Source organism: Thamnophis sirtalis, unplaced genomic scaffold (assembly GCF_051295495.1).
Source record: "Thamnophis sirtalis isolate CommonGarterSnake01/CBP01778 unplaced genomic scaffold, rThaSir2_p1.2 scaffold_1, whole genome shotgun sequence".
Classification (NCBI taxonomy): domain Eukaryota; kingdom Metazoa; phylum Chordata; class Lepidosauria; order Squamata; family Natricidae; genus Thamnophis; species Thamnophis sirtalis.
In genome coordinates this window covers 144,645,039-144,747,772 of record NW_028261381.1, presented here as the reverse complement: position 1 = coordinate 144,747,772, position 102,734 = coordinate 144,645,039, and the positions used below count along the sequence as shown (strand labels likewise).

The 102,734-nt window shown below is 37.8% G+C and overlaps 1 protein-coding gene across 5 annotated transcripts; it reads right to left on the bottom strand.

Moving 5' to 3' along the window:
• Positions 1–10,312: 10,312 nt before the first annotated feature.
• Positions 10,313–77,906, bottom strand: MARK3 (microtubule affinity regulating kinase 3). Of its 5 annotated transcripts, XM_014059595.2 has the most exons (19): positions 76,926–77,906; positions 66,422–66,460; positions 60,903–61,094; positions 55,701–55,754; positions 52,982–53,030; positions 46,747–46,812; positions 40,599–40,669; positions 38,197–38,253; positions 36,995–37,231; positions 36,758–36,877; positions 34,528–34,627; positions 33,663–33,775; positions 31,478–31,631; positions 28,594–28,811; positions 23,766–23,872; positions 20,490–20,747; positions 17,147–17,173; positions 12,530–12,574; positions 10,313–10,884 (listed from the first exon to the last, which is right to left on the bottom strand). In XM_014059595.2, exons 1-19 carry the CDS (start codon positions 76,980–76,982, stop codon positions 10,539–10,541), a joined length of 2,310 nt encoding a protein of 769 aa, XP_013915070.1. In that variant the 5' UTR covers positions 76,983–77,906; the 3' UTR covers positions 10,313–10,538. The 5 variants fall into 5 exon arrangements, with proteins under 5 accessions (XP_013915070.1, XP_013915073.1, XP_013915071.1 ...); XM_014059598.2 differs by lacking the exon at positions 12,530–12,574; XM_014059596.2 differs by lacking the exon at positions 17,147–17,173.
• Positions 77,907–102,734: the final 24,828 nt, after the last annotated feature.

The window sequence follows — 102,734 nt, the reverse complement described above, 5'->3', positions numbered from 1 at the left end:
AGACTTCTTTTCTTTTAAATTTATCTAATTAGGGTTAAAACAGTTATGTTGTTCAGTAAACTTTTATTGGATTTTTACTGATTAGAGTTAAAAGATAATGTTTGGGAGACTTCTTTAATGATAGAAAAGGAAACATGTATAATCACAGAAAAGGAGATACAAATGTAAAAGGAAAAAAGTCAAAGACCTTTAATGGATCTTTGCTGATTAGGATGTCAGGCCTGCAATTATATTGCTTTTAGAATTTTGGCCTGCCATACTTTCTCTTATTTCAGAATGCTGTTTCATTAGTATAGTTGATGGGAGAGGGGAATAGAAGGAATAGGATTGTGGAATGTATTGTTTTCATTCCTTTCTAGAAGCTCAAGCTCATCTTTTGTCTCTGCACCTTTGCACCTGACCGGAAGCAGCTGGGCGTGGGTGCTAGCGTGGAAGAAGAAGATTGGACTGTGTGATGGATTATGGGTGTGGGGACAAGATCATGAACTTTTAACTGGGTGGGATTCTGATGTAATTTCCAGTATTGGGATTTCATAGCATAATACCAAGATGTCTGATCTATTAAATTGGAATTTTAAGGTTCGTTTTGCCTTGGACTCTGATTTAATTCTACTTGATACTTGGAACGCTGACATAGGATTGATGAGGTTTTAAAGATTTATAAACAATGTGGTGAGATATGGAATGAAAAAAACTTTGTTGTATTTTAAGATATGGTGATCAGTTTAAAGTTGTTTATACTTCCTCTTCTCTCCTCTCTTTGGACTTTTCCTTTTTTGTTTGTTCGTTATACCTTGTATTAATTTTCTCTGAACAATTGTTTAATAAAATTATTATTATTAAAAAAACTGAACTTCAGAAGGCAGTAAGAATTATGAACAAATAATTATGGAACAGAATGTAGGGATCATTAAAATGAAAAAAATGGGCTCTAGGAATGGAAAATACATAGTCAAGAAACAAATATTAAGCAACAAATCTTAATTTCTGAAGATCATCATTTCCCCCCCACAAGAAACATAACATAACCTGGAAATCAGTTTAATCTGGAATGAAAATATAATCTTTGCCTAGTTTATAGTGTTTCAGAACATACACAAATCTTAATTTCACTTATATCTGAGATATGGGATATTCAACATACACTACTCAAAAAGTCTCCTTGCTATGCTCCAAAAATACCCCCACCCCACACCCATTATTTTTGCCCTTTTTACTAGATTGAATTAAATAATGCTTCAGTTCACTTGTAAAATTAATCACAAGTAAATTAAAATTAACAGGAACTCAAAAAACTATACAGGCTGCCCTAGGTGGAAGTAATTTATATGCCAAAATGATTTGTAGAACTGAGAGCTGTTCACACCATTTACAGAAAGAGACCAAATTAATCTCCAAAACACAAGGCCTCACAATGGGAACGGATCATTCATCAAGGTCATTAGCATGAACTGCATTGTATTAAAGCTGAATTGGGTGTCTATTTTCTTGTCAACAAGTAGAGATGCTCATTTATTTAGGTCTGTTTCCCCATATTACCAGATTGCTAGTAAATGAGGCAGGAGCAGTGAAGGCCAAAGCAGAGCTCTGCAATGGTTTTGGTTAAGTCTCTGCTGAAGCACATCTTCTGGATTCCCAGTAAAATTCCATGAAAAAGTCAGGAAGATGCTCAGGAAAAGCCTTGACAGAAAAGCCTTTTTATGCCTCCCTAGGTTTTAGATGGAGCAAAAATGTGTAAGGGTTGTAAACATGAACAGCTTTCAGGTAAGGAGAACACACACACCCCTTCCTCACAAGGAACAATTGGCTGGGGTGTTTTAGCCAGACGCTGTGGGAAGGTGCATTTGTTGGGAAGAGCCATTTGCTTCGGCAAACACTTCTATGGCTTTTGTAAACCCTGCTTTGTGGGCTTTGGGTTGTGTCTTGTGGACTTTGGACCTTGCTTTGTGAACTCTGAAGTTTGTTTGTGGACTTCACACTTTCTTCTTGCCTTGCAAATCGGGGCTGGTGATTGTTGGATCTAATTTGTGGGACCGGATTGCCCTGATTATGGATGACTCCCTTGAGGGAAAATTAGGGGTAGACCTTTACTGACACCATTGGGGGGGGGGGGGCTATCTGTCACAGTAGTTGTGTAACAAACAGACTTTCTTGGGGGATCCAGATCAGAACATCTTTTGTGGATGCCTTTTTCTCCAAAAAGTTTTCATTCATTATATTTTCTTTTCTAGCCTCATTTCAGCAAATCAGCCTCTGCTTTCTGAACCAGAAGTTACAGCCTTCCTGTGGTCATGGTTTCTTTTCTAGCCAACCAGTCCTAACTTGTCCTTGCTTCCCATCTGTAACTTTCAGTTCTGCTGTCTGATCGGACATGGCCTTAGCTGGTAGCTGACTAGCTTCATAATAGAAAACAGACATTTTGAAGCACACACCCAATTGTGTGGCTGCATCTTTTCAACTGCATAGCAGGAATAGTATGGAGCAGATGCAGTGGGAAGGCCAACTAATTCTCATTTGACTGACTCATAGCTCTCAGGAATAAGAGCTAGATTTTTTACTTTGTAATCATCTGCAAGAAACAGAAAAGCCAGAGGGTGCAGCTTCTGTTTCTATGGGAACTAGACAAATAAGACCCATTCCAGACAATTGTTTTGTTTGCAAAGGGACAATGCTTACATCCCCTAGTGCTTAGCTGGCCCAGAGTTAGCTCCCCTGCAGTCTTATCTTTTATTACTTTGCAGTCGGAGTTGGGAATAGGGGAGCTGAAATTAAATAAATAAAATTATAAAATGCCATTTCTCCTATTGACAGCTTTACTCTTCCGGCTCTTTGCACATTGATTTAGTTGTGAACTGTTTAGAGCAGGGGTGTCAAACTTGATTCCATTGAGGGTTGTGTTTGACCTTGGGGGGCTGGGGTGGGTGTGGCCAGGGTGGGCATGGCCAGCTCGTGTCAGGGGTGCATGTGGTGGCTTGATCGCTCTGCCAGCAAAAACTCCCAGGCTCCATTTTCGGCTGTGATGGCCTCCTGCAACCCTTTGCCAGTGAAAATGGAGCTGGGGGGGGGCACATAGCCCTCCTGAATTCTTTTTTCACTGGCAGAGACACTGCAGGCTGGTCCTTCACTGTTTCCAGGGCAACCTCACGTGTCAGATCCAAGTACCCCACGGGTCAGATCCAGTCCCTGGGCCTTGAGTTTGACACTCCTGGTTTAGAGGGTCATCAAAAAACTGAACAGATTGGTCCCTAAGAATCTTTTGTGCTCCTTTGTGGTCCTAGTTCCCCAGGTGGACATCACAAAAGCAACATTGGTACTTCTGTCTCCTATTTTCCCGCCAATGACAACCCTGTGAGGTGAGTTGGGCTAAGAAAGACTGACTGAACCAGGTCATCCAGTCATCGTTCATGCTAAGGCAGGACCAGAACATGTGTCTCTTGGCTTTTAGGCAAGTATCTTAACCACTACTCCAAACTAGGTTAGTTTAAAATGAAGCAGCTAGGCTCTTAAGGGCTAAAAGATACATTTTGCTTGTTGGCAATTTGCTGTCTTAAGGTACTGGTTTTAATGGTTAAAGATCAAAAGATTCTCCCTACGTCAGTGTGCACTTACCTGATTTTGCCAAGATGAAGAAAAAAATTATTCTGTCCAAACTGACCAGTTTTTTCACTCCTCCCCCTACTCTAGAGGGAGATTTCAACACATAATAAAACATGTTAAAAATAACTCTGATAATGGAAATTTGGAGACAAATAGTGGTTATTTGGTGATACACTAAATATCCAGCCCAGTCCAATCTTCAATGGTTTATAATATGTCTGGAGGAATTAGACCTTCCCTCCCTCCATTGCAATTTGTGGGGTGGGACTGCAATGGCAGGAATAAAACAATCTTGCAATCCTAATGATTGCTTTCATTGCAACAGTGCAAGACAGGTAGAGAGAATAGAAGGCAGGCTAGTGGTGCATTGTATTCAGTGGCAGATTGGATGACTACGCTATAAACGAGTTAATTAGAGACTTGTAATAGAATCCATTGTTAAACTTATTAGGCATCAGCAATGCGGAGATCAGTTTTAATTCCCAATAAAAGTCAGTTGTCCCTTGCTGCCCTCATGGTAGCAAAGCAAATGCTCCTTAAATGTCCTCTTAGCCAAAATGAGCTGTAATTACTTGCATAGAGACAAACTGCATTTGTAAATCCTCAATTTCTCTCTCTCATCACTGCCTCTCCCTAGGCACATCTACCCTTATTTATTTATTATTTATTAATTAGACTTATATACCGCTTCATAGGGCTTTCGGCCCTCTCTAAGCGGTTTACAAATTTTTTAGCAAATTGAGGCAGCAACTTGCCCCCACAGTCTGGGTCCTCATTTCACCCACCTCAGAAGGATGGAAGGCTGAGTCGACCTTGAGCCGGTGAGATTTGAACCGCTGAACTGCAGATCACAGTCAGCTGAAGTGGCCTGCAGTACTGCACCCTAACCACTGCGCCACCTCGGCTCTATCTTCCTATCAGATCAGAAAGAATGGGAACAGCTCCTGGTCCGTTCTCTTAAAACATTGCCATCTCATGAGATCTATAAAGCAGGCCTTTTCTGCGGCAGCCCCTGCCTGTGGAACACCCTTCCCCTTGATGAAGTCTAGCAGGTCTCCATCTTTTTAGCCTTTTGAAAAGCACTTTTAAGACCTGGATTTTTCCTCCAATCACTAGAACAGGGCTGTCAAACTCCTGGCCTGTCACGTGCTGGCTGTGCCTGCTTTAGCAAAGGGGGGGGGGGGAGTCCTGATACATCACATGATGCTGCCGTGACGTGAGTTTGACACCCTGCACTAGAATATGGTGAAGTGGATTAGAGATTTCATAAGAATGTTGGAAGTTTCATTTCAGTGTCAAATTATGTTTATGGCTTTAATAAATTTAGGTTACATTGTTTTTACTGATGTTGTTTTAAATGATTAGGAGCTACTCAGAATTTGACCTTAGATGGGGATCTTATATAAATGTTTTAAACAAACAAATTCACACACACAGCAAAATTTTGAAGCTGCTTTTGTGTGTGTGTGTTACACTCCTTTCACAATCACACCTTCACATAATTACGGAGATACATTGCAACTTTGGGTTTGTAAGGCTCCACTTCCTGCCTTCCATTTTAAGAAAGTGACTAAAGGCAGACTTTGTGGTTTTAGTATCAAGCCAGTCTTTCCTGTAACCCTCACTTGACGCTTTTTGTGTCAGTGGGTAGTTATCTTGACTTCCTGTGCAATTACATTTCCTACGTCCTAATAGTAGAGACTTTCGCAAAGGGCAACACCAGACTGGAATTTAAAAGAAGCATATTTATTTTTGCTGAGTTCTTGAAACATTGTAGAAATGGCTTTCCACAGGCTGGAATCTTCCAGATATATTGGACTACAGTTTCCATAAATGCAACTGCAGTGTCAGCCCTATAATTTTTAGATTCTACTGAGCTACAGGGGTCATGTCAAATTTATAAAGCCTTCAAGATTTTAGCCTCCAAGTAATTAAAAGGGGAGTGATCTTACTATTAACCAATATGTGAGTTAACATCTATTCGGAAGGTTCTGCTGCTTGTAGATATGACCTTCAGGTTTCCTTGGTAATGTAATGGTTTCCTTCTAAGTTGTATTGAAATACAGCAGGGTCACTTATTAACACTTGAGGTTTTTATATTTAATTTTAAAATATATACAAAAAGTTTATATATTTAAAATATCTAGGCTTTTCTTTTGAGTTTTATTTTTCTGTTTTTATTTGCATGCTGCCCTAGAACTCTTCTGAAAAAAAAAAGCCCACAAGTCTTAAAAATAAACTAACAGATCAGCCAACAAACAAAATTAACCATGCATCTGTTATTATTTATTATAATTTCATCTTTCAGCAGATCTGTCTATTGATAGTCACCAGAATGTATATGTATTTTTTTTTCTACTTCTGCACCTGAGAGACATCGTGTGGCCACCAAGGTCATTGCAATTTTGTGGACCTATCTTTGCTGCTCAGTTAGGTATAAATTCCAGAGTAACTATATTATTTTATTTATGTCTGTTACAAGAACTCTTAAAAAATGATCCCCCTGTCATCTTTCCAAATGCACAGACTTCTTAAAAAGCTCACATGAACAGACTGATTATACCATTCATTTTCAAAAGTCTTCAATATCTTTTTTGGGAGCATCCTCTCCCTTCTTCCAGGTTAATAGCTGGGATTTTCTTGCCCTTTCAATCAATTTACCCTATTTATCCTGAATTTAATAACATTTATTTTTAAATCAAGGTGCATAGGGTTTACTGTTATTCATAGACACAAGAGATCTGCATATCTTATAAAAAGATACATCTTTTGAAAAATATCTCATCCTTAAAGTATTCCAGCCTGTTCTACGTAAGTTGCTGGAAAAACACAATATATGAGTGGAATCCTTGATGCTTGCTGAACTTGGTTGTCTGCTTGAGATGTTTCATTATCAGACTAGCTATTATCAGTGATAGTAATAGTCAATGAAATGACTACTAGCAAACAACCATGCTCACAGAGTGCCAATGACTCCATAGTTTAACCCTGAGCTATTTATATTCTCTTTTAGTGGTGCAATACACAAGACCTGCTGAAAAGGAAGTGGAATAGCTTCTGCAAAAAAAGCATTGTCTAAGGAACATGTAGACTGAGTAATGAAGTAGATGCTACAACATAAATGTAAAATTTCCCAATTCATATGTTGAGACTTGGATCACTGACTATGCTACCATAGTTCTACATGTAAATGGACCCATCCAGCTTCCACATGAATTTGGAAATGAGTAGTGATGTAAGCAAATCTTTGAAGGACACCTATTTGAAAAGGTAAAATCCAAAATGGACATTGAACAAGAAACCTAGAACTGTAAGGTGCAGATTTATAAGAAAAATCCATTTTCACTTAAGCATTATGATACCTAGAGACAACTTGTAGTATTCAGGTGTTTTGGACTTTTTGCATAAACCTTCATTAGCCTTAACACTAGGAAATAGGTATTTAAATTCTGGAAGAGACTGGGGTTTTGCATTCATTTCTGCATTCTAGTGCTATGATTGCATTAAGAAGCCAAGTATATTGTTACGTTCAATATACTGTTTAGAATATTCTAATAGTCATAGTGTCTGGTAAAAACTAAATTGAGAGAGGCAGCACTTCAGAATGTCAGCACAATAGATAATGATCAACATTTGTTGTTTTTATATCTGCCACTGACTTTTATACCATTGATTGACCACTGTGTGGGAAACTAAACTAGGTAAGTTTCTTGACTGAATACCTCAGAGCTTTTCATACTTTTACAGGAAACAATACTTTTATATAGCTACAGTATAAAGTTAAAGCAGAAACAGTGTTAAGAAATGTTTGGCTTAGTGTCATTATTTGTTTCAAGCAACATTATCTCATTCTTCCTAAAATTATATATCCCAAGCAGTATCGGGTACTGGATCAACTAAACATAGGCACTGAACACATATTCAAAGAGCAAATTGGAAATGACATTATTAACATTTGAACTACACTTAGGATTCAATTGGAAACAGGAAGCCCAGAAAAAGAAAGTAGTGGTGGTCTAAGCAAGATTTTGAGTTTCTCTAACAATAATAGCATTTCCAAAAAAGTTGCCTCTTAAGAATGAGTAGCAAGAATGCTTTTATAATAGGCAGAAGCTATTTTCCTTTCCAATGTCTACGTATATAAGATGACTCCATCATACTGCTAAGACAAGCATCCCAATGTATCACCTGGTAGAATAAATAGTATCTAGTACATTGGGTGAATTATGAAGTAGACAATGGAATCTTTAGTTAATTAGGTGCTTTAAAATTCTAAACCTTTGAATGAATTCAAAATTAAGATGAGTACAATATATGTTACTGACAAATAGAAACAAGTTATGGCAGGTGACAAATTTATTAGAAAACCTATAGCATCACCGGAAGGTTTGTATTGCAGAATACCTTTCAGCACAGAAATTATGAACATGGTAAAATCTCATTCAGCAAGTCTGCAAAGAATATATATTATCATCTTGAAACATCCTTTTTGCTTCTCACTTTTGGCCTGGCTCTCTTCAGAACAATATAAAAACGGGCAATTTTTATGCATTAAAAAGTTCAATTAGCTTAAAAAGATTTAAACAGGAAAGATAACAGGACAGATGGATACTCACCTGAAGTTTTAAATAATTGCCCTGAAATGTTATTTATTGCTTTGACAAAATGGAGAATCAGTACTTGCTACAGCCACTGTTGAACAATTGTTATAATTAAATCTCTATACAGAATACTGTTCTTTTCATTAAGAAAAATCAAAAACAAACCAGAAGTCAGTCACTTTGTGCTATACTACCGCAATGCAGGATTAATATAACATCTTTACAAAGTTTCAAGGGAGAATTACACATAAATGAAAAATGTCTAGAACATTCAGTATTCTGTATTACCACTCTGGATTGAATTTTAGTTGGGTGCCTCCAAATGAAATATTATAATTCAATTCACTACATTTTAAATGAAGGTTTTTTTCTGCCAGACCATATATCTAATACATGATACTTTAAGCTCCTAACAAGTTTGAATCAAAAGGCATTGATTAAGGCAGCAGAAAAGATTATATCATCCTATGACTTGATTTAGACAAATCATACCCAATTTAGTAAGGACCAGCAGAGGAGATAGCAGTTTGAAAAAGGCAGATAGTTACAGCCAATTCATGTAGAGTACACCCTAAAATTGCTTCGTATCACCTGCAATGCAGGATCAGCAAGCCTTCTTAAAAAGTGTTTTAGTCATCATAATTATGCTGAATGTCTGAAGCTTTGTCACAAGCTTAGAAAATAGAAGTTTAGATAAAGGTCCAGGGATTTGATTTGTTTACCCAGCATAAAAACAAAGATTTAAGTCATTTACAACCCCCTTCTAAACTCCAGTGCATTGTGACTAAAATATTTTTAAACATGAAGCTGTGCAAGAAAGCATATAAACCTGTTCAGATTTACAGAAGCATTTCCAAATGGAAATTATGAGCTATCATGTCACTGGCAGGCAATCCTCTCCACCTACCTACCCACCCTGTTTTCAATAGCTTTTTGTCTCTAAGGGCAGAATTTGCTAGAGAGATGCAATTGATGATGAAGGAAGACTTGGCCAGCAACAAGGCTTTAAAGAAGTTTAAGCCTCTGACAAAATTGAAACACATGACATAGACTTAGAATAGCTTTTCTCAATCCTCTAATCTCTCTTAATATATTTATTTTTACCATTCCCATAATTCCCAGCCTGCATAACCCATTTTAAAATCTGGGCAGCAAACAATTGGGAAAGACCAAATAAAACACAAATCCTGGCTGGACAGGTCATACTTTCTCACTTTTATAAACTTTGCTGATAGTGTTTTGATTATGATTAACATTATCAGTCATTGTACAGTACGTACAAGAATATTAAATTACTAGAATTCAAAAGTTCTCTCTCCTGATCATTTTTTGCTGATCTGGCACAATTATTTTGCCATAGGAATTTCTTTCACACTAGAAATGTCTGAATATGGTTTTTTTTTTACTTCAAAATACATTATTATAAGGTAGCCTAAATGTAAAATTTATATCAATTGTTCAGGCTGTTTCTACAGTATTTCATTAGTAACAAGTTTTCTCTGCACCAGCTCCACTGAAATGAATGGGAGTTGAGAACAAACTTTTCAAGTAAAATTTTTAAAATTATAATATGTACTAGCAAAAAAAGGTGAGGATAAAATGCTCAATCAGCTTAGCAAAGGAAAAAAACATGTAACCTTGAAGCATTTCCCCCACAATTTTCATTATCATAATTAAGTAATTTAAATTGATTTCAGACTTAAATAATAATAAATAGACAAAAGAAAAGAAAGAATTATTTGGGGGGGATTTAAATCATGTTATGAAAATTAATTTTAAAAAATACAGGAATAATGTTCACACCCATAAACCCAAACCTTCATAATCTTAAACACAACAGTGAACTGTGAAGCTTGTGTTTACCGATTATTTAGTATTCTTAAGGGCTTTCACCTTGGCCATTTCCATTTTAGCACCAAAATTAACCCGGAAGAGGTACTGGTACAGTTCTGATGCTATAAATGAATTGTTTACATATAATACTTTTATATTATAATTATACACACATACTGTACATTCACACATCCACACAACAGGAGGAATATCCAAATGTATACATGGTGTGTTTTAGATTGTTTGTCAAGACTCAAAGCAATGGAAATAAAGCAGAAGGGAATATTTTACATAGGCAACTTTAATGCTGTAGTGCACTTATAAAAAAAAGTCCAACTTCCCTCCCAGCTCAGCAGCTTGTCTGAACTGTTTTGTTTTAATATCACGATCCAGAAGATGCAGAAGTTATTGCCCTAAGTATTCTATACATGACCATTGGTGTCCTCAAAAACAAAACAAAAACACTTGAATTTGCTACTTAATTTACAAACTCGATTGCTCTTCTCATTACAGCTTTAATTCATTGGCAATTTTGGAAGCAATGTTTTTAAAAGCTATGGATGTTCCCGATATCCGTTTAAAGCGAACTCCGTTCAGAGACAGTCTGGGAAGCTTACACACTTCCATCTCCCATTGCACGAGGTTTTCTGCATGGCCATCCCCATGGACACAGAAAAGCAAGAAACGTTCCCTCTGTTCATAGTCACAATTATTGGCATCCAGGACCTTGCGAATTTCCCTCATCATATCATTAGGATCCATTGAACTGGTAGTTTTCATGCTCCAAGTAAATCGTAGTGAACGGGGTTTGGCTTCCTTGCTGTCATCCTTCTGATCAACGGCTACGTTACGACTGAAATGAAATCAAGTTTCAGTATTCACGGATGAACGTGGAAATTGCTGTTAGTAAAAGCTAGTCTTTTGCGGCATGCATTAGTAAAAACATTCTTCTATCAGTATTAAAAAGCTTAGGGTAGTATTTAGCAACACATGAATTAGACAGAGCCCTATAAAGCTAAAGCTAGAAAAGGCCACAGTTAGTTCCTCCCAAAAGCAGATGTTATGGGGGTGGGGAGCTGCAAATGGAAGTGTGAATAAGCATGACTACTATATTGCTTTGCTGCAACTTCTCTGCTCCAAATCTTTTTCCCTTATTGGTCATATTTCCTGTCGTCACAGAATTCCAAACAAATAGGCTTGCCTATGCTGAATTTTATAGAGTATACTGAAGGAAACATACAACATTGGGAATTGAGGTTTTTAAGGAACAACTACACTACTCTTTAGGTAGAGCACAATAAATTGGTACTGCACTTTGAATCTATTACAAAAGACTCCTTAAAAGTTTATAATTACTAGAAGATTACTTCAGACTTAAAAAATTTCTATTTTAAAAAATAAACAGATTATAATATTTCATGTTTTACATTAGTAATACAGGTCCATCATATTATTTTATAAATTATCACTCATAATTTGTATGGGTCAAAATTGCCATTTATGCTCCAGAAAAACAGCAAAATTAACATACACATTCCAAAACTGTTATACTGTATAGGTTGATTAGAATTAAAATTATAAACTACGATCTGGTTCAATTTATACCAGCACCTGTTAAGATTTTTGTTTATTGGACTACAGTCTTCTGGATAAAAATACATTTGGTTCTATATGACATTCCTTTTCCAACCCAATTCCCTTACTCTTTGGAGATAAGCTAAGAGAAAATGAGGTCACAGGAATTTTTAGAATTTCATACTCTTCTACTTCTTGATCCTGTGAAAAATTGTCATGCCCTTCTGAAAAGCATTAATCACCTAAATTCTAAAAAACAAAGTTATCTAGTACTGTTAAGTTTTGTGCATGGAATCAGAATTGACTGTGGCATTCAAGAAAACAACTACATTTCATTTAATTTCATTCCCAGCATGTGGTATTTTCTAACAGGATCCTAGAGGTGGTGGTGGTTGGGTTTTTTTTAAGGCCAATAAAATCTATGAATTTGTGTAAAAAATATTAGCTCAGCATTTAAAGCTCTTGTTTCAGATATTTCTGTGATTAAGTCGTAGTCACATGAAACTGCTTCTATGGCAGGATGTTTTCCCATCCTTGGATCTGAACTGGCAGTTTCAGCATGCAGCTCCTTCTTTATCTGGCAAAGAAAGTAGCTTCTTTTTGGGACAATCTGAAGCTAAACAGAGAGCACTCTTTAGCAGCAAACTACCTGCTGGATCTCTCTGAGCTGATTTATTACATTGCAGCTAAGATCATGGATTCTTTTTAAGGATGAGGAAGTAGGTCTAGACCTGCATGAGAAATCAGAATCATGTACTTTGAATCACTTAATCACAGTTTCGAAGATAGGAGGCATTTTGGGTTTCAGATACTTAAGTCACCGCCACCAACACCACCAACACCCTTACATATTTTGAAGGAGGGGAGAACGAGACATACTAATCTAAGTTAAAAAATTAAGCAAAAAACATGTTTTCCCTCACCTTGAGCCCTCATATCTCCCATTCCTCTCATATTCAGTCGGGAGCCTCAATGAAAACAATGCCGAAGCACAAAGAAAGCAGGAAAGAGAAGACAAATCTTACACTAGCACAAATAATGTTGGCAGAACACTGCACACTGAAATCTCATTCAATTTAATTGCAATTCACTGCTTGGGTTTAAACACTGAAATAACCAGGACATTCAGGATATAAAGCATGCATTTGTATTGGGAAGCCTCAGGTATTTGCTGTTTGAGATATTCTAGAGATATTAGAAACAAGTTGGTTGTGAAAGATTCAATTACTTGTAGATGATGCTAGATAGGAAGGAAAAAAATTAAAGCAATAAAAATTCATTTCAGTTTAAGATAAGCTAATAGAAACACCTTATATTTGTGCTTTATGCTTCCCAGGATTTTAGCAACATTTCTTTGATAAAGAAAAGTTTACAGCCAATTTGATAATTGCTATACACAGTATCCATATTTTCAGCTAAATTTTTTATTATTCTGTAATTTTGTCAGAGTGCGCACAGCGTGACTACTATTTTGAAACAATCCAGGAGCAAAATTCAGTACACAGAGGTTTTGGCTTTCAAACAGTGGTTTGGAATGTACTTAGCATACTTTCTCCTTATCTGTTAACAATAAATCTTTAAAGAAAATAGAAATAATACAAGGTAAATACATCTTAATTCTTTCAGAAAGATATGAAAATAAAATTTGCATAAACTGGATGTGAAACAAGTATCTCAATTAACCTTCTATATTTTCTAATTAATATATGGTTTTAAAAAGACATATTTAAACTAATCTTTAAAATGAATTTCTACAACAAAATTACTGTCAATGGATAGATAAATAGCTAACAGAGTAATAAGGAAGAAATCCTTTCTTGCCACTGTAAGTTCAGAGCGATCTCTCAGGGTTCTATATCATTTTTATCCATCAATGTCATTTTTAGAAGTCTGAGATACTGGACTGAAAATACAGGTGAAACTCGAAAAATTAGAATATCAGGAAATATCAGCAGGTGTTATTGCTTAATTAGCTAATTAGAGAGGGACATTTTGAGCCTAGAATATTGCACCTTTTCACAATATTCTAATTTTCTGAGATTGTGGATTTGAGGTTTTCATGAGCTGTAAGCCATAATCATCACAATTATGACAAATCGCAGCTTGAACTATCTTGCTTTGCGTGTAATGAGTCTATCTCATATATTAGTTTCACCTTTTAAGTTGCATTACTGAAATAAATGAACTTTTCCACGATATTCTAATTTTTCGAGTTTCACCTGTATGCTGGCAAAGTCTTTATACCAATCTTATCTAAATCCCTAATTGTGGAATTGTCACTGCTTTGTATGGAATTTTAGTCACACTGTTATGGAAAGTTTCACCTCAAAAGTCAGTATAAAATATAGTAACAATAAAATATATATTTGATTGGCTCAACATATTCAGGTGAAATTCTATATTACATTCTGGACGGGAAACAAGGCTGCAAGGCAGCATCTAAATATATTCTAAAGAGGCTGGTGACTGCTGTATGAAAATAAAACTGATTGATATGAAAGTCTGAATTATTTCACAAATCTGTGAAAACTAAACATTTCTTTTTGCAGTTCAGTGCACTGTGTATTAAACCTAAAATATTAATAACTATGTAATCTAGAGCTCCATACAAATGTGAAGTCCAATTCTGCAGAGCTACACAATTTGAAAGTAGCATTCTATAGAACAATTAAAAGGCGACTTAATATTTTAATATTAGAAGTACTGGTCTATAACATAACAATAGTAATATAACTTCTTCCATTAATTTGCATTGTGTCTTAGAAAAGTAAAATATACTGGAAGATAGCAAAAGAGAAATAAGAAATATGATCTTTGGCTTTAATTTATTGTTTTGTCACTGTATTATGCATTAGCACTTGTACTGGTAAATTCTGTTAAGTTTGTTAAATAGTGATGCAAGATATATGCTAAACATTATTTAAGCAGTTAACTCATATGGTGAGAACAACCTATTATGAATTTATAATTGGAAAAAACTGGCATATGGCGGCCACAAAACCAGATGGCTTTTATGCTGTCAATTAAGCTGTAATTGACAACAATACAAGCAAATTACTAAAAGTAAAGTTATAAATAATCAATACAGAATCAAAAGTGCTTTTTGGACTGTCTTCTCTTGGTGATTTCAGTGCCTAAATGATTTCTACTGCTGTTCTGTTACTTCTTTTAAAAATATGTTTTAATAGATTTTTATATTTTTATTACTTCATGAGGGAGGGGGAATATTGGAAAAGAATGCTAGAAAGTTATAAATAAACAAAGCTAAAATATTCACTGGTTTTATACTCTATTAACCAAGTAAAATTGTATTAGTTTTAAGTTAAAACAAATATGCTTTTATTTGCTACTACCAGAACAGCTGTATAATAGTCAGCCAAGGCTGTTATGATCACTGGGGAAATATATGGAAGACTAAATAAATTTTAATTGCATTTGAAATGGTTCTGCCCCGGGGTGGGTGGGTGGGGGCAGGTCATAAGTTATTTTACAGGAAGAAGTAGCAGTTTTATGTGCAGGAATGTAAAATTACATTTGTATATTTTTCTCTCAAAAACTGAAATGAAATGACTCAAAAAAGATTATATACTTTCATTCAAGATTATTCCAAAAATCCAGCAGCCTAATTAACCAAGATGCTCTCACAGAAAAATAAAAGCAGGCAATGACTACAGAAAACATGCTTTCACTTAAATTTGACTTTGAATGTAACTGAAAATAGTGGGGAATACTATTCTAAGAACTTGTGCATTTCATTTGTTGTGTGAAATATGCAACACACCTATGCCCCGAGATGCCCCCTGACAACTTTAATTATGTAACCTCTACAAGGTTATTTGGGCCTGTAAGAACAATGGCTGAATTCAATCTGTAGCTGACAACTATATATGCAAAATACTGTATTTTTCGGAGTATAAGATGCATCCCCCCCTTAAAAGGTGAAAATTTAGGTGGGTATTATACACTGAATGTAGCCCCACCCACACCCACCCTTTGGCCTTTGCCTCCCAGCAATTTGCCTCCTTGCAAACAGCCTGTTTCAGCACAACCATCAGCTGTTTCAGGCTGCAGGAATTTCCATTGCAAATTTCTGCCTCCATGTGCCCCATTTTCGGCCTCCACATCCCATTTTTGGCCTCTGTGTGCCCTGTTTTCGGCTACTGCGTGCCCCATTTTCCATCCATTCCGACCCCACCAGCTGGAATGGGCGGAAAATAGGGCACGTGGAGGCGGCAATAGGCTAGGGCAATCCCTGCAGCATGAAACAGCTGATAGTTGGGAGGCCAGACAATCAGCTGCTTGTGCTAATCAGGCTGTACTGAAACTGAAATGGGCTGTTTGCTGCAAGGAGGCAAATTGCTGGGAGGCAGATTTTTTTTTTCTTCCCCAAAAGCTGGGTGCGTCATATACTTTGGAGCTTCTTATACTCCGAAAAATATGGTAGCTCTAACAGTCTTAATTGTTGTATGTATCAAACACTGAATGAGTATTTGCCAACACAATGAATTCTTCCTTCTTCCTACTCAGAAGAACTATCTAGTAGTCAGGAGAGGGGAAATAAAGCAAAGGCAACTCCTATTGCGTAAGAAAAGTCTGCTTATAATGCATATGGAGTGGGTGCAGTCCATATGAAAGTGGAGAAGCTTTCAGTGAGAAGAACATAAAGCAAAGCGTATGAAGAGAGGCAGTAACAAAAAATACAAGTACGCACTAACTGTCACTAATCACTAATTAGTGATGACTAATTTTGAAAATGGCAGAGACAGTGAACCAACCAGCTGTAATTACACATATATGTAAGCTACATTCCACTTTTTCTGAAACCAAAGAGTATGAAAAATCCTTCTCAAACTTGCAGAATATTCAGGCAAGATCCAACAAGCTCTTCCTGGCTGCAAGCTGACAAGGGAGAAAAGTAGGAAGCAACAGCTTCTTTATTTCTCCTTTTCTGATTAACATATTCATCAATACCAAGCAAGCAGCAGGAATATCTCCAACACACACACACACACACACACACACACACACACACACACACACACACACACACAAATCTTGAAGATGTTTAACACTGTAATTATCAATATTAGCAGTTTATTTACAAATCATAAATAAGTTCTGAATGTATTATTAGTGGAAATTGACACGGTAATGAAACTAAAATGTGAATAATAAAGCAAGTTCTGAGTTACTTACCTGTTCCTTGTACATAACTTGTTTAAATCAGTATCACCAAACATCAATCTCCAATCACAAGCATGCTAAGTGTATTAGTATAAAGAATAAAATTATTTTTGGAACTATTGAAGTAAGTAAAGCGCACGAGGCATGCTTTGCATCTCATTATTCAGGAGTCCACAGGGATTATCATTAGTTAATATGAAGTTTTTTATTTTATTTTCTTGCGTTCATGAAAAGTATTTAGTTCTCAGCAGAAGGTTTAGTGTTGTTTCATTTAAAAAAAAGAAAAATCAAGGCTAGAAAGCCAAATTCGGTGTTAATCGCAAGAGCTGGTTCTTAAAATATAAATAAAATCCTACCTTTTGATAAACCTGAATGACATGTTTCTAAAAGAAATTAAAGCCAAAATAATAATTAACAAATGGGTTATTATGAAATAAACTGAAAATCTATTCATTGTGTGAGACACAGAATAAGTCTAGCTGTATGAAATATGGAAACACTTGAAATTAATTAATTAAATTAAAAATAGTTATTGAAATGGATGGCCTTTCAATATGAGGAATTCAACATTTTTCTTTTCTGTGTGCTTCAAGTACTTATCAATAGTTGATCTAGAACAGGGTGTCAAACTCACTTTGTCACGTCGGCAACACCTGATGTATCGGAACTTTCCCCCCCTTCACAAACTGGGCGTGGGTGTGGCCAACGCGTGACGCATCTGGCCCATGGACAGGGAGTTTGACAGCCCTGATCTAGAACCTCTTCTGAGTAGCAGAGAATCCTTTCATGTCACTTCTGCTTTCTACATGTTATCATTAACCAAAAACAGTTAAATTAGGGCAGTGTATTACTGTATATTATTGTAATATATTACTGTAGACAGTATGCACATGTTCTAGAAGACAATATAAAAACAAAGGATATCAGCCCTCAGAAGAGGCAAGTGGAAGATGACTTGCTTCACCAACCCACAAATGCTGATTCTCTCTACAATATTATAGGCCTTCAAGAAGACAAAGGTCATCAAAAACTGGATAGAAAAAACTGACAGATAAGTTTTGCCAGTTTTTTTCTGAATTTCCTCTACATTCCCTGAACTTGAGAGAAATAATCAGGTGATTTAAATAGGAGCAATTTAATCATTTCTGCCTGCTTCTCTCTATATCTACATCTAAAGCAGTATATTTTAAAGCACTGGGGACTTGGAAAAAAAAAGAAGAATGTATTTTTCCAATTTATTTCCTCATTATATGACCTAAATCTATTACTTTTTTATTTTTCCAAGGACAGAATCACAAATATTTCGAATAAGATAAAACACCCATATTTTGTTTAATGCTTTAAATGCCTAAAAAACATTGTTGTAGGGTAAAAATAGACAAAGGATGATGGTTTGGGAAATATGTACAGATCATTCCAAGCATAAAAACACTACATTTTGGAGTAAGAGTTAAATATTTGGTCAGTTGTATACATAACTCTGATCACTTGCAGAAATAGTGCACATATTACATCTTCAGTAACTATGTATAAAAATACTACTTTTTGAATATACATATTTTAGAAATCCGTTCTGAACATGGCAACATATATGTACATTATAAACAAGGTTCTACAAATATGGTTAATTAGTCAAAAGGACTTTGCTTTAATAAAAAGTATGCCAATAAATTCTAGAACTATTTATATATGATTCAAGTGTAGATGTGGATTGAAATACTGAGCAGATAGATAATAGGAGCAGATAGCAGATAGGTACCCTGCACATTTCAGGATGTTTACAAGCATTCTTCAAAAAAATCAGATACAATGGGAACTCATGTTGTAAGTATTTGAATATTTTGAGCTAGGGACAATATTTGCCTACTCAGGACCAAAACATTTAATTCCCAAATTGTTGAATTTTGGATTAAAATTCCAGTTTTGGATTAAAATGATGTTTAAAAAGTAAAATCTCTGGTATTCAGTGAAAGAAATTAACTACATGGCCCAAAAAATCCTCCGCAGAGCTCTTAACTTTTGTTAACAGAACTCCAAACATTCTCCTTTAGCCATATTCCATGTCCAAGTTCCCTCTACCAAATGAATAGGATTCTTCCCTTTTTCAACAGTCATAAGATTTCTATTGGATATCCAATGCATCAATTCAGGCAAAGATTAGTATTGGACGTGTGGTTTCAATCCTAACAGGCATCATTAAAATGATCTAAGCAATGGTGGAACACTAAACCTCTATTATAGAAAACGGTGAGGAGCATTCAGAAATTTTTCAGTGAAAAAAAAAAAACCATAAGAACTTCAGTTAATATATATGAAGTACCGCAGACGTCCAAATTTACATGGAAGTATTGAAGATAGAACTTGGTATCTTCTGCTTGCAAAACATCTTCTACAACAGGTGTGTCAAACTAATTTTGTCATGGTGGCATCATGTGACGTATCGGGACTTTCCCCCACTTTGCTAAACCGGGCGTGGGCATGGCCAATGCGTGACACATCTGGCCCGCGGGCTAGGAATTTGACAGCCCTGTTCTACAACTAAGGAATTGACTTTACCCATTTGCTTAATTAATTGCAATTGAGATCTCTGAAACATGGGAGTTTTGGAAGTGCAGCTCCTAGTAATCAATAATTCCAAACAAAGATAAATGCCCACAGAAACAATCCTCTTTTTCACATTTCTTGTAAAATCTGCAACTCTAACTTTAAATATTTGAAAGTAGACAAAAAGGTGTAAACGGTGTTATGTTTGGGACTGTTACATTCTCAGATTTTCATTTTGAGGCTATGTAGCATCTATACTGTCCAATCCATCTGCTTGTGTCTCTACAAGTCTACAGCACTGAACATTAACATGGTATCTATAGTTAATTCTTTGTGTCCTGTATGTTGTGCATTTTGAGAAAAGTTCTTAAAAAGAATGCTTCTCATTTTCTTGTGATATGCTACAGAGCTGAATCACAATAAAACCACTAAATAGATAAACAGCAAAGAGGCAATGTTTCAGAAACATTAACTGAAAAAAGATTCTGTTGGTAAGATTTCAACTTGGCACATGTATTTCCCTTGCCTGTCTGCCTCCCAATCTTCCCAGGATATTCCCTTCAGCCAACACCAAATCACCACGGTATGCCTCCCTGCCTTGCCATCCACCAATCTTGGCAATTTCTCCTCCTACCTCTTTTTAGCAAACAGTATTCTCCTTATCTGAAACTATACAGTTCCATCCTGAAAACAAGAACCAAAGTATCGGAAACATTTATGTTTCATTCAGTTCCATCAAAGCTAATCCTGGATCCAACTGATCCAGACACATGGAACATTTTCTACACTCCTATTCATTAAAATAATAAAATAAATAATAAAATAAAAAATGCATTACAGATGATGTTCTACATCATAGTTCATATTGTTTAAAAGGTCACAACTACAGTTCTGTTTGCAGGATGAAAATCTACTGTGTTATCCATTTTAGGATAACATTTGTCTGAGAGAAAATGCAGGCAGCTCCTTACAAAGTAATGCTTCTGAACTTGATCTATAATTTCCATATTTTCAATATTAAAACTTTTTAAAATGGTTATAGAAAAAAAATCAATGACACATGAAAATGTCACATGTATATAAATGTAACTGTTCAGTACTGAAAATTCCTTTAATAATTATAACTTAGTTTGTGATTCTTTAAAAAATACATACCTTCTAGTCAGCTTTGAAGTCAATTTACTGAACAAATTAGTGGAGCCCCTACTTCGTGTCTGTGAAAGTGGTGTTGCCTCATGGGATAAACTAGGTGACGCAGGAGGTCCATTATAGGTGGCAGTGCGCCTTTCTCTAAGCTGACCATGGAAAGTACTACGACTGGCAGTTCCTCTTGGGAATCGGATACGATCGGGTGTTGTTGCACTGCTGATACTGTGAGTTGAAGCAACTGGTGTTCTCTGGTCAGGAATGGTACTAGAATAAAGCCAAAGGGACCTTAAACATTTCAACTGTATAACTTCAATCATTTACAAAGCTGTGTGTACAAACAGCATATTATACTACTATAGCATATAGACAAAGATTTGTAGATCATAATATAGTAGATGATTATTTTTCTATATTGTTATATACTTTACATTTTACAACACAAACATATTGCAAAATGGTAATAAAAAACTTGCGTATAGATGAAAAAAGGTTTTGTATAGATTAGAAACAGGCTAAGAATGCAAAGAAAAGTATTAAATTATTTTCGAAGTATTTTTGAAGAAGAAAAATACATTGAAGACATTTTAATTCTAATATTTTCCAAAAGCTGGCTATAATGGAAGGCTAAAAGGATTTTTGTCAGTACTAAAGGAGTAAGGGATATTTAAAATATTGATCAAGAAAAGATGATTCCAGAAGGCAATTGTAAAATGGTTGAGGGGGAGGGTTGTTAGATAATGGATGCCAATTAGTTTGATATTAAAAAAATGTTTAGTATATTCATCTGAAGTTATCCCTGTTATTCTTTACTGGAGGAAAAATTGTTTTTACATGCAGAAAAAGGTTAATGTTGCCAAGGACTTGTGATATTACAGTCAAACATAGGGATATGTATTGGGGCAAGCTGTATTATAAATGAGCATCTCAGTCAGCTTATGAGAGAGCTGAATTCAATCACAGCCAAAAGGAATACAATTAACTAGTGATAAACATGCAAGATATTAAGTTGCAAAAAAGCAAGTAAGGAAACAAACAACAGCCCCCTCCATATACATATATAACAGACATAAGATAGTGGAGAAAACAACTTACCTAAGATTCCTACTATATTTTCATTATAAAAAACTTTCAAGACTGTCTATAGATTTTCAGATTTTTAACTAAATGTCCTAATACTTGCTTCTCTAGTCAATTATTTGATATTTTTTATTATTTTGATATTTTTGCCCATATTAATAGTACATAGCTAAAAGGCAACAGATTTTTCCAGCATTACCAGCAGGAAAAAAAGGTGATTTAAAAGTTTTTTAAAAAAATACTAAGTAGGTTTACTATCAATGTGCAGCAAAATAACACAATTTATTACCTTTTGCATAATCAAGAAATATTAGGAAAAAAAGTATCTATTATACCCCTTCAAAAACACATGACATTTTATGTGCCAGTGCCTGGAAGCTTTTAGGGTCTGGATGGGAACGAACAAACTCGCACTCAATCCTGACAAGACCGAAAGGCTGTGGATGTTGCCTCCGAAGGACAGTCCAGCTAGCCCGTCCTTAAGCCTGGGAGGAGAAAACTTGCTCCCCTCAGAGAGGGTCCGCAACTTGGGGGTCCTTCTGGATCCGTAGCTGACTTTGGAACATCACCTGTCAGCTGTGACCAGGGGGGCCTTTGCCCAGGTTCGCCTGGTGCACCAGTTGCGACCCTATTTGGACTGGGAGGTACTTCAACAGTCACTCATGCCCTCATCACCTCAAGATTACTGTAATGCGCTCTACTTGGGGCTGCCCCTGAAAAGTGTTCGGAGACTACAATTAGTCCAGAATGCAGCCACGCGAGCGATACTGGGTGTACCAAGGTACACCCACACCACACCTATCCTCCGCGAGCTGCACTGGCTTCCCATTGGTCTCCGAGCACGATTCAAGGTGCTGGTTATCACCTTTAAAGCCCTACATGGCCTAGGACCCGGATATCTACGAGACTGTCTTCTGCCGCGTACCTCCCTAAGACCGATAAGATTGCACAGGATGGGCCTTCTCCAGGTGCCATCAGCTGGACAATGCTGGCTGGCGACGCCTCGGAGTATGGCCTTCTCTGTTGCTGCTCCAGCCCTATGGAATGAGCTACCCCCAGAGATCCGGACCCTACCCACTCTCATGGCCTTCCGTAAAGCTATCAAAACCTGGCTTTTCCGGCAGGCCTGGGGCTGTTGACCTCTTGATTGAGGTTAAGCCCCGCTTAGATTGGGTGCATGTTGTGTTTCTTTTAATTTGTTGTGTCTTATTTGTTTTAATCCTTTTTAATATTTCTTATTTCTGTAAGCCGCCCGGAGTCCTCCGGGATTGCGGCCTATAAATTCAATAAATGGAAATGGAAATATTTATTATCTTTGTTTTTAAAAAAACCAAACACATACACATTCCCAAAAGATGTGCAAAGAGATTCAATCTCTACATCTTGGAGATTCAATTTCTCCAGAGTGATTGCAACATCACAGGAAGAGATGAAAGGACCTTCCCCTGCCCCCTGCTTTCTTCTTCTTCCTGCCATCTCACCTAAATATGCTCTATCAGCTGTTTGGTCATCATTCTAGACTGTATGCTATAAGAGAGAAAGGGGGAACTACTTGCCACCTACTTTTACCCTTTAGAATTTATGAGCCAATATAAGTATTAAAATGTTTAATTATGTTCTAAACTTAGAGATAAAAGAAACATCATGTTTTATTATATATTGATACATAATAGAACGTGAACTGACATAGAAAACAATTATTCAAATATTTTTAAAGTTTAGAAGTGACTGAAAACAAATATAAGGTGGGGTATAACATGCTGTAAGTCTTCAGAAACAGACATTTTTGTACATATTTATATTTTACTGTTCTACAGTAATAATTATTTTAAACATATGTACAGTAATAAGATATTTTATTTTCAATTATGACATACCAGGATACACTAAAGCATATAATCACAAAATTAAATAATTCAGCTATTAATGTAATGCAAAACTGCATTCCAAGCATGAAATATTCTAAAGTTCTCCACAATATTTTGTTCTTCCCCTGGAATCTCCCAATCTGACACATTCCAGGAGAAAAACAGAACATTCTGGGAAACACCAGAACATTTTATGTATGCTTAGGATAGAATTTTGCACATCTCTGTATTGTTTGCTTTTTTCATGCTTATCTTCTTCACTAAAAAGCATGGCTTTAACGATATGCTTTCAATAAACCTGAAATAGTAACCTAAGCCTCCTTTTAGAAACTCTTACCTGCTTTCCTTGCCATTTTGAATTACCGAGTGTCTGTCTGCAGCAGTTCGTTCACTACAAACATAAGTGTTTCGCCGTGTCATGGCTGCTCCAGGTGTAGTGTTGCTCTAGATAAAGAAAAAACACATTTGTATTGATTACCTAAGGAAGGGATTGTTGCAGAATCTTAGTATAAAATGTAACTTACATTAAAATACAAATATGTCTACTTATAACAGCTGCAAAGAAAGTCTTGTTAAATGGAAAGTAAAACAGAAAGGGTTTAGGCAAAAATACTGGACAATACATGATGAAATATGAATACAAGTATACAGAAAGAAAAAATAACCACCAGCCCATTTAAAATATTTTGTTTAGGGACAACAGTACAAAAAGAAAAATTAAACATTAGCCTCTTACTTTCCAAAGAAACAATGTGTCCAAGCCATAAACAGTTTTCCAGCAACGAGCATGGAATTACTGTTTAAAAAGAGATATGCAGCAAATAAACAATGCTTATTGGGCTTATTTATCAGGAATCAACATGCACCCATTGTGACTTAAGAGGAAACAATAATAGCTGGAAAGGTTTGATTTTTCTCCCTCTGTGTAATGCAATTAACTAAGAATGTGGGCCAGCCATTCCATTATGATTCCCTTTATCTGTTTACTTAAGCTATACACTAATTAATGTCTAGATACAATCTACTGTAGGACTTTTAACAGATTGCAGAAACTGTAATTTCCATTCAACTATGGGAGTTTTTTTTTAATATTGTTAAGACAAGGGAAATTAGATGTACAATATAGCGCATTGAAAGTATATATCTATAGTCATTTTTATGAGATGGTGTAGAAGAAAGATTAGCTCACGCAAAGAACGTGGGTCAAATGGGGAATTGTTGGAATCCCTATATGGGCACAAGAGGATGAAAGTCAGAACCGTCCCCCCCATCCCAAAAAAGCCCTTGAACTTTATCTAGTGTCACTCAGGCTTTAGTAATAAAACAGCTAACTGAACTTTTAAATTATGGGTCTGCTTGTTTGCACCTGACGATGGGTAGCTATGAAAATAGAATAAATTAAATTTTAGAACAGATTTTATTTAAATAAGGAAGAACTTCATGACAGTAAGATCTATAGCAGTGGTTCTCAACCTGTGGGTTGGGACAGCTTTGGGGGTTGAACGACCCTTTTACAGGGGTCACCTAAGACCATCGGAAAACACATATTTTCAAAAAAATACGGAAAACATAAAATAATTTTATGGTTGGGGGTCACCACAACATGAGGAACTGTATTAAAGGGTCGTGACATTAGGAAGGTTGAGACTCACTGATCTATAGTATAAACCAATCTATGGACTTCTTCTCCAACTCTGGAGGTTTACCAAGAAGAATTTGGACTACATGATCCTCTTCCAACTCCATAATTCTATGATTGCCTAGTAGGCTTGGATAAGCTAAGTAATGCAAAACATTGGCACAATACTCAGTATCTTGCATTATGTATTTATTTGAACAATGTTGCTGATTCAAATGGAAAATCTCAAGGCAGTTTATAACTGGAAAAAGATGGAGAGATGTATTTTTGGAAGAATAAAATCAGGAATTGTAACAGACAGCTATTCTATATGGAACTGTGATGAAAACTTACTAATTTAATAGATAAAATAGATAATGAAAACAATGCCATGCTGACAATAACAAAACAATCATGATAGCAGCAGAAAACAAATGTATTTTAAAAGTACTGGTTAAAAAGATGGGTCTTAATTACCATTTTATAATAGTGAATGTTATAAGAAACATGTTAAGGATGTTTTGTGTTCTTAATTATTCTAACTGACTAATTGAAGAATTAAAAACACAGAACATCCATATGTATATTCTCTTCTGTTCTAACAGAATAATTAAGGAAACTAATTAGGATAATTAGAAGCTGAAGAAGCTTCTTGGACGAAAAGCAAAACGTCTTCAAAGAAAAACCAGAAAGTCTAGTTTTATCTTGAAAAAGCATCTTTCAGACAACCATGATCTGGATGACTGAGAATCTCCATAGAAAATTATTCTAACATTTATTGGAAAATAAAATCTGTAAGCATGACCTTTCAAGAATTCTTGACTAATTTTGATGACAACTTTTTCTTTCAGAAGATGGAGGAAACTACAAGAAGACCCTCTGTCCCTGATTGCGTATTAACAGATAGGACAGACAGGACATTAATTTTGTTGAGTTATAGGTGAAGCAGGAATACCAAGGAAAACTGACCATGCTAATTCTGTTGTTCTTGATGTTAAAGGATATTCAAGATGAATCACACCTGAATATGGTAATTCAAAACAGTGGATTTCAATGAAATTGTTCAACTATACGCCAAGTTAAAAAAAATGAAAAAAAGCTGAAAAAAATTTCAGCTACTCACTAAAAAAGGTAAAATAATAAGAATACAAAAAATAAAAAGAAAAGGCACAAAATTCTTATTTTGACTTGGTTTCTTCAAACAAAATGGTATGCAACTCCCCAGGAATAAAGGTATGGATGTAGATATGTATGTACATACATAAGTGGGACCTCAGGTCTCGAACGGCTAAGACAATGAACAATTCAGATGCTGACCAAAAAATCTGCTAAACGTTTCACTCACATCACAAACACATTCTCAGGTGCCGAAAAAACACAGCTGCAGCAATTTCCCCTTCCGTGCCATTTTGTGTGTGTGTGGTGCGTGCATGTGCAGTTTGTCTTGCTTCTGGTCACGACCAAATCGGGTGCCGACTGAAGTCCTGGCACCCAATGTCCCACTGTATGTATGTATGTATGTATGTATGTATGTATGTATGTATGTATGTATGCATGCATGCATGCATGCATGCATGTTTGTATGCTCTTTTCTGTTCAATTATGTCTGATTCTCAAGGAATCAGATAGCTGCCTAGATAGCTCCCTTCAGCCTTCTTGGCAGGATTTTTCAGAACTGGTTTGCCATTGCATCCTTGGGTTTTGTGTCTAAGACAGGACTAGAACTGACAGTGTCCCTAGCCTGAGACCTTAACCACACCACCAAATTAGTTCTCAGTATTACTTTAAATGAGTTTAAGTTTATGGGACTAAATATACTGTAACTCAGACTGGAAATTTGCTGATAGTCAGACTGATTACCGTATTTTCACGACCAAAAGCCGCACCGGATTATAAGCCGCAGTATCAATTAACGTTAATTTTTCAAACTTTTTCCACATATAAAGCGCACCGGGTTATAAGCCGCACGTTTCCCGACGCTTCTGGACATCTGTTGCAGTCGCGAGGAGCGGCACGAAGGTTCTTGGCGCTCCAGGAAGCCCCGAAAGCAGCTGGGAGAGGCGCACGGCTTGGTTTCTCCTCCCTGGACGTCGCAGCAGCAGCCCCAAGCGCACCGATCTCTGTGTTTTTCGCATCGGGGCATGCTCTTGCAGCACACCCCGATGCGAAAAACACTGAGATCGGTGAGTTTGGGGCTGCTACTGCGACATCCAGGGAGGAGAAACCAAACCGCGCGCCTCTCCCAGCTGCTTTCGGGGCTTCCTGGAGCGCCAAGAACCTTCGTGCCACTCCTCGCGACTGCAACAGATGTCCAGAAGCGGCTTTTGGGGCTAATGGGGATTGGATTTCCAGCTCAATAGCTTCTGGACGTCTATTGCAGTTGTGAGGAGCCGAGGAGAGTGCGGAGAAGAGCGCGCGACGGTTCTTGGCGCTCCGGGAAGCGGGAGAGGCGCGCGGTTTGGTTTCTCCTCCCTGGACGTCGAAGCAGCAGCCCCAAGCGCACCGATCCCTGTGTTTTTCGCATCGGGGCATGCTCTTGCAGCACACCCCGATGCGAAAAACACAGAGATCGGTGCGCTTGGGGCTGCTGCTGCGACGTCCAGGGAGGAGAAACCAAACCGCGCGCCTCTCCCGCTTCCCGGAGCGCCAAGAACCGTCGCGCGCTCTTCTCCACACTCTCCTCGGCTCCTCACAACTGCAATAGACGTCCAGAAGCTATCGAGCTGGAAATCCAATCCCCATTAGCCCCAAAAGCCGCTTCTGGACATCTATTGCAGTCGCGAGGAGCAAAGCAGCTGGGAGATCTTTTTCCACATATAAAGCGCACCGGGTTATAAGCCGCACTGCCAATTTTGGATCAAATTTTAGGATTTTCAGTGCGGCTTATGGTCGTGAAAATACGGTATGTTTGAGAAAGCCAGGAGAACTGGAAAACAGATCAATCAAGAGACAGTGCAGATGATTTTGTGAGGACATGACTAGGATGCCTTCACTGTTATAGATCAGATCTCCAGATAATACTAAGCTGTACATTTTTCCTCATTTCTATTTCATTCACCTCTTTCACCTGTTAAATCGGAAAGCTTACCTGATCTACAGCAACAAATTTAATTGCCAGAAGCATTTTCACTGTCCACAATCAAACGTTTTAACAAACGAGGTAGTATTTCTCCAACTATATTTTTGGAAAACTATATCATGTATTTGAAATAGGTCAATGTCCATTTCCCTTACAGAACTCCACATTAATAGCCAGTCCAAAAATAATTAAAAACATTGCATCAGTAGCATAACAATGTCTTGGTTCACCCTAAGCTCAAAGTTGACTCAGGAAGAAAAAAACCTAATCAACAGATTCTCACAATCATACCACACTCAGAATCTATGGTGAGACAGTTCAGAATTGGATACATCATAGAATAGGCCTGAGATACCATGTTCCTTACTGATTAAAAAAAAAATGTGCTTTGCCCCAAATTGCTCCTAATACATAAGGTTGGTTGAAGAGTAAGATAGTCTTATAATTTAAAGAAAATCCACAACTTACATTGGGTGTAACAGAACTTCTTTTACGCTCAGGTATGTCAGCTTTATTTGGATTGTTTGCATTCCCAAGCATAGGACTAGCAGGAGCAATTCCTTTTCCTCCAGCTGCATTGCTGTTGGATTTCCTTGATGGAATCCCTTCTTCCTTGAGGTCATTGTCAGTAGTACTCGTCTGGCTCCTTTTAGGATATGCTGCTACTGGAGGAATAGATGGACCAGCTGAAAAAAAGCAACATAGAATTGTTGTATATTATGATTGCAAAGTATCCGTGAAAATGTAATAGCTAAGAAATAAGCACCTATATTTTAAGAAATATTCAGTGAGGACATTACCAACAATACATCTACTTTTCTTAACTTGCCTACCCTCTAGGGCAATTCTTTTGTTTTCTACTACTAGTGCAGCATTTCTTTCTGAAATCCAAGTGTAAAAAATTAAGAGACATGTTCTAATTCTTGTAAGATTGAAGATAGGTCCAATTAAGAACAAGCTTAATGTACCTGTATGTGGGTGGGTGGGGTTACCTCCTGCTTTGGAAGAGGTATTATTATGTCGTCCCCCATCTTAAGATGATATCATTTGACTCCTCTGTTTTAGACAACTATCAGTCATTCTCTAACGTTTCCTGTTTGGTAAGGTTGTTGCACTACAGCTACAGAGATTCCTTGATGAAATGTATTTGCTGGCCACTTTCCATCCAAAATTCAGGCCTATGTGCTGAACAGAAACGTCACTGTCACTCTTGTTGATGACCTCTAGTGGTGCCAGCATTGGAGTAGTGCTCCTGGGACCATTTGATCTTAAAAATATTATTCAACTGTTGAAACCAATGATTTTTTATTATATTCCTATTAATATGCAATCACATATTGAATATGGACTAAGGTTTTTCTGTTAATTTTCAAACACCCTTTTGCAGCTGTTAACAAGAGCTTCGGAAAGAATTTAATAATTTATTTATTTGTGAAATTTGTACCATTCCTTTTGTCCAAAAGCTCAAAGTAGCATATATAGTTTTCTCTTTTCTTCACAACAACAACCCTTGGTAGTAGGCTGGGAAAATAACTGTCCGACAGCACGTCTGTGGCTAAGAGTAGATTACAACCTGGATCTTCCAATGCCAGTACAACATCCTAGCTATTACATCACACAAAAAATAATGCAACCTATTTTCCACTTTGTATCCAGGATGACTATTACAGATTTTTCTTTCTGCTGCAAATTACCTTGTCACAGAATCTGAATTTATTTACTTTTAAAACAATGAATATTTATTTATTTGTCAATTTTAGGTGCCATTCATCTCATTCTCAGATGGAGCAAAGCTAAAATTCTATAGTTAGACATAATTTTGCTTTTATGCAGTTGGTAATGGCAGTTATTATAACTTAATCTGCACATACACACACATATATCATTCCCATGTTCAAAGACACATACAATTTTTGCAATGAAAGAACATATGCCTTCCCATCTAACCCAAATATGTGTACTCTTTTCTTAATTTAAAAACTTCAACATATCCTTGTTTTCAAATGAAGTAACTGCTTTTGGAATGAAATCACAATGATCTCATCACCAAGACATACTTTACCAAAATAGTAAACAAGTCTTGATCCATTTAAGATGTATTAGCTTTTTTAACATGTTTAAATTTAAATTTATAGATATTTGGACAGATGGCATACAGCCTCTAGAAAATTAATTCAAATGCAACCTATTTTTGCCTAGTAGTAAATTGCACTGGTGTTAAGAAGCTGGAGCTTTTAATTGTTCACACAACTTTTAGAAATTGAATAAGAGTATGATCTTTTTTCAGCCTTCAAATTCATGTAAAATAAGCAAAGGACTGCTTTTATTACATCATAGAGATCAAATTAGATTGAGTTGCTGCTCTATATAATTAGGTTAAAAAGGTAAAGGAATTCTAGTGGATTTTACTCCGCTAGTTGTTGCTCATTATAGGGGCTCATCTCCGTTTCAAAGCCATTGAGTCAATATTGTCCAAAGACATTTCCGCAATCATGGAGCGAACTGGTACCTATTTATCTACTTGCATTTATATGCTTGCAAGCTGCTAGGTTGGCAGGAGCTGGGGCAAGGATGGGAGCTCACCCCGGTGTGTGGCACTTGGGTATCGAAACTTGGTTGCTGGCTTTCCACCCGACAAATGCAGCATCTTAACCAATGAGCCACTGCACCACCCCACATATAATTAGAAACTTTGTGAAATAAATGACAGATTCCCCACAGAAGAAAAGGAAATGAGAGTAGGAGTAAACATGAATCTTTCTTCATGAAAAGAAAACCACAATCAGACAACAGAACTAGAAGGAAAGGTGTTTTGTGGGACGAAATCTTGAAAGAAAATGTGCTCAATACACCTATCCATTAGGTAAGAATGCTATTTGGTTGTTTTTTTTCTTATTGATAAGCTTTAAGTAAAATTATATAGTATAAAAATACTGCTTTAAAATTGTGCTGTGGATAATGGAAATAGCATGAGATAAGTCAATAGACCATATCTGATAAACTCCTATTCTGTAATAAAAAGGTATTTGGGTGTAAATATATAGCAATGTGTCCAAATATGTATTTCATAATAAATAGAAATTATTCAAACATCTCTTCGTTAGTTTTAGAATGTATTTGGCATCAACATTTATAGCCCACTGTCTTGAATAATAGTTAAATCTGCAACTAGAGAAGGTGTAGTATATAATTGGCATCCACCATTAAATGCAAACTTTTTAGCCATATGCTAAACTCTTCATTGTTGGCACAGTCTTTTCTTTTTCTCTAGAGGCAGAGACTCAACCTCTACACCTATGTGTTGTTGGTTTTCTAGAGCAGAAGAGTTATGAGACAATGAAAAGTCACTCACCATGGTCGCTGTACCTTCGCTGCTTCTGGCTAGAAGATATACTTCTTTGAACTTTGTGATGTGGAGACTGTCCAGTGCTATTGTTGAGATCACTACTTGGCCTGACTTTAGCAAGAGAAAGGTTGCTGCTAGAGCTTGAGTCACTAGCATCCAACTAAATATAAATAGAGAGGACAAAGATTACGTCATTAGCAATGTGGATCAGCATTCAATAAGAATATAAAGAAAACTAAGTCTCATTCTTTGTGGCTGACTTTACACATCATGCTAAATTATAATACGTGGAGGAAGAGGGCTTGGATTAGTGTGATGTATGAAGCTAGTCATTGTAGCTTATTCCACCCAACATAGTTAAAATAATTCAAGATGAGATAGAAAATTCGTTTGTATTGTAAGAATCTTCTCAACCTTAATGCTCCTGAAAAAGCAATCAGACTAAAATTACTATTTGTGATTCTATTCCTAGCTACTGGTTGGGTGTGGTTGGGAAGATCAAAAATGGGGATATGAGTGTTTTGCCTGCCAGAGTTTCCTGCTCTACTTCCTATCTTAAACCTGAAAAAAAAGCTGCAAACAGACCATTTTGGATTCTGATTACACAACTGCAGTGTGGTGGGAGGCTACATTCTACCATAATCCATCTAGCTGAAATTAATTCAAACTGCCAAAGCCCAGCATTATCATTTTTTCCCCAAAGCCATCTAGCATTTTAAGATGAGAATCATGGGATTCCCTGTGACATTCTAGAGAAATGGAAGTTGGACTTTGAAGAAGCAGGTTTCAAAGAATATTGATAATGTTGGAGAAGACTCGTGAGAGTGTTCTCACTTTAGGCACAAATGACCAGGTTCAAATTATCCTAGTTTGGATACATTATATAAATGGTGAATATCTGTAGGTTGGGTGTAGGTTGAAGATTCATTCTCTGAACTTGGGGATTGGTTTCCAAAGGCTTCGTTACTAGGCTAGGTGGTATCTTCAGTGGAGTTTAGGGGACTGAATCCCCTAAACGCTGAAAATGTTACCTAGTTTGGTTAACAAAAACCAACCCACAAGCTCAGAGAACAAACCTTCACCTGCATTATACAAATACCTAGATTTCTGAAGAAGGCTCTAATATTAGAAAAGATAAAAGGGGGAAAAAAGAACAGGATGCCACCAGCAAGCTGGGTGGATTCAATTGCAAAGTGATCAGTGTATCACTGAAAGATGTAAAAAACCAGGTTAGAGACAGTTCCTCAAGGAGAAAATCTATTTATGTGGTTGCTAAAAGTCTACAATGATTTGATGGTACATAATCAATAATTTGATTCAACATTTCCAGCTGCTGTGGTTATTTTTTCTTTCCCTAATTCCAATTAGGAATGAGGGGTAAAAATATCAAATTTCATTTAAAAATGCTGGCCATTATATAAAATTCCCAAGTGCTTCGGCTACCATTCCATGTTTGGTATCGGTTGGCAACTGCCAATGAATATTCAGAGCTTATAGTACTTCAACATTGCTAAGATGAAGATGGCTACCTAATATCTTGCATCTGCATCTCCCATGATCACAGAGACTCAATGTAAGAGCAGGTTATCAGTAAATAATTCTGCTAATTTCTTTGTAGAATTATTAACTTTATTAATACTGAAGATGCTGTGTGTGTGTATGTGTGTGTGTGTGTGTGTGTGTGTGTGAGAGAGAGAGAGGGAGAGAGAGAGAGTTATCATTTTTCCATCTTATAAAAAGAAAACAAATACATGTAAAATAATAGAAGCATAGAGAGGAAATGTAAAATCTTGCTAAAATAGAAGCACCACTGTTCCAGAAGGGATTATTTTCTGATTTCTAACCTTATGTCTCAACCATAACACCAAACTCTCCCAAATTTACTTCTTCAAGTGTATTAAGATGCTTGTTAAACCAAACTATTATTTCTTTTTATATTCAAGGGTATATAAACCAATTGATATATCTTACATCCTAGTTTATTATGAGAGCAAGCTGCTTCAAGTTTTAAATGCATCTGTCTATTTAAAAAGAACTGCTGCACAACTAATATGGGAATCAACTTACAATGCTAAATACTGAACACACACATAGACCACACACATAATACTGAGTTTAATGAAATATTAATAAAACAATATGCTTTGTGATTATATTCAGCTTATAATGTTAGTTGGCAAAATTAACTTACCTCTGATGATTTCCTCCCCAGTAGTAAGTATGTAGCAGTGATTTCATCATATTTCATTTTACTGAGAGATTCCTGAATTTCTTCTTGAGAATATCCCATTCCAATCATAATATCTAAAAAAGGAATTTTCAAGTCTGATTGGCATATTATATTAATTATAGATTTAACTCAATTTACAGAAATATTATGGCAAATATCTTTGTCCTGTATAAATTTGCATATTAAACAAATACTATTTATTGTATTAATTACATGGGTCTGCGACTAAAAAGCTGTTTGATTATTTTCATTTCCATGTATTTTGGTGTGCTGAAAACAAATAAAATATTGAAAAAACTCCTAGATGTCATGATTTGTCACAACATGCAAAATTGTCTTCAAATTCATCATTTTTAAAAAAAAATTGGTATTTTTTTTAATATTATGGGTTTTTAACCAAATTTAAAGTCCAAATTACTATTAATTAATTCACATGTGCATTTAAGATATAAAATGCCAAAAAAACCTTAAAGGGTTTGTATGAGTTATGTAAAAAAATATAGCACTGTAAATCTGATGGTCAGCAATATATACATAAGCTAAGCAAGTTTTAAGTCTGTGCTTCTAATGGTAGAAGGGGTTAATCTTTCCTGAAGAATCCAGTGGGAGGGAGACACAGGGCAGATAGCAGCATCTCCGGTCAGTGCAGGGGGCGTGGCCAGCACTGTGACATCTCGTGTACAGACACAGAGCTGCTCTCTCCTGCATGCCACTCTTGTGCACGAATCATATCAGGTTCTTGGTTCTAGGCTGTTCACACTTTTTCATCGCAATTCATGTCATTCTTCAACCGTTATGATGCTTCCTATCTCAATTCATTGGTTACCTATTCTCTTTTGGTCTGCAATGTCTAATTCTGGTTCCACAAATGGTTTAAGTTCATCATCCTCATGTCCTGCATTGATCCATCTGTCCTTCATTATTTGCTGCAAATAAAAAGTTTTTATATCATTCCAACAGCAAAAAACAGTAAAACTCACATCTGAAGGCAAGTAAGCTCGCTTTATTTGAGAAATAAGCACTGGCTTTCCTTCCAATACTAACACTGCCTTCGCCCTATATGCAGCAAAATGAATAGTATATATTTTTAACATATGGCAAAAAAATGTTTTGCCACATGCCACAAAATACTTTCTTACTTTCTTATTCTGCATACAATTCACCAGATGTAAATTTTAAATTCTAGCAATGGAAATCTAGAATGACATCTAAAGAAAGTCCATATTAAGAACTAGTTCAGGCTATATTGAAATTATCATGATTCTGTGACCTAGCCTTTCTATTACAATCCATAACATCCCCCCCCCCCCACCTGAATATAATTACTGAATCACCTTCTTGTCCACTGTTGGACAATTATTGAGGAAGGAAGGACAGTATGGGATGTTTCTGGTATATAGGCTTACATTGATCCAAAGAGAAAAAGAAGTGGTCCCTTCAAAGGAAATAGGGGAAAGTATGGTTATCTAAGCAATCTTTGACTTCTTCCTAGGGATGAGATGAGATAGATGCTTGCTGCTAAAACAGACAAGTCTTAGTAACTATAATGTCTGTGTTCACAATACAAAACAAAGAATGAGAGGCATGCTAATAAGAACCTTCTATCAATATATAGTAGAGGGTTAAAATACTGGCTTCAATCAAAGGGAATCACTATAATTTCAGATATGCTATAGTCCTTTCCTTAAATATTTTCTATCTGTAACTTTTTCTCTTTTTCCATTTGCATAATGACGAATTTGTACAAAATAATAGGGACATTTCTCTCATAAGGAGTCTCAAAAGGTCTGCTGATTCACTGTATCATGTCATGTATGCCTTTTTTCCATTGCTCTGAAACACTAAAGGCTGTATCCAAGGGTATATTTTATCAGACATTGTTTTCACCAACAGTTTACCAATACGATAGTTTGTAGAGGAAAGTAACTTGTTATATTTTCCTCCTTCATCTTACTATGGTATAGTGGTGTGGTGAAACCAGGTTGTTCCGGCTCACAAGAGATGATTGTTAAATTTTCTGGAATTTTGTTAGTTGACTGAGAGCAGACTTAAACTACTATGCCAAGCATGCAAATCAGCTGTTCAGTGTAGCGATGGCAGCAATGGAATTAGCAGAGCCAGTTGTTAAACAATTACCAGTATATCATTTAATTGGTACTTAAGATTCCTTCACATAATATAACTAACATGAAGAATAGTATTTTGGCTGCAGATATTTGGATAACCAGATGGGTTCACTAATGGAGTAGATAGGTTCTGAATTTCTACAACACAGATTCATTATACTAAGGAAAAGGCTAACAAAACGTACTCAAGATTTTTATATATTATTTCTAACATATCAGAATTAGTTGTTGAGAAACCAAGGGAAAAAATGGTTAAAACAAACATCAAAGTGACTTGTGTCTTTCTCGTGGGCTTCTCAGAGACAGACTGCTGGCTACAATTGAAACAAATACTTTAAATAGATCTCCGCTTTGATTCTAAAAACATATTCACAAATTACTTTGATATTTGTTTTAAATAAGTGCTTTCTAAGGAAGAAAGAACAACATCAGCATATAAATTATTGTTACAAAGTCATTCAGTTAGATTCAGACTAACAAAGAACATTTCAGGTAGAACACAATCTTTTTAAAATTCAGAAACTTCTTTAAAATTCCTCTTTAAAATTCAAAAAACTGTTTAAAATACAGAAATTTAAAAAAAACCACCAAAGGCAGAGTTCACTACTGACAATACAATGATTTCAATCAACCGCATGGTGCCCTGATTTTCTTAGGACAATATGCATAAGGCAGCAACAAGATTTGAGTTTCTTATGTAATGGAGAGGGCATGGGAGGTAGATTAATTATATCTGGTATAAAATATGCTGCATGTATTTTAATATACCCAAGTATGTTTTCTCATTCTGCAATTGAAAAACAACTTGGGAGATCTAGCAGATGAAAGTTAGCAAGGAATATAATCTATGCAAAAACAAATGTAAAAATTAGTAAGTCTATTAAATGTGCTACAGTAAAATAAGAGTAAGTTTATCGAGTATGCTATTACCTCAAGAGTGCCTCTTTTAGTTGGGTTTAGCACCAGGAAACGTTTTAGCAGGTTTTCACAATCTGTTGACATGTAGAAAGGAATCCTGTATTTTCCTCTTAACACTCTCTCTCTGAGTTCCTTAAATCAATAGTGATCAGAAAATTCCAAAAAGCAGTCAATATGCTGATACAGCTGAGAAATGACATAAGAAGTGTCTCCCTTCCCTCATCTTTTAAATATAAATTAAATACATACCTTTAGATTCTGCCCATCAAAAGGCAGAGATCCACTCACAAGGGTATAAAGAATGACACCTAAGCTCCAAACGTCTACTTCTGGTCCATCATATTTCTTGCCTTGGAAGAGTTCTGGAGCAGCATAGGGAGGGCTGCCACAAAATGTGTCCAGTTTATTACCAACTGTAAACTCGTTACTAAAACCAAAATCGGCTATTTTAATGTTCATGTCTGCATCAAGTAATAGATTTTCAGCCTAGAGGGGAAAAATAATGTGATAAGACTTGTGCCGTGTGTGTGTTCTTACCACAAAAAATAAACCACTTCCTCTATTTGCTGGCCTTCAAGATATAGTTTATGTAATTGGCGTAACGGTTAAAGATTTAATAGATAAAAAACTGAACATTATCTGGCAACTGAAAGCAAATAAGAAATGTAAAACATACAGAATTAATGTTACTGCTTCATAAAGATTTATCATTTTTATGAAAAGATAGCAAAAACAGCTGATTTTTTTAAAAGCTGTAGTTTCATAATGAAGTTTCTGAATTAATATTGTTTAGAATTGAGGAAAAAAGGAAAGCTAAGGGTTAAAACTATTGTTCTTTATGCTTTTGGCAGTGAGAAATTAAAATGAAACAGTTAAACAAGAGTTTTAAAGATGGACATTGAAGAAGGAAAGGAAAGCCAGGAAACAGGTTTAAAATCTTGAAACAGAACATGAAGAACTGAAGAAAAAAGGGAAATTAAACAAAGATGCTGAAAGCCCCAACAAAAATGGAATTATGAGGATATTAATAATGTGTAATGTTGCTGCTGTTATGGTCTGGAAATAGACCATATCACATTGAGTATGAACAACTTTTCCTAGAGACAAGGAGTGATGGAATAAGAAACATAGACAGTGTGAGGCTATGTAAAGATTAAAGTGGGAAATTAGATGTGTTGTTTCTATTTTTGCCTTTACAATCATCTTGTATTTGCGCAACATAGCCTTATTTAGTATAAAAACCGTACTTATTTCTATCTGTTCTCCTAAAACATGTTCAACTTTATTAAAATGCCAGCCAAGTATTTGCCTTAATAACATGCCGAGCAATAGTTCATCTTTGTCACAGAATGTAATCCATTATTTTTTCAGACTAAAACAAAAGTTAAATGCAAGAGTAAAAAAATATGGACTAAAATGTAAACACATAAAATTCTTTAGAGTTCTCTTACCTTGAGATCTCTGTGAACAATATGCTTTTGGTGACAATACTGCACTGCAGATACTATCTGGATAGAAAACAAGTTCAATGATAAAAATATTTGTTTATAGAATCAGATTTTGCACTCATATATTCTAGCAACATAACTGCTTAAAATTAAGAAAAGTTATAAAGGCAATACAAGACATATTATGAATGCTAAATGGTGCAGGTTCAAATATATTTGTGAAAATTAGAAAGAATTATTCAAATAATAGTATTTACTGCAAGACTGACAGCAAGTCTATTATTTACACTGGCTATTGTTAATCTTTCATTAGCAACCCAATGGAATTTTTAAAAAAATGTTCTAAGTAATTCCCATGGGTCCCAAATGTATTCATAAGTATTCTTGAAATAAAATGATAATGGTTAGTTCTTTGCTCTATAGTATGTTAGTCCCCATATTCAAAAATAAAAATCTATTTTAAAAAATGAAGTGAAACTAGGAATCTGGGTGCTGAGAAAGTTATTTTGCAGATTGTAATGGTGATAACATAATTATACGAAAGTAATTTATTGTAGAGTTCAAAAAAACTGTTTCAATAATATAAACAAGGATTTATAACAAAAAACCTAAGGAAACCAGTTTTAAAGAGGAAAGCAAATTTGCATGATGGCACAAGAAATCTACATGAGAACAAAATGCTTGATGAGGTTTGAAAATTAAAACAAAGCACATATAAAAGACACATATAGGTGGAGGAAAGAGGAATGTACCACTAAGGAAGATTGCACAGAGACAATCCATAAAGTTGGTATTACATTGAGCAGAGATTGGCAAACAATAAGAACAATTAAAAAGAACTCATTCAGATATATTCAAAATAAAGAGAAAAAAATAGTATATCATCTGCTTAATTAAGACTGCAAAATACTAGCAGACAACAAAAGTAAAAGAAAAAAAATTACTCAATTTTAGCTTCTACTCAATCTTTGTTAGTAAGCTGGGATGTGTTTCTCTTGGCAATTACAAAGAGTAGAATGAAGGGGCAAGACAAAAGCATGGGACTGAAGAAGTGTAATATCAATAACTTGAACTCTGTATTAATATCCAATTTACAAACCATTTTCACGACTTACAAAAATGAGCTAAAATTCAACAGATTGAAATGTAAGAGAGACAAAAGTAAAATTCTTCACTTAAAAAAAACAACAACAAATCAGTGTACAAGTGTAAGAGGAGGAACATTTGGTATGGTAACAGCACTTGTGAAAAAAGTCTTCAAAAACAAGTTGGTTGCAAACTGAGAATGAGCCAACAATATGATTATTGCATAAAGATCAAATGAAATTTAAAGCCGCAATAAAAACATTTTGAAATCACAATACTTCTTCTATAGGTTAATCACACCCTCTTCCAAAGCTTGTGCCCAGTTGTGGGCATCATACTCCAAAAAGGAATTAGACAAACTGGAACAGGTTGTGAGAACAGCAAAATGAATTATCAGGGAGCTAGAAATTGAGTCCTATGAAGAAATATTGAAAGAATTGAGAAATTTATCCTGAAAACAAGAGGGAATTATGACGGAATTCTTGAAAATCTGGAAAAAAAGTGTCAAACAGAAGATACCAAAACCTGTTCTCATCCCACGGGGCATAAATATAAATTTAAGATAAAGAAAGCACAATCTAATTCAATATTAGGAAACATTCCACAATGTTTTTGCTTCCCTTTACCTGACATACTAAAGCAGAAGAGAGACAGACATAAGTTGTCAATGCCTTTAGGCTTTCTTCATAGAACTGAGATTAGATTTAATGGCCTAAACCAGGGGTCAGCAAACTGCAGGTCTGGAGCTACATGTGGCTCTTTCCTCTCTCTGCTGCGGCTCTGTCACCGGTCGGTGCCACAATTTTGAGAGGATCTGGGGGGGGGGGGGGAGAGAAGAAAAGCACAGTGTGCCAGGAGAAGACTGTTTGGCAAGAGGAGGGTTTTCCAGTTGTCTCCACAATTGATAGGGCTTTCGGTTATGACAGGTAGAGGAAAAAGTATGCCGCGCTAGGAAGAACTGGGGGAACTGAACTTCCGGTGAGCTCCAGAATTGAACAAGAGGCTTCTGGTTAGGACCTTTGGGATGCCCGGTGTTTTCTTTTCTGTGGGAAATGGGTCCAAATGGCTCTTTGAGTGTTTAAGTTTGCCGACCCCTGGCCTAAACAGTCTCTTCCTGTTCTAATTGGATTCTTCTATTATTCATTAACTCCTTGTAGAAACACCAAATTATGTAGGCGTTACCTTCCCTTAATGCTGTATCATATATCTAAAGCATCAACATTGGTGGACTGCAGTCACATTATTGAAGTCAATTTTATCAGTATTTTCCTCATCAATCACTAACAGGAAAAGTCTTATACATCAAAGTATTTTCATACCTGTCTAAATTTCGCTCTTGCTTCTTTTTCCTTCATTCTTCCATGTGCAACTAAATAATCAAATACCTCCCCTGTAATTAAGGCATACAAAAGAAAACAGATCACTTAATGATCAAATAATAGTTAAATTCTACTTTACTGTGACAATAAATTTATAATTAAAAACAAAGAACATTCATGTGTTCATGTGAAATCTTATAGATTTCATGTTATATTTTATTAAACATCTTCAGAACTGTTATAAACTGCTTTACATTTTATCAATTTGGTTTTATTTTTTAATGCTTTACATTTTATCATTTTAAGATTAATTTTCAACTACTGTGAACATACTGAAACTCTGGAGGATAAATGGGGTATAATTAAATTAGTTAAACCAAATATCTACAAGAAAAGATAGCAGGAGCAGAGCAGAAAGACTCTTTCTTACTTATGTTGGAATTGGTATTGCAAAACATGCTTTTTCTAATCTTAGCGAAGGAAGATAATCATGACCGCAATAATAAATAACACTCTAATGTTGATCCAAAATGGTGATTCATTTAGATTAGTACAGCGATGGCAAACTTTTGGCTCGCGTGCCATAATTGTAGCCATTCCTGGATGATGATCTCAAAATTACTGACACCTTACTGACCGCCCATTTAGATTATTATACTACATGAAGCTGCCCTTGGAAAATATTTAGAAGGTACTGCATGAGACTTCTTCAAAAGCATATTATATCATTTGAAAGAAATCAAAATGGCCCCTGAAGGCTCTGGAGGGCTTAAACCGGCCCTACGAGCAAACTGGAAGTCTGTTCCTGAAGTTCCGGTTTGCCCGTAGGGCCGGTTTTTTGCGCTCCAGGGGCTTCAGGGAAGCTCCTGAAACCTCTGGAGAGCCTCTGGGGGGGGGGGAGAGGCTGTTTTCACCCTCCCCAGGCTCCTATAAAGCCTCTGGAGCCTGGGGAGGGCAAACATGGCTTTAAAAAAGGCTGAACTCAGCTGGCCAGCGTGTGTGTGACAAATGGCTTTGCGTGCCACCTGTGGTACGTGTGCCATAGGTTCACCATCCTGGGATTAGTAGATTCAATAATTCAACTGCATATTGCATGAAAGAGATAATTTTGCCTGTCTTCAATCTCCTGCTATAAATGGCATTGGGTAATTAAGTTTTTGTAACACAAGGAAGAAAAAACTATTATTCTTTATACCATATAATTTAATTTTAGTTTTTTACACGATTCTGTAAATCATGAACATGTCCCGTCCCCCCCCTGCTGTAGTCTATAGGACAGTTCAAATATTGAGAATGTTTGCATATTAGATAAAGTCAAAATACAATGGCTGGTATCTTGTGTTAGAATGAAAAGTAAATACATGAATATAATAAAAATGGGGAAATTGCCAGAATCAAATTAAATTTTCTTATACTACCACAGATTCCTCTCCCCAGTTATTAACAATTTTCCATCATCTGTAGCCCCATATTTAGAGCCTCCAGCTCTCCTGAACTTTTGCATACAATGATCCACAGATGGTTTTGAGAAAATTATGTGCGTTGCTTTCCCAACCTATAACAAATATAGTCCACATATTTTTAGAGAATTGGAAAGAATTTCAGGATAACATACATTGCATTCCTTTAAAGCTCTCCCATAATGTATATATAAGAAATTACTTCTGCAGTTAGAGAAGTAGAGACTGGTTACTATGCTTCTGTACTTAAGAGAGTTGTATCAAGGAAGATCCTTATAATTGTTTCTCACACTTGGAATTTACAAGAAAAACCTATGCCAAAGCAATAATCCCTCATCTTGGAAAATATGGGAAAGCTCTGCACAACTCAGGGTCTAGAAAATGGTGGTTTAATTTCCAAACTATTTAGGCCCCACAGAAAAAAAAATCTCCATACTAGTTCCAATTTGGAAGCATGTGAATATTACTACTATAATAAATGGACTGATCCGATTTAAGCCAACTAAGCATTCTCTTCTCCAGAAGTTTCTAGGTTTCTGTTTACAGGTAGTTTACAAGTTATGGCTGGTCGCTAAGTTCAAAGTTATAATGGACTCCTGAAAAGCTACTCATCGCCTGGTTTCAAAGTTATAACCAGTGCAGGACCCCTGCAGTCACATGAACAAAACTGGGTAGATTTTCCCTTATGATTAACAGCAGGGAAAGAAAGCAGGCTGCTCCACCTCTTGGCATCTCTAGGCTGCATGGCTGTTCTGGAAGCAGACACATTGTGGCCGCTCTACGAAGCTAGCAGGAATGACAAGTGGCAAAACGGTCTGCAATCTCTGGAGCTCTATAGAACATAGGTTAGTGATTGGTGACAAGATGTGAGGAGGAGAATGTGAGACCTGGTGGAATGGAAAGCAGGCCCAAGACTTGTGAAGATACCAAGGGGTAGGACGTATGCTGGAGGGGGGGGGAGCCTTGGGACGCCAAGGACAGGTAGATCTGGGGTTGTGCTAGGCACTTGTAACAGCCATATCAATAATCAGCCAGCAACCACTAATATGAAATATCCTTAGTTGTCACTGTGTCACTGGACTACTTTAAAATGCCCCCCCCCCCAATCAGTAAAATTGCTTTGACTATACAAAGAGTAGCAGTAAGGGAAATGTAAGAAAATGTAAATTGATAACTATCTTCGTGTACTTTATTTTTTTAGTATATGGCCAGACAAGATATATCTTCATACTACCTGAAAATTTGTTGAAAAAAATATTTAAATATTTTAGAAAAATATTATTTCAACTGAACAAATAGCTATGTACTGATTAAAGAAAATCCAATTAATATGTCACCCTAAATATGACAATACAGCAAATTTTGATCTGCTCAGAGTGAATCTTCCAGGAACATGCATGCTAACAAAACCATTCTTTCTTACATTATACAAATTAAGATCTTTTCAAACCAGCTACAGTGAAAAAATAAAAGGCGGCTCCCTATTTTAATATGTATATGTATAAAAAGCTGGTCTTGTTGCATTCAGGTCTTTTCCTGTGTAAGATTGAAATTGTCTTGGCAACGTTTCAGCGAGGTCTCACTCACCATTCTCAGACTGGTGCTTTTGGCTTAAAGCGTGGCTGGAGGTGCCGTCTTTCTGTAAATCTTGGTGGGGTGTGTGTGGAGTGCTGGTGTTGTGTCAGTAAGTGGACTGATTGGATGTGTGGCTGTATCATGATTGGTAGATTGGTGCTGATTGGTGCTGGCTGTGGGTCTGTCGTTGTTTTGTGTTGTAATGGCCTGGGTAGTGGGTGGGGCTCGTTAGTTTACCAGGGCTGGTTTCCAGATGTAGGTGGTAGGTGGGAGGTATCGTCACGTTTATTCATGTTGTAGGGGTGTTTCTCTATTTTGATGGCTTCCATAATTATTCTCTTGTTGAAGTGTTCTTTTTTGGAGATTAATTTGGTTCCTTCGAAATCAATATCATGTCCTGTTGCTTTAAGGTGCTGGAAAAGGGAGGAAGTTTTTTCTTTTTTTCTGACTGCGTTCTTGTGTTCTGCGATGCGTGCATTTATTCTCCTATTAGTTTGTCCAATGTATGTGGCAGGGCAGATTTTGCATGGTATTTCATAGAATCCTTGGTTTTCTAGCTGGATCTTGTCTTTGAGGTTTCTTAAGATGTTGGCTATTTTTTGGTCAGTGCTGAAGGCTGTCTTGATATTGTCAGAACACTATCATGCATGATACAATACATACATACATACATACATACATACATACATACATACATACATACATACATACACACACATATTTCCTCCCAGTAAAGAGAGAGCACATTCCAGAAAGGGAGAGAGAGACAAGAGGCAACATATCCTGGAAATTGATAGTTTATTCAGATAGCCACTCCTTAGATTCTCACAGGTTATATATTAGGCCGAGAACAGCAAGGATTTAGTCTGACAAGATTCTTTCTGTTATGTGTAAGCAGAAATATGGAACTGAAGTGTGGCTGAATGTTGTTCTTAGACTTAGCCTAACATTAATGAATCTAATGCTAATATTCATTTTAGACTAGGCACTGTGATTATGCTATTGATAACTTGTTTTTCCATAAGTTCTATTGTCAAAAGCAGAAGAGAGAACAAATCACAATGCAGTAACTAAAACACAACAAGCCTACTTTAAAATTTTACATGTGGCAGAACATCCCCGCCCCATTTAAATGAATGCATTAAATACTTAATGCAGACAAACAGATCCTAAGTTATCATCTATCCAGATGGGAAGATTGGCTGGAGAGGCCATGGTTAAAGAAACTCCTGAATTCAAAGGCTAGATACAAAGGAGAGAGCTTAGAGAATGATGAATCCATTAACTGCTTTGAGTGGTCAAAGATTTTAAACAACAATAACAACCACAAAAACAATAATAATCAGTGGTAATGGGAAAAGCTATAGATTTTTCAGGCATAAAAATATTCCCCGGTGTTGACATCATCAATAAAATAGGTGCCTTCATGTACCTGTCCATCTTAAGACTCTGAAATTATTTTCAATGCTGTGTAGGTTAATGGACTGAAATTGATCTTGGATAATCTAGCCCAAGACCATTAAGTGCTTTAAAAAACATTAACTGCACTTTATACCAACCCAGAAACAACAGAAAATCAATGGAATTGGTAGATAATCACAGTTCCAAGTTGATTGTTGAAACTTAGCCAACCAATGGTCTAGAAAAGTTTTCCTTTTGCCTTATTTAGATGGTAGTAAGATTTTATACAGAGGAAATGATTTGTATGTATGTTTTTGTTCAAAAAAGGAAGGCATGGTATAGTTTTCAGCTTGTAGCTATCACTGAAATATGTCTTTTCCTATCTGCAAGAAAAGCTGCATGAAAACATCAGAGCAATCAAGCACCTCATTTTCAGAAGACAATATAACATCAAATATTGGGACTGTCCAGAATATTAATAACAATTAAATTAAAAATCAAAAGTGACTAAGCCAAGATAGGGGAAAATATTGAAGTAGCAACTAAACTAATCAATCTCTTAATCACAGTAATCCCACAAGGGATTAAATATGATTTGAAGCCCAATATGAAGAGCATTCTGACCAGATTTAATTCATTTATAACTTTTAGAATAGTTAAGTAAATAAAACTAAATATGAAATGTACAAACACAAAATTATTTAAGAAATAACTGAGGATATGGGGAAGCTCTTTCTAAAATAATAAACAACTGTAAGTACTAATTCCTGAGGAGATAAAAGTATCAAACTATTGTTAAAATTTAAATTCCGATGTGTTGAAAAACATTTAAAAATTCTTTTATAATCTATTAAATATGAATATCAACTGTTCCCACAGTTAATCTTTAATCACAATAAGCTAATCAGTGTTCTTTATCATTGAGTAGAAAGAAGCTATTCTATGTAAATAAAAAAATCTGTCCAACCAATTCTTACAATATGAGTATTTACCTGCTAAATAGAAATAAATTGTTCTGTCCATGAACAATCAAATCTCTTTTATAACTCTTAATGACTGAGATTTCATTTTGTTTTCCAAAATGCAAAGAGGAAGTAACGAAGATAAAATTATCTTGTTTGCGGACAATTTTTAGGCTTAACACCAAACATTATTTTGATAGCTAATCATAACAGTCTGCATATAAAATGCTTTTATCATGTACAGATAAAAAAGGAAGTTGTAAGTGATATACTGTACTGTGTACAAAGGACAAACCAGTGTAAAAACTGTTTATTTGCAAATTAACATGTTATTTGGGAAATATATAAAGCAGCAAGGACATAAAAAAGAATAGAATATTCTTTTTTTTTAAATATATATTTCAAGAATTATACTTTTTATTTTCCCAACTGGATGGGAAGGGAGATTATTAATATAACAAAAATACAATTATTTAAATTGGGCAAATAAATTAACAAGTACTAATGTTTTTTTGAAAGCACAAACATCTAAAGTTCTAGATTCCTATTATATAGATAATTTTAGTGTACTTGCTTAATAACAAGAGAAAAATAATTACTGAAAATAATTAAGTATTCTTATATTTATAAAGTAGTAATTTTTAAATATCTTGTTCAAAAATAAAATTATATATAAACAGAAGCTAGGTAAGCGTTTTGCTTGCACTTTGCTTGCATTGCTTGCACTTTGCTTGCATTGTTTGAACTTACCTCCACTTGCATATTCCATGATTAAGTAGAGTGTTTTTTCAGTCTCAATTACTTCAAATAATTTAACTGGAACAATAACAACAACCAAAAAAAGAAAGAGAAGGAACTAGTTTAGAGATGCGATCAAATATATTTTATCTACTTATACAATGTTAGTGTATTTCATTCTCCTATGTGATATTCCAGTAAATGATATCAAATACAAAATACATATTTTAACCAAATTCTCCCTGGAATAGAAGAGTAAGACATTGCTAAACATGAGAAACCTGGCTCCTTTTGCAAAATGCCATCCCAATTTTCTATTTAATGTCCTTTGGCTAGAAATGCTAAGGAATGAATCTACATAGTAGATTGTTTTCACTGAGTCATAGCCTCCCCTTAAGCTGAACTGCATATTCTATAATTAAAATCACAGGGGAATCTCAAAAGCAGTTTACAGGCAGAGATAAGTATTCACAGAAAAATGTCAAAAGCCTTGCCAAACATCAGCTGAAAAAAAGCTCTTTGCATTATAGCAATAGCATTTTATTAGGAAATGCAGACTGAAATTACTTAAAGATCAGACCACTAAATAATTTCAGGAAGCACCAATTGATTATATTTTAGGAAGCCAACTCTGCCCCCCCCCCCCAAATCAAAGGCTAATGTAGAAAGATTTAAGTAAGCCCATCCTGTTATTTCATAGTCACATTCAGGACATTTAATATACTACAGTCTGTAATATATAAGACAGTTTAATTTATTCAAATAAGCAAGATAAAGCAATAGAAATGAAATAATATTATCTATTAACAATCATACATAATACATATATAACTATAACCTAGCTCTCCATTGTATACATCACAATTCTCACTTCACATCTCACTTCACTTGACATCTTCTCAAGATAGCATACAAATTCATTAATGCTAATATTTTTATTATAAAATCTGAAAATTAATCTTTTCCATTATTACTTTTTTTCTTAAGACAGTCAGAAAAAATGTGTTCTATTTACTTGACCAGGATTTGAGTAAAGGTTTATTAGGAAAAAGTAAAATGCTGATTGAGCAGTGACGTGCGGTGAGCTTCATGGCCGGTGAGGCAAGTGCGAAGGCCCTGCCGAAGCCCCGGCGCCGCGTACGCCATAGAGCGGGACCCTCACCGGCCATGAAGCTCAACGCACGTCACTCGGCAGTTCAAACTCTGCTCTGCAGCCCAAACTTTCTCCTCCCAGCAACTTGGCCTGTTGGACACAGTGGTGGCAGGAGGAGGAATGGGCTGGCTGGCTGGGGAAGGGGGTGCCCTTTAAAGCCCTGCTGCCGCATCTTCCCAGCAAGACTTCCTTTCGGCTCGCAGTTTCTTTCCCCTTGCCTACCTTAACCAAAGCTTGGCGCCCTGCCTCTGCTTTCGCGCTCTCCCTCCCTCAGCTGTGCAGCAGCGTCGGCGGTAGCTCTCGGCCTACGGCAGCAGCGTCGTGCAGGCTGTGGAAGGAGGAGGAGGGAACCAAGAGAGGCTTTTACCGGGCGTGCGCCCCACAGCCAGGACCGTCATTGCGCCTCAAGCCGTGTTTCTTCCTGCAAAGCCCTTCGGGCAACCCGAGAGCTCCTCCCGACGCCCGAAGGCTTTGCAGGAAGAAACGCGGGTTGAGGCGCAAGGACGGTCCTGGCTGTGGGGCGCACGCCCGGTAAAAGCCTCTCTTGGTTCCCTCCTCCTTCTTCCACAGCCTGCGTGATGCTGCCGCTGTAGGCCGAGAGCTACCGCCGACGCTGCTGCACAGCTGAGGGAGGGAGAGCGCGAAAGCAGAGGCAGGGCGCCAAGCTTTGGTTAAGGCAGGCAAGGGAAACCGCGAGCCGAAAGGAAGTCTTGCTGGGAAGATGCGGCAGCAGGGCTTTAAAGGGCTCCCCCCTCCCCAGCCAGCCAGCCCACCCAGCCCATTCCTCCCCCCACCACTGTGTCCAACAGGCCAGATGTCTCGCGTTTATGGTGGACATAAACGCGAGACACCTGGCCTGTTGGGACACAGCGGCGAGAACGTCCCTGCCGCCTCTGCGCTCCGCCGCCTCGCCCCCGCCTCCTCCGACCCCACCGCTGTGAAGAAAGAAAAACACACACACACACACACCTCACAATAAAAAAATTACAAATTAAATTACAATAAATTTGAATACCCCCCCTCTCCCTCCGTCCAATCCACCTTTTCCAGCTGTGGAAACTCTCTCAACTCTCCTCTTGTCTGCCCAACGTAAGCATGCTCAATGTAAGCGTGCTCATAAGGCATGATTCGCTGCTCCCCGATCAGGAGGCGGGAGAATCAGTGCCTCTTTTGCATATGAAAGTGTTCGGTTTTTAACTCCTCCTTAACTTTTAAAAGGCGAACAATTCCTTAGGCAAAAGAGGCCCCGAGTTCTCTGGCCTCCTCCCATAGTTAACACTGGGAGCAGATACCAAGCTACTGTGACTTTGAATCTGGTAGCAACTACCCTGGCTTTAATTATTTAAAAAAAAATATTTAAAATTCTTCCTTTCCCTCAGGAGACAGGTGAGGCCCCGCCTCCCCTGCCTCTAGTGACTGCACGTCCCTGTGATTGAGAAATATGATATGGAAATTATACTTCTCCATTCAGAGGTGCTTCACATGGTAATTTGAGGGTCTTACTGGGCTCAGTAAATGATCAGCAAGCAGCAGGTGTGGCAAAGACTTTTGTAAAGTTACATTTTGTGTACCAATTGTAGCCATTCCTGGATGATGATCTCAAAATTACTGACACCTTACTGACCTCCCATTTAGATTATTATACTACATGAAGCTGCCCTTGGAAAATATTTAGAAGGTTCTGCATGAGACTTCTTCAAAAGCATATTACTATCATTTGAAAGAAATCAAAATGGCCTTTGAAGTAAACCAGGAAGAAACATTACTACTCAGTTTCCTAATACTGTATATGTACATAATAATCATTTACCGTATTTTTGGGAGTATAAGATGCACTTTTCCTCAAAAAAGAGGCTGAAAAATCTAGGTGCGTCTTATACACCGAATACAGCATTTCTTGCCTCCGAAGCCCGGCCACCTTCACCAAAATGGCTGTGCATACCCTTATGAAAGCTTTCAGAGAGCTAGAGACCGGGGAGGGCAGAAATGAGCATAAAACAGGCCGTTTCTGTCCCCCCCAGCCCCCAGCAGCACTCTATAAGCCTCCATATGCATTTTCTTTGACGAAAAACGGGCCCATTTTTGTGAAAAACAGGCTGTTGTTTGCTGGTTTTTGCCCCACCTCCACCACACCCCAGGAGCACTTTGCAAGCCCCCAAGGCTATTCATGCCTTTTTAAAAAACAAAACAAAACAGGCCATTTCGCAAAAAACAGGCCGTTTTTGGGAGGTTTGCAGAGCGCAAAAACTTTTTTTTTCCTTTTGGAAAGCTCTTTAACTGATTGATGAGAATTACATTGATCAAGTGCTGTGCCAGCAAAAACAAAGTCTTAGGTGCTGCAGATCATCAGCAATTTCCTTCTCCAGCACATGGATAAATACACCTGGAAGCATCTACCTACCTACCTATTCTCTCTCCCTACATACCTACTGTATTTCTCTCTCTCTCTCTCTATTTCTCTCTCTCTATCCCTCTACTTAGGTACCAACCTACCTACTCTCTCTCTACCTATCTACTGTATTTCTCTCTATCTCTTTCTATTCATCTCTCTCCCTACCTAGTGTATTTCTCTATCTCTTTATTTCTCTCTCTCTCCCTTTATCTACCTAACTACTCTCTCTCTCCCTACCTACCTACTGTATTTCTCTCTCTTTTCTCCCTCTCTCCCTCTATCTACCTATCTACTTTTTAAAAATAATTGCCTCTTCAAAACCTTGGTGCGTCTTATACTCCAAAAATACAGTGATAGATATTTTTAGATTAATTTGAATAGAGATGCACATATAGTTACTGGAAGAAATTTACAGAAATTAAGGCAGACTTCTGTATTAATAAATCAATTTTTCATAATTATGATCTTCTGTCTATATTACATTTGGCCAGTTAAGGCTTTGCCTCAGGCTAAGATTACAGTATTTATTAAATTTTTGGTGAACTTATAACTCTTTTCAAAGATCAAGTCTTCCTACATAAAAGTAAGATTATGAAAGTACTAAATGAGAACTAAATATTGTTAATGAATTATGCTGATTAGAGACACACAAGATTCAAAATGATTCCTTTCAAATAATTATTCAAATCAATATTCATACCTGAATCATATATTCAGATGACATCCCAAAAGATATGTAATCTAATTCTTAGTTTTTGTCAAATTAGAATCATATAAACTCTTTTGTTACTTAATGTGTCTGTTTTTAACTAAATGTTTTTATCGTGTCAAAAAAACGCTCACTGTAGTGAGTTGTAGTTATACATCTTGAGAAAAAAGATGTTAATTTAAAAGGTAAAGAGAAAAGCATACTTTTTTCTGACCAATTCATAACAATAAAAAATCCTGAGATATAAGTAATCAGTGTTGATTGATCTTCAGAATTTAATCCAACAATAATAGTCTTTTAGCAGCTGCAAACTAGTTACTGCTTTATTGTCTTCAATATCCAAGCGACAAAAATGCTAACTCCACAAAAATACATTCAGTTAAAATTAACTAATTTCATACTGGTGTTTACTTTTAAATGCCAATTAAGCTGATATAACTCAATCTCACTTGAAAAAAATGTGTACTTGGATTATAAATTTAGTATGTGCAACACTGCTGAATGCTGCAGAGCTTCAGCAGATCCAAATATTTTAAGGACAAATGATGAGTCCCCTGAAGCTGAGGAAATTTTTTTACAATGAGACAAATTATTTTATGACATATACAGCTCCATAGTGCTTTACAGCACTCTCTAGGTGGTTTAGCGATTCGGTGTATTGCCCCCAACAATCTGGGTCCTCATTTTACCGACCTTGGAAGGATGGAAGGCTGCGTCAACCTTGAACCAGTCAGGATTGAACTTCTGGAAGTGGGCAGAGTTAGCCTGCAATAATGGATTCTAACCATTGCACCACCACAGCTCTTTCCAGAAGTTGTACCTAAAGCAGCAGACGACCAAAGGCAAACTCTCTTTGGGACATACCATTCCATTTATTAAGGCTATTAGATTTGAGCTGCAAAAAAACCCAATGCAATTCAGTGGCCATCTACATTTTTTTTTCTGTCCAAATGTGGAAGTCTATTTTCTTGCCATCCATTCATATTTCCCCTAAATCCCCTCTATATTTCTTTCATCCTCCTTTTCTCTAGCAATGCTTCTAATCCTTTTCTTTCTCCCTCCCCAGTATCTTATTCTATTCCCCTCTTTGCTTTATACTCTATTGTTTCCACTCCTTTTTCCTGTGCGCTCTCCATCTCCCTGTTAGCCCGAAGCTCCTCAACATGTTACCCAGGTGAATGAGGGCTTATTGGAGGTGGAGAAAACAGAAGCATAGCTGAGTGTTTGCTCAGAGCAGCTAAAGCCTTTCCAGAAAGAATTAATGTAATAGAGCATGTCTGAGCACTTATAAAGAAGAATAGTGCCCAAATAATGAGACAGTCGTACAAAAGACAAAGCCAGGGCAGAATGAAACACAGGAAGCAGACTTTTCAATTGAAAAGCTATCCAAGGTTTATTTAATCCACTCATTCCCATATCTCAACAATTAATATTCTTTAATATGCTCTAAAAAAATTTGGATTATCAGCTGTAATGTATATATATAGAATTGCTTCTCCTGAAAGGGAACAAACTGCAGGCAAGATAAAGTATTAATTTACACTTAGAAGGCTTCTGACTTTGAAAATTGCCTTCCCTTGCGGAATGCTGCTACTACTTGAGTTATGATGAGCCAATCTTATTTGTGCTATCTGCTCACAATATACCACAGAATGATTGGTGATATTATGAGTACATTAATTCTGCCTTGCAGCAAATAATTAAGGGAGAAGCATGCCCAATAGAAAGGTTTCACATACAGAAGATACATATGTGATCAATCTGCATACTAAGACCTTAGATTTTAAATAAATAAAATAAAATCTGAGTATAGTTGACTGAAAGTGGAAATGAAGGAAAATATTGAATGCAGTAGGAGAATGACTAATGTGCTTAAAAATAATGTGGATTATGAAGATGTTAAATGTACACATTTATTCATATATTTTTAAAATGCATGTTTGAATGGATACATAGATTTATGCAAAAAGAGAACATTTAAATCATACTCTACCTATATTAGGATGATTTAAAATCTTCATTATTCTTACTTCCCTAAACAGCTTGAAAAGAAAATTTAAAAGTTAGTAATACATAGTTAGCAACCCTGAGAACATGTGCATGTAAAAGTGTTACAACTGTAATCATATTTGAAGAGTCTGGAAAATTACAAGTATACCAGAAGAAAAACCAGAAGAACATTCAATCTTTTTTCAGGTTTTCTTAATCTGAATATTAGATTAGAATTTTTGAGGGTCACTTTAGTCTAATGGTTAAGGCACCAGGCTGGAAACCAGGAGACTATGAGTTCTAGTCCCATCCAAGGTAAGAAAAATTGACTGGGTGACTTTAGACCAGTCACTTTCTCTCAGCCCAATTAACCTCACAGGCTTACTGTTGTAAGTAGTAGTAGGATATTAGATATATTCATTGTCTTGAGTTATTTATAAAAGTAAAAAAGATGAAGAAAATTATAAACAAAACTTCACAGATTTAATTCTTCAAATGCCAAAGCTAAAACATTCTAAAATAATTTTACAGTTTGATGGGTGACTGGAATCTGTCCAGTTCTAAATCAATATCCTATCGCTGCCCCAGAGTTACCAGATGTATTTCTATCTGTGGGCTTACAGGAAGTTGAGGTGAACTAGCTGGTAATCAACAGGATTACCTGCTATTGGTTTTCACCACATGGAGAAGACAATAGAGCAAAGGCACTCTGCAAGCATCCTTGCAAAAGAGGACGCACACCTTCTCGTAATGAGCAACAATGACTGTCTCTACTTACAGTAGGTAGATACAGTAGATAGGCAGCAAACCCTTGGACAATTGTTCACTAATTCATAGTCCATGTTCCTCAAACCTTAACTTTTGAATCCCATGACTCTGACTTTGGATCGCAAACTGTCTCACAAATCTTCTGTTACTCTTTGACCCTCAGATCTCCCTGACAACTCTTTTGCGTGCTGCTTTGAACATGGAAACTTCGGGACTCTAATAAGGTGATTTTTCTTTACTTTGGGAGTTTCTTCCTCACTTATGTGTATATGTTCATTTGTGTTCAAGCTTCCTCTCCAACTTTTCATTTTAATGCAGAAATTCAGAATTCAACGAGACAAGGAGCCTGATGAGTGGCAAAGGAAATTCCCTGGATATACTGGTACTCTTAGCCATTGGGAAATTTGTCTGTAGACTGTAAATTTTAACAGTCATTCAAATGTTGGAAAATTCCCTCAATTAAACAAGGATATAGAATATTTTTGGCCATTTTTTTTCCTGCAGCCCATTATACCGATCCACATTAATCCCAGATATGCACTGTGTTGCAAGAATTAGAAGGTTCCTAAAAGTCACCACTCCATTCCACTGGCAGACATTTTAAATCACCGGAATGACTACCATTGAATTAAAGGTTCATAATAACTCAACAATACTTATTTTCTTCCCCCTAATATAATTTTATTTCATATATTTAATAAGGAACATGACAACAGAAGGTTTGCATTTGTATTTACTTGTTTCCATGAAAGCGCTTGCACTGTTTTGGACATTTAGTTATTTTAAAAGAAAAGAATGCCTTTTTTGGTCTTTCCTATAAAATATAAGATTCTATTTAAATGTGTAACTGGATTGTTCTAAACTGAATACACACCTATTATAATATAGGCATTAACTGGGAAACTGAACTACTTGCTAAATTATTTTCAACTCAAAGTAAGGTATTTTCATCAAGGTGTTAATAAAGTAAACAATATTCATTTGACAGCTGGGATTTTCAGTTGGGAAGATTCCAAAAGCAAAGACTGATTCCTAAGAACTGCATGAACTGAACAATGGTTTCCTTTTTCTGCTTTTGAAGTAACCAAGGTTTCAAGTTGACACTCCAAACATTTGCTTTGTTATTTTCTGCTTTTAATAGAGAAAGGAGCAGAGCAATCAAATGGTTTTATTTTAAATCAGCCACTGCTTCAGAGATAATGCTACCAAAATATAATTTCATTGTGGCTAGAACAGAATTTTAAAAGAAAAATATCATGAGAAATTAGCATTCAATCATCAAATAGCTATAAAATTTACTGAATAAATAATACCATCATTCATAGTTTGGAATATACATTCAACAGAAAATCCATTTCACTGCTGGAAACCTAAAAATGCAGGAGGGAATGTTCAATAGTGAAACAATGGCCAAGATAGACGGCTTAATCTTTCCTACACTTCCTCCTACATCTCTCCCTCCTTCAGTTGCTTTTCTACAGAGGAGATTCCTGATACGAATTTGCTACATAACTCAAGGAAACATTTTGGGTGATGGGAAGTTATAGGCATGGCTTGTAGATTCCCAGTCAGTTTGTAATCTGGATCCCTAATTTCAATTCATATAGTTCCAGCCCAAGTAAGTGATCTGAGAAGATGTGTTTTTTATAATTTTTGTCCATTAATCAAAATGGCAGAGACAATTCCATTTATACTACAGATTTGGGTATTAGAATGTAGGTATAGTACTTATTTCAGGTTTTTGATAAAAATTCTGAGCTCAGTTCAAGACTAATTTTATTAGATTACATGATTCCTTCCATTCTATCAATTAGGAGAGAAAATAAGTATGATTAAAATGAAACCATTATTCTTAAAATAACACACAATGTTTAAAAATGGAAGAGAGAAGTGCCAGAAAAGAATATTCTAAACTAAGTAGTATACCTAAAAGATGGAACATCTAATCATCTTACCTTTTGTAGACTAGTTGGATTCAATTGAGTTTTGTCAATTATTTTTATTGCAACCTAGAAAAAATACAATTGTTTAATTTCTCTTAACTGTAGCTGAATTACAAAGCAGAAATATTTGATTGTTAATAGCATATTACTGTATGAGCAAACTGCACAAAATCAATGTAATGTCAATAGTAATAGTAATAATGGATGACGATATATTAAATATATATGGCACAAATTGTTTAAAACATTAAAGACAAGACAAACAACAAGAGACAAACATGAAGAATAAAGATGACAAGGATGAAAAAACTGGATTGGAAAAAAGGAAAACAATTCATAAAATTTAAAAAGAGATTATAACAGAATCTTTCTTCAAATCCCTCTTCTAAATACAGTCCGCGATCAATATCTGCAATATTTCTTCTGCAGTAAAGACAGGTATTTGTTACTAACAATGGACACTTAAGTTACCTAGTACACAGAAAGTGATCTCCCCTGAATCTATCTCTCTTCACACAAAGGAAGATATAATTTGTTGAATGTAGAATTCTTATAAGCAGCAATATATTTATACACTTCTTCAACATTATGAATACTCTGCAATCATGATTTTCATTGTACCAAACAGAAACATTTTAACTTGTCAAGTTAAATCACAATGGACGCAAAATTCTGAATTCCATTTTTTTCTTGTGTAAGTTGCTGATAAGAATCAATCAACCAGCTTTAACGCAAAACATAGTTCAAACCCCTCTTCATATAAGCCTTATTCCCCTGATTCAACTTCATGTCCAACACAGGTATCCAGAACTGTTGGAAACTGGGCAGCATATAAATTTAATAATGAAATAAAAATAAAATATATGTGGACAATGGCAGGTGTGAACAATGGCTCACACAAATGGAGATGTGCGCATAGGTGCTTACCCACCACTTGCAAAGAACCATCCCCTCCCCCCCTTGGTCCCAAAGCTGGAAAGGTTGGGGAACTCTGTTCTACAGCATCTATATCACGTGGGTATAGTCAAACAGCATATGGATTTATTTATTTTTGTATCTGCCTTTCAAAATGACTGAAGGAAGAGCATTAAATTGAGCTAGTAAAGGCCCTTCTCAGCATAGATACTGCAATATGGTTCAAGTATCTCACCAGTCTGAACAGATATGATTGCCTGCTCAGGAAAACATTCCTGGGCAGCAGAGACTGTGCTTGTTGTTTGTGGAGATAAGAAAGAAGACAAATGAACATAAAGTATCAACCTTTGTATATGTATTACATATCTGTATCTAACTAGTTGCAGCACCAAGACAGAAGCTGAAAAGGGCAATCAATGATGAATTGGAGTCATCCATTTATGAAAAATGATTACAACCACTGACAGCTGATTTTAGAAAAAGATTATACAAGTGCATAGGTGATATGGTTATTAATGGATAGCGGCTAATATCACATTGTCCACTACATATGCAACCACCTCTAGTATTCTATAATTGCTAGGGAACAGTTGCATAGGGGGCTCCTTTCTTCATATTCTTTAGATCCTTTGGCATCTAGTTGGCCAAAATAGAAAAGAGGATATTGGAATAATGGGGCTTGTCCTAATGTAGAAGTACACTTGCATTCTTAACTGAGCAACAGAATCCAAATTCATTTTCATCACAGATTTTTAAAGGAGATATAAAGATGTTTTACATAAGTACTGCCAAGAATATATATGAAATAAAGAAAGCTATATGTCAAACCAATATTTCTATAAAAGGGAATGTTTTCGCTTCTTGTAATGAATACAATTTATTTGGATTTCCTAGAACATTAATTTTTAATAGTTTAATTTTACTTTAATTAAATTAAATTAAATTTTAATTTAATTAATCATTCTCCTTCATGGTTCACAGCCTTGTCATGGCAAAGGAGCTTATGCAGCTCAATGAAGCTATGAGCTGTATTGTGCAGGGCCACCTATGATGGATAGGTCATAGAGAGAGTTCTGACAAAATATGGTCCACTGGAGAAGGAAATGGCAATGCCAAGAAAACCCCAAGGACAGTATCAAAAGGTTAAAAGATTTGATGTCATAAGATGAGTCCTTCAGGTTGGAAGGTGTCCAATATACTATTGGGGAAAAGGAGAGGGTGATTACAAGTAGCTCCACAAGAGTAAAGCAGCTGGACCAAAGCCGAAAGGTTGCTGAGCTGTGGATGTATCTGAAAAGAAAGTCAGATACTATAGAAAGAAAGTGAAAAGAAAGACCTATACGATAAAGAACAATATTGCTTAGGAATCTTGAATGTAAGAGTTATGAATCAAAATAAGCTGGATGGGATCAAACAAGAGATGGCAATATTGATCAGCGACATTTTGGGAATCAGTGAACTAAAGTGTATGGGATGGACAAATTTAATTTAGATGACCATTATCTACTACTGTGGGCAAGAATCCCTTAGAAGAAATGGAATAATCCTCAATAAAAGAATGGGAAAAGTAGTTCTGGGGTACAAGCTCAAAAATGACAGAATGATATTGGTTTGAATCCAAGGCAAACCATTCAACATCACAGTAATCCAAGTCTTTTCCCAACCACTGGTAATGAAGAGGCTGAGGTTGACTGGTTCCATGAACACCTACAATACTTTCTAGAATTAACACCAAAAAAGATGTCCTTTTCATCATAGGAGATTGGAATGCTAAAGTAAGAGATACATTTTCAAAAGGTAACTGAAATAACAGGCAAGTTTGACCTTGGAGTACAACGTGAAACAGGACAAAGGTTGGTAATTTTTGTTTTGTTACAGTTTTGTCAATATGACATGCTGGTCATAGCAAACCCTCTTTTCCAACAACCAAAGAGTCAACTCTGGACATGGACATCGCCAGAAATCAGATTATGTACTTTGCAGCCAAAAATATGGTGAAGTTCTTTAGAGTCATTAAAAACAAGACCTGGAGCTGACTGTGGCTCAGATCATGAGCTTATTGCGAAATGCAGGCTTAAATTGAAGAAAGTAAGGAAAACAACTAGGCCATTCAGATATGACATAAAGCATATCCCTTATGAATAAACAATGGAGGTGGTGAATAGATTTAAGGGACTAAATCTGGTAGATGGAGTGCCTGAAGAACTAGGAATGGAGATTTATAACATTGTACAAGATGCAGCAACTAAAACTATTACAAAGAAAAAGAAATACAAGACAGTGAAGTGGCTGTCTGATGAGGCTTTACAAATAGCTGACAAAAGAAGGAAAGCAAAAGGCAAGGGAGAAAGGGAAAGATATACTCAACTGAATACAGATTTCCAGAGAATAGCAAGGAGAAAGCCTTCTTAAATGAGCAATGCAAAGAAATGGAGGGAGAGAATAGAATGGGGAAGACTAGAGATCTCTTCAAGAAAACTGGGGATATCAAAGGAACATTTCGTGCAAAGATGGGTAGAGAAGCAGAGATGAAGAGAAGGCAGCAAGAATACCCAGAACACCTATACCAGAAAGATCTTACTGCTCCTGATAACTACAATGGTGTGATCACTCACCTTGAATCAGACATACTGGAGTACAAAGTCAAGTGGACCTTAGGAAATATTACCAACAAAACTACTGGAGTTGATAGTATTCCAACTGAGCTATTTAAAAATCTAAAAGATGATACTGTTAAAGTGCGGCACTCAATATGCCAGCAAAAGATCAGTTTACTTTCCAATCCCAAAGAAGGGCAATTGCAAAGAATGCTCAAACTACTGTACAATTGAGCTCATTTCACACGCTAGCAAGGTTATGCTCAAAACCCTACAAGCTAGGCTTCAGCAATATGTGAATCAAGAACTACCAGAAGTACAAGCTGGGTTTTGAAGAGGCAGTGGAACTAGAGATAAAATCGCCAACATTCGCTGGATTATGGAAAAAGCAAGGGAATTCTAGAAAAACATCTACTTCAGTTTCATGAACTATGCTAAAACCTTTGATTGTGTGGATTGCAACAAATTACGCCAAGGTCTTAAAAAGATGGGAGTACCAGATCATTTTACCAATCTCTTGAGAAACCTCTATGCGGGGCAAAAAGAAACTATTAGAATTGGACATGGAACAACTGATTTATTCAAAATAGAAAAAGGAGTGTGACAAGACTATATATTGTTACTCTGCTAATTTAACTTATATGCCGAGTACATCGTGTGAAATGCTGTGCTGGATGAATCACAAGCCAGAATTAAGATCACAAGGAGAAATATCAACAACCTCAGATATGCAGACAATATCACTCTAAGAGAAGACAGTGTAGAGGAACTAAAAAGCCTCTTGATGAGGGTGAAGGAGAAGAGTGCAAAAGTTGGCTTGAAACTCAATATTAAAAAAATAAGCTCATGGCATCCAGTCCCATCACTTCCTAGCAAATAGAAGGGGAAGAAATGGAAGAAATGACAGATTTTATTTTCCTAGGCTTCAAGATCACTGCAGATGGTGACCACAGCCATGAATTTAAAAGACACTTGTTCCTTGGGAGGAAAGCTATGGTAAAACTAAACAGCATATTAAAAAGCAGAGACATCAACTTGCCAATAAAGGTCTATACAGTCAAAGCTATGGTTTTCCCAGTAGTAATGTATGGCTGTGACAGTTGGACCATAAGGCTACGTGCTGAACAATAGATGCTTTTGAATTGTAGTGTTGGAAAATACTCTTGAGAGTTTCTTGGGCTGCAAGGAAATCAAATCAGTAAATCCCAAAGGAAATCAACCCTCACTGTTCTTTGGAAAAGAGATAATGAAACTGAAGTTCAAATACTTTGGCCACCCAATGAGAAGAGAGGACTCATTGGAAAAGTCCCTGATGCTGGAAAGATTAAAGGCAAAAGGAGAAGGGGATGGCAGAGGATTAGATGGTTAGATAGGGTCATTGATGCAATGAACATGGATTTGGAACATGGAAACTCCAGGAGACAATGAAGGATGTGCTATGGTCCATGGCGTCATAAGGAGTGACACATGACTTAGCAACTGAACAACAACCGCAGTTTAATTTAGCAACATTTAATCAACCTTTTAGTTGTACTGTCTTAGGCTAAAACATTTGTTAGTATTAATTATAGAGAAAAAAAACATCTTGTTAAATTTATATGATTCTATGCAAAGTACACATTATTTTAATTATTAAAAATGATTATATTAGGAAATTTATCTTCCAAAATCTAAAAACAAAAATGCCAGTACAAGACTTTACCTCTCTGCCAGTAAGGATATGTCTGGCCAGTTTCACTTTTGCAAAATTTCCCTTTCCAATTGTCTTAAGGAGTCTGTAATTCCCAATATGAGGCTGCTCATCTGCACAGGAAGCTATAGAATTCCTACAGCGAGCCCCAGACCGACCAGTTCGGGAGGAAATTTCCTGTCGTCCTTCACTGTGAGAGATATGCTATAATAAAAATAGAAAAAATTAGGTTATACTGTGACACAATAGACTCAAACTCATAATTAAGTTGATATCAGATTAGGAGACACAAAACAAAATATTGTTTTGCAGGATGTTCAACTATTACAGTTTTGTTAACAGCTGGTGATCAATTCAGACAATTCAAGTATATGTTATGATAGTCAAATTAAAACTTAGATATTTAAACAGAAAATATTTATGTTAATAGTTTTGGAAAAGCCAACAAGCAAACACTTGATTTTTTGCAGACTTATAGTCTGCCTATTGAACAATCTCAGTAGCTATTGAGAACAAGATGGATTACACATAGATTTCATACTTTGATTTCTAAAAATTTCTTTTAAATGCAGTATGACATAATAGTATTTTTCCTGAACAAACACTCTTGTTGAATAGTTTAAATCAGTAATACAAATATAGGCATTTCTTGCAATGATCTGGAGATATTCTGCCGGTTTCCATTATATTTCACATTTTAGTATGATGTAAAGCAGAGGTGGGTTGGTCCCGGTTCGGCCAAACTGGTAGTGGCGGCGGTGGCAGACTCCGCCCACCTGCCCGGACGCTTCTACGCATGTGCAGAAGTGTCATGTGTGTGAGAGAGAGCACCGGTAGCACTGGGATTTGAAACCCACCTCTGATGTAAAGTCAATATCTTGCACAATTATTCAAGGTTACTGATAATATGAACTATAGCATTTTCGTCCTGTCTGCAAAAAGAAAAAAGAAAAAAAAAAAAAACCAACCATGCACCCAATCTCTTTTTAAATGAAACTTGGAGACAAAACTAAGTCATTATATTTATGAATCAATTTCCACTATTTTTTTTATAATTGAATATGCAAACTTCGTGATTTACAAAGAAAGTCAAGTCCTCCCTTCTTCCCCACAACCATTTTTAAATAAAACTCTGCTTAAAGAAGAAATTTCAAAATCTTGAAACAGTTTGATACATTAGGTTGGTCCCAATACATGTCCTGTACGACCTTGGATTTTTGAATTCTCATTAATGATCAATACTACATTATTCATTTATTCCTACATTCAATTTATATGATTGCCTACTTGTCAAGTGAAATTTTACTTTATTCCCAGTCAAGGAAGTCTAGGCTCCATCTATGTAATCCTTTTGTTGACAGAATAAAGCATATTTATTCAGAAAACTTTCTTACTTTTAAGCTGGCAAAATAAGTTTTATTTTAAGGGGAGCTATTAGCTTCTCTCAATGAATTGTGTGTGTGTGTGGTCAAAATATTTTCCCTAGCTTTTTAATAATCTAAATTACACAATTTATTGTATGCATAAACTGGCCATTGCAATATTATATGCAAAACAAGCTTTTGGACTTTACAATTTTGATTATATTATTGGAATTATAATAAAGTGGCACTGCCATATGTACTATGAGTCTTTTCTTTACAATAATATTCTAGCATCATTGTTCTTCATATTCTTCCTTATATTTACATTTAGTATTTCCTTTATATTTTTATTTATTTAAAACATTTATAGAACTGCCCATCTTCTAACCAACTTTGAGTGGCTGCCAATCAAAAATATATAAAATCATAGTAAAACTATATAACTAAGCACATTAAAACACTGACAACAATAAAAACCTGGTAACAAGTCAAACTTCTATATGTGCTGTCATAATCTTATCACTTGAAGAAAATATTTTACAATTAATTTCCTATATTTTACAATTATTCATACTATTCTATATGTCCTTATAGTTCCCCCAAATATCTTTCCAATTCTTTTCTAAACTGATTCAATAATTTATCTATACATTAATTTCAGTGTTATTGTTCTTTCAATAAAATAATGAACAATACTGTAATGTATTGTAAATCTAAAAGCAAGTAGATTTAAATCTATTGATATATCTCTAAATGTTGTGTAACAATTTGATCAGGTTTTGTGCTTTTCATTATCCAATAACAGCAATACTTAAATGACTTCACTCTCTCCAAATTTAATTACTTTAGAGAAATTCTGGTGATAGAGTAGACTAAGATGAGTTTTCATGAATGTCATTTTATACTTAATACTGATACTAAAATCTGATTACTGTATTGGAATGCATGCTCAGAAATGCCATTATTAGTAATTTATATGATTGCATGCCTGAGTAAGTATTCTGGAACTGGCTTCAGCAGGCAGACTTCAAGCCTATATTAAAAAAACAAGATCCTGCAAGTTTCAAATTGGCTCATCCCAACATAATGGCTTCTACAAAATCATCAACCTTCATTCAGTGATTGAAGTCACTTGTTTTTTGAAACCATTTACAAATGTCAATGTATCACAAACTACTGAAGAAGCTATCCTTGAATACTTTTTGCATAATGTTCCTTTCCCTGCAGTGCTTTATTAGACATAGTTAAATAGCCCAGGATTTATCTTTTAGCCAACTTTAGAGTTATTTAGTTTAGCACTTTATGCTACATTAATTGACTTACTTATAAAATTTATATAGCTGCCCATCTTATAACCAACTCTGGGCAGCTCTCAATCAATTTTTTTAAAAAAACATACAGTGATGCCTTGGTACTCAACTGCTTCAAAACTCATAGAATTTGGTAGTTGAGATATTTTGTCATGAAAACATTGTCCTAGTACTCATCCTTTTTTTGTACTTGATGTGTTGTGATAGGAAAAGGGCGATGACTGTGGAGAATGAACAGGAAGTCAGCCATGCTGGGAAGGTTGCTGACATAAGAAAAGGGACAGACGGAAAGTCCTTGCTGGCCAAAACAAAGGATCATGTGGTAAATCATGTGATTTGTTAGTCATTCTTTGTTTTTAGTACTTATTGCAGCTCCCGTAACCAATTAACAATCAGTACTGAGGTACCACTGTACAAAAATATTAAAATTGTAAAACAAAAAAAACCTAGTGCCAAGTCAAACTTTTAATGCATAATCATTTAATCTTATGCCAGTAGTTGAGGGAAAAGCCAGGTCTTCAGAAGCTCTATGGAAAGCTAGGAGGATAGAAACCTGCCAAAAGTCAGGGAACAGTAAAGGGCTATGATGGCTAACCTTTTTGGCATTGAATGTCCAAACTGGAACATGCATGCGCACCGGACAGCTGGTCTTCAGGTTTCCAGCACACTCATGCGCTCAGGCCAGCTGGTCTTTGCGCGTGCTGGACTACCAGCAAATGACCGTTGACTTACCTGAATGGTTGTTCTCTAGGCGCTGCGGGAGTGTCCAAGCACGGCTTAACTTCAGCTTGCTGCCCAAGGACTGAGTTCAAAGTTCGTGTAGCCACGCCTCTTACTCCCCTCAGAGGCTCAGTTTTAAAAAATGAAGAATAAGACCCAAAAGGAAGATGCATATGGCAATGTTCTATGCCTACGAAGTCGGTACACACATCCCCGCAGGCACCGGGGAAACTGTTGGAGGATCTGAATACCCAGGAGAGTGTTCGGCTAGCTAATCGTCCTCCGAAATTCCTTTTGGGGACCCTGACTGCCTACCTGTCCCCAAGAGCTCACCAGCAGCCGCTGAACAAGCCTCCCGCGGTGTTGCTGTAATCACAGCAGCGCGAAAGCCAGCCACGCTCCAGGCAGCCTGTTTCGCGCGTCCGATGGTGATTTACTTATCTGGATCAGGAGCCAAAAACAACAAAGCTACAGGAATTAACCTAACAAAACACAAGAGAAATTAATAAGGCTACACTACACTAACTAGGAGAGCCCAACTTGTTGCTCAAAGACTGGAACTCCCCAAAAAAGTGTCCTTTAGGGGGACTGAGTTTTTTAAAACTGAGCCTCTGAGGGGAGCAAGAGCCGTGGCTGCACGAACTTTGAACTCCGTCCCTGGGCAGCAAGCTGAAGTTAACCCGTGTTTGGGCACTCCAAACAGTGCCTAGGAGAACTGAAAATCAGGTGGTCGACACATGCATGCCTGTTTTTTGGCCGTTTTTCAGCGTCTGTGAAGACCACATGAAACCAAATGAGCAACTGCCGACAGCACACGTGTCCACAGAGAGGGCTCTGCGTGCCACCTCTAGCACGCGTGCCATAGGTTCGCCATCACAGGTATAAGGGCTACCATAGAAAAGGCCCTAACATTACTAGTCTACATATATATAACTCACATTGAAGGGGCCTAGGGTTCAACTATTCCTTCCATACCAACACCAACTGAGACCAGTCATGGAGAAAGGAGGAGAATCATCATAACAGTGTCTCACACTCCCAACTCTCAAAGCTGATCCAGAAAGATATCAAGATTGATGATACTGGAAGTTGCTACAAGGTCCAGGTGGGCCAGAAGGGTCAAACCACCTCTATCTCAAGCCCTCCAAAGGTCATCAACAAGTGTGACTAAAGCTGTTTCAGTGCTGTGCTCCGGCCTGAACCCAACTGAAAAGGTTCAAATAATTCACTTTATCCAGGGCCCTTTGTAGTTGTATACCAGCCAGTTTTCAACAACCTTCCCCCCAAAGGAAGATTGGAGACTGGACAAAAGTTGTTCAATACTATGGGGTGCAAAGATGGCTTCTTGAGAAGGGGGTGTCCTTCAGGAAAACCATATCATCTCTCCTACAAAGAGACATTAATTATTGCTTGAACTCAACCATGTCATTTCCCAGGAGGCCTTAATCAACCAGGAGGGGCATGGATTCAGAGTATAGATGGCAGAACTACTGGTAATATTTCCAAGGACTCTGTCCATTTTCTCAGTAACAACTGGCTTGAACTCCCCCCAGATAACAAGATTAAGACACATTTCTATCACCTCCAATGGATCTCATTAACTTTCAATTAAGTAAACATTATTCAACTGTTTCCACTGGTGACAAAATATTTTGAGTACATCTAAGAGTCTTAAAATCAAACTGAAAAGAAAGCAAGATACAGGATAGAAAACTGACATTAAAATATTCAAACAATATTTTTTCACAGAAAAATGTATGCAGAGTATGACTTAAAGTAAGCATACATTGAGAAATCAGCAATGTGTAGGGAAACATAAGTAGCTGAGATTAAAAGTGACAAACTCCCCATATAAGAATCCAAAGTAAAGAATTCTAGATAAATTACATAATCCCAGGTAAATACGAATTGTAAATTTCACAATTATTTCATTATTCTTTTTCAAAACATCCAAGCTTACAAAGTATTCATGGAAAGTATTGGTGATTTTACTAACCACCTTCTTCTTAGCAACGGGATATAATTGTAGTTTCTACAATAAAATCAGCAAACTAAGAACAGAAAAATAAATTTGATAGTTAATATATTCAGAAGAAAGAAAAAAACCTGTTTTTTTGGACAAAAAAATATAACCCACCTTTTCACAAAAGTTTTCCCCTACAGATGTTCCAGCATCCTTTTTCATTAAGAAATAGGCGTAGTGAAAGCAAGAAGAGAAAAATAAATAGAAATAAACTTGTCAAAAGGAACAGCTGAATTTTATTAGAGGGATGTTTATATATTCTTTTTATTGAAACATATTTCAAAAAGTTATAATAAAGACACATTAACAATGGTTAAAAGTGGACATTATCATTAACATGCACGATAAACTACTGGCTATTCTACAGAAATACTAAGAGATCAACAGTTAAGATACATGGTTGGTTATAAACCTGCTAAAAGAAAAAAAACCTTTATCATAAAATGGTTAGGAAATTAAACTGCATTGTATTTTATAGGAATTTGTATTTATCGTCCATCTTAAAAAAATTATTTATAAAAACACTTACCTATCATAAAATGCTGAATAGAAAAAATCCATATATTTGGACTATGGTGTATTATCCTAACCACACAGGTATAATAATAAGCTCTTTGAATATATGGTTAATCATTTCCAGAGATCAAGTTCATAATTACTTCAAAATATGATAATAATAATTATACTATGAGCCAATATATATGTACTGTGAATGGATCATGTGTACCCTAACCCTAACCCTCCACACTCTGCCCTGGAGATGAAAACTAAATTTGCCCTCCACACCTTCTGCTTACTGAACTGTGTACTCAGTCTCTCCTGCAGATAAGTTCAGCAACATGAAAGAGTGGAAAATGACATTTCTAGGAAAAAGCTGTTGTCCCAAAAATACTGAGCTATATATAATCCCTTTCTTTTGCATTGCAACTCCTTAGTAAGTACAGATAGTCCTCGCTTAACAAGTATTCATTCAGCAATTTCATGTGATCGCTGAATAAATTGTACTTAGATCTGGTCCTTGAAATTTCTGCCACTGCAGCACTCCTGCGGTCACATGATCAAAATTCAAGTGCTTGGCAGCTCCCCCGTATTTACGACACTTTAGCGTCCCGAAACACACCTTTCTTCTACCCCACCATCTCTTCCTTGGCCTAACCCCGTGATGGCAAACCTATGGCATGTGCTCTCTCTGTGGGCACGCGAGCCGTCACCCCAGTTCAGCTCTGCCATGCATGCACATGCGTCTCCATGCGTTCCCCAACAGTCAGCTGGTCTTCGGGTCTCTGCATGGATGTGCTATGAGCAGGGTGCATGAGGAGGGCCACGCGCGCATGCACGGAGGGCAGGTGGCATGCAGGAGAAGCACACTGAGAAGCACACACTGAGAGATTATAAAAAATGGAGAGGATACCTTTTTTATATTATAGGCATGTGACAAACATTTGGCAGGTAATTTCCAAAGTGATAAAAATGCTTGTCCAAACTTGCTGCTCAAAATGTTGAGGCAGCATATCCTCTCAGAGGTTTCCCATGGCCACTTCAAGAACTCCCATATTGTGGGAGCCAACTTCAGGAGCAATCTCAGTGAGAATGACCTGAATCAACTACATCAAGCTTTTGAGGCCATGACACCTGGACATTTCAATCATTGGTTCAAAGGAGTAGTTTGGTTGCTTCACGAAGCACCTTCCAAATATATACCACAACCCTACCGAACAATTGGGAATAAGAAGTTATTGTCCATATACTGAAAATCATTCAGCAATCTATCAATGTTTACCTGGTCTGTAGATTAGCATAAACAGAAGGCGAGATTGATTTAAGCTGTGGACTAAGCCTGGGATACTTCAACATAACATCACACGTAGCCAATTTTGGATTAGTATAATGATTCGCACCTGATCAACCCATAGTACTTACTCACTTGAGACACAAATGGCCAGGCTTCACCTACTTCACATTATATGAAATATTACTGTAGCTTTCTGGAGAAAGCTCTAATGCCAGTAAAGGTGGAAGCAAATCAGAGAAGAAATCAACCAATAGCAAGAGGGGATTCAGTTACAACAATGATAGTTGCATGATTGGAGGAATTGAAGGACCAGTTAGGGACAGATCATTGTGGAGAAAATTCATGTGATTGCTAACACAATCAAATGATGGCACATCATCATCTTTACCCTGAACTTCAGAATGTCATACCAGAATCATATTAGTATGATAATCTTCAGCAATAATCTATGCACACTTTTAATTTCTATGCATTCAATTACTTTTTTCTAATCAGGTGCTCTTCAGTCATGTTGGACTACACTGGCTTGAAATTTTGAGGTGCATTTAATACAAAAGACCATTAAAATAACGTGTTTCCCCCAAAATACGACAGGGTCTTCTATTTTTTTGACCCACGAAATATGGCCTTGGGCTTATTAAAGAGGAGGGCTTATTGTTTTTGGGTTGCCGGGCGGCTGCCCCTTGCGACCGGGCTCCCGAAGAGCCGAGCACAGCCTCAGGGTCGAATGGCTGTTTTGCGCTGTTGCAGCAGCAACAACACAGCAGCCATGAGGTAATCACACTCGCAAGCAGCTGCCCGGCAACCCTCCTTTCCAGCCGCGCACAGCACCGCTGACTGATCTGGTGGTACCCGGAAGGCACCAAGCAATGCGAGCGCCTGTTCGCTACCCTCCGCCTCCCGTGGCTCAGCACCTTCGGAATGCCCCTAGGTGAGTGAATGGAGCTCTGCATGGCTGGAGGGGGGGGGGGTTGCGCGAGCGGCTTTTCAGCTCCCTGCTCGCACAGCTTGCAGGCTCACGATGCCCTTGGCTAATTCTACAGAGCCAGGGCATCTCCACTGCTGGCGCCGCCCACTGCTTGGGTTTTTTTTTTTTTTGCAGCTTTCAAAGAACGGAGGATAGATGCCACTCTGGAAGTACGCTCTATGGTAGCGTACTCCCAGAGCAATATCCTACCTCCGTGTTTTGGAAGCCACAACGGAGGACGGATGCCGCTCTGGGAGTACGCTCTATGGTTGTATGCTCTGCAGCCCACAACCATAGAGGGAACTCCCAGAGCGGCATCCATCTTTCGTGCTTTGAAAATCGGAAAAAAAAAACACCAAGTGGCGGGCAGCGGCGATGCCCTGGCTCTGTAGGTACCGAGCCGCGGGAGGTGGGGGGCAGCAAACAGGCGCTCGCGTTGCTTGGTGCCTTCCAGATACCGCTAGATAAGTTAGCAGCGCTGTGCCCGGCTGGAAAGGGGGGTTGCCGGGCAACTGCTCGAGAGTGTGGTCACCTTATGGCTGCTGTGTTGCTGCTGCGACAGCACAACACAGCCATTCAACCCTGAGACTGTGCCCGGCTCCTCAGGAGCCCACTTGCAAGAGAGCAGCTGCCCGGCTGCACCCCCTCTTCAGCTGGGCCCAGCGCCACTGAACGACCTACTGGTACCCCAAAAGCACCAAGCAACGTGAGCGCCTTTGCCTCCCACCTTGTTCCCATGGCTTGGAGCCTTCAGGATACCGCTAGGTCGGCGAGCGGTGCTCTTCCTGGTCAAAGGAGGGGGGATTGTCCAGGGGGCTTATTTTCGGGGGTGGGCTTATAGTTTTGCCTATGCGAAAAATGTGGCAAGGCTTTAGTTTCAGGACAGGTTGTATTTTCAAGGAAACATGGTATATGTTTCTGCTGAACAGCTGAATTATCTACTTAGCTTTTTCCCATGTGCAAATCTAACCTTTGGATAAAAATAAAGTTTCTTTTGTAAATAAAATCATCTCTCAGGGAAATATGCTAGAGAGGCATGCACATTGGATTACTACACTCGCTTGACATGAGCAGCTATAGGAATTGAACAGACAAAGCAAAATAAGAGAGATTTGAAACAGTCAGTGAATTTGTAATCAGAAACCATGCTGCATTTTAAAAAGTAAAACAATGTCCAATACAATATAACCTCCGTTCTCTGGATCCACTTTGTCTTCTGTAGCTGTAGCTTATATAGCTACAGTATTAAATGCCATTAATCTAATTGACCGGATTCAGTAGGCGGTATTTACCAAAGGATCATCACTTTACTATGAACAGTTCAATTTTCTGAATACATATTTTAATATTTTTCTATATTCACATGTTAACAAAATTCTTCCCAACAAATATTTAAATCTGAATGGAAACTACTGCACTACCACAAAAAATACAAGCAGAATAGCATAGTCAGCAACCACTAAGCAAACAATATTGATCAATAAAAATAAGCAGCTGATTTAGCAACATGTAGTTCTCCTTCCTGTATTTCACATGAAGGTTTAACAGCATAGGTCAAAGACACATACATGCATTCAAAGTATAAAATACTATTCATAGGCAATCACCAGACAGAACAAGAGTGACAAAGAGAAAGAACTGGGAATAATTCATTAAATGTTTGCATTATGTATCTCCTCATAGCCCAGGAGCTTCTATGGCCCTTACAGTCATATCTTCGGAGGTACTTTTCTTAGTTTTCATTTAATTGCATCAATTTATTTATTCATTACATTTTTAACCAAAGTGACTCTAGGTGGCTTACAACAACTAAGAAGCAATTTTAATTTTGGTCATTGGTATAACATCATCATGATAAATGATATATAATAATTAGGTACTATAAATCACAAAGCACTCATATTTCAAACTTAAATTATGTCATATATCTGGGTTGCCTGAATACCTGAGTTAACAATCAGCAACCATTTTGAGGTAGGAAGTGTATTTGGAAATTTGAGCACATACCATGGTCAATGTCGGAGAGTTGTTAATGGCTACTGTAATGGACACGACCAGTTATATAATATCAATTTACTAGAAGGCAAGCTTATGAATGTGCTCTCTGAAATTCCTTTCAGAGTCATAGAACATTCTGGATCACCTTGTTACTTTTCACTTTTTTTATGGAAGTGTGGCCAAGAATCATTCTTCAAGACACAATGCAGAAGAATGGCAGCCCCAGCCACCAAGATTTATATAACATTCCTCAAGTATGCAGGCCCTGCACCTTAAGAATAATTTAAAAAATACCATTAAAAGTGGTTGAACTCTCAAAAGGTTTTTAAATTCTTACATGAAAATATAATATTCCTATGGGATCTCATCACTGAAATCTTGGGATTTTTTTTGTAATTTTTATTTTCAGTTTTACATACTTGGATGACTGCCCCATTTCACAAAATCGCATGAATGCTGGAAAAGGATGCCAACTACGTTACAAATTAGAATATTACTAGATACTGGCACACTGCTCTACAGCATGCCAATTTCACAATATTATTTTTCTAATTAAAAAACAATAACAAATGAGACTTGGTAGATGCCAAGAATTGAGTCCATGGGCATTCTTGTACTCAAAATGCACCACATTTCCCATGATGTGAATACTTGGACTTATAACAAAATAAATAGTGAGTTAGTTAGGAATTGAGGGGATCAAGGAACTGAGGGGATCTTCTGCACAAAATAAATAATACTAAAACAGATGAGTTATTTTGCATAAAAGAACATTCTAGCTTTATTGTTACTTGCAGGAGAGAGAAAAATGCTGCTTTTTCACAATCTGATATACTGTCTCAATCATGCCAAGTCTGTTCACTGATCAGTCTATTCACTGATCAGACTACATTCTTACTGTCATCAGCACTTAAATGTAAATATAGCAACTTAAGAGTAAGACATAGGCAAGTCTGATTCATCAATAAAATTGTCAAACTAGGTCATTTCTTATTCGGCTATTGTTAGAAATTATGTATGAAACCATAATAACATTCATTAGGCAAAGCTCTGGGATTTGTGTTAGAAAGTATCTTTTTAGATTTCAATTTCATTATGCAACATAAAGGGATGTGGTGGCTAAGTGGCTAAGATGCTGAGCTGGTCAATCAGAAAGGTCAGCAGTTCAGTGGTTTGAATCCCTAGCACTGCGTAATGGAGTGAGCCCCTGTTACTTATCCCAGCTTCTGCCAACCTAGCAGTTTCAAAGCATATAAAAAAGCAAGTAGAAAAATAGGAACCATCTTTGGTGGGAAGGTAACAGCATTCCGTGCACCTTCAGCATTTAGTCATGCCAGCCACATGATCATAGCGACGTCTTCGGACAGCACTCGCTCTTCGGCTTTGAAACGGAGATGAGCACCGCCCCCTAGAGCAGTGTTTTTCAACCTTTTTTGTGCAAAGGCACACTTTTTTCATGAAAAAAATTACGAGGCACACCACCATTAGAAAATGTTAAAAAAATTTAACTCTGTGCCTATATTGACTATATATAAAGTAATTTTCCCACGGCACACCTTACACTATGTCACGGCACACTAGTGTGCCGCGGCACAGTGGTTGAAAAACACTGCCCTAGAGAACGACTAGTACATATGTGCAAGGGAAACCTTTACTTTTATTACCTTATGCAACATAAGGCTATTTTAAGAAGTCATTTTTTGCACCCAAAGTTGTTTTAGAGATAAAATCCCAAAGATATGTTAACTTGGGAATTTAAGAATGTAAAGGTCAAATGTCAACTCTAATCTTTTATTTATTTATACAAGTGTGTGTGTGTGTGTGAGAGAGAGAGAGAGTGAGTTATATTATTTGAGTGCTTTTGAATAAACCCAAAACATCAATAATAAAATGCTGTGAAACTTCCACATTCCAATATACAAATTGTATAATGTGAATATAACTGTTAAGTATCCCTAAGATGATAAATATAATTTATGCTTGATTTTCATTTCCAAAACAACTGCATTAATATTTATAGAAGAACTCCATCGCTAATAAACTCAGTGGATTGTTTTTCTTCAGTTCTATCATGTCAGATTCTGACACTGCCTGGACAAGTCCCTACAGTTTTCTTGGCAAGGCTTTTCAGAAGTGGTTTAGTACTGTCTCCTTCCTAAGGTTGAGAGAGAGTGATTGACCCAAGGTCACCAGCTGGCTTCGTGCCTAAGGGAGGGCTAGAACTGATGATCTCCCTGTTTCTAGCCTAATGCCTTAAGTATTAGACCAAATTGGCTCTCTAGTGAAATTGCTTCCAAGTAAAAAGCCATTAACACTGCATCATGAAAATAAATTATATGTGATTATATACTGGTTGTGACTGCCAATGACTGAAGCAGTTTATAAATTCACAAAGATGCATCAGCAAATACACTTGATTCACATTCTATAGCAATGTCCTAACCTCTACTATATAATTTAAAACAATATCATTTAAAACAAGTCACTTAACATAGGCAGTTTGATTTATGAATTAATAGTACATAATTTACTATGAAGTCCCTGGACTACTGCGAAAGACTTGTATGGCAAAGGCACCACATTGGAATACTGCATTGTTTTCAAAGAGCGATACTGATAAATCACTTACATTTTATTATTAATGTAAACACAGTAACTGATCTATGGCACATTTTACGGTGCCATAGCAAAGTCTGATTTCATCTATTTCATGCTACAAATGGGTCTTTTAATAATTGAGTAAGATGTGTAGTTAGTTCACAGTGCCCATAAAAATACAATCCAAGCACATGCCTTATAAGAACAATGTTTTCCAAATTGCCACAATTCAAGTTTACCCAACCTGGGGTTCTCCAGAAGTCTTAGACTACAACCGTGCTTATGTTCAACTAGCATAGCTATTGACTGCACTAACTAGACTTGATAGCAGTTGCAGTGCAATATATCTGCAAATATCAGACTAGGGAAAGCAGCCCCAAGCCACTGCAAGAATATAGTCTAGAAGAAACTCAGTAACAAACCAAATCTGTGTCTTGAATGCCTGGCAACAGCCTGTAGTTTTTTTTGGCAACAATTTTAGAAGTAGCTTGCCAGTTCCTTCTTCCTAAGAGAGAATGACTGGCCCAAAGTCACCCAGCTGGCCTTATGCCTAAGGTGGGAACAGTTTTTTAGTTTCTAGCCTGATGCGTTAACCACACCAAACTGACACTCTATCTAAATAAATTAGGTTTATTTTAGGAACAGTGCAAAGACAATGAGGTGTATAGATGTATGTTAAATATTCTTAAGAATATTGTGTAAAACAAGAGTTATTTCCATGTACAATCAAATGAATTGTTGATTAATAGAATATTTATATAAAGGAGCTCCATCTTTCCCAAATGTTCTAGTTTATCATAATGATGCAAATGATATTTAAATAAACTTAATGGAGGTTCTCTTTTTTTAAAAAATGCCTTGTCTAGCCTACTTTGGATACAATAGTCAGGTCCAATATTTTGTGGGGATGTTTCCAGTGGTATCAAAAATGTATTAAACTGGAAGAGAGATTGGCCATTAAATTTAGGTTTACACACACACACTTGACAGCTATGACTGGCAAGGAAAATATTAAATGTGAAAGTCTTCCCCAGGATAGATGTTGCAAGTGAAAAAATATTGCTAGAATACAAATGTGCATCTATTCAGGTTAAAATATGAATGAAAGCACTGTATATAGAATCTCACAATGAAACCTAAATTCATGTGTAGTATTAAGCAATGTTATTTATTTTAGTCTTGGTGTGATGTGCAAGCCTACTCATTATAGTCTCATACTATTTCTGAATCAGACTACAAAGACTTGTTCAATACAACTCAAATAAAAATCCTAAACTCCCAGTGAATGTAAATGAAACTTTTAAATAACAAAGTACTGCATTCCTAAGAATTTGATAAGGTGCTTTTCATTTTAAATCTATTTCACTTAAAACTTCTCCACTACAGTTGCCAATTTACAATGAGGAAGTATTTCAACATTAGGTATTAAGGAAAAAAGCAAGTTTATATACAATTGAAATTATACATATGCATCCTGAAATTTAAAATGTGTTAAGAAGAATCGTGTATTCTATTCTTGTTTGATCAATGACGGGCTAAAATTATATTAGTTACATTCATACAACAAGCCAGATTTGTCTACTGCTTCTTTTGCAGGCCACAATACATTACACATAATATGCTGAGAAACAAAGAAGCATAGAAAATTTGCTCCCCAATTTTCTAAACCCATACTATGTTTTTTCTCAAGGTACAAGCATACTTCAGACTGACAAATGTCTTTTTGGAATAACAATGGTACATTAATAAGCTACTTAAGTATTCATATACTCTGGAACTTCATTAAATGTATTGGAGTAGAGAATAAAAGCAATCTTCATACGTGACTTCTAAATTATATTAAGTGATTGATGTAAACAACACTGAAAGATCTAAGGAAAGTCCATATGAATAATCCTACTAAATAATTCTCAGAGACCATGATTTACAGACCTATCTAATTCCAAACAATTTTATATAAAATGAAACTTTGAAAGCTTGAACTGAAGTTCAAAATATTCTATAGCTGAATTTTTGCATTTAACCTTTGCTGAACACAATTTTGCAAGTTGTATCAAGAGCTAAAGTAAACAAAGGATAAAAGTTTCATCAACAATGATAGGGAATTCAAAACCTTGATAATATAATTGTTCTAAACACATTTTCTTCTTGTGTCTAAACTTGGGTCAATCATATTCAATAAATAACAGTGAACTGATTGAATAATAAGTCAAATTGATTAAAAAGCCTTTATAAAACATTCAGCTATATTTATCATTCCTACACTTAAAAACCTAATGGAATTTAACATCTTCCTTTCTTGGAACCTAATAAGCTTCTAGTTTACGATTAATTTGCAATCAAACAAAATACAGATAGAAAGATTTCTTATGACTTAAGATCTCTATCAATCAACATGTTTCTTCTATAGTACCAGATTTCTTTGATTAAGGTGACAGACCAAGACTAATGCTTGGGTTCAACATAGTCTGCTTTTCAATTTAAATTTCCACAAAACACCTTGTTAAAAATACCAGATTTTATCCAATATAGACCATAATAGCGTTTTTTCAATATGCATGAAATTAGCAAATGTACAATTTGAGGATGGATAATTCCTCTTCACTACCACCCAAAAAGGAAACAACTGAATATTACCCAACTGACTATCAGTATCAAAGTTTAAATAGTTAAAGGAAATACAAATTAGATATACTTATTTACTGTAGGTGATACTGTTCATTATCTGTCAGAACAAATGACCCATTCTTTCTCACAACATATGCATTCATGATCTCTTTTTAGCAACTAATATATATTATGTCCAAGAACGTATGTTCTCCATTGTCTTCTGAAAACATTTTTTTAAGCATGAGAGGCTTATTTTGAAAAAGTGAGAGAAAAAGCAGGATTCCAAAAACAATAGAAAAGGAAGGTTATTACAACAGGCAGGCCTCATAAGACTTTTCTTGCAATTAACATTTGGCAACAAACAACCTGTAAAAAATAACCATTATCAGATTTTCAGCTTCCATGAAACAAAGGTTGCTGCGGTAAAGAATTCTCTATGTAATATTAAGCTATATTTTAAATGAACATAGACTGTTTCTCTATATGCTACCTACTTACGTTGGTTTTTTCCCACTGAGGACAAAAGGTTTTTCCCCCATTAATCTAAGGATCTGCATTATCACTTATACTTTGTATGATAGACGTTAATTATTAAAATAGTATTCAGTTACTATGAAACTACACCTTAATGAAGAATCCTTAAGTGCACTCACGTTTTCAGTGTCCCGTTCATTCACCGTGGGCAATGGAGTTCTAGTAGACATTTTCATTCACTTAGCTGAAGCACCGTTTGCAATGGCAAAATCCAACTATTTATTATATAAAAATAAAAAAATCCTAACACCTCCCTCCCTCCGAGCACATATACATATATATATTTACAAAAAAATGTGATTTTACAGCATGATAGCAGTTATCAAGTGCCACCATCAAAGGAAAAGGTAGTACGGGGGAAGAGAAATTTGGGGTGATTATTTTCTCCACCACCCTTTTTCTCATCTATCTTCCAGTCTGATAATGCAGCATTAGATTCCTCTGGGAATCTTCAGGAATCATCTTATAGACAGATTAGGGTCTTTAGAAGGTGGGGACGGACAGATTAGAGGAGATTCTCATGGAGCACCAAAAGAAAAACGGGGCAAAAAATGGTCCGGTGCCGTTAAAAGACGAAAGAAAAAAGCGGGGAGCCGGGAGAGGGCAGGCGCTGCAGCAATTACGGTACAGCCCAACTAGCAGGCTGTTGAGGAAGGAAAAGTGGGGAAGCAGCAGCCGCTTTCCGCGCAACCACTGTCGGCTGCGAAAGAACAACCAACCCCCCCAACCCCCCAGAGCTGGTCAAAGGGAAGCGGGCCAAGCCCTCAGCCGTTTTCTAACTCTACACGGATTGCTTCGCCGGGCCTCGGGCTCTCATGTCTTAATTGCGCCCCCTCCTCTTCCTTCTTCTCCAGAACTCCCAAGTCCTTCGCTGCCTACCAACCCCCTATCCCAAAGGGGGAAGGCTCAGACCCAAGGAGAAAGACGCTTCCGTCACAGCCTGGGTTGGAAACACTGAAAGAAGAGAACCCCTCTGCCGCTGCTGCTGCCGCCGTCAAACCAGCTCCCTCGGCTCTCTCAACCAGTAGCCACAGTACTAGCAGCAGCAGCGGCGGCGGCAACAACGCCGCCGCTCCCGGATGATCCAAGATGGCCGCCCGGCTTCCTCTGCTCCTACATGAACCGGAAGAGACCGCCCTTTCCACACAGGGACAGGAGACGGGGAGGGGGGGGAGGAGGAGGGCGCGGGCGCAGGCGCAGGCGCAGGCGCAGGCGTGCGTGCTTGGTTCACCTCTTGTTGCTAAGGTGTTTTGGCGGGGTGGCAGGGTGGGGCATTGGAGGAGGAGGAGCGCTTTTCGCGTGGAGGGGAAGGAGAAGGCTTGGGCTGCTCCTCTTTTTGACAGGTCTACGCGGTCACCCGCGTAATTAAAAAGGATCGAATCCTGATAGGGAATCTCAAGTGAGATTTCAGGTTTCGATCCTTTTTTTTAATTACCGGTAACAGAACTCGGGTGTAGTTGATTGGGGAGGGGGGATCGCAAGTGGGTGGTGGGGAACTAGCTAGGTTAGCCTCCAGACACGAGAAATTTAAAGGTATGTGGAAAGGTGATCCGTGTAAGACAGACTTGGTCGTCGCTACTCCAGAGGGCAGCCCGGAATCCGTGAGTGGGGGGGGGGGGGGAAGCAGGTATTCGCCTAAGTAAGACGTTAGTGGGGGAAAGCAGCTTTTGTTTCCTAGCAAACCTCTTCGGAAATAGTGGATTCATCTTCCTTGGAATTATTTAAATCAGAGGTCTTCAAACTTGGCAACTTGAAGACTTGTGGACTTCAACTTCCAGAATTCTCCAGCCAGCTGGGAGTTGAAGTCCACAAGTCTTCAAATTGCCAAGTTTGGGGACCCCTGTTTAAAATTGAGGTGAGAAAACCGTTTCTCCCGAGAGGCAGGTGTGGCTGCAATCGACAATACAGTTCAGGAAGAACAATACAGTTCTTCTAAAAAAGGAGAGCGTATTTTTTTTCTTCAAATTAAACGTGAGCTGTTTTTAACGGAACATAACACAGCGTCAGACAAAAGTCTGGCCCTATAAAAGCGAACAGAAATTCTTCTAGCGGTATTTTATGGTGAAAATTGTTGAGGGCTTCTGGAATCCACCAAAAAGGATAGCAGATGTACAGATAAGAAATGTACTTCCTACGGTAAAAGTATTTTTTTTTCATATTGTATAAAGTGCTTTGCCTTCTCTGAGAAATTCACTCAAATTTATTAGTAGATCTTGAAACCCTGACAATTTGGGGAGGGGGGGGAATGAAAGTAGATCCACATTGGTCTTTAAAGTATACTCTGAACTTAAACCTGATATTTTTTATGTAAAGTGGTTTTTGATGACTCCTAGGTTGTAATGCATTTGCTACTCTGAAAGCTGTTTCAGTACAATAGCAGAGTTGGAAGGGACCTTGGAGGTCTTCTAGTCCAACCTAGGCAGGAAACCCTACACCATTTCAGATAAATGGCTATCCAACATCTTCTTAAAGACTTCCAGTGTTGGGGCATTCACAACTTCTGGAGGCAAGCTGTTCCACTGATTAATTGTTCTCCCTGACAGGAAATTTCTCCTCAGTTTTCCAGAGTGGGTTTACAGGATGGTCCAGAGATGGTATTATCACAGCCAATTGGCCTCGAGATTGGGTTGAAACTGAAGCCATGCCTCTGGGCTCCTCTCCTCTGACTCCAGTTTCAATCCAATCTGGCCAAAGAGAGGTTTTAAATTCTTGACTCCTGATCTGATTCAACTTTTCTGGACCATCCTCGACTCAACTTGCTTCCTTCTCACAAGGAGATCCTTCTTTCACTTCCCAGTAAGTCCCTGTCGATAGCTGCGGTTTTTCCAGCTACCCGAGGGTTAAATCTCAAGGCTTGGAGGCTCCGGTGGCACAGTGGTTAAAAGCAGCACTGCAGGCTACTGCTAGATCAGCAGGTCAGCGGTTCAAATCCCACCGGCTCAGGGTTGACTCAGCCTTCCATCCTTCCGAGGTTGGTAAAATGAGGACCCAGATTGTTGGGGGCAATATGCTGACTCTCTGTAAACCGCTTAGAGAGGCCTGAAAGGCCTATGAAGCGGTATATAAGTCTACTGCTATTGGGTCGCTGGCCCGGTGGCCATTTTGGCCGGCAACCACGTGGAGCCCTGAGAGGGCAGATTGGCGCCGGTGGGGGCTAAAGGGCTCTGGTTTCCAGCCCAACAGCCCAGAAGCCTAAAAAGAGAGCCCGCCTCGCTGCAGCAACAGGAAGCCCCAGGAGTGGCAGAGGTGGCTGGGAAGCAGCGTGACAGCAGCAGACTCCCTGAGAAGCCGCAGCAACCCCAAAACGTGCCCCGGTGGTTTAAAATTCAGGGCGCGCTACGAAAGGAGTAAGGACCTTGCCATTCTAGCTGCGGAGGTGGGGGTGAGGAGCGAATCGCATGAAGCACAAGGAGTGGTCGTAAGTAGTTGTGTGATGGCAGGTAGATCCCAGTGCCCCCCATGTCTCCTGGGGAGGGGACTTCCACCAGGCAACGTCGCACTGCCTCTTCCAGGCTTAAAGCCTTGGCTGACATTCGCCCTTCCTGTGCCAGCCGAAGAGACGAAGCTAGGAGGCATAGGGCCTTGGTGAGAACTTTCTCCAGAGCAGAGAGGTTGAGGGCTCTGCAGGGCAGGATCAGTCCCTCTCCCTCCAGGTCCAGTTCACCCCTAGGGAGCCCTTCCAGGCAGGATTCTCCTCCTAGGTCACCAAATTCCTTGAGGGAGTGCAATGGGGGGAGGGTTGCCCATTCCCCTCCCCTTTCCATGGAGGATTTTGACCAGGTAGATAACCAGCCTGGGTTTCTATCCCTAGAGACTCAGCTGGGAGGTAGAGATCCATCCAGGCCAACCCTGACAACTATCCCCAGCCATAGTCAGGTGCCTGGGGCATCCAGCTGGGACTCCTTGGATATGGAGGGTCTTCAGAACCTCATTGAAAGAGCCATTGCATCTGGTGTGGCTGCAAGCATGCAGCACCAGGTGCCTCGCTCTGTCTCTCAGGGTGAGGTCACGATCCCCAGCTCTTCATCAGCCCAGCCACAGGTCCCTTCCCAGCCAGTCCGCCGCCCTGGGTCCCCGTCCTTGGAAGTGAGGGGTCTATCCTGGGGGACAAGGCGCAGCATGACCCAGATCTCTCTGAGGACGAGGAGGAACTGGAGCCTGAACCTCCAGCCTTCACGGGATTGTTCCCTCCTAACTTATTCCAGTCCCTCCTACGCAAGGCGCGTGCCACTGCTCAGCTGGGGGGAGGGCAAGGGGGTCAAGGCAGGTGAGCCAGCAAGGAAGCCACAGGGCACGGTCTATTCCAAGCCCAAAGAGGTTAAGAAGGAGATTCCTGCTCCCAACCTTTTCCTGGAAGTAGTTAAGAGACAGCAGGAGACACCTGGGGCTTTCCCCACCCCAGGCAGCAATGACAGATGGTTCTATAACATTGAACCAGATTTCTCCCAAGCATTGCAGGTGCCCTCTGTGGATCCGCCGGTGATAGCCTTGGCTGCTCCAGCATTGCTGTTACCCAAGGATGTGGCAGACAACCTAAAGGCAGAGGACAGGAAGGTGGAGATGATCCTCAGGAAGACCTTCCAGTTGTTGGCTTGGACCATTAAGGCGGCGGCCTCCGCCTTGTTTTTCAACCATACAGCCATCCTTTGGATGGAGCAGATTCAGACGCACATTAAACCAGAGGACGTACGCCTACACCAGGACATCAGCAAGTTAGTGGCGGTTGCTCAGTTCTCAGCTGACGCTACCTTAAATGCCATGAAGTTTGCTTCCAGGGCTATGGCATCATCTGTCACATCGCGCAGCCTCCTGTGGCTCCGTGGCTGGCAGGCGGACAACAAGGCGAAGTGGCAACTAGCAACAGCTGCCTACACAGTGGGTTCCCACTTCAGGACTTCCCTTGAACCCATCCTGGTAGAGGATAAGAACAAGAAGAAGGCGCTTCCAACATCGACCAAGAAGGCGGAGCAGAGGTCCACGCCCTATTATTGCAGGTCAGCACAGCGATCACAGGAACAGGACACCCACCAGAGCAGGTACCCGGGGGGCAGGGCGGATAGGCCATCCGACTGGGGATTCAATAGGGACAGACCCCGCTTCCAGCTTCAGGGCAAATGGCATTTTCGAGGAGGGGGTGGTCGCCCCTTCTGCCGGGGCAAGTAGGTTGCCCACAACCTCACCCATTGGTGGCCGCCTAGCTCTGTTCGCAGACGCCTGGGTGGAGCTATCCATGGATGCCTGGGTCCTCAGTATGGTGACCCATGGTCTCTGCCTGGAATTCCTTTCCCTTCCTCCCAATTGTTTCTGGGTGTTCCCCCTGGCCAAGAACGTTGACAAGCGCCAGCAGATGCGGCAGGCCATGCAGCACCTGCTCGACATTGCAGCCATAGAGAGAGTCCCTGAGGACCAGGTGGGCAAGGGGTTTTATTCAAACCTGTTCCTAGTGCCAAAATCATCGGGGGGGATGGAGAGCCATTTTAGACCTAAAGCTCCTAAACCAATTCTTAGTGTATAGATGTTTTAAGATGGCTTCCCTTAAGTCCATTCTGGCAGGGATCTGGGAGGGGGACTACATCTCACGGAGGCCTACCTGCACATCCCCATCCTCCCCGAGCATAGGCGTTTTCTTCGTTTCTCCTTCTTAGGGCTTCACTACCAGTACAGGGCTCTACCGTTTGGGTTGGCTTCAGCCCCCAGGACCTTTACCAAGGTGTTAGCGGTAGCGGCTGCCCATCTGAGGGAGATTCCCATCAGGCTTTTCTGCTACCTGGATGGCATCCTTGTCCAGGGGGCATCTCCTGCTCAGATTAGGTCAGACCTTCAGCAGGTCATTGACACCCTCCAGGGCTTAGGGTTCTCGATTAATTTCGAGAAGAGTACTCCCTCCCCATCCACCCGAATCCTACATTGGGGGCGGTGATTGATTCCCGGCTGGGTCGAGTGATTCTTTCCCCGGACCGCAGGTCCAGCTTGTTGAAGTTAACCAGATCTGGAAGGATCGTTGTGTTCCCATAGCCCTTCTTTCCAGCTTGCTGGGAAAGTTCATCTCATGCATCGAAGTGGTCCAGTGGGCACGACTACATGCGAGGATGCTCCAATGGAGGCTGCTGCCATAATAGAGGGCCGATTCCAGCAACTTGACGCTCAAGGTACCAGCGACGCTGCAGGTGCTGATGTCTCTCAAGTGGTGGATGTCCCCAGCTTTGCTCAAGGGCTGCAAATTTGGGGAACAAGAGTGCCTCATACTGACAACGGATGCCAGCCTGTTCAGATGGGGGGCAACCCTAGGCTCCCAGCTGGCACAGGGCCGGTGGTCAAAGAACGACCTTCAACACAACATAAATTGGCTGGAGCTTCGGGCAGTCCATCTTGCCCTATGACAGTTCCAAACCTCAGTAGGTGGTCATCATGTCCTCGTCTTAACAGACAATGTTGAGCAAAGGCGCACATCAATTGACAGGGGGGCACACGATCCAGGGCGTTGCACACCGAGGCGATGTCATTGGGATACTATGCGGAGAAACACCTGTGCTCCATCCGAGCGGAACACATCACCAGCATCAACAACCATTAGGCGGACTGGCTGAGCCGGGAGACGGTAGACAACGGAGAGTGGAGTCTGTCCAAGGAGCTCTTCCAGAGGATCTACCAGAGGTTTGGGAGACCAGTGGTGGGCCTGTTCACCACTCCATCCAATGCTCAGCTAGCGCGGTTCTTCTCTCAGTTCCCAGCTCGGGAAAAGGAGGAGGTCAATGCCCTTTGCTCCAAGTGGCCAGTCGGGCTGCTGTACGCTTTCCCCCTCCACCTCTCCTTCCCGGGATCATCCAGAAGGTAGTCAGAGAGCAGGCCCAAGCCCTCCTGGCCCTACTGGCGCAGGAGGGCTTGGTTTGAGGACCTGCTGAGTCTGTCGGCGGGGAGACCGTGGAGATTTTCCGGGGGGAGGTGAGATTGCTACAGGGAAAGTTGGTCCATCCAGATCCACAGTGGCTCCAACTGTCCATGTGGAGATTGAGCAGGAGCGCCTGAGAGGCACCCTCCTGTCCCAAAAGGTGATCAGAGCCATCAAGGCCTCCCGCAGACAGTCAACCAACAGGATTTACAATTCCACTTGGGAGACGTTTGTCTCCTGGTGCCAGGCCACCCATGTGACCCCCTCCAGGGCCACGGTCCCTCAAGTCCTGGATTTCCTCCAGGAGGGTCTGACATTGGAACACTGCTATCATGTCTCCCCTAGTCCTTCTTTTCATTAAACTAGACATACCCAGTTTCTGCAACCGTTCTTCATATGTTTTAGCCTCCAGTCCTCTAATCATCTTTGTTGCTCTTCTCTGCACTCTTTCTAGAGCTCAACATTTTTTTACATCGTGGCGATCAAAACTGAATTCAGTATTCCAAGTGTGGCCTTACCAAGGCATTATAAAATGGTATTAACACTTCATGTGATCTTGATTCTATCCCTCTGTAGCCTAGAACTGTGTTGGCTCTTTTGGCAGCTGCTGCACACTGCTGGCTCATATTTAAATGGTTGTCCACTAGGATTCCAAGATCGCTCTCACATCGCTCTACTATTGAGCAAGGTATCACCTATACTGTACTTGTGCATTTTGTTTTTCTTGCCTAAATGTAGAACTACTTTTTTCACCATTGAATTTCATTCTGTTAGATAGTGCCCAATGTTCAAGTTTGTCAAGATTCTTCTGTATCTTAAGCCTATATTCTGGAGTGTTGGCTATTCCTGCCATCATGGTGTCATCTGCAAATTTGATGAGTTCCCCATTTATCTCCTCATCCAAATCATTAATGAAGATGTTGAAGAGTATTGGGCCTAAAACAGAGCCTTGGGGTACTCCACTGCATACTTCCCTCCATGTGGATGCAGTTCCATTGAGGACCACACATTGAGTTCGGTTGGTCAGCCAGTTATGAATCCATCTGGTGGTGATGCTATCTAACGCACATTTTTCTACTTCATCTAGTAGTAGGTTATGGTCTACTTTATCAAATGCCTTGCTGAAGTCCAAGTAAATTACATCGACAGCATTCCTCTGGTCCACTAATTTTGTCAATTTGTCGAAGAATGCAATAAGATTATTCTGGCATGATCTGTTTTTGACAAACCCATGTTGGCTTTTGGCTATTACTTTGTTTACTTCTAGGTGTTCGCTAATTCATTGCTTGCTTATCTTTTCCAGAACCTCCCCTGTATTGAGGTCAGGCTGATAGGTCTATAGTTTCCTGGATCTATTTTTTCCCCCTTTTTTGAAGATGGGAACGACATCAGGTCTTTTCCAGTCCTCTGGCAGTTCCCCGGTGCTCCAGTTCAGTCCTATTTGACAGTAGCTGATCTGATTTATTTAAGATACATCTGCAATTCTTTGAAGCTTTGCTTTAAAATGCTGGAGCTTCTGCTTTCCCCTTTCCCTCTAAATTATACTTTAATGTGCTTCCCAGCTTTTGGGCTTAATTGGTCTTTTAAGAAAAAATATGTCATAACATGTTGAGCATGTATGACACCATCCTAACTATGAAAAGGAATTCCGGAGGTCAAACTCACAAGAAAGCAATGGCAAATCACTTCTCTATCTTTGCCAAGAATATTGTAAAAAAAAAAATGGCTGTAACATTTGGTTTGCATTTGGATGCTAAATGATGCAACATCCTCCAATAGGAAAGTGGTCTTTTAAGTGGAGGGGGAGAGTAAAGAACTCCATACATTGATCTGGGGCGAATAAAATATATTAAAGCAGAAAGAAATCAGGCAACTCAGCATATCAGTTTTGAAAAGGTAGGGTTTTTTTTTCTTTACAAGAACGCATAATAGGAACATGGAATATGAGAATCATAAACTATGAAAATAATGATTTTATCAAAGCAAAAGCAAAGCATGCTAAAATGGATATTTTATGAATAAATAATTTAGGTAAACTGAAATAGGCCATTTTAAATAATTACATAATACCATAGATTTTAGAACTGGTAGCTGCATTAGGTAACCCAAATCAAGAGATCAACTCCATAGGAAGAGTCGAACTACCTTCATTGAGACAGGTTGTAACAATAGAATCTAACAAGTCTGCTCATGCTGTATTTCCCTCCCTTATACTCCTTATGAATCAGAGAGGTTTAAAAATCTGTCTGATTGATTTTTGAATATTATTTTGTTTTCAGGGGTTTAAAAAACATTTCAATCACTTTGCCTAAGTAACTATTCTTGCATATTTCCATCATGGTCACTGTCCTTATTATCTACAAAGCATGAGTCCATCTGAGTAGCCTCCCAAATATACCAGATATGAAACACAAGATGAACTAATTCTACTTTTTGTAAGGCTGCATTAACAGAATCTTACAAGTCGGAAAGTACAAATCTCCCATTTTTCTTTTTACCACCTGATTATGTAGGGTGTATCCTTTCTCACTTTTTTTCTCTGTCATTCAGTTGCAGGTTCCTCCCCTTTTATCTGATCATTCCCTAGGCAAAATCTCTCCCCCATCCCACACATTATGAAAGAATAATGTGAATGTTACTCAAAAAAGATTTTGTGAGGTTCTGTACTGTTGGCAATAAACAGAAAACAACTGCAGTTTAAATATATACTACACCATTGTATATGTCTACTGTCAAATAGAAAAGAACCTATTGAAATGTCTGTAGCTCTAGAGGAAGAGGGATTATTATTATTACATTATTAACAGCTCTATGTCATAGAAAATATGACTGGCTTTGAGATTGCAAAAAAATGGTATATATGACTGTACAAAAGAAGGGGGATACAAGAGAATGTGCAGTGAAAAGCTGTTGCAAGAATTGTTGGTGATGGAGCAAGACAAAAATGCTCTCTTATTTAATATATACAATGGTTACATTATAAAATGATAGTAAGAGAAGGTAGCTGGAATAAATTTAGCCTAGAAAAAATAAAGAATGACCTCTCAACAAGTAGAAACTGAAATATCTGGGCATGTGATAGATGCAGATGAAGGCCTAGAAAAACTAATATGCTTGTCAGGGTTGAGGGAAATAGATGGAGAAGAGAATGGATAAAGCAGATGAATGGGTTCAAAGAGATACTAGAATGTCCTTGGAGGAGCTATGAATTAATACCAATGACAGATTAGGAAAGCAAGTCTATGTCCATCCAGTCAGGAAGTAGTGACTCCTAGCTACTGTTCTATGTTTTGAGATCAGCAAATTTGAAGATCATAAATCCCCTCCATACTGCTTTTGAAAAATTGGGAAACAGAAGCAGAGGTGAGATAAAATATATAACATTTTCTGTTTTCAATCCCATCTTGTGAATTATTGCTATAGTTTTATTAAGTGTGCTTTATAAATGCAAGTTCCAAACATCATTCTTCACACTGGCCTTCTCTGGCTATTTGTTGAATCTTTTGATTTCATGTACAGTATTTTTTTTTAAAAGGACCAAAGGATTTATTCGTATAAATACATAGGTGATTCTAGCATCTGAAATATCTGTTTAAACACTTTTCCACCTATACTGTATAATGGTGGCAATTAATAGTGCTGACATTTGTATAGTGTCAGCAAGCACCCTTTTTAAATTTTTGTATCATTTAATAGCTAGTAATACGTATACTTCTTAGTAGAATAGAAATACTCAGTATCCCATCCGTTTAGATTGCAGCATTCAGTTTTTATAGACTGAATAGCTAGTGAAGTAGAAACATTACTGAAATTGTTCTTTCCTGTATATGTAATTTTACAAATGAGGAAAAAAACAAATATAACTGCAATTCTGTTTTCTTAATTATCTTATAAGGAAGTTCTCTTAAAGTAATGTGTAATCATTTACTCATCTCAAAGTATGTTAAATCATAACTGGTCATCTGCAGCATGGGCCTCTGGTTCTTTTTCCCCCAAGGGATCTCTTCCATATTGACCTTGCTAAGTATTTGTTTCTCCCTTCTTGCTCAATAGTGAGTTATCCATGACTGCAGAGAAAAAAGAAATACAATATCACCCTAGCCAATAGCAGGTTCTGTGCAAACAAGAACACATGTATCAAAGGCAAGTGAAGGGAAACAAGTTGTCTGTTGCAACAAAAGAGAAAAAGGTCTATTATACATCATTAACTACTTTATATTACATATATTTTTATACACTGGATACAGTACTACATTTCATCAAACACTTGGAAAGTTACTTTAGTTGGCAAATGCATATTGTTGATAGTAGAAGATGGTGTACATGGTATAGAAATGAAAATTGAGATAGATTTTTTTTTGACAAAGCTTAAATTTATACAAGATAAGAAACATGATCCTCACTCATAACCTAGATGAATGTAATTGAATTTGCTGAACGCTTATATTTCCAGTGTGCAAAAGTAGTGTGAAGTAACTGATTTGGTATATTTATACACTATTAAAAATATTTATTTCACTTGTTGCCCTCTTTATTTCAGTGTGAAATTAGTAACTCTCATATAAATTGTCATGCAGCGTAATGTAAATTGATATACATCTCTTTGTTTCCCCTCTATTGTAATTACAGCAAAGAAAATTCTGATGGTGTTACTGATACAACAGAAGATGGTACGCATAATGTACTTTGATATTTGAAAATGAATTGACAAATTAGTCAATAATGGTTTATGAGTAGCAGGTATAGGATAAACCAATACTATGAACCAGTGATTGTGTATAAAAGAAGAAGCAAAAAAATCAGAAATGGACAGTTTTTCTATTTGAGAAATATAAAAAGATTCAGTATTAAAAACAGTCCAAATAGGTTTGTTAAAAAATGATTTGCTGGGCAGTCAGATGGCCAAGGTTCCTGGTTATGCAAAGTTATTTCTGAGTAATTTAGAGCCCATAATAATTTCTCTAAGATGCAGGAGAAGGTGTTAAAAATACTGTTGCCATTTACCATAAGCATGGGTATATATAGGCAATGTCTATAGAGGAAACAGATCTTGGGCTTGCCTTGAGTAGTGCAGTCAAAACTGAACTGTGGCTGCTATTAAAAAGGTAAAGGTCATGCTGGAAATCTTTAGAAAAAAGAACAGCTGCCCCAAGATGATACATTCCAGATTCATGGGACTTCCCTAGCTATATAGGCTATGCTGGTTAAGAATTGTGGCAACTGAAGTCTCACACATTTGGAGAGCGCCAAGTAGAGGGAAATGGGTAACGTCAAAGGAAATAATTTCCTAAAAATCTGTGTTACCAGCTCTCTTGAAATATTACATGCATTTCTCTTAGGATAGACAAATAGTTTATATCAGATAGGTCCCAATTGCCCTTTCTAAATAAAACAAAACAAAAAAATTAATAAAAACAATAGCCATGTATGCTAACTTGGACCTTACTCCTAATTAAACAAGTACAAGATCAGACAGTACATTTCCTTGAATTGTGCATCAGGGGGGGGGCTGTTTTATTGCTATATGTATATATAAAAGTGTGCTGAAAATATGTCATTGATAGAATTATTAGATAGCAGCCCTGATAATATTTATGATAAATTAATTCCTTTCATACAAGAATCATTATTTTAATTAAAGATGTTTAATAATGTTCTGTGAACTTCCCTTAACATATGAACAGGAAGGATACTCAAGCTGTGTAAATTAAATGCTATTAAGAGCAATGGGTTAATTTTTTCTTAAGCATTTTTCTTTTGAAGATGATGAAGTCATGCCAATAGTTTTGTTTAACGTGTTTTAAAAACAACAAACTTGTTTTATAGACGTCTCCTGTTCATATCACAGCTTGTCCTCTTTGGCGAGTCACTCTCTTTGGATTCGCTACCTTCTGAGTCAGGCATGTTATTGCACCAACACTGTATTTCCTGTGTGGTTAATATGGAATCAAAGATTCCATTCATAATAGGAAGAAAGGCAGGATTTCAGTCTATATAAGAGTTTTAAGTACAAATTAATTATTGATAAGCTTGAACATTAGTAGAAAGAAATTTACTGTATTCTGCAGCAATGAAATATGGAACCTTTGGGCTAAAAGGAGGAGGAGGAGCAGTAACAATAAGAGTAATAATTTGACAATAGTCAACTGAAACGGATAATATGATTTTTCTACTGGATGGAATTGACAGTAAAACATGAGAATAATGTTTTTCGCCTTCCCTTCTGTATTATTCTAAATTACTTAATAAAAGAAAATATAAATATGTACAACATTATTAAAGAAATGTGATTTTGAAATTAATTATAATAAAAAGTATGGCTTCTAAAAACCATTGAGGCTCTTGAGTATTGCTTTAAAGTGTTATTTCTTTCTCCTTTATGTATTTGTTTTAAATATGAGCAAACTTTCATTTGTATAGTTTTGCATTTAACATCTTAAAAAAGTCTTTAGAGTTTACAATTCAATTTTGGATTTAAGCTCTCTAACAATTATAACTATAATAGCAGGATTTTTATGTGTCCAATTCAGTGTGTTTGATGCGTCTATATTTCATCAACTATCATAAATTGGTTACAACACCATTCTTTATTTCATTTTTGTAGTTTGTTATAAATTCAAATTCCTTATATAGAATTAGGGATAGGCAATGAATTTGGAAAGCTTCAAGCTTTTTCAAATTATTGGATTATTGCACATTTTGATAGTAATATTTAGACACCATTACAGGCTGAGGCAGCCTGGCTGATTCAGTTGCTGATATTGGCTGTAGTGGTTACCTTCTCTTCTTGAACAATTGAGCCAAGATATTTAAATAATTCAACTTGCTCAAGATGAACTCTTTCAAAGTGGGTCTCATCAGTGTTGATGGCCCATCTGTATAAGCAGAAACTTCTATACTGAGTAGGATGTCACAAGCATCTCTTGCATTGTCTGCAAAAATCAAACTGTCATTGGCAAACATTAATCTGTGATGAATCCATCTTGTCCAAATTTGACACCACACTAACTGGCATGGATTTTCTGTAGGACTGCATCAATCACGATGTTGAGCAACAAAGGGAATACAATGCAGTTTTGCCTTAGATCAGTGAATCTTTGAATATTTTGCCATTCATGCAAATAGAATTTCATGATCCCTTAAAAAGCAGCAGCAGGGAGCATAGGGTTTTAGCAAGCATATGTTCTGAAGTGAGTGCTTTCTGTAGTGTTGATTAATGGGCATTACCAAAGACTCCTACAATTCATTAACACAATTATGAGCTTTCCACTTCTGGTGTGTTCCTTGAGCAATTGTTATAATACAAAATTTGGACACAGCATCCTCTTGACAGAAACTCTTGACTTGTTCTCTTCTGAAGGCATTTTTGGACTACTTTCATAAATACCTTGCCTATGATTGACAACAGGATAATCCCATGATAATTATTTAATTGATTGTCTCCTTTATTGAAATTGGCACTATTATTGCCTTAAGAAATTTAATGTTTCCTAAGATTCCCAGATTGTTTGAAGAAGTGGAGCCAACAATTTAATATATCACCACCAGCCTTAAGTAGGGGTTCAGAGATTTAGTCAATTATTATGTATGGAATTAAAAGAGAAACAGAGGGGAAACTACTCATTTCCAAAAGAAATTGAAAGCTATAATGTAATGCAAATATATAGTCCAAACCATCCTATATAGTAGATAAATCTGAAAAATGAAACATCTCTCTCCTAAAGTTAGCATTGTTGGAATCTTAATAAGCAGCCAAACTTCCAAAGCAGAAACATCAGACTATTCTTTGTTTCATTTTGTGGTGGGCCTTCTGTAAGCACTCCATACCCTAGGTAGAGAAATATTTTTGCCTCTTAAATCTACCACCTTGTGGTAATTATGAACTAATTTTCCTTAGTTCATAAACAATCACATTTAAAAGAACAAAAAGGGCAAAACTACAAACATCCTAGACAAGGGGAGGCACAATGAAAGATGAGATGGTTATGTAGAATCTAGAGCAGGGCTGTCAAGCTTGCCGCCCGCAGGCCAGATGTGTCATATGGGGCCACGGCCGGTTTAGCAAAGGGGGGGTGGAAGTCACAATATGTGACGTGAGGCCACCGTGACAACCAGAGTTTGACACTCCTGATCTAGAGCATCTAAAGTATTTTTATGATTTGAATCCCAAGGAACATATTTTTTTAAATTAAATACATCCATTCTTATTTTTTATTTAGAATGTTTAAGGATAAGTATATATGCCCTGGACTTTTTAGTTTAGTTTAGAGACTCATTTTAATTATGATGTTATAATTGAATATACTACTGTATGAGTAAAGCTACTAGTACTACAAATTTGAAGAACCAGTATAGAAATACCTTCCTATACCTCTTAATGTGTACATTTATCTCTCCATCTGCCATAAAATCACAGTTGGAAAACGCCATTTAGGGCTATGACAAATAGCAACTTAGTTTCTGCTTCAATACATCCCAAGGAGGGAGAGTCCACTATATTACTGAGAAAACCTCCTATCTTGCAGTTCAGATGAAAGGGGATATATGAGGAAGTTATATGCTCAGACAATGAAGCTGTACAGACTAAGGTAGGAATGTTTGTCATGTTACCACAATTATACAAGACAACCTACCAGAATTATATTAAATTTTTATGAGTGCTAAAAAACATGCATATCAAACCAAATATTTATTGAATCATATAAGCAAAGATAATTGGAAACAAAAAGACATGAATGTTATCTCACTGAAATATTTGCCACAATATAACAATAGTCACTTCTAGTTCAGTGTTAAGAATGTGCAAGGTATCATATGTAACAATTCTGACTCAATTTTCAACTTTTAAATGTTTAGTATATTATTTTATAATAAGAGTCAAATATAAATGGGGAAAAATTAAATCATTTTTATACTAGTTCTTCCTAAAATTATGTATGATCAAACTCTTTTTAGCTGCAGTTAAATCTATGAAAACAGAAAAAGCCATGCTCCAATGGTCCCATGCTATATCTATAGAATTCTATATCCCAATATTCTTTGAGGTCAAAGAGGATAACTTTTTAAATACTGTAAAGTTTCTCTAACTTTCTACAATAATGGTTGTGTAACTGATGATGACTGATTAGGTTCCTGCTGACAATGCAAACTATCACTCAATTTCAATATAAAAATGATGTCAAAATATTGACTGCAACCATGGCATGTAGATGATAATTGCTTTTATTACCAGTCCAGTCCAATGTGATTTTACAAAATTTTGTCAAGCATCAGATAACCTTACACTGCTTTCATATTCTTGACATACAATCTGAAAAATTGAAATGTGTACTGATTTGTCTTCCCAGAAATACTGATTGAGGAAATAGTAAATCTTAAAAAGTCACCCAAATACGAAGTTCCAGGAATAGATGCACTACAAACAGAAATAAGTTAAGCAGCAGGTGAAAGCAGCATAAGATAGCTACACAGAATCTTTAACGTGACATGGAAACAACTAACTGCACTTATGGCTGGCAACAAGCAATAATACATCTGTGGAAAAACAAAGGAAGAAATAAGAATGCACACAGTATTGAGGCATCTCTCTCAAGTCAGATAGGAAAAATGTACACCAAAATATAAATGAGAATAAGGCCAGATATAGAACCACAAGTAGCAGAAGAGAAGATGGGTTTTAGAAGAAATAGAAGATGCACAGGTGCAATTCTGTGCTTAAGCATCCAATAGAAAAGAATATTCAGTCTTCAATATCTTCATCAATGATTTAGATGAGGGGATAGAAGGGGAACTCATCAAATTTGCAGATGACACCAAGCTGGCAGGAATAGCCAACACTCCAGAAGATAGTCTCAAGATACAGAAGTAGTTCAATAGACTTGAACATTGGGCCCTATCTAACAAAATGAAATTCAACAGTGAGGAAAGAAAGGCTCTACATTTAGGCAAAAAAAACCAAATGCACAGGTATAAAATAGGGGATACCTGGCTCAATAGTACTAACTGCGAGAGGGATCTTGGGCTCCTAGTGGACAATCAAATATGAGTCAGCACAACAAATAGGCTGGATAAACACAGCTAAATCCCATGAGTTTTGACTTAAGAGGCAAACTAAAAGATAGACTGCCCAGATGAGAAGAGGCAACATGAAAGGGAGCAGCAGCTGAGAAAACTGGGGGGAAGAAAGACATTTATCCCCCTCTCTCAGATTCACATGAGGTAAAAGTTCTTCAAGTGGTTTCCCTCCGATGGAATAAAGATTTGGAAGAAGAGAAGAAGAATCAAGAAGCCCAGTCAGGATCAAACAAAGAAAAAAGATGAAGAGGAAACGAAGACTTTGACAGAACAGAAATAGAAAGCAGAAACTTAAAAAGATAAAAGACAGATTGAATTCTGTAATCTTTCCTTTTGTAAAATAAAAATCTCAATCCATCCATTGAAAGGAGATGAAAAACCCAATCAACTGCCAAGTTTCCAATGTTTTGTGTTTGTTGAATCTGGGTCAGTCTGGTAATTGGTGGTTCAAAAGAAGAACCTGTGATAATTTAAAGCAATTAAAAATCTAGGGAAACAAATCTCCAACATGAGAAATGGAAGCTCCTGGCAGCTCCTGACATAACCAAGGGAATATATCAGAAAGGCTGACACATGACCACTGTAATTTCATTTCTATTCACCCCCCCCCCCCGACACACACACACCTTGCATGCATGTTAGGACAGGCAATTTTTTAGCAATTGTCCACCCCAGGGGGACACTTTTATTTTGAGAGGGTCGAAAACTTCAGTGGAGATATTAATGAAACAGTGAAGTCATATTGACGGGATGTGGGGAGAGATTCTTAAGGGACTGTCAGGGTAGAATTGGATGTGTCATTTTTTTAAAAAAAATATTTAAAGGAATATGGCCCCTTTTTAAAGAGCCACATGCTCTCAGAGGTGGCCAGCTGGGGCCCATTTGGTGGATGGAGTTGAAGCCAGAACCACAAATAGGGAAGGACTCTAAATTCTCTGTCATTTCCTTCATATAATTTCTGTTCTTTTCTTATGAGCAATGTGAAAACTAGGACAAAAGCTGCACATGATTCCCATAGTGATATTTATCTCCATAATAGACAGAATATAACCAGCCAATTTGTGAAAGAGATAGTTGGCTTTTTTGCACAAATTTGATCCTTCAGCCAGACAGTGTATCATGGAAGAGCAATCTGCAACCCGTCCAACTTCCTGTTTTAGAAGCCTTTGGAGTTCCCCAAGATCACATTGCTGAAATTACGTAGCAGAACAGCAACAGTTGTACACATGAATACACACAGGCACCCACCCACCCACCCACATAGGCACATGCATGTTCAAAATGTCAGGGTTCCAAGTAACACCCCCACAAAAGAAGACTCCGAGGGAGGAAGATGGAAGGAAGAAGGAGAGAAGGAGAGAGGGTAGGAAGGGGAAGAGGAAGAGAGGAGAAGGGGAGAGGTAAGGGAAGAAGGAAGGGAAAAGAGGAAGGAAGGAAGTAGAGAAGGGAGGGAGGGAGGAAAGGAAAGGAGAAGAAGTGGTGTCAAAATAGATGAGGGATAGTAAACAAAACAACCCGAATGGAATATTACAATTCTATAAATGGAATGACAAATGTATGACTATGAATGTAAAAAAAAAGAATAATAATTATGTGAATGTACATATAGAGAACAAAAAATAAAAAAAAACTTTATTAAAAAAAAGACAACTCCGAGGCTTCAATTTCCCCAAAATTCCATTTTGTTAGAGATGTCATATTGGCACATCTGGGAAAACCCGAATCTGAAAGCTTCCAGGTTTCCCACACCAAAAAGAAAGTTCAAGTCCCTGCCCAGCACCCACATGTCCATCTCATGATCCAATCAGGCACCATCCCAAACTGGAGATGCCTCCCAGTCACCTCATCACAGCTGCAGGGCAAGGTGGCCTTGACTCTCTGAGAAAAGAATGTTATTTTGACTATTTATCACCTATGCTCTATATAATCCCCCATTTTCCCACAGTAAAAAATGTGGCAGGCCTGAAGGCCCAAATGTAAAAGATGGATTCCAGGTCTAACACAAAGGACATGTCCTTCAAGCTAAAATAAGATAGGTTCAAAAAATTCAGGCTGCATCTCCATCTCACAGAATCAACACCATGCTGTCTAATACCTTAGAGGACAAAAATGAATTGATGCATTTCCCATACATTATAAAAATTGAGCTTCCCTATGTATTGCTAATTCTAATAAGGAATTATAAGATATATAGATCTTTTTGCTACCTAGTTCTACTATTTTGCTTTTTCTATGTTTATAAAAATAAACATAATCTTGTCCCAAACTAAAATGACTGCCTCTGTAAAAATGGAGATTGAAACAATCCCCAGAGCTACAAGAATGATCTGATATCTCCATTATGCTTAACCAACATCAATTATTTACTTTGGAGGGGGGAGGGAATGGGCATCCCAGTCGGATAGCCTGCTGCCTTGGATGGCATTGTGTTTTTGCTGTTTTTGCTGAAGGGATCTGTTAAAACTGAGCTTCATGTCAGAACTGAGAACAAATCCATTGCCACCTAAATATATGAGCCAAAAAACCTGATTTAGAAATGAAACCTAGAGACCATCCAAACCAAGTTGTTGATTGGACATGGATATACTTGCCCACCAAACTCTGAGCCTTTTCTGGTGCTGTAAACAGTTGTACATAGATGCCAAACAATCTCCAAGGACTTGTAGAATAACGAACTGCAGTGGAATTGCATCTTGTTTGATTGAGTTTGAACAAACAAATTAAGCTGCTGATGCCAGTCAGCTCCAATTTTGAAACGTTTAGCATTTGCTAGGAAATAATTTGACAAAAAGTTCAGTAGTATGCTAATAAGGCAAGAAATGATCAATTGTACTTCATACATAGTGGCTGCTGATTCATCAGTATTTTACTTAAGATAGATTATTTTTAAATCTTCATGTTTGCAATGTTTCACTTCATGTGTAGCTTTCAATGATGTTTATTTTTAGTTTTAAGTTTGTGGTCTAAAGAAGATTCCACGGAAATTCTGTATCAGTGGAATATATTAAAAAAAAACAGGGATTTTCCCTGATTAAGTTTCATATATTAACAGAGATATGATCTAGAAGCTTACTCTTTAAAAACAACACAGAGCCTATAAATACTTGCCCCAGCTGTACCAATATCCCACATCCCTCCTTTTCTTGAAGGCACCTGTTGACATGAATGCCCCAAGTTAAGATTAGCAGCACAGTATGGAATGGGAAGGCACTAAATCTGTAGGCACTTTTAGCTGCCAACAAGACAATATAAGTTTAGACAGACACTCAGCTGCTCCATTCCAGAAAATCACATTGGTGGTGAGCAGGAGAAAATCCAAGAATATAAGCGGGTGTGTGTGTGTGTGTGTGTGTCCCTAGTGGAAAGTTCAATACAGTATGATTTATTTTAACTGAATTCCCACTAAAATTGGTAGAAACATTTGCTTCAATTTGAAGGTTTGCTAACAAATTTGAGTAGTGTGTTGTGATAAAAGGGAAAGCTCTGGGATTTGCACAAAATGATCTAGGACAGTGATGGCTAATCTTTTTGTTGTCGAGTGCCCAAAGCACGTGCACAAAACCCCAAAATGCAATGCAAGCGCCCCCTGTACATACACCATGCCCATGCGCATGCGTGACAGAGACCTAAAGACCAGCTGGCCAGCGGGAAGCGCACACACATGCGCAGTAATACTGGGCTGGGGTGACAGCCGGAGTGCCCGCAGAAAGGGGTCTATGTGCCACCTGTGACACACATGCCATCACAGACCTAGGAACTGCAAGAAACATGAAGGCCATCGGTTGCCCTGCTCTGTGGTACTGGAGCTTTCCTGAAAAACAGTGGTTTCAATCTAAATAACTTTTTAAGCACTTCCTGATTCATCTGAAGATGAACCACATTGGAGTCCTTTGGAGAAAAATGAAAGACCTTGGAAGTTTAAAGGTAGTCTTTATTTACAGCCAGTCACTTAGCGACCAAAGTTATGACCTACTTGAAAAAAGGGGACTAATGACCCAGTTCCAGTTCCAAAGTTCCCACAGTTGTTGCTATAGTCATATGACTGCACTTCAGATGTTCAGCAACATGGCTGTATTTGTGTCCATTTACAGCATCCCATGATTACATGACCACATTTTACAGCAGTTTTGCTGAAAACTGGCACATCTGATGTATGGCACAATTGCTCCCATAGTAGTTTGCAGTTATAACCACCATGTTCGCTTAGCAGCTACCATGAAATAGTTGTAAAAAATTTGGTATGGTTTTTACAACGTTATGATAGGCCCATTACAATTGTAATTTGAGGACTAACTATATTACATAACCCCGAACAGTTCTGATTGAGCTATGTCTGCCACAAGTTTCAAATCCTGCTTCAAAACCTTTTTATAATATATACTAGAAATCAACAGCTTTCTGTACTGCTGCCACAAACTAATATTTTTTTTAATGTTTCTTTCCTTCCCTCCTGCATCATGACGGATGTGCAAGATGAGTAGTTTAGTGATTGTGCTGTTGTGGCTATTGAAATATGAAGCTCATGGGATATGTTCGTGAGATATATGCATGTGTGATTCAACATCCTTCACAAACATGATAGCTACCCTGGGATTAACTTTCATTTCTCCAAAACGTCAATCCCTACCCTATTTCCACATCACCGTAATGATTGTTGGATGTTTCATTACCAGCTGGTCATGAGTGAAATGGGTGAGACTGCAAAATCATTGAATTAAACTAATAGCTTTACTTTATATGTCCTGCACATGCATGATCAGGTCATAACTATTTGGCAGTGAGTCACAAACAAAATAATGCAAGTAAGACAGATACTAGTGTAGACAGGAAATTTCATGTCGGTATAGCTTGTGCCAACTGAAATATGGATAGATAGCACTCAGCAAAGGAGAAAGGTTCTGTACTTTTCAGTAATTTAGTTTCTGCCTCTATTAATCTTGGAGAGAGAAAGAGAGAGCATTGGCTCACAAATTACCACAGTAGTTGCTTCTCTGTTGCTGCCATAATAGAGAACTGAACCAAACGATTCCTTCTCTGGTCCTTCCCCTTTTCGTCATGACCCTGGGAAATTGGGTGGCTGTTATTTTGCTTCTGCTGTAGAATTGCAGGCAGCAGTTGCATATTCAAATGGTTTCTCACCCTCTTTCTTCTCTGAAAGCAGAGGAGGAACAACTGACTCAGAAATTGCTGTAACCTCTGTCTCTCTCTGTTTCTATACCCTAACCTTAACCACTTTGAAGTTACACTTACTGTCACTACCGGTTTGCTGATCGTGCATGCACACGCGCCTGACTCACACTGTCAGCTGATTGTCGGGGCTCCCACACTGTGGATATGTATGTGCATGCGCGATTTGCCTTTTGCCATAAAAACAGGTATACAGCACGGGCATGCAGGCCAAAAGAGCCACCGTACCAGTTCATTCTCTGTTGCTCTGGGCTACTGGTTCTGCTGAACCGGGCCAAACCGGCAGCAACCTACCTCTGCCCTTTACCATTAGGTTTAGGCAAACAATTTTCATGAGCAAGAGAAGAAATTTTCTGAGTCCTACTACGTTGATAATCACACCAGAAAACCACTTGCACAGTAAGATTAGAATTTTACTTTATTGAGATAGACCATAATAACAGAAACTTGCAAACAAAGTTTGCAAGGTTTACTTCCCTTCTGCTTCTACCTCAGTGAATCAAGGAGGGATTTGTCTGAGTTGCTTCTGAATTTTATCTTGTTTCCCAGGACTAAAAGAATGATTCAGCATTCTTTGCCTACATCATGGGTATCAAACTCGTGGCCCGCGGGCCGGATACGTCATGCGCTGGCTACGTCCACCCCCAGCTTAGCGAAGGGGGAAAAGTTGCAATACATCATGTGACAACAACATGTCATCATGAGTTTGACACCCCTGGCCTAGATAATGGGTTTTGCATATTTCACTCAAGGTCATCTCTCTTATTCTCTAATTGAAGCCAGTTGGATTCTTCACTTTGTACAGTCTCCCCTCCCTGAAATCATTAATGAAGAAAGCACCATGTTTTTCTGACTTGAAATACATTGTATTTAAAAAAACTTGCTTAAGAATGAAAATTAAACCTTCTTTCAAAAATTAAGATTAAATTATTTTTACTTTAATCATGAAAAGTGCCCCATAATGTGTGAAAACTACCTGCAGCTAACTAGATTGGATTTGTGCCTGGGGTTCATTCAGTCAATACTCTTGTATTACTTATATAGACCAATCTTGGATGTCATCACAGCACAGAGAGTTATTCTAATAACATTTTGCATTGCTCCAAGGAGCAGAATGTCCGTTTGCTGGCAACTGATACTGAACTTCTAATCTTGGTTGCATTTTTAAACAAGCTGAAACTACCTTTACAGAGAGTATTTTATAAACAATAAAATTGTTCATAAGGAATCTGGAGTGGTGAGTGGTGTGATTAAAAAAACTTGTTGGTTGTTTCCAACTTTTCTGGGTAGTAAAAATAAAAAAAAAGGATTACCTATCATTCCAAGCTCTTGCTCCAAACTGGGAAACTGCCTCAAAATGGCAAATGCAGTTCAGTATAAGAAAGTGCAGATTGATGTACGTGGGTGTACAAAATGCATATTTCATGTGTACATTCGAGCAAGCCATGATCAATCAGGAAAAGGATTCTGAAACAGTGCTGAAAGCATCAAGTTGCAGCATTTTAAAGCACAATTTAGCACAATTCAAATGAAAACCTTCTCAGGCATGGAGAGAGGCAAGGATGCTGCTGCTGAAATAGGGGAGGGACTTTGCCATTAGCAACTCAGCATCATCTACGGAAAGGATACATTGCTAAGGACATGAGGGTTACTTCAGGGCTATGATCAGTGTGTCCTTGAAAGGGAAAAAAAGAATACTTCTGGCAGCAGGAACTGAACCTTGTAGTTTAGAAAGTGTGTAATTATTGTACGATACCAAAATAGCATAATGACAATATTTTTTACTTGACATGAGAAGAAAGGGAACAACTAATGGTGAAGTTATTGGGCCAGCACTGTCTGTCTGTCTCCCACCACCTCTTTTTCTCTCCCTATCTCACAGGTATGGGGATTATGCAGCTTTTTGAATATTGTTCTGAATGTGCCCTTCAAGGAACAAAACCCAACACTGTAGTTGAGCAGCTGCTGTAAGAGGAATCCTTTTTGTGGACTCAAAAGATTGACAGTAGTGGCTGATGACCAGTGATGAGGGCAAACTCCCTTCTGTACAAATACGGCTTCAAACATTTAGCTCCCCTAACTAAACATAGTGCATTTTTTTGCTTTGCAGCTGTGAGTGAGCATTATGCAAAAGCTATTGGGTGTTCAGTGCTGCCTTTTATAAAGTGTAACATAACTACTGCAGAGTTATATTATGAGGCATCACAAGCCAATGTCATTGGTAAGTGTGGGTTATAATTGCGGCCACTGTACCAGAGGTGGTATGCTACTGGTTCGCACTGGTTTGGGCAAACTGGTAGTGGTGGCGGTGCAAGGCTCCACCCACCCAGATGTCATCAAGGACCTTCTGTGTATGCAGAATCGGTAATGAAGAAAATAGAATAGCATTGCTGCTCTGTACTCAATATCACTATTTTCTTTGCTTCCATGAAAGCTTGTTTACACTATTATCGTATCTTCCGCACATGAAGTAAAGGGTTGAAAGGGTAGTACATACTCATTGCAGTGGCTAGGTTTGACAAAATCTGTTATAATAATTGATAAATGCTAAAAAGCATTGTACCTGACATATTGCAGCCTTTGGGCATTCCCAACTGATTAAACTTTCTCTGTACATTTGTACAGGTCATGTGATATAATTGTAATATGTAATGCCAGTTTTAAAGAACTCATATTTGTCATATTAGGTTCTAAGGCTTTAGTCATTCCATCTCTACAAGCAATTCCTTGAAATTTGCAGATGCACTCTTTCATTTTATATAGTCATAGTGAGGACATCTAAGTAGCTTTAGGTGCCTCAAGGATATTCTTGGTCCATTGCTTTCTGCCAAAATGCTGGGACTGATACTATTTCAAAAACAATTCTATTACATAATATAGTGAGGAACATCAGGCAATCTTCCACCCATTTCCACCTATAAATAAATCTTTGCTAGGCCTATTTTGTTGAAACGTCCCCCAGCAAGCTTAATATAAAATTTCTCAATTCTACACAAGGAGTAGTGCTCAGCCTGTTATGGTGGATTAATAGCTTTAAAGTCACCACAGATCATGATAGTTCAATTTAATTTTTTAGAATTGGAAATACAATTGTATTTAGGCCATTGGATCCAATCAACTTTTGAAAGGATTCCTTCAGCTACCCTATCAAGCTCAATTCACACCTTTTTGTGTTATAGTGTATGGTACTGGACATGCTTTGTGAAACTTGGATATGGCATTTTCTTATAGCACGATTTATTGTTGACATGCTTGAGAGAGGGACATGTCAATATGGTTCAATATGGTTTTCAGCTTATTCTTGGTGGAGAGAAAGTGAAGCTGACATTGTTGACTGATTTCAATCCACTAGTAACTTCTTCAACAATAATCTACCTGTTTTCATATTTAAGTCCAATAAACTTAACACATTGCTGCAGTGGTGGGTTCTGGATCCCGTTGCAACTGGTACGGTGCAATGGGGCTAGCGTCCCACACATGCGCACACACAGCACGCATGCACACATGTGCACACATGTGCAGTGCACGCCTACGTCTTTACCTCCACGACGCCTCGGCAATAGCAATAGCAGTTAGACTTATATACCGCTTCATAGGGCTTTCAGCCCTCTCTAAGCGGTTTACAGAGTCAGCATATCGCCCCCACAATCTGGGTCCTCATTTTACCCACCTCGGAAGGATGGAAGGCTGAGTCAACCCTGAGCCGGTGAGATTTGAACTGCTGAACTGCTGATCTAGCAGTCAGCTGAAGTGGCCTGCAGTACTGCACTCTACCCAC

Bases quoted from the DNA above. Each gene is read 5' to 3' on its own strand.
- MARK3 (XM_014059595.2), bottom strand. From the start codon at position 76,982: ATGAAAATGTCTACTAGAACTCCATTGCCCACGGTGAATGAACGGGAC. The intron at 66,461-76,925 runs GTGAGTGCACTT...TTAATGAAAAAG, and splicing joins ATGAACGGGACACTGAAAAC to GATGCTGGAACATCTGTAGG. The intron at 40,670-46,746 runs GTAAGTTCAAAC...CCTTAATTACAG, and splicing joins CATGGAATATGCAAGTGGAG to GGGAGGTATTTGATTATTTA.